Here is a 132,959-nt window from a genome sequence, read left to right on the forward strand (position 1 = left end):
ATGAATTTAGCCGTTTCTAAAATCATTGTCATGCATTTATCATGTAGTATGTAGCTTAATTGTGAAAATTTCATTGATTAGATCTTTTTAATGGCTTCAGCAGGTAGAGTATGTTTTCCTGTTTCTGCACATGGGAACAAATAATAAAACATAATGTTATTGCTGGTAAATTGCAGTAGGAACTACAGTGAGCCTTGTGTGTGCCTAGCTTCAAAAATGGGGCTTATTTACTAATATATTAAAGTTCTCAAGGCAATAACAACAAATGCTAAATATGTACAAAATGATGCTAATTAAAGTTATTGTTTTAGTTCTATAAGCTACTACCCCTGTGCAGTTTACCAGCTTTGTTAATAAATGAACCCCAATGTATTTTGAAAAAAAAAAAAAAAAAAATTTTACTTAGCCATTCTGTAACAAACTAAAGGTTAATGTGGATTGAAATTTTGTTTATATATTTTGAAAAAATAAAAATTGCTGTGTTTACTTCTCAGCAGAAAGTAAATATTGTCTTAGAGCCACCCATATTCTGTGGTCCTGCCTTTTATCTTGCTGGTCCAATGAAGTCTTCCTACCTAAACTTGCTCATCGTTTCTGGAAACTAACCCTGCAAATAATTTCTCGTTACTGCTCTTTCATTAAAGAGGTAAGGAAATACCTTTTCTCTTCTACTTTCAAAGGGGTACTGTCTGAATACAAAAGTATTTACCTTTGCTTAGAAAAATATTGTAATATTCTGTAAAACAGTGTATTTTTGGAAATATATGTTTTACATTACTGGAAAAGTTGTTGCCACTTTTTCTGTTTGTATGGATGGATCCATTTCCAAGTATTTGTGGCTATATTTATTTCCTTTATTGAAAATAACAGACAAGGGCAGCCCTGAGGTGCCTTTTGAGAAGAACAGGAGGAAGTCTGCTACCAGACACTTGTACATGTTCTGATTGGCAAGAGGCAGGAGATAGTTGGAAGTCAAGTGCATAGAGAAGCACCAAACTCAAATACAGCGCTGCTCTCGGGATCACAACCAGTGTTAAATACCTTTGTAGTATAATTACAGGAAATAATATTACATCAGTAACAAAAACTAATTTAGTATCATAAAACTTTAATTCTGTGTATTTTTCAAAATTCCTTTCAAATTCCACCATATCATTTTTAACAATTATTGAAGGCCTTGTTGTGATTTTTGTTCTTGTAATTCCGTTGATGACTGAATACCCTTTTCTTTTACATTATATAGGTGGCACTTCATACCTGTTCAGATGCTAGTAACAATGAGATGAAAAATCATCCATCCAACTATAGAGATTCAGTTACCATGTCTGTTGCAGGAAACGATGACCAAGATAGTGGATCAACATCAGATACTCGAGTAACTGTGAAAATATCTACACGGCAACTCATGCTTTTTGTAGCAGATGCAGATAAATTCAAGTTACAGGTAAGCATATTGTGAGATACCACGTGCTCTTGAACAGTTATTCATTTGTGCTTAATTCATTGTGTTATAATGGTTTCCACTACATAAAATGTCACAATGATATCATGTTGTTTAGTTTGCAAATGTTCTTCAGAATGAATAAAAATATTAATAAACCAAGGTATTTTGGTCCTGGTGGTTTGACAAACATGTTGCCTTGGTTGCTGTAGAGGCCCTTGAAAGAATAGTGCACTTTAAATATTATGAACCTCTAGTAATTCTATAATTTTCATATGTGTAAAGTTACACATACACCTTTTGTAAAGTTTATTTTTGTCTTTACATGTACAATTTTATTGCTTTTGTCATAACTGCCAGAGAGGTTAGGGCTTCTGAAATAGGATGCTGGAGAATATAATGTAACAAACCAGAGCTTTACCAGCTGAAGGATACTTTGGTCCCAAAATTAGGTCCCTTATGTATAAAGTGGGTCTCTATGAACACCTTTAATAAACTGCAACTGTAATTTAAATTAGGTGTACAATAAATTCTAAACTAGTGTTTTGGGTTGTGAAGCAGTTTTTATTTGGATCTTTAAAAAAGTTTAAAGAGGTAGTTTGCTTAAACATTTATTGTGTTTTTTCATATATTATTGAACGTTATCAGTTCTCCAGTAATTTCAGCAGTTATCTGATTTCTAGGATCCCAGAAAATGCTTATATCAACAAACTAAAATGTGAATCAAAAAATGACTAAATAGACTAGCTTCAGAGTTCATTTGTTGGTTGTCAGGAGTCCGTATCCTTCTACAATGAGATAGCATTTTTAATTGAAAGAGGCAGAATTAAAAGACTTTAAAAATTATAAATATGGAAAACCAATTAAAAAGTTGATAAGAATAGGCCATTCTGTACTAAGAGTTAACCTAAAGGAGAACTCATTATACGTTGTGTAAACGTTGAAAAATAAAAACGTTAACAGCCGTATGTGTTTTAAAAATATACCTGCAGTCTTAAAACGATTGCTCTGTAAGACTACAGTTTTATTGTTGCTTTTTATTACTTTTCTTTGTCTTCAAGCCCTCTACTGCTCATCCAGTCATTCAAACTTAACTCCAGCAACCAGATTGTTTCTGAAATTGCAAACTGGAGAGCTGCTAAACAATAAGCTAAATAATTAAAAAAAACTATTATAATTAAAACAAATAAAGACCAATAGTAATTTTCTGAGACTATCTCTATCTACATTTGCTAACTACACCTTAAATAAGTAAACTGCATACATTAATTACTGAAAACCACTGAAGTTATGCATTAATTCTGCATAACTTCAGTGGTTTCCAAGAAGTCACGAGGCATGCATTTGAACTGATCATTTGTACAGAATGTGATTTTTTTTTTTTCTTTGTCTCCAAAATACAAAGCATTTGCTGGGCATATAATATGTGTTTTCATCCAGATCTGTGCTGAAATCTAGAGCAGCTTCATTCTTTTCATTCTGACCACTGGAGTTTGTTGGGTTGTGTAAAAAAAAGTATTAGCTCATTATTAGGTATAGATTCAAACTAACCATTGGTTAGGCACTACTATATATAAACCAAAACAACATAACAAAAAAAGTGCATCTATCATCTTCAGTCAAATACGCCATTTCAGTTGGCCTTCTTTAACCCATGGAGCAGCTAGATAAGTAACTAGTCTCTGTACAGCAGATCAGTACAGTCTGTTTATCTCTGATTTGCTATGTAGGCAATCTAAAAAGAGTTGAACCATTATTCTGAATTTTGTATTTTATGTCAGGGCCATGTTCAGGTGCAGTTTTGAAATTATAATTTGGTCATTTTTTTAAATTTAGCTTTGGCATTTCAAGCCTCCAAATAGAAATATTTCTGAGACAGTTAATACAGGGTAAAAGCAGATGAGCAGGAAGTACACTATATGAAACATCTAGGGCCAAACAATCACATTAGAATAATATCACCCCCCTTAGGTGGGCATATCAGGGGAAAGATACACTTGTTTGGTGACCTTGCCAAATGAGAGGATCTTATAGTGTATGGCCACCTTAACAGTTAGACCCGATAGAACACATTTACTTTACTCAGTAACTACCTTTAAACAAGTTGGGATCCAAAACATACCTATTATTAATATTTGGTGCTTTTAATATTCCTGTGTATTTCCTACTTACTCATTTCCAGCATGATATCTTTCTTTGGGTTTCCCAAAAGATCTAAAATATTTTACATATCCTGTTTTCGATGTGTTTTAGCTGCCTGAACTAAGAGAAATCATCATTGTGAAGCTTCAGCAAATTGGTTTTAAGAACATATCTATGATAACAGGTAAATTTATTTTCTGGTGTAGTAGACAAGGGTAAAGTTGAAACTGAGAAATATAAAGTTAGTCAATATTGTACTTAAACACAAGGTTTTTATGGTGTTCATTATTTTAAAAAGAACTAATTTTTAAAAGAACTAACTTTTGTTTTTTTGCAATTTTTTACTTATTTTACTAAACATTTATTGAATACAATGGCCCCATTAAAACAATTTCTGTCCCCCATCAAACGTTGGCAGTAGGGGCCATACAGGGAAGGTAATCCAAATTACAGAAAGACTTCCTGTCCAAAAAACCTCAGGTCTCGAACATTCTGGATAACAGGTCCCACACCTGTATATGCAGATGCTGCTTGTACATGTAAATGAATTAGTTGTGCAAACTTGAAGGTATACCATGGTATTTTGTTATCAGAGTAAAAATCCTTTAACCAAAACAACGTGGCACTTACACCTCAACATGGTTTATAGCTGACAACAGTGTGGTGCTGTATATTGCGTAATAAAGTATTGTCAACGAAAAAGTTTTTACTAGTAGAAAAATTATTGCCACTACTTAAGTTTAAATGGATGTATCATTTTCCTGAAGATCATGTCAATATTAATCTTTGCTTTCTGGCAAACAATAGAAGCTATAGTTTTAAAGAGATTCCGTCATGATTTTTATGGTATAGATTTTATTACTCTATTACACCGTTCACATTGCAAATAATTGATTTTATCATTTAAAATGTATACTTGAACCAATAAATGTATTTTTTTAGCTGTATTGTTGATGTGTAGGCAGTGCATTGGAGAAGAGCCAGTGCTACACAATAGAACTGCTTTCAGATAGGCTATTGTTTCTTCTACTTAATATAACTGAAGGAGTCATGACTTGGCTGAGTCAGACATAAGTTTTTTACTATTGAATGCTTTTCTGATATCTACCACTTTTAGCAATACAGGGTTCAGGGAGCTGTTATCTTACTACCTTCCTATTGTTCTGCTGATTGGCTGCTGTGGGGAAAGGGATGGAAATCTCTAACGGGGCATCAAATAGCAGAACACTATTAGCCCTGTGTAAACCATTATTAATATGTAATAACAAGCACACATGAGCTGTACAAATAAAGTCAAGCACACAGTTACCAATAAAACTATGTGTTGTACTGCCAATAGAAGATGAAAAAGACAGTTTGCATTGATCTCCTTTAAGAGCTTATGTCATGTTACATATTAGATTTATTTTAGTTTGTACCAGCTTCTAAACTGCCATCTCTCTTTTAGGAGCCTTGGAAGACACACATCAGCTTTTGTCACCATCTCTTTTGGCCATAAAAAACAAAATTGTGTTTGACCTCAGTGAGTCATGCTTTTCTAATTTAAAAAGTGCTCTGGAGGTGCCTAGACTTTACAGAAGAACAAATAAGGTAGGTGTTAACATGGATGTAGCTAGAGGCTTCCTTTATCACACATAGATACACTTTCACAAAAATGGCTCTTTTTTGTCATATAATTGCTTGTCAAAGTCCATTTTATTTATTTTGTCACACTTGTCTGAGCATGAAAGCTGTATATAATGAATAGTGTGCCACCTTTTAAAAGTCACTGAGGAGTTCCATGACCATATAAAAGCACAAAACTGGAGGGAGAAGAAAGGTGCTTTTATACAGGTTATACAACTCCTTCTAATATCCTCATATTTTACAACAGGGGCTACATTATTGATTATAATACATATTTCAGTGAGTCGTGTGACATAAATTACATCACTTAGCACCGATTATAAGTGAAGACACATCACCAAGCACCTTTAATAAGGATATAATGTATTATTTATAATAAGGCTATTCATGACTCTTGTGTATTATAATATAATATATGTTTAAATTGCTGGACATTTTGGGAAAAGTTTGCTTTGCAAAAATATTGGTTTTATGCACTTTCTTAGTATAACTCACCCTCCTATTCTGAATGCAGTATGATTAGGGTTGAGCATATTTTTTTTAGCCTGATACAGATTTGCTGCCCATTTTAAAGAACATGCACTACGATTTCGCCATGCTCCATTTACTCCAATGAATTTGAATGATGCATTTCTCAAATGAATTGGGATTGATTTGATGCAAGATAAAAACGCCAACTGATGTCCATGCATTTGGCATGAGGAAAAACATGTAAAAAAAGTTCCAGTCAAATGTGTTTGGCAAAATGTTGCTATTTTTTTTAGAATGTTTCTGTGGTTTCATCAATTTCTGGCAAAACAAGAAGGGCAGTTTTGCTTATTACTAATTTTTTTGGACTGCAGACATTAACAAAATTGAAAAAATAAAAGTTATGTTTTTACGTCTAATGCATATAAGGCAGTACTTTGGCACCAGAAACTTTTAGTCGCGCAGGTGAGAGCTTTCGGGTGATAGCCAGTGGGCTATAGCATCTTGAAGTCCTTGGTACCCAGATTTGCCCCTGGGCCATTACCCAACTAATAATATTACAGTGCAAGTTTTCCGGGAGTTTTCTATTTTTACACATGGGTATTGTATACATAGGTGGTATATGAATATTTGACATTTATTACTACAAGAAACTGCTGTTGTATACAAAGCAGGAATAATACTAGTCTTAGTCTTTTCAATTATTTTGTCTTATCAATAGGTACCATCATATCTTAAGTTAATGTGACTCTTGTACAAAACTCAGTATTATGGGAATTCATGTTGAAAATGTAATCAGTTATGTTCATTGATTGAAGGTTACATTTATACTTATCTGTTTTAATGTCCATAACACAGGAGATGCCAACAAAAGCTTCCTCTTATGTTGACAATGCTGTAAAACCCTTATTTCAACTTCAAAATGAGTATCAGAATATCCTGACTCAATCAATAAGGGAGGAATGGTTGACAGATGTGCTGTCTGAATGTACTCCAAAGTAAGTGAAAAATTAACAATCTCAAAATATCTACTATAATATTTATTGCATTTATCTTTATAATAGTGTCGGCACTCTTTCCATGTATACACTTAATGGGTTCTTTGTTAATACTTGTTACGCAAACTTCCAGGATGAACCAGAACACAGTGATCCTTGTCAACTTTTATTGAATCAAGTGATAGTTTAATAAAAGTTGACACATTTAAGAAACACTGTGTGCTGGTTGGTCCTGGAGGCTTATATATACAGCATAAGCCTCCAGGATCAACCAGCACACCATGTTTCTTGGAGAAAAAAAAAATAAAATATATATATATATATATATATATATATATATATATATATATATATAATATATATATATATATATATATAGAAAATAATCATCTGTGGCCAGCACACCCTTCAATGTTTCATCAAAATTTTTTTTTTATTGTAGATATATTGTTAAAACCAACGTTTCGGTCCTTGTTAGGACCTTTCTCAAGGATCCTTGAGAAAGGTCCTAACAAGGACCGAAACGTTGGTTTTAACAATATATCTACAATAAAAAAAATTTTGATGAAACATTGAAGGGTGTGCTGGCCACACCCTGAGTATTGAGCCTTGGAGTGCGAGCCTTGGAATATTGAGCCTTGGAGTGCGGACACCATTTGGATTGTAATATATATATATATCGAATGGACACAGCACTCGCAGGGTTACTTTGTTCATCTTTAGCTTTTTAGCAGATCAGAACTAGGAACAAGATGATTCATAAGCAGAAACTGAGCCACAAGACCCTGTCCCTGCCTTGGTGCTCATTTAGTTAGTACTGGTCATTTGCACCTTAGCTTTTGTAATTTTTGCATTAACTGTAACATATATAATGCTGTCATGTTTTTGTCTTCACATTGCAGGTACTATGATACCATATCAGATGTGCTTAGCTCAGTAAAGAAAATGGAGGAAAGTCTAAAGCGATTAAAGCAAGCTCGTAAAACTGTAACATCAACTAACACAACCAATGCGGGAAATAGTGATGACAACAAAATCAGGCTTCAGCTGGCTCTTGACGTTGAATATTTTGGTGACCAGGTATATTAACAAAAGGACATTGATATTTTTTATTTAAATAAGCAGCAGGTATTCAGATATGGTATTGTCAACATGTCATATTGCATCACATATGCAAATGAGGCTAAAAAGGGTTAAAAAGAACTGTGCGTGTATGGAAAATATCCTACTAGCTTCTAGTGATGTGCAGGCTGGCCCAAAACTCATGGGTCGGGCAGGTTCAAGCCAACATTGGTACAAGAGTTGTGGGTTGCAGGCTGGTTTGGGCTAAACTTTTCCTTACACCCAGGACCTTACTGTGCCCGGCTTCCATATCTGACAGTCTCTATTTATAGGTGTGCAACTGCCACCCCCCTTCCTTTATGACATCAGAGATGGGGTGAGTCAGGAGCACACCTATAATTATTAGAGATGGATGGTTGGGAGCTGGCAGATAAGGGTCAGGTGCGGGTTGACTTTTGCCAACCCGCACATCACTACCAGCTTCCCCAGTTTCCTTTGTAATAAACGGGCAGGTCATACAAATTATATGAAAAGGAATGTGACCAAAGGTGTGGAAGGGTAATTCTCCCAGTGGCGAAACCATTATACAGCAGACCCAGTGAGAAGGGTGGGGGGTTGGGGGCCCAGGCTGCGGGGTTTCCTGTATTGCAGTTCCTCCTCCACTGCCCAGTACAGTCATGTGTTAAACTACTATTATTGCAAACAATAGATGTTCAATTACAACCCTAGTCTCACCAGTAATGAAAAATTTCATATGATCCCTTATTTGGTGCCTCACTGGAGATGCTAAATACGGTATGAATGAGCTGTTATATTCATATGTATAAATCATCAGATAGCTGACGTTTGTTTTGTTTTTTTTCTAGGTTGAGAAACTGGGCTTACAGAAACATGACATAAAAAGCTTACAAACACTTACAGAGTTGGTTTATACTGCCAAGGAACAGGCAAATACAGAATAAATCTGTTTGGGATATTGTCTATTTTCTAAATAGTATGCCAGTAAAACAATAATTTCTAGAAAACATGATTTAAGGTGGAAAAATTGTATGTATGCACAGGGTTTTGGCAAATGTTAAACACTACTACATTGTCATTAAAGTTTCATGAACCAAATTTCTAGCTATGAAATTAAAACTTATTTAATCATATAAAGCTTACATATCGTTTTTTTTTTTTGCTAAATACAAAAATATATTGTTTCATTTTTCTTATACTTTAGATCAGTGCTGTCCAACTTCTACGGTGCCGAGGGCCGGAATTTCTCTAGCATACATGGTGGAGGGCCGCTAATGGAAGCCAGTTTTGACCACTCCCCTTTTTGAAACCACACCCACTTCAAACCACACCTATTTTATCACAATGGTGGTAGCACAGCAAAATCCCAAATGCTTGGTCCTTACTGTGGGGATATCAACCATCATTCATATGTGAAAGAATTATGTCATATTAAGATATACCCTTAAATTCCAAATGCCTCCTCCTCCCCTGTGGATAGCAGAGCAACCCCCAGTACATAATTACACACCTTAGGGACCATTTAATGGCTATTTCCAACTGCTAACAAACTCCCACAACAAACCCCTGCCAGGTTCACCTCCCACAAGCAGCATAGGGCTAGCAGAGTATGGCACACACAGGCAGCACTCTGCCTGCCCTACCCTGCTTGTGTGTGCCATATTATGCCTGCCCTACCCTGCCTGGGTGTGCCATACTCTGCCTTCCCTATGCTACCTCTGTGTGCCATACTCTGCCTGCCCTATCCTGCCTATGTGTGCCATACTCTGCCTGCCCTACCCTGACTGTGTGTGTCATACTCTGCCTGCCCTACCCTTCCTGTGTGTGCCATACCCTCCCTGACCTATGCTGCCTGTGTGTGCCATACTCTACCTGCCCTATGCTGGCTGTATGTGCCATACTCTGCCTACAGTACCTATGTCTGAGGTGTGAAGAAGTGAACAATGGGGGTGATTACAGTCTGAGCCTGAGGTGTGAACACTGCAGGGGGTGAACAATGCAGGTATTAAAAGGTGTGAAAAACACAGGGGATTACATGTTTAAACAATACAGAGAGATTACAGGCTGAATCTGAGGTGAGAACCATGCAGGGGGCCAGTTAATCTCAGTACTGATACCATTTAAAGCTTACTCAAATGTAAGCCATCAAAGCAGCCAGACAGGTGGGGGGCCACACAGAGGGGGGTCACGGGCCGCCAGTTGGACAGCACTGCTTTAGATTATGTTTGAGTGAGTGGGCAGGCATGCCCAATAACCCTCTATGGAGGGTTCTCTAGCAGCCCCGAAATCATGTATGCGCAGGTGGAAGTAACAGCAAACTGACACACATGTCCTATCAGGAGCTGCACTGGTCGCCACACACACGCAAGCACTCAAACAAGTAGGGTAGGAATGGAAGGGAAGCCTTATCTGTGAGACCGCACACCACCACAGGTGCTCTGACAGTCCCGGCATACAGTGGTTCTCGAAAGTTTGTAAACCCTTTAAAATGTTACATATTTTTATATGACCTAAACATCATACAATTTTCAGTTTGTTGAACAGAAAATATAAATTTGTATATAGTGTTTTTGTGTGATATGTTCTTAGATTAATTATTGTACAGTGTATAACTTAGCTTTAAATGATTTGAAGATAATATTGTTTTATTCCATTTGTTTAAATAGGTTTTCTTTATCTACTTTTCGAACTTGTTTGAAAATCAGATGAATTCGGTCACATTCATATAAAAATGTAGAACATTTTAAAGGGTTCACAAACTTTCAAGCACCACTGTAGCTGTGCTTTGATAGGATATCCTTTGCACTTCTGTCCAACCTATCCAATCCCCCTGTGACTATGATGGGTAATACAGATAAGGATGAAAAAGAATAGAAAGAATAAAATGAGGGAAAGAGTTAAAAGAAACTAAAAAAAAAGCAGTGCTTTAAAAATCACAAGGAAAAAAGAAAACAAAAGATAGGACAGTGTCTGCCATGAAAGGCTGGGGGGGGGGCTCACATTATGCCTGTAGTGAAAGGCTGAGGGGCTCACCATGTGTCTGTGGAGCCTCGTGTTTTTCTGTCATTAAATGCCTGGTGGGTACTCATGTTGTGTCTGCCATGACAAGCTGGGGGCCCTCATGTTGCGTCTATCTTGAATTGCTGCGGGGTCTTAGGTTGTGTCTGTCATGGAATGTTGGGGGGCCAAATGCTGTATCTGTCATGGAATGTTGGGTGGCCTCAGGTTGTGTCTGTCATGTATTGCTGGGGGCATACACTGTGCCTGTCGGGAAATTCGGGGGGGCACTGTGTTTGTCATAATTTGCTAGGGGCAATGCTATGCCTGTCATGAAATGCTGGTGGCTGTTGTGCATGTTATGAAATGCACTGTGAGAAGCTGAGGCTACCGCTGCCTTATACATCATTGCCCAACAGGCACTACTCATAAAAACTGTTGTAAAAAGGAATACATGGAAATTGCAAAAGTTCTCAGAGAAGCACCCTGGATAAGTGTACAAGTATATAAGCCAGGTGTCAAGGGGACACCAATGTAGCAGCCAAGAGACAAGTACAATTCTTGCAGTATTCAAATTTCCCCAATTAGAATTTGTCAGAATGTATACTTTTCTACGATCACCTGTTAGAAGCCTCCAAAATCTACTTGTATCTGGAGCAATGCTTTAAAAATGTACCTTGTAAACTAAAAAAGTCAATGGTTCCTGTTCACAGAGATGTGAAAATGACAACAATCCTAAGTGTCTTTTCCTTTCTTTGCATCCAATGCTCCTAAATTGATTAAAGTTTCCAGTTTCCATGGTAACCCCAGAGTTATGCAGCACCTGTCATAATAATCGGTCACTAGCCATGGATAAGTACGCATCTCCTTGTGACAAGGAGCATACTAAAACGTCACATACATCACAGTGGGTTAGCATTAGCATATATCCTGAAGGCTGTATTGTATACACATAGCCTGATCCCTACCAGCATATTTAATTTAACTATTTCATCTACAGATAAAAGTAGCAAAGATATGAGATCAGAATTATGTTTTAACATGATTATCATATAAATGTGATTATAATTAATCACATATATCAAGCGGGAACCAGCCTAAATTATTCTAAAGGGGAATTCTACATTATTCATAAGTAGCTCTTAAAGAGGACCTGGTTTGTTGGCACAATAAACACTTTTTACACAGAATTGGAGTGCTGCAGCGTGTTTAGTGTCTTAAAGGGGACTTGTCACCCTAAGAAGTAATTCCAAATAAATATAATAAACTTCACTTACACTATATAAATTATAAATCTTGTTTCCTTCAGTCTTGGAATTCACAATCACAACAAGCAGGCAAGCACCATTTTTTGGTCACTGTTATTAAGGCAAGCTGCATTATGCCAAAATCTTGCTTATGTGCAAATGGAGGACCTGATGCCCATACCCATGCACTGGCTACACAATTAGATGGTTAGGAGGGAGGGGAAAAGTAAGGAGGGCAGTGATATCTAGGAAGTGCTGAATTGAAAGTCAAAGTAGTTGTCTGCCTCACCTTTATGCCTAAAGCATAAAGGCTGGGCAGGCAATATATGATTGAAAGCAGAGATTTGCCTTTATAATGGGTTTGGATGTTTTCATAAAGAAAAGAATTAGGGTTTTTATGATTAGTTTGACAAGGACTTTTATTATACATCTTTTTATGTCTGGGTGACAGGTCCCCTTTAACTTAAAGGGAGGACAAAAGTTTCCAATGACAAAACCAGTAGTATGTAAAAATCTAGACATCTTACCTAGTCCAACTTTAAGTCATACACAAATCAGTCATGAAGTGATTCCCTGTTTGAGGGCTGTAGCCCTTTTTAAGACTCATCATTTTTTTTTATGTGACTTTGCATTTGGTAGGATGATTTTATAATATTTCTTTATTTTACTATTTTTATAAGGGCATTTAATAATGTAAATATATAATAATATATAAATAATTGTAAAAATGGAGGGGTCATAGCCATCACATTGTGAAATATCTTTATCCCTCTGACTAACCATCATACAGCCCTGTTTTTGGAAGGGCTGTCCAGGTCAAAACCTCCTGCCCGTTTTTCAAATTAGATCGATTGTCCAATTGCCGGTCACCGCATTATAGCCCTGCCCAGTGATGTCACGGCCCCACCTCTTCCCCGCCCTGTAATATCATGTCCCTGCCTCTTCCCTTCCTGCGTGATGTCACTGCCTGCCTGGCGAAAAAACCAGCAGAGGTGGCAACCTTAATTTAGAACTTGTACAGCAAGAGAAAGAAACTGCAGAAAAGGAAGTGAGTGATTTTATGGAAGCTGCAGTAGGGAAGGATCCTGATTGTTCCAGCATGATGTTGAGCAGTATGCGCAACAATCCATGGCAGATGGCAATGACAGTGCTGAAAGCTGTGGAGGTAGGGACAGAATGTCTCCTAATATTAATAGACGATAGAAAGTGGGGAAAGGAGAATGGAGAGAGGTAAAAAGTTAAAGTGGTGCTGAAGAGAAGGATGATCAGGAGGACAAATACTAGACATATAATAGAAAAAGATTAGTAAAGAAAAGCAATATGCAAAGTAAGAGAAAAGCACTGCTGCCTATGCGTGTGCGCATAAAGTTTTAAAGCTGAGCACACACATTGACAGATGCTGGAAAAGCATTTTTTTCTGCATTTGCCTAACTTACAGTAACAGACTCCAGGAAAACATGCTGAAAATAAGCTTTACTTTCTACATTCTAAAACCCAGTGAGAGGGTCAAGGTAGTCTCAAGCTACAGGACTATCTCTAAGTAGACATCCTAAGGGGCATAATGTAGTTTTGGGAGTCCAGCTATTTAGTAGTTTGCACCTGTTGCTGAATGTGTACCCCTCTAGGTATTCCCCTGTACCAAGCAAAATTTAGCAGGAACAGCCCTCTAAATTTGCCCTTAGCCTGTGCAGTGAATAAAACTGTGCCACCATAGGTATTCCCCTGTACTAAGCACAATTCAGCAGGAACAGACCCCTAAGTTTGCTCATAGCCTGTACAGAGAGATACTATGCCTAATGCCAACATTGGTATTTTCTGTACTTTTTACCATACAACAGGAAGGTTTGAGGGTAGTTCTTTAAAGAATGCACTCTATGTTTAGATATACTGTGAAAATATATACAGAACCTGCGCTGTGTATGCAAATGAACTACATAAAATTGAGTAATGAATGATTTAATTTTATATATATTTCATGTTGCTGCACAAACAAATGTACATTGGTCGCAAAAAGTTGCACAAAGCCTAAAAAAATAAGAGCAGGGCCAGATTTGAGAATGGGGCGTCCCGAGGCTGCCCACCCACCTCACGCTGGACCCCTCCCCCGCGCATGCGCGCCAATTTGGTCGTATACAGAGCAGTGGGGAGAGGACGTGCTAAAGTTTCTGCGTGTCCGGTCTCCATTGCTCTGTATGAGCAAAATTATATTGCGTTCTGCTGCCCTAGACCCGGCCCTTTGTGACCTTGCCACAAATCCAGGCCTGAATACGAGGAAATATTGACCAAAACCAGCCTTCTCCTAACCCTGACAACAGTCGTGGACAGAGGGAATGACAGGCACTATTCACCCAACCAGCCCTAGAACCCTGTGCCAGACAGCAAAACTCCATGACCTGGAAAAATGGTCCAAATTGCACACACAGGCAGGGTAGGACAGACAGAGTTTGGCACACACAGGCAGGGTAGGGCAGGCAGAGTATAGCACACACAGGCAGGGTAGGACACACAGAGTATGGCACACATAGGCAGCATAGGGCAGGCAGAGTATGGAAGAGTTGAACTTGATGGACTTCGGACTCCTTTTTTCAACCCTATGTAACTATGTAACACACAGGCAGCATAGGGCAGGCATAGTATGGAACACACAGGCAGTATAGGGCAGGCAGAGTATGGCATACACAGGCAGCATAGGGCAGGCAGAGTATGGAAGAGTTGAACTTGATGGACTTCGGACTCCTTTTTTCAACCCTATGTAACTATGTAACACACAGGCAGCATAGGGCAGGCATAGTATGGAACACACAGGCAGTATAGGGCAGGCAGAGTATGGCATACACAGGCAGCATAGGGCAGGCAGAGTATGAAAGAGTTGAACTTGATGGACTTCGGACTCCTTTTTTCAACCCTATGTAACTATGTAACACACAGGCAGCATAGGGCAGGCATAGTATGGAACACACAGGCAGTATAGGGCAGGCAGAGTATGGCACACATGGGCAGCATAGGGTAGAGCAGGGCTGGCAGAATATGGCACACACAGGCAGCATAGGGCAGGCAGAGTATGGCACATACAGGCAGCATAAGGCAGAGTATGGAACTAGGGTTGCCACCTCTGCTGGCTAAGAAAGCTGAGCAGGGGGTGACATAATGGGGGGCAGGGAAGAGACGAGGCCATGCCATCATTGGGGAAACCGGGCAGGAGGTTTTGACCCAGGCAGCCCTTCTGGGCTGTCTTTGTCAAAACTGGACAGGTGGCAACCCTATATGGCACACACAGGGAGCATAGGGCAGGCAGAGTATGGTGCACACAGGGAGCATAGGTCACGCAGAGTATGGCATGCACAGGCAGGGTAGGGCAGGCAGAGTATGGCACACACAGGTAGCAGAGGGCAGACAGAGTATGGCACACACAGACACTGTAGAGCAGGGCAGGCAGAGTATGGCACACACAGGCAGGGTAGACCAGGGCAGGCAGAGTATGGCACAGTCAGGGTAGAGCCGGGCATGCAGAGTATGGCACACACAGGCAGCATAGGGCAGGCATAGTATGGCACACACAGGCAGCAGAGGGCAGACAGAGTATGGCACACACAGACACTGTAGAGCAGGGCAAGCAGAGTATGGCACACACAGGCAGGGTCGACCAGGGCAGGCAGAGTATGGCACAGACAGTCAGGGCAGAGCTAGGCAGGCAGAGTATGGCACACACAGGCAGCATAGGGCAGGCAGAGTATGGCACACACAGGCAGCAGAGGGCAGACAGAGTATGGCACACACAGGCAGGGTAGACCAGGGCAGGCAGAGTATGGCACAGACAGTCAGGGTAGAGCCGGGCAGGCAGAGTATGGCACAGACAGTCAGGGTAGAGCCGGCAGGCAGAGTATGGCACACACAGGCAGCATAGGGCAGGCATAGTATGGCACACACGGGCAGCATAGGGCAAGCAGATTATGGCACACACAGGCAGCATAGGGCAGGCAGATTATGGCACACACAGGCAGCATAGGGCAGGCAGAGTATGGCACACACAGGCAGGGCAGGAAGAGTAGGGAAGGAGACAGGGAAACCTATCATGACTATGCAAGTAATTAATCATGACCACTCCAAGATGAAAAGTTTGTAATGTAATATATATACTGCTCCTACAGCTTATAGGAGAGTTGTAACGTACGTATTTATAGTATCGCCACTCTCAGCAATTTTATGTTGTTGCACATCGTTTCTGAATTACCTTTATTAGTTGTGTTTTTTTATTTTTATATATATATTTCAAAACATATAAGCAACATTTTAAACTTTAGGAATGTCAAATCAATACATCTCATAATCACAGATCATTTCCCTTTCTCTGTTTTGTAAAACGATGCAGTCATTTCACGTCCCCTGTTTATCCGGTAACCTTCACGCACTACTGCACAGAACGCCCATATACAAACCCTCACTCCACATAGGCTATGGAAAGGGGCGTGGCTTTTGTATGGCCGGATGGGCAAAACTGAAGTAACCCTTAGTTTTCTACCAAACCAGAGGCTCTCTGAAACTAAGGGCTTAACCAGAATTGTCCGCACTCCGTTTTGATGCCGGAGAAGCTGTAGAACAGAGCGAGGAGAATGGGAACTAAAGAGTTCCTGGACGCGCACGGCGAGAAAATCACTCTGCACCAAGAAGCCCACAGCGTCTCCTGCAGGGAGTTCAGTGTCGTCTGCCCTAAGCTGTCGGTGCGAAGCGTAACGTCGTGCACCTGTGCAGTATGGCTCGCAGCGTATGCGATTTTCGCTTACACGCAGGTCTGGCGGGTTACAAACATGCCTTTTGTTTATTAGCTGCTTCGTTTGTATTAGATTGTTGTGTCCTTCACTCGCCTGCCACTCTGCCTCCCTCCGCCTAGCGGAGTAGTATGGGCGCGGCAGGTTTATATTATTTATTAGGCTTTATAAAAGGGAGAGTCTCGCTGTGTGAACAGGGGTGAAAGGCAGGGAGCTCAGTAAAGTTTGTATTTACTTTTATGGCGAAAGTGTATTTTCCAATTGTGTGTTGTGCCTCATGAGAGTCAATGAAGGAAAAATTCGCTTTGTTGTGTGGAAGCACAAAATGAAATGATGGGGTCATTTATAAGCACTAGGCAAGTTTGCCCCTGGATAGTAACCCATAGCAACCAATCAGAACCTTGCCTCATGGGGCAGAGTGCTGCCAGTTACCACAGACTGCAAATAACTCTAGGAGCCAAATTCAGCTCTTCTAGTGCTCTTTCTCTTCACTAGCAATGCCTCTGCTTCGGGCCTGCTCCAGTGCTAAACAGGTGAGGCGGCTGCACTGGGGATGTTGCCTTGGGCACTAGCAGCCCCAAAAACACTGCTGCAACAGGGGATGCAACAAATCCATTTAGTGCAACCAATCAGTGATTAGCTATTTTTGACCAGTTGCAGGTAGTACAGTGAAAGCATACACTTGATTAGTTGCTGTGTGTTTATAAATTCCACCCAGTGACTTTCTGCATACTGCCAAAGGGAGTAATGGGTGCACCATGAGCCTTGTTGCAACAGATTTTGTAAAACCCTGTTCTCTAAATACAGAGTAGATGCAGTGAAAGAGATATATCCACCTGCTAACAAAAATCAAGCGAATAGAAGTGGACTTTACGCCACATGTCACCGTGCCAGAAATTAGGCACATAAATATTCTTCATTTCTGTTTGTTCATTTCTGACTTATATTTCTTTGTAATATTGTCCTATTGCATTTATATTTGTACTCTCTAATTACAGTGAGGAACATAAGTATTTGAACACCCTGAAATTTTGCAAGTTCTCTCACTTAGAAATCATGGAGGGGTCTGAAATCCACATTGTAGTTGCATTCCCGCTGTGAGAGACGGCATTAAAAAAAACATTCAGGAAATCACATTGTATGATTTTTAAAGAATTTATTTGTATTGCACTTCTGCACATAAGTATTTGAACACCTGGCCATCAGCAAGAATTCTGGCTCTCAAAGACCTGTTACTCTGCCTTTAAGGCTGATGCCACACGTGGCGTTTTTACGCTGCGTATTTTCTAATTCTCTCAGCGGCTGAAAAACGCCTGATATCATCATCCATAGAAATAACTTGAAAAGACTCGAAGCAAACCACACAATGCGGAAATACGCTAGAAAACGCCTTAGCACAGATTTTTCAAGCGTTGGCTGAAATACGCCAGTATTTGCAAAGCAAGCTATTCCTATGTATACACAAAGGCAGCTGCCAGACCTAGCTGAAATACGCAGCGTTTTTTACTATTTTGCACTGTTAGCACCATGGAAACGGGATTTGCTACGTCACCAGTACTAGGCTGAAAAACGCCATAGTCAGAGGCTGTGTGGCTTGTGCGGCGTTTTTAGGCTGAGAAAAAACGCAGTGTAAAAACGCCACGTGTGGCATCAGCCTTAATAGTCCACCTGCACGGAAGGTTCCCGTGCTCAAGTAATCACATGTCCAGGCCCGTCTGAAGTTTGCCAATGACCATCTGGATGATCCAGAGGAGGCATGGGAGAAAGTCATGTGGTCAGATGAGACCAAAGTAGAACTTTTTGGTCTGAACTTCACCCGCCGTGTTTGGAGGAAAAATAAGCATGAGTTGCATCCCAAGAACACCATCCCTACTGTGAAGCATGGGGGTGGTAATATCATGCTTTGGGGGTGCTTTTCTGCAAAGGGGACAGGATGACTGCACTGTATTAAGGAGAGGATGAATGGGGCCATGTATTGTCAGATTTTGAGCAACAACCTCCTTCCCTCGGTCAGAGCATTGAAGATGATATGACCCGAAGCACGCAGCCAGGATAACCAAGGAGTGGCTCTGTAAGAGGCATATCAAGGTTCTGGAGTGGCCTAGCCAGTCTCCAGACCTAAATCCAATAGAAAATCTTTGGAGGGAGCTGAAACTCCATGTTGCTCAGCAACAGCCCCGAAACCTGACAGATCTAGCGGAGATCTGTGTGGAGGAGTGGGCCAAAATCCCTGTTGCAGTGTGTGCAAACCTGGTCAAGAACTACAGGAAACGTTTAACCTCTGTAATTGCAAACAAAGGTTTCTGTACCAAATATTAACACCTGATTCTCAGGTGTTCAAATACTTATGTGCAACAGTGCAATACAAATAAATTCTTTAAAAATCATACAATGTGATTTTCTGATTTTTTTTTTTTAATGCTGTCTCTCACAGTGGGAATGCACCTACAATGTGAATTTCAGACCCCTCCATGATTTCTAAGTGGGAGAACTTGCAAAATCCCAGGGTATTTAAATACTTATGTTCCTCACTGTATATATTTATCATGCATTGTATGTTATATAATTCCCTATTGCAAAATATATATAAGGATGTAAAAAAAATTGCTAGGGGGTGCCAACTTCTGAATCAGCCTAAAAGAGCTAGTAACTGACAAAAGATGTGTGACCTAAATTTATACAAATGTGCAAGTATTTGGGTACTGTAGTATTGTCATCTCTGACTGAATAATATAACAGTTGAATCCCAAACTTGACAAAAAATCTAAAAAGAAAATTTAAAAAGAAAATCACATTTTTATTTGAAAATCTGTATTTCTTTTTTAATTTTCTTTTTTGATATTTTTTTTTTTGTCAAGTTTGGGATACAATTGTTATATTATTTGATTTGCCCTTTAATCCAGGGGCTGTGTCCCAATGACTTTGGCCCTGTTTGACTGGGCATTTGGCATCCTCTTTTTGATAAAACCGTTCTGACTGAACACTTCATTCTGTATCTGTTTTCCTGTACAGAACACACTTGTTTTGTCTGCTGCAATAATTTGCACAATTTGCGGCCTGCTACTCTACCTCCATTTCATGAAGATTGACCAGGAGTCGTTACTGCTTATCGGCAGCCTTGGGATTCAGCTGACCACCTCATTTGCATCAGGCAAAGAAAGCACAGTGTTCATAGAAATGTGCAGAGTGAAAGATGTTGTCATCAATGAAGCATTCTTTATGGTAGGAGACCATTTTGCCCCCCCACCCCCCAAAAAAAGCACATTATGTATTTCTTTAAAGACCAACTCCACCTTAAAAGACCCTTTTTAAAAAAATAACACATTTTTCCTCAAGCTGGTTTGCAGCATGTAATCCTGTCTAATTACAAAATCTTAAAGTGTGTTTTTCCATATTCTGGTATCGGACTGGCTGATTCCCATTATCTGCAAAACTAAAAATATTTTGACGCAATGCTGGTACATACTGGTGGTGCATTTTTATAGGAGTGCATTGGCCTAAAGCAGAAGGTTAGCACTTTTGTACACTGGAGGCTGAATAACAAAGTTGCACCAGCATTTCCTGGTGTTATAAAATTTGGGATTCACTGAATATATACTCAGTACTGCATTCTCAACAAAAGAAAGGTAAATAACTAGATATGAACCCTATTTTCTATAGGTGTGGTATCTATTATACAGAATGGTTTGGACATGATATTTTCTGATTAAAAGAATCGCATTTTCCATAGTGTCACATTTAGGGGCAGTTCAATTACCTTTTAGTGTGATGTTTTGAGACAATTTGTCTTTATTTATTTTGCAGATTTTGAATTGTATATCTTTTTGTTTAGCAGCTCTCCAGTTTTGAATTGCATTTGAAATGTATTGAAAGTTAATGTATTGAAAGTTAACTTAAAGGTTCACTTTTAAACAAGCAATTGGCAACTTGGGTGATGTTAACCAAACTTGTATAAATACATGCCAATGGGTTTTTTATGTTCAAATGTTTTTGGTAATCTTGAGGTAATGCCTCAGATGCTGGATAATACGTCCCATATGTGTTATATGTTAGATGGAGCATACAGTGAAAACTATGAGAAAAACATTTGCTGTTAAAACCTTAATTGCATTACTACAAATTCTTCAGACAACACTGAAACCAGTTTCCTCAGAATTCTTATCACTCTGTTGCTGTGGATAAAGCTAGGAGGAAGGCTTCTAGTGGCAGCATCGCTGTAGGCTGCATCCTGACATACTACTGGGATTCGACATGTCATACCACAGTTAAGGTTCTTTGGCCCTCTAGTTTAGTGTCGGACTGGAGTGTCCAAGGACCACTGGGACCCCAGTCACCTTGGGGCCCCCCACCCCAGTCACACCTCCTCCACCACCCACACCAGGTTGCATTCTTATACTTGTGTTGCAATCTTAGGGGGTAAGGGGGGAGGGCCTTAGGCAGGGATCAGGCCTGGGACGCCGGGGCCAACCGGGTTTTTTCCTGGTGTAAAAACTTTACCCATTGTAAAGTTACATTTAAAACTCCTACTAACTTTAATCTGGTTTCTTTCAGCAAAAGGTTGTCTACTACCTGTGCATACTGCTTAAAGATCCCACTGACCCAAAAGAGATTTCAGAAATTGTGCCTGTGTTTCAGGTAAGAAAATTCATTTGTTTGCCTTTCTCATTTTTCATAGCATTATACTTGACTAACTTTAGTGTGCCCCAATTCTGCTCCTTTGGCTCCTTCATAACAGAAAAAAAGGAAATAGCCAGGGTTACGACTTACCATTGCACCCTTTTGATTTGTTAAAAATTACAAGTGTTTGAATAAATGTAGTAGAACTTCCATTAAAGTTAATGTGTGCCAAGACAACCTCCATTTCTGCACCCCTTGTGAAGGAGGCAAAGAAGGGGAAAAAAACTACCTTTAAAATTAAAGCACATTTTATAGGATTAATAGTCATCTCTTTGGCAGAGGAGGTGGACAAAGATGTTTAGATATCTCAAAAATAAAGTAACTGTTTGGTCTGGCCCAAATACATTTTGTTAATCATTTGAATGTCTCCATTTTTACTGATGCATCCTTTGGTAGGAAGGTTCAGCAGGTGGTCGTTGAAGTTCTATTTCCCAGTCTTGAAATTGCATTATTTTACCCCATAATATGTCTGTGTGCTGCAGGGTGCATGAAAAAATAGAAGCGTATTACTAACCTATATTCTGATTTCTTAGAATCAACAGCAGCACACTCTAATATTTTTCTTTTCTATTTCCTTCAAGAAAAAAAAAATGTATGGTACCATACATTCCTAACTGACTAGTGCAGAAGTGGAGACTCTGGAAACATTGTTTGGTTACTTTATTCTAACAGCATCCTATTTGCAATCTTTTGAAATTTGTGGGTTACCTTACCTGCTGTAGCACCAGTTTGTGTCTACAGACTCAAAAGTGCCTGTGTCAAAACTATCATACATTGTAACTGTTATCTGCTGCATGGCCTCCTGTAGACACTTTGACAACAACCTGATGCCAGAAAGAACATGCTAGCATAGCTAGCAAGAGGAACATAATTATACATATACTTCTTCATATTGTCTTGGGGCAATAGGCAATGTATAAACTGAAAGTTTACTGATCCTTTGAATGGATGACCTGCTTTAAAAATTGTATTAAAATCTATTTGCCTTAAGGAGGCTATACACTGCAGGATCTGCTCTGTTGGAGAAATTTCCAAGAGAGTAGATATGGCCCTGTTTGGCCACCCATATGCTGTGCCAAATTGCGCTGATTGATCATTGTCCCGGTTTGGCCCATGTATAGCCAGCTTTTTTTCTTCTGTTTAAAACGACCTTTTTATGTTGATTAATTAACCTGTTTTTTCAACATATTCTGTTATCCATATATAGAGCTCCAAGCCCCGCATGGACTGTTTGACAGATGTTTACAGAAGCTGTCAGGAGATCTTATCTGTGAAGAGCCATAACGTGGCAACTATGGACTAACCTTGGATATTAGATATGACAGAAGTTATTATTACTGAAATAGAATTATAATGACAGAAGTCTACAATGATAGGAGATCTGGTTCCAGCTAGTTACTACAACTTGTTGTAGAGTCTTTTTGGATGCAGGAAAATCTTGGTGGTACTACCTAGCATTGGGATTTCTAATTATGGTCTGTCTAGTATTGTCAAAAGATACTGTTTTTTTATATTTCGTTTTATTTCGTATATTTTAATTTAGATAACTCATGAGAATCCACTTTTTACTATTATATTTGAAATTTTTTAAAAAATCCTGTAGTGATCAGCATTTATCAAATTTACTATATTAGAGGTAAATCTCAATTTGCCAATATTTGAGAATAATACATGCAGCGCATATTCCTCTGCAAAGATTATGGGTCAGAGTAAACAAAGGGCAAAAAACACTTTACACATTTCTCTAAAATATACTCCCAAAATATACTTGATTTGTAGTATTTTCTAACTCTTAGAGGCAGATGAAAACAATGATAAATTAAATGTTTTTCAAAATGTGCGCTTATTTATTACAAAGCATGAATCTCAGAAACTTGATTGTGTTTAAAATATAAAAAAAGCAATTCAAATGCAGCAAAATCCTATTTTACCCATCGTATTTAATAATATTGCCAGATTTCAATCACAAAAAATCAAATTGAAAATAGCTTGAATTTTGCTAATAAAACACCCACTGACTCCTTCATAAACTTTCCAGCTTTTATTTGAGCTTCATTATTTTACACTTAATAAATCTCAAATACATGTTTCAGAAATTCACATTCTTGATTTTTACTGCAAAAAAAGAAAAAAAACTGTTGCTAAATCTGCCCGATAATGTGCAGAATAATATTTTTACCAATGAATAAATATAGTACATGGCTGTGTACAATAGCGACATTTCTCTTATCGACCACCGCTAACCAATGAATTCCATGTGTTACAATAGCAAGGCTTGCAGAACATTGTTTCTTTAACTCAACTGATTATGCAATTGATTGCTATTGACACTTTAGTCAATTAAATATTTACATACAAAGTCCCATGACATTAATTTATATTATAATTATTAGCAGGTCACATCTGCTTCACAAAATTAAGTATATTTAAGACAAGTCCTTTACTATTAGGGGCAACGCGCTAGCTGCAAAACAAAGCAGTGTGCCATTTTCTCACATGCTATGTGGCATGGCGCAAAAAATAGGCATCACTGAGTTATGTGGCCACATAAATTCATATATCCGAAGACAATTTAGCCTTATTAATTCTAGTAATAGGTATGTTATCCTTTATACTACACAAAATTATATATAATTTCTCATTATTTGGGTTCAGTGGTACCAGATTTGCAGTTCTGCCCCTTTATGCAAACAACAAGCAGAACGACTGCAACCCCACAAAGCACTCTGAGACTTAAAGTGAATATATAACAGCTGGAAGAGCTGACAAGGATGAAGGTTTATAGTGTTTTAAAATGAGGCTGGCTAAGCGGTCACCTGCAAGATCATAAGTAGCTGTTCATAAGATTATAAAATACATTTTAGTTATAGGAGTACACATTTATTACTTAACTGAGGTATATGATAAACATACAGAAACATTTTACATGGACAGTAATTTAAAGTTTTTGTGACATTTGTAGAAGAAAACATGGTTTAAGTCTACACTATGCAAAACTTCCATACCAAAGAAACATGCGTATTTAGAAATAACCTGTTTTTCATAAACCATCATTACAACAGCACAAAGAAAAACATATGCATTATATGTATTGGCTGTTAATGAAACAACCCCCTCATTTGTATCATATTTGCAGGACTCAGCTCTTCATTGTAGAAATATTTCAGCAAGCATCTGAATGAGAAAAATATTCTTCATAACATTTCAAAATGGCATCTCTTATAATAGCAGTGACTTCTTTTTGGTTCATACAAAATTAAGCTGTGCTCCTAGGAGACAAAATAAAGGCAGATGCAATATATAAGACGAAGGGTAAGAGAAAAAGAGTCACGGAAATAGAAACGAGAGAGATATCCTACTGCTCTTATATTAGAAAAGCCTGTGCTAATCGTGACTTGGGATTGATTTTAAATAGTATTTGCATCTCTCTACAGCCACAGTGTGATGGGATGACTTCCCATCTTGTTAAGAATAGGGCTTATTTATGAATGCAAGTGTATTGTACAAAGTACAATTTTAGGTCTTCGTGTTTTTTCCCCCCCCATTATATATGGTTTCACCATAATTCTAGCGTAATAGTGGCCTTAAGGTGGCAATATGCCTGGGACAATACACTAAATATACATACTTATACACATACATTAAAACTCGATTGTATGTGTGTGTCGGTACTAATTGGCTGTAGTTGCACTAACAATTTTCCTTTTAATGTCTTTCTGGTCATTTCCCCTAGTTCTTTTGAAGCAAGTGTGCTGCATCAGTAGGGGAACTTTCATATTATCGTAACAAGAGGCAGGACAACACAGCAGCACCAAACGCTACTATGCAGAGGTGTATGTTTAAAAAAATGGTGCTGATTTGTGCAATGACTTCTGTTAGTTTTGCAACTGCAAAAATGGTTCATATGATAGTTCTCTAATGAAAACTTTATTGCAGCATGAAACAACCTTGAAGATTTTCTAATTAAATATAGTCTGCCTCTCTGTGATTGAAAGTCCTTCTACTGGCAACATGGCAGTATATTTGCTAAGAAAGTATGGACTGTGTATCCTTCATAGCGGTTACCTTATAATCAACATGGGTAGGATAATGCTTCAAAACTGCACTGTCATCTTGGATTTCTGTTTAAGAAATGCATCATATTATCATCATAAGCTGGGGTCCCCAGCATGTTACCTTTGGTTCCTTCCTCTGGCTGCTGGAGGTAGCACAGTGACTTTTGTGGTTACTGTTGTGCTGCCCTGCAGATTTTGGGCAGTGCAGGTGTAAGTTCCATCATCTACTGTGCGAGCTTCATCTATACTCAGGATACTCAGTGATTCTTGCATTAACTGTCCACCCTGTCTTGTCTGATGTGTGCTTTCTCTGACATATAGAGGCCTTCCAATCTGTTATTAGTAATTATTAGTAATAAGTGCACAGATTAGAGTTTTCGTACATGTGAAGGAGGGAGGAGTTTGCAGAGGTGCCTTAAAGTTTTTTTTTTTACTCTGCTTTTCATGGGATTATATTGAAAAGATTTTCAGCAACAGCATAAAAAATTGTGAAAGAAATACTGGAGAAAGTTAGAAATAAATGTCCCCAATACTCTGGTATATTATTAACAGAGGCATGGCTGCCATCAGGGGGTACAAGGAGGACTGCAAAGGGCTGGTGCTCAGTGACAGCTTTGCTTTGATAAATGCATTGGTTAAACTTTCCTAACAGTAAGGAAAGTGTTAATAAATGTGATTAATGATGCTAGTGCTCTCTCTTTTGCACTTAAAGAAATATTACACAACTCCCAACATATTAGTTTTTTTTAAAAAAGGACTATTTAGGGCATGGCTCAATACACCATCACTCTTTGTTACATCCATACATTGTACTGATCCATCTAATACAACACACCGTAAGCCCCTGTCTCATATGGGTTCAGCCTTTGGGACTGTGCCATGAAAATTAGGACCATTGGGTGGGCTAAAGCTATGATCCCCAAATGTCCCTCTTTCAAATATTGTTTATGCACTCTTTCAAATAGTTCTGGGTCATCCTGCCAGTATATAATGCTATCATAGGATATTAGACTTAGGGGCATATTTATTAAGCTGTGTAAAGCGAATTTGCTGAAAAAAATGGCATAAAAAGCTGTGTAAAATAAACCGAGAAGATCACCATTCAATTGCCAGATTTTACGCCGTTATTTTGCGTAAGTTTCGGCGAAGAAATAACACATAAAAAAATGACGCCTATTTAACGCAGTTTTTTTACACAGAGAAGCCTGGCAATGTATTGTGAATTTTTTCGCCGTTTTTTACACAGCGTATGCCCAGGGCTCGGAAATAGGGGTAGGCAGAGTAGGCGGCTGAATAGGGCGCAATCACTGGGTGGTGAACATTAAAGGGGAAAGAATTTTTTTTTTTTTTAATTTTTTAGTAGTATTTTATTAGTTTACTTTGACGTTAATAGAACCGCCTCCCCCAACCCCCCTCTGGCATGATGTGTTTGTATTTCCTCTTGGGACCCAGCCAGGAGCACTCCCAACCCTTCTATTTATCGGAGCTTACCTCCGTGTTAAAGTTTGCGCTGTGTGCATGCGTAATAGGCAGTGGCGCACCCATATGCATGCGTGTCATTCAAAATATGGCAGCCAGAGGGACAGAAGCGCTGGGGTGCTGAGGCCTGAGCAGGACCGCTGGCTGAGAGTGATGTTTACAGACAGGCTGCTTTTACAGGAAGTGGGGGCAATTCTTGATTGCTGCTGCTGGCACAGGTACATATGACTGGGGTCAAACTGGGCACAATTTGGATTGGCTGCCTGCTAGCATATATACAGATTGGGGCAAATTGGGCAATATGAGGAACTGGCTGCTGCTGGTACAGATGGGGCCATGTTGGGTGCTGGCACAGGTACAGATGGGGCCATGTTGGGTGCTAGCACAGGTACAGATGGGGGGGCAATAATGAGGGATTGGCTGCTGCTGGCACAAGTACAGATGGGGCAATATGTTGGGTGCTGCTGGCACAGGTACAAATGGGGGATATGTTGGGTGCTGCTGGCACAGGTACAAATGGGGGATATGTTGGCTGCCGGCACAGGTATAGATGGAGGCAATATGTTGGGTGGTGCTGGCACAAGTACAGATGGGGGCAATATGTTGGGTGCTGGCACAGATACATGGGGACAATATGGTGGCTGTTGGCACTGGTACATGGGGGCAATTGGGGGGCTTATTTTATGTGGCATGATGATGGCAGCTGCCCATTTATTAATTCTATCTACTTGGGCTGTGGCTGGGCTTCAGGTAGGGGCAATACATGTGACTATGCTGTGACTGGGGGGTGGTTGCTGCTGTGCTGGAACTGATAAAGGTAATGCATGCTGTGACTAGGGGTGTGGTGCTGTTTCATGTGTGCTGTGATTATTTGGTTTTAGGTTTGGGCTGATATGCTGCCTGTGACTGTTTTGTGTTATGTATTTAAAAAAAAATTAAAATATTATACTTTAAAATGCAGGTAAGCTGGAAATTGTAATGTGGGGCGGCTCGACTAGGGGGGGGGGGGGTGTCGCTGATTGAAGCCCTTGCCTAGAGTGCCAAAATACCTTGGCCTGGCCCTGAATATGCCCCTTAGGCTTGTTTTTGCTTTATTCATCCTGTTAAGGGTTTGAATTCTTGTAGCGAAGTCTTGGTCCAAAAATTGTCTTATATTGTCTGTGTATATATATATATATATATATATATAGCAAGACAATGAGCCGCACACGCAGGGACTTTTTTAGAAAACAAAAAATTTCTTTAATGAAAACGATCCAACGTTTCGAGCACCAACTGTGCTCTTCCTCAGGGACAAACCTGCACATAGAAGCAGTTCTGCAATACTTTATGGCAATTCCAGATATATATATATATATATATATATATAGTTAAAAAAAAAAAACAGCAACACTGGGATTTCTTGTGAAAAAAGTGACAATGTGTATTTAAAGTAGCATGAACAGCCTAATTTGTGTGTGTATATATATATATATATATATATATATATATATCTGGAATTGCCATAAAGTATTGCAGAACTGCTTCTTTTTGTGTAAGCAAGAACTTTTAGGGGCATGTATATTACAGTGTGTAAGCCAACATCAGTGGTTATATATTGCCCATAGCAACCAATCAGCAATTAGATATGTACTGTCGCCCACAAGTTAGAAACCAAAAGCAAAGATCTGATTTGTTGCTATGGGCAACATCATCGGTGATGTTGGTTTACACACTATAATAAATATGCCCCTTAACAACATGCTTATACACCCCTCTTACCTAAAAACTGTTATTAGTAAATAATGCCATATACAGCTGTCTACGAAACCCTAAGGCAGGAAGGGGCAGTGTGAATAACTTAGGGGCCAACATCTAACCTACAGGCCTACAGTTGGTCTGCTCTTAGCTGGGCTATAACTTTCTTTCAAAGGGGAATTATCATGAAAGTTTAATATAAGTTTCATCTGACTGAAATAAGACATTTTATAAATATAATCAATAAAAGTTCTGTACAGTTTCTGAAATAATCAAATTCCTCTTCACTATCTCCCTCTCAGCATTCAACTTTCTTCATTCTCTCTTCATGCAGGAGTCTAGAGTCTGATTTTGATTGACAGGTCTGATACAGCCTTGGGGGAGTTCTCCTTTTGCCTAGAAGATGTATTAGAGCTCACTCTTTCCAAATGACTGGGGTTCATTTGGAGGGGTTAAACTTGATAGACATTGGTCTTTTTTCAAACCAACTTAACTATGTAATTGTAAATCTTGGCTCTCTATGTGCAGGTTTTTTGCCCTCTTTCAACAATCAGCTTATCTGAGTGGAAATTTAGAACTAGGCCTCACCTGCTGCCCAGGGTATTTCCACTCAAATTCCACACTGATTTCCAGTTCGCCCACAACAGAACATGTAACAACAAAATTTTCTCCAGCACGAACTGAACTCGAAGAGGCTGCTATGACAGGCTTGGGTAGAGATGATGGATCTAAAAAAAGAAATCATAGGAATTTACTTATAGGAAAGAATGTGTGAGAAGTCAAATACTGAAACAAAGGCTATTCTACATGAGTTAGCTTTACTTTTGCAACTATTCTAGTCACAGCAACATGGAAAAATACTTCTAACATGTTTCCTCCATGTCTGTGTATGTTTGCTCTAGCTACTCCAGTTTCCTCCTACAACATTATTTGTTGCATTAGCAATGAAAAGCAGTGCAGTTAATTAACTTATTTATCTTAATCTAACTTCTTTGGGTCTTTACAGCAAATGCAGTAGGAGTGTATATTTAATTCTAGCAAAAACCAACTTTGTAATAAAGCCCAACTGATTCTAGGGCTGCTATAAGGAGGGGTTTTGGGCTAAAAAGCATACTGGTGATGTTTCCCATTCAAATCAATAGAAGGCAGCAGGGTTCATTCTGGGTGCTTTTTGGCTCCGTGCAAATCGTCTACTGGCCTGGGCATAAAGTAAGAAAAAACCCTAAGAAAAAGTCTAGGAAACAAAGCATAGCTATAAAAAAAAATGATAAATAAAGACTATTTTTGCCACCAACTATATTTATTTGGTAAACATAGGTATATATTGCCCCTTTATATTTTATTTAAATGATTTAAAATGTAGAATTGTTTCCAGTTTTGAAGGATTCCCTTTCCTGGGCTAATTTAATCAGCAATTTAGCAACTATGAAATTTGTCAAAGTCAGATATGGGTAAACAGTAATAAAATTGTAATTCCTGAGCTTCTGCCTGTGTAATATACAAAATATGTTTCCATGCCAAGGCTGCTGCCTGTGTAGCACACTTAAAATATATTTTCTGGCCTTGGGCTATTTCCTGACTGCTCTAATACCCCACTTAGAATTTACTTTAATTTGCATATCAAACTTGTTAAAACAATATAAATCATTAGTCCAAATATGAAACAGAAATAATTCTTACAGTGGACATATATCAGCATGTATTTTGTTGACATCTGTCGAAGGCTTCCCCACTCTGCAATGCAATATAAAGACCCGGCAAGAGATGGCTGAGGCTGGTAAATGATGAAACCTTTTTTGACATCATAGTTGATTTTTACTCCATCAACATGAATCTGCTCGGGGGGAAACTCACGATGTAATGTCACCTTGGCTTGAGGGTTAGTGACCTGGCAGGGAAGCAGAGTAGGTTGTCTAGTACGCAGCTGGATAACCACATAATAGTCTTCTGTTGGAACAAATAGCTCTTGAGGATCTGCATTGAGAAAGAGAAGAAGGAATTAATAAAGGGTTGTTCAAGTGTCATGATGAAAGATTGATAAGTAATGTTGGTCACACATGTACTGATCACATTTTTATGTGTTTTCTGGCTGTATGATCTTGACTGATATCTATGAACTACATATATTAGTTGGGTTGTCAATCAGACAGGATAAAAAACTTCCCCTTATGATATACCGTGTCGGTCAGTGCATGATGCATTGGCAGATAGGGAAGTGAAGAGGAGATGAAATTTCTTTTTACTTCCTACTGCTTCATATGTTTTCACTGTCAGTCTGAACAGGTGGAAGAATAGAAAGATGGTCAATACAATCTATTCAGTCAATGGACCCCCCTTCCCGTTTACTATATGAGATGAGTCTGTGTATGGCTGCTTTAATATGCTGTGGAGTTTATTTTATTGCCCAGTAAACATTTACATGTGTTCTGCTAATATTAACCTCCTATGGATACAAATTCACCAATAGCAGTCTCTTTTCATAATAATGATCACAAATTTTATCAGAACTAATTACATAGGTTCAATAGGTTTACATTGGCTGAGGTTGAAGACTAGCTTTAGATTACATGGAGGAACTTTGCTTTTAATTTTAGACTCTAAAATATAATTCTTTCTGAAGGTCTTTGACAATGGTCTTCTCAGTAACTACATTGAAAGATCTTCCAGATGTAAAGCACTGATTAAGAAAACTTCCCAGGTAATACTGTAATATTTTTGTGACATAGAAGGCTTTCTGGTTGCTAGAAGCGTTTGACTTGATCTACTAAAAAGACATTTAGCTCTCATACTATCTCTTACTTTCCAAATTGCTAATTTCCACCTTTCCAAATTTGTATGAAATGGCCATCCTTGATTGAGAAGATAAGGATGTGTGGGGATTTTCAAAGGAAAACATGTCGCTAGACTAAATAGCTGAGGAAACCAACACCTCCCAGGCCATCAAGAAGAAAAAATATGATGACTTTTACTTTTGTGATAGTAAAGGTAATTATAGGCAACATACACAAAAAGTTAAGGCTAAGTCATATACACAAGTACAACGAAAGTGCAACAGCCCAAATTAGCTACAAGCATATAAAAGAGTGGTGATTGATCAATGCACATTCCCTGTCCCCACTAATAATTCAGTATCTGTGCAAGGTACTAAATGCTTGTAGCTTATTTGGCCAGGTCAGCAATTTCACTGTACTTGAGGATCTTACTTAGCCTTGGAGTGCTTCCAGAAACCCATTTTTTGTGTATTTTGTAATTTTTTTTTTATCAGGGAGAGGATTAAGCCTGTGTTTTGATCACAACTAAGACTAGTGCCTAGGTCAGGAGACACTTTTCCTAAGAAATTCAACCCATGCAGGGAGTCAGCCTACAAAAAATATGACCCGCAGTAAATAGTTGGGACAACCACATGGGGTTTACCTTGATGTGGTAGTGTGGCTTGCCAAATTTATGATCATATATTTGTAACTAAAAATCCCTGTTTTTGAAAATGTATATATCTGCACAGATACTTAGTTATTAGTGAAAAAGAGGACCAGGGAATGTGCACTGATCAATACCCTCTCTTTTGTATAATTATAGGCACGAACATCTATAGATGTGATTCTACCCAGTAGAAGGTTCCTATTGCTAAGAGAAGTGAAGGACTCTTGTTGCCCCCCTGGTTTGATGAGTCATACTGTATGTGCTTCCCAACCTGTTTTGCTTGCATTTGTGGAAAGATGAATCTAGTTCAATGACTTTCCCTTCAAGAGATTCTCTAGATGTCTAACTAGTCTCTCAAATGAAGTATATATTAATCATGTATATTATCCGAGATGTTTTGCTTTGCTTCTTTTTTTTAGTAGTTTCAAGAACTGCTACTGAAGGAGCCCGAGATGGTACTTAATTCATAGTTTACTTCATAGCTACTAATGTGCCTTTTATTTGTTGGCATACTAAAGCTTATGTTGACAAACATTTGCGGAATTTTTTTTATTACATTTTGAATCTCTACCATTGTCTTCTGGAAAGTATATCATTACATCTTTTATCAAGCCAAGATCTGAAGGAATGTTTAGTGTCATTGCTATTTATATTTACAATTATTAACACATAGAGATATGGCATCTATAATCCAGAATGCTCAGAATCTGGGGTTTTCTGATTAAGTCATCTTTCTGTAATTTGGATTTCCATACCTGCAGTCTACGAAACAAAATATATACACATAAATAAACCCGAAAGGATTGTTTTTACTTCAATAATGATTTGATGTTAGGATCAGGTTCAAGGTATTGTTTTATCATGGCACTTCTGTTATGACTTCTGCAGTTTTGGGTTGCCTTTTACATACTGATTGGCTAGAGTAGAGGTTTTAACAGATTACTGAGATAAAAGTTAAGTGCCAAAGTGATACTACATGTCATCCACATCACTTCCCATGTTTGAAAAACATGGGGTGGCTTACTGAACATGTCTGAAGACGCTGTGGCTTACAGCACTACCTAGGCTATGGCCATTACATGTTAGGATTTGCCCATTCTAGAACTGGGAACTTTCAGTTCATGGGCTGCTGCTACTCCAGGTTGAGCCACAGGAGGCAGTGTGAGTTCAGGATGGTAACTAATGGTGGTGACTGTTCATGCCGTTGCCTTTCTTGAGTCACACCTTTAGTCACATGATCCAGCTACAGGTAATTTCCTAACGAAAGGGCTTTTTTAACATGCCCCTTCCTGCTCTCTTGGCTGGATCATTAAACTAAACTACTGGTTGTGATCAATTCAACACTATCCTGAGTGTCCTGTTTAAGTATCCTATCCTTAAGTAAGTGTGTTCCTGCCCTGTGCCATTATTGTCACTGCTGATTTTCTGGTATGACCCTTGGCCTGTCTCATTTAATGCTTCCAAACGGACTGGTCTTTCAACCTGTATTTTTGGCTTACCTTTGTTAATTTTTACTTTGAAAGACTTATTTAAGCCTTTCTTTCACTGCATTTAATTCCAGTTTTTGTGTAAAGCACTAAACATACTTTCATCTGGTTACCTAGCTTCTCACAGCCAGTACTACAGCTGTTAATCTGGATAGCAATCCATACAATATGTGACTCTCACAAGCTACTCAAACGATAAAAGCAGATTCCCAGCAGGTATAGGCCAAAGACTATGTCAGAATATATGGTGAGCTACACACACGTGAGATCATTTGCTATCTTTTGTATGATGAGGGGTTAACCCACTGATGCCCCCTGCCAGGTAAAGGAATTGGATCTCAAACTGACATCTTGTCCTAATAACTCACCTGCAACAAATACAAACGTCTTTCCTCTCTTCTCCTCACCATCGTTGCAGCTTTCTGTTCTACATTGATAGCCCCCGCAACTAAATTCACCAGTGTCTGCAGCTGTGGTATTTACAAGCTGAAGCTGGCTGTATTTGCCAAAATGTTTGATCCTGAAGTAAAAAGATGAAATAGGATTAGCCACACAATATAAAAATATCCTATGTTCAAGTAACTTTATTTGTAATGTTAGGACATATTAGGACAGCCCAAATCCATGCCCACACCTCCAGAAACTCTGTCCCTTTTTTAGACGATAGCAAATGATGTGTTCTGTGCCACAAGGGTCTTATAAAGTGGGCAGGTGAAGCAAGAAGTCCAGACAAAGTAGGGGATAGGTATGGCAGATCAAACAGCAACTAAGCAACACTGTATGGTGCTCTCACTCATTTGCTTTACAGTAGACTCACAGTTCAGAGGTGAGTGTGTGTCCAGTCTGTCTGTAGTGTAACTTACAACATGTATCCCCTGATTAGTGGCCAGGGGGTTATTTTAATCATGTTCCGCTACAAGCAGGCACAATGAATTTATTGTCTTAATAGAGTCTTTACATCTATATGGTTTCCTATCCTATCTTTCCACTGATGCAGTAAGCCATGTAAATTACATTGCTGTACAGGCACAAATTTATACTTAGAGTTTCCCTAGGTAGGCTGGGTGCCTGCTCATACCTCAACTCCCATTTCCATTTGCACATGAAACTTGCCCCCAGCTTACACCTTAAATATTTAATTAAAATGTTTCCCAGTTTACTGCCAACTGTGTTGGGCTTTCAATTATGAAAGCTTTTTTTGATCTTATGCCCAGTCCTAAATGCAGAAGTGAACTGCAGGTGTTATGCTGCCTTCAACATTTTGCCCACCCCAAACCTGGGTCTTTGTGGCCTTCCCACAGATCAGAGCTTCCACCTGTAATGTATACAGCTAATGTGTTCTGGAGAATTTCCAGCACAGACTTGAACAAAACATTGGAGTAAAATAGCTTAGTACAAAAATTGGAGGTAACAGCGTTCAGTACAGGGTTGTAACTCCAGGTCATCTACCGCTCCCAGAAGGCATTCTAGTGGGGACTTGATAGATGCAACACTTTAAGCATCTGAGGCATATTGCAGTACTTCTCCCCAAAAGCGTTAAATAAAAGTACACTTCCAAAATACATGCATATAAGAACCCACCTCCTGGCAACATTTTAAAGGACATGTAAAGCCTACATTTTGCTACAATGTACATCAGTTGGGCATGTCTCCCCAACCCAAATGACTTAATTTGTACTGCATATATCCCCTCCGTTTGCCAGCATCATTACATTTTCCAAAACAAAGAGCAGCTTTCACCCAGTGGCCATTTTTAGTCTGACACATCGTCAGTTACATTTAAATCAGCAAACCGCATACATGCACAAATACCCCTATTTGTCTTACATTTTATCAAGAATGCAGGTTCACACAGGCAGAACTGTCTTTGATAAATGTTCTTTATCTGAGCACTCTAATGGTTAAGCTAAGCTCAGGAGAAGAGGTTAGGAGAAAAAAATAGGAAAAGACAGCAAAGCTAATTTTCTATGGGAACTAGCAATGCCATCTCTTCATTGGCTGCTAGAATGGAAGGTGTGTTTAGTAACATGAGCTGAGAAGAGCTGAGCATGCCTAGAAGCCAACAGCCAAAGCAGGGGGCGAGTGGGTTACAGGAGGAGAAGGAAAGTGATTGAGTGGATGCTGCAGCCTTAGTATTAATCTCTGAACATCCAGAGTGGCTGGTATTGAAAGATGTCTAAGAGGCTGTTAACTGATTAAATTAAATTATAAGGCTTAATCACATTGCACAGTAAATTAAAGTGTTTATGATACTTGCTTGAGCCTTCCTTCATCATCCTCATGTAGGTATTGTGGGTAATTCCATCGCACAGATGTCCCTTTACAACGTAAATCCAAAGTCTGACCAGCCTTTAAAGTTAAACTGTCTCCCACCTGCTGATATTTCCCTCTTTGCAGAACCTGAGAAAGGATGGATCCCAAGTTCTGCTCTTGACGGGTAGAAGGGGTTGGCTTGATTTTCTCACGACTTTGTGGTTTGGGTTTCTTTGTGGAAGGTTTTGCTGCAGGTGTAACCATAGTTTTCTTTGGCCCTTTCTTATCTGCAGCTGTGCTGGCTTTTTCTTTCTCATCACTTTCAACTAGAGCAAAACAAATAAATACATTACATATGCACGTCACTATGGTCTGTTTATTAGTAGCATTAACATTTCATCTAGTAAGCACTTTGGTTCCATTTTATTTCATGTTCCTGGGATCTTTAATGCAGCCCAGCTCTGTGTGCATGTTCTGTAGAATAAAATGTTGATTTTTTTCCCCTCAAAGTTCCAATTTAACTCCACTACGCTTGTGCACAGCCCAGGAGAGCCACAGGAGATGGCAAGCTCTATTGAGCAGGGCCCGCTTTACCCTTTTTGTATCTGTATGTTGTATGTATATTGCAGAGCACTGAAGAATATTTTGTGCTTTATAAATATATTTGTATTTTAAGTAAAACTGATATGTTTTATGAGTCAGCAGTGTTCTACAAAGTGGCCAAAAAAATCACAAGCCACTACATGACAGGATTCCACTGGGGGGTATGGGTAAATAGAGAACTAAGCTGCACCTCAAACGGATTAGTATAATGTATGTATACAGTGCCTCCCAAAAGACCTTTTTCCCCTGTGCTGCTTTACATTTGTGCCCTGAAATTCTCTCTTTTGAATCTGGCATTAAAAACATCACACCTTTGTGTTTCTGATCACTGCCCTACTAAAATATAAATGTTTGCACAAGTTCTGTTTGTTTAGCAGACTAACAGGTTATATAAATGTGGACAGTACTCATGGAAATGCAACATAAACACCAGTGTTGGCTTATTAAGAAGCAGACAAATAAGTTCCCTTGCAGTGTTTACCTGTATTTTGTGCTATCCCTAAACTGGGTCTTTTTTTAGTAGCCTACTTGTGCGGTTTTCTCAGTTTAGTTAAACACATACTATAGAAAGGATCTGTAAGTCCATGTAAAAAAGCCATGTAAAAAATAAAGCTCTATGCAGAATTTTAGGGCAATAAACAAAACTCAAAGTATTCTGAATGTTTTCCCTGGAATACTGGCTCAAAATATACTTTTTTTTCTGGTGAGCTCTACAGTCTAAACGTTGATTGCGTCAGGAGAGCAGGGCAGCTAAATGCTTTGGGGATTCTCAGACTCCTACAGGCAAATGCTTCAGCAGAATGTGCTAATTGTCCAGAGACATTACCAGTTGGGCTACGGAATAACACATCCCTGTAAATTGCTGATTGAGTCCCTTTCTTATTTGATCCATTTTAACCTGTTTACAGTACCAGTAAACCTACATAAAAATAATGATTAGCATTTTCAAGCTTTTCAATAATCAAAGAAATACAAGTCTGGGTATACAAAATAAAGCAGTGTATTTGCTTGTTATATCTTTTGTCATCTGCCCATTTAGTCTGGCTCTCATTTTCAAAAAAAAAGGTTACAACACTGCATATTCATAGGCAAAAAAAAATATTTTTTAACTAATATCCCACAGTTTCTTGGAGTGATACAGACACAGGGCTGTTCTTTTAATGTTTGATATATTGTAACTGCTTTGTAATACATTTAAGAAAGTGACACATTTTCTATATAGGCACCCAAAGGCCAGTGCCTAGGAGAGGTGGCTGTCAGTTGCCTATATAGAATTTTTTTCCTGCCTGACATTTTTAAAAGCACCTCAGCCTGCTGCCAAATACTAGCTGCAAAATCCAACGGCAGAGCTGAGTGGGATGGGGGTAGCCCTGTCTGATCTCATCAGAGCTTGGGAAATAGTCTAAGCACATGAACCAATCAGATTGACAAGAAGGTGGATGAGGGGAAGAGTGCCTAGGGCAGCGCTGGATTTATGTTTATATATGATTTTAAAATAATTAACAGCCTTGCCAGTGCAGAAAAACATTTCTGGTTCATTAATTCCATCTTGCAGTTTGATTCAGAGGGATGATAGAGCGAATTGCTGCCAATGAACTCTAACATCCCGTAAAACACAATGGATCTCCATATGTTAAGTCCATATGTGGACTTATGGATAATTTGGATCTCCATATGTTAAGTCTACTAAAAAATCAACAAAACGTTAATTAAGCCCAATAGGATTGTTTTGCATCCAATAAGGATCAATTATATCTCAGTTGGGATCAAGTACAAGGTTCTGTTTTTTATCACAGAGAAAAAGGAAATCAATTTAAAATATCTGAATTATTTGATTAAAATGGAGTCTATGGGAGACAGGCTTTCTGTAATTCGGAGCTGGATTATGGGTTTCCAGATAACAGATCCCATACCTGTATGGGTCCTTTTATCCAGAATGCTTGGAACCAGGGGCTTTTCGGATAAGGGGTTGTTATGTAATTCGGATTTCCATACTTTAAATCTAATTAAAAAATATCATTTAAACAATAAATAAACCCTATAGGATTGTTTTGCCCCCAATAAGGATTAGTTATGTCTTAGGCGGGATCATGTACTGTTTTATTATTACAGAGAAGAGGAAATCATTTTTCATTATTTGCTTAAAATGGAGTCTATGGGAGATGGCCTATCTGTAGTTTGGAGCTTTCTGGATAATGGATTCTATACCTATACTAAGACCTTATACGCCATATGTAATTAAAGGCACCAAGTTTGCCCAGGTACAATAACCTAGCAACCAATAAGATGTTGCTTTTACAGTTGACCAGTGAACACTACCAGCTATTTGGTTGCTATGAACTGCGCTGCACTCAGGCAAAGTTCATTACATTCATTCATTACATAACCCTATTTTATGTACTATTATGTTTAATTTGGGGTTGTTTTTATTTCATTTAAAGGACAAGTCAACCCAAAATATATTTTTTTGCCTAATAAAAGAAAACATAATTCTAAGCAACTTTGCAATATACATTTATTACAAATTTGCGGTTTTTGACTTATTTATATGTAGTGATTGCCTGTCCTTTACTATTCTCTGCCCTGGTGGCGCTGGCATTTGAAACAATGTAACACAAATCCAACACAAATCTAATTTTACAAACCTGTCTTGCTGGATGAGACTGACATTTGCAACATTGTTTAAAAAGTAACAACCAGGAGTTCAGCAAATGCTGCTTTTGATAGCAATTACATTTACAAATACATTTTAAAGCACGTTTAATGTTTTTATTACATTAATTTGTTTTACTGCACTGTACAATATATCTGCCTGTGTTATCATTATTAAAGGAGAAGGAAAGGCTAATAAAGAGTTAATCTCAAGCTGCAGGCATACCTTCAGTTCTCTCAATAGTGCCCTTAAGTCCAAACAGGAAAAAAAACCTCTGAAATGCCTCACTCCTGCACCGAGACCAAGTGAACATGCTCAGTTTGTAAGACTATGGGGCACATTTACTAATCCACGAATCCGAATCACGAATGGGAAAAAATCGTATTGGAAACGAAAATTTCGGAAGATCGCAAATATCACGAAAATGCTTACGAAAAAATTGTATTAGTCACGATAATATCGTATTGGCGATCTGAAAGTCACTAAATTTTCGTACCGAACAATTGTAAACAGCGGTAAAACCTTTCCGATTTTTTTCATGCAAACGTCCGAAAAAGTCTTGCGCCGTATGAAAAAGTCCTGCGGACGCCCGAAAAAATTGGCAAAAATACGCTCGGAGCGTTCGTGCTTTTGTAAATGTGCCCCTTTGAGTCAGCTTCCTGCTGATTGGCTCAGATCCACATTCCTAAGTGGGGAGGGGGGGGGGAGCGAGTTCTTAGCATTCTTGAGGGAGGGGGGAGCAGGAGAGGGGAGAGAGCTGCATGTATCTGGCACATGAATTACAGACACAACAAATCTTTTGACAGAGAAGTCAGTGCAGCGTTTCTGTGAGTGCTTATGGCTGTATTTACTTTGACCTTTCTAATAAAGCTTACTTCGTTTTTACCTTTCTTTCTCCTTTAAAGGAGAAGGAAAGGCTAATAAAGAGTTAATCTTAAGCTGCAGGCATGCCTTCAGTTGTCTCAATAGTGCCCTTAAGTCTCCCCATATTTCACCTGTTCAGATGATCAGAAGCCAAACAGGAAGAAAAAATGCTGAGCTGTGTAAAGAAAGTTCCCATAATGCCTCGCTCCTGCACAGACACCCAGACCAAGTGAACATGCTCAGCTAGTTAGACTATGAGTCTGCTTCCTGCTGATTGGCTCAGATCCACATTCCTAAGGGTGGGGTGAGTTCTTAGCATTCTCGAGGGAGGTGGGAGCAGGAGAGGGGAGAGAGCAGAAAGCTGCGTGTCTCTGGCACAGGAATTACAGAAACAAGAAATCTTTTCACAAGGAAGTCAGTGCTCCATTTCTGTGGTTGTATTTACATAGACCTTTCTGATAAAGCTTGCTTAGTTTTTACCTTTCTTTCTCCTTTAATATGCTTTATTTGTAAAGTGCCAATATATTACCCAAATCTTTGAAGAGAACATTTGATTATTCAAGTCAATCTCTGCTCACTATGGCAAAAATTATTCTACTCCTGGAGCATGAACAGGGTCAATGTCCCTCTTGTATTGGTTGTTTTGTATGTTTAATGTTTGCACTTATTTATTGTACAATGCTGCAGAATATGTTGGTGTTTTATAAATATGTGTTAATAATAATAATTATGTCAAGAAGTTTTAAACCAGTGCTGGGAAGCAGGATCACCCAGCACAAACCACACAAACATGGGAAACTAACCATTTTTACACCATGCACCCCACACTGGGGCAGATTAAACCTGAGAAAAGTGATGAGTTTCACCAGAGCAACAGTTGCCCCCAGTTATATTCTTACATTAATTGGCCACACCCCAGAATGGGTTACATGTTCATCATCTCCTCTTACTTCACCAACATATTGGCCCTAATAAAATGCCATTAATAACACGGAGAGCACAAAAAGATAGGAGAAAACACAGCAAAACAAAGAGAATGTGGCAGCAAAAAAAAATTAAAAAGGCTGTAAAAGAGAAGAGATAGGGCAACATAATACAGAAGCATCAATAAATGAATGAAATGTCAGCAAAGAAAGAAGAGGCACCAGCAATCTTAGTAAAAATGTTTAGATAAAACCTAAATACAAACAAAATCAAATAGTAAAGTAAGTATATATGCCTGGCTCAGTAGTAAATTGCTTAGGGATCATGCCACATCCCCAAGAGAGTAGAATGTTCTATTCTTGGTGATTGTTTTCAATGTGCTGTAGAAAAAAATGATATTTCTAATCCAGATGTTGCTGACTTTCTTTGACCTTGCTCAGATTAACTGTGATGCTGGCTCTTACACTCTAATGTATTATATACAAAGTTTGCCATTTTTGCCTATAATGCTGAATTTAACTTCTTCATTTCTAACAAAGGAAGAGTTATAAACTGATCACTGCAAAATGCCCTTATCAACCAAGCTATTTTTTGATGAACAGGAAAAATCTTACCCTGTTCCGTTGTGATGTATATGGTATTCATTTTATTTCTTGTACATTAATGTTAGTGGTTGTGGATTTACGTAGACGGGTCTTTTCCCCTAAAATAAGCCATTTTGTAATACCCTTGTGTGATGCTCTGTAGCTCTGTTTTACCCTTGAAAACACTTTCTCTTAATAATTTTCAGCACCAATCATGCACACTTGTTTTCAAAGTTTGCACAAGATTTGGTAATATATAATTTGAGATTGTAATGATGTAGTAAATGTATGTTTGTTGCATATTCCCTTATCTATTCTAACCTCCAGTAATCGAGGGGACGCCACTTGATCTGGGCTATCCCATCAGTAATATATAATTGTCATTTGTTTGACTTACAAATGAGGTTACAAGCAAATAATTGTTTCATTCAAACTATCAATTAGAGAAGAATTAAACCCTAAAAATAAATATGGTTAGAAATTCTGTATTTAAAGGAGAAGGAAAGGCTAAGTCACTTGGGGTGCCAAAATGTTAGGCTCCCCCAAGTGACTTAGATCACTTACCTTGTACCCTGGGCTGGTGCCCCTGTTAGGAGAAAACAGCACCAGCCCGGGGCACCTGTAGGAAGCGTTTCCTCCTTCCTTTTTCTTCTGCCGGCGAAATCCGTGGGCCGGCGCATGCGCAGTAGAGTGAAACGCGGACTTCTCTGTTCAAAGTTTGGCTTTTCACATTACTGCGCATGCGCGCGCAAGCGGAAAGGAAGGAGGAAGTGCTCGCTGCTACCCTAAGTCACTTGGGGGTGCCTAACATTTTGGCACCCCCAAGTGACTTAGCCTTTCCTTCTCCTTTAATATATTGAACTTTATCATCCTGAAATTTCAGAATGATTCAGGCCTTCAAAGTTTTATACAGGGGGCCACATCTTGGATTTTGTTAGAAGTGTCAGTGACACTCATGCTCAGTGTGCTTTGTGCAGCTGTTGAAACTAAACTTAGGGTTTGTCACAAATAATGAAGCAGAACATGAAGTTGGCTTGTAATATAAGCTTCAATTAGGGGTCCGATAATTACATTCTGATGCAATTTGCACTGGTTTCCTAAGGTAAAAGTGGCATGATTTAGTGAGCGTTTGAATTTGGGGAATGAACAAGGGATCAGAGTCAAATGTGACACCTAGACAGTGAACTTGCTGTATTGGGGTTATATTGTTGTTTTTCACACTGACAGAGATGTCAGGCAGAGAAATAGAGTTGGAAGGTGGGAAGATGACCAGTTCAGTTTTGTCCATGTTAATTTTAACAAGGGGGCATGAAGGAAATTGCCAGTTATTAGAAATTAGACAGTCAGTGACATGCTAAAAGTGAGGACAGGTCTAGAGAAGAGTGGTGGATATGAGTATCAAGTGCTTATATATAATAAAAAGCCAATAGAAAGCCAAATGAGTTGATTAACTGTCAAAGACCAGTGGTGTGACTATAGCAAGGGTCCCAGAACAGAGCCTTGAGGTACAACAACTGCAAGAGGGCGAAGAGAGGAGATGGGGGCTGTATGGGAGACACAAAAAAAAACTATTAAAAAGATAGGAGGAGATCCAAAATAGAGCAGTTTCTTAAATCCCCAGTAAGGATAGAATATAGAGCAAGAGAGGATGATTGACAGTGCCAAAAGCTGCAGGTAGGTCAAGCATACAACCTGGAAATATACAAACAGAAAAGTGCCTATAACTTCTTCAGGACTAAAGTTAATTGAACTCTGCCAATGTTGCTCTTGGGATGTGCTTTAAAATCTCCAGATGCAGCCCTTTCTACCCATGCACATACCTTCTTAATCATATAAGGGAAGTACATAATAAAGAACAAATGTCTGTCTAGTCTACTTTAACATTTCAGAACATTTGGGGCAGATGGATGAGTTACAGTACCATTGTATATGGGATGCCTGTGATGTTTGGTTTGTGTTTCTATGAACTGTAGTTACATTTTGTAAAAAACTGACATTTTGGTGCTTTCTTGTTTCCTATTTTGACACCCTTAATGTGATTATAAATAAAATGCAAGTTCAGCATTACAACAAGCAGGCTTTGTTGCTCTTTAGAACTGTAAATTAGCAGCATTTTATATATTATTCAGGACTATGTAAAATGTGAAAATTGTATAATATATTTACCATTGCTGCATTCTTTCACTATAGAGGTATAGGATCTATCATCTACAATCCTTGGAATCTGGGGTTTTCTGAATAAGGGTGCTTTCTCTAATTTGGACCACCATACATTAAGGTTGCTAAAAATAATTTAAACATTAAATAAACCCAACAGGATTGTTTTGCCACCAACATGGATTCATGTAGCGTAGTTACTAACATCAAGTACAAGGCACTGTTTTATTAGTACAGAAAAATGAAATCATATTTAAAAATTAGAATTATTTCCTTAAAATGGAGTCTATGGGAGATAGCCTTTCTGTAGTTTGGCGCTTTCTAGGTATCGGTTTTGAATATAAAATTTAAGAAGGCTCTGATTCAGCCATCTCCACTTGATTAGTATGAGCACTTATGGGACTGTAAACTGCCTGCCAGTGGGCACATGGAGTGGATTTGGGCCAGAGAATACTGATTGCATTCTCTGGACGAAATTTGCTCTATGCAAGCAGGTTACAGTCCTACAAATAAAGGGGGGTTGAAAACGCAATGTGTGCCACTAGCCCAAGACCAAAGCTACACATATATGCATTTCACTGCAAACAAACATGTAGAATAACAGAGCCCATTCCTTCCAATAGTGGAAGTTATAGACAGCACAGAACTGCCATACGCAGATAGGACACACATAAAAGCCACCTCAGGAAAACACATGAGAAACCACTCATGTGTAAGAGTTTTAAAGCTTATTCTAGATCACAGCCTGGGTGGAACTATAGGGCTAAAGGGATTCTGATAACGTATGGACCAACTGGAGCCCTGTGGGAAGGCCACGAAGGCAGAGCTTTTCCTTGTGTAGAGCAACTTGCGGGGTGGGCACAGCCCCCTATTGGTTCTTTCTCTTCTGCAAATGCGCACCTGCTTGTGTGTGTGCACGTGTCTGGCAAGGGTGGGGGCGGAAGGCTGGGTATATGAAAACCAGCCTAAGGGCACCTAGTTTTAAAATCCAGCCCTGCTGGTGGGCACAAAGATTTGACCTTCATGTGAAAGAAAATAATAAAAATGTACTATGAAGTGTGCGGTGAGGACTGAATTCATGAACTGTTGATAGGAGAGTGTTAATAGGGGGAATAGCCCCTAACGAAATTTTGAACTAGGGGCTGCTGGATTCTTGTAATGCCAAAGAATATAGCCAGTAACATACTGTATGTTCATTTGGGTCATATTTTTGTTGTAGAGCCCTAAATCATAGGCCTATCAGCCAGTGGCCCATTGATATAGGGCAGGGAAGAAGGAAGGAGGCCTTTCTAAAGCTTATAACACTCACTCCAAGTAGTGCCTTTGTAAATCAGATAGTTTAGTCTCAATTTCTTTCAGCTAAATAATTTGGTTATTTCGTTTTACTGTCCAGTTTAATCAGAATCCAATATGTAAAAGGATCCATCCATATTTTAGTAGTAACATTTGTGAACGTGATATGACTATTGACTTTTTAAATGGTATGCAGACTAAGGAATTTATGAAATAGGAAGTTTAACTGTTGACCATATAAACAAGTTTAATTTTTTTTCCCATACATTTACAGTGAGCTGGACAATCAGTCTATGTACAAGCAGCTATTGATTGCTATATAAATATCTGTGATCATTTATAAGCTCAGTAAAAAAAAAATCTATGTTTCAATGAAAGCACTGTATAATATCTGACTCTTGCTCAATCCTCAGTAGCATTAGGCATGTTTTTGTACTTGCCCTGATAGCTGCATGTGGAGACAATTTAAATGCACCATCAAATGTCTATGCAAACCTCTAGCAACAGGGTTTTTATTTGTATAATTGATAATATAGTAGTTTAAACTTGCACCAAACTGCAAAACCGAAAAACTCACCACAGCAACTCCAAAATGTGATTTTTCATAGAAAGTAAAAACTAACGTTTGTAAAGTATATAAATATATATACATTATAATATATATATATTTGGGCACAAACACTGTATAAAAAATCTGCTAACTTCTATGAACAAACTATTCCATATAAAGCACAGATGTCACAGAGCCAGCCCTCCAGCTTTAGAAAGCTGGCAATGGTTGCTGGGAATTGTAGTTTAGTCAGAGTTGACAGGCTGTAAACAATAAGTTTCCCTATCGAAAAATAAAAAAACAATAAGTTTCCCATCAACATTGTTGATAGTTAAATCTTACCTAGAAGTAAAATACTGCTGAGCAGAATCAAGAGAAGTTTGTAATCCATTACTGGACTGAGCTGCCAAGATATTTCACCTCAGTGTGCGAGCAGGACTGTATGTGGATTCCACACTACCCCTCTGTTAGGGTTGAGGGGAGGTGTACAGTGAGGTGGGGGAAGGACTGAAAGGGAGGGGGGTTGCATACTTGGGATGCAAGAGAGAACCCATTATGATTTCATTAGTTCTTTGGTGCAGGAATAGTAAAAAGAATTGTAAACCATGCTAGCGGTTGTGTGTGGCAGAGATTGTTTAAACAAGTCAGTATCTTTATTTATGTGGGCCTTAACATGTTTTATCTTTTATGTTTTTATCGCATCTCTTTCATAAGTCTTCCCCTTTAAATGGAAACCTTGTATGGGTGTAACTGCAGGGGGTGCATGTACCTGAGAGGCCCTTTGGGTTAAAGTTTAGGAACATGGGGGGCAATTTACAGTTATACATAAGTCAGTGGTTCTCAAACTGTGGTGCAGTTCTAGGGTTGCCACCATTCTTGAGCCACCTTAATGTTCTGTGAGGAGTGGGCAGTTTGGTCATGGGGCAAAGAATGGGCAAATCAGGGGTGAGGAATGGAGTGATAGTGGAGGGGCTGGAGCTGTAGGTGGTGGGGGCAGTGATGGAGCGCTTAAAAGGCTGGGTTGGGTAATGGAACAGTTCAGGAAGGGGAGAGAAGATAATTACAAATGTATAGGCAAGTTTTTGCCAGTAATTCTGTGATTATATTCCTGGAACTTTAGGATAGTGACCATTTTAACCATGTCTATATGCTGTTATGAGCAAAAGACGAGACAGATTAAATGTTGAGCCACAAAGGGAGGTCTGAACATAACTAAAAAATTACATTCTCTAGGATAAGTGGATAGAGGGCCTGAGATGAAAAGTTTTCCTATAGGCTTAAGCCCTAGGTTAAGTTTCTAGGGTAATAGTAAAAATACATAAAAAAATAAATGACTAGGTTAAGAAAGACAAAGAGACAATTTCTAGGGATCTAGTCTCAAGAATCAATGGTTTACTCAATAAATAACTGACACAATAAATGGGCTGCCCAAATGCATATATTTAGGGGCTGATTTACTTACCCACGAACGGGTCGAATGGAGTCCGATTGCGTTTTTTTCGTAATGATCGGTATTTTGCGATTTTTTCGTATGTTTTGCGATTTCTTCGGATTCTTTACGAATTTTTCGTTACCAATACGATTTTTGCGTAAAAACGCGAGTTTTCGTATCCATTCCGAAAGTTGCGTAAAAAGTTGCGCATTTTTCGTAGCGTTAAAACTTACGCGAAAAGTTGCGCATTTATTTGTAGCGTTAAGTTTTCAAGTCGGAACTTTTCCAATTCGGGTCGGATTCGTGGGTTAGTAAATCAGCCCCTTAGTGTGTGTGGCTCCATTACAATTTTATGAGATTCAGTTTGTCCAGACACTCAAGGTTCAGCTGAATCCTGAACCAAATCCTAAATTTGGTGCAACCCTAATTATTTAATTTCAGCACATTGCAAGTAGGTATATGGTAGGATTAAACTACTTTCAACAGGAACTAAGCACAAAATGTGTATATCTCAGTCTCTCACACCATTTTCAGTAGTTTCCTTGGAAACATTCTCTTATTGGATCACTCAGTAAATCTTGGTACAGTCTCAGAGATTACACTCCCTTCTGGCACATCAGTAACTTTGCAAGCTGGCTTTCAGCTTGTCCTCTGTTAAAAATGGCAGATAAGGCATTTCCTATGGGATTAGGTCAGTATGGGTAGCTGCATGCTACTTTGTTCTACAAATTAGAAGCTTGAGTATTTTGTGGGTAGGAAATCCCCAATAGTAAAGCTTTTTGGTCTTATTCCTATGCCAATCCGTATACATCTCAGTTGACTGCTGGGTAATTTGTCACCTAGAGCCTGTCTATAAACTAACCAATATTTTGATATGTGATCAATTATTAGGTTATACAGTGACATATTACTGCATGAGTCTGCATTTCTACAAAATAAATCATAATATGGCCTCCATGTTGATGGCTGGATTTTACTTATTTCAAGCTGCTGGTACACCATGCTGCTCACAGTTAGATATACTGACAGTGTCTCTGTGCAAGGCCAGTATTAGCTCTCATCCTCCTAATCACATGGAATAATATCATCACCACCATTTTTCCTTACTCTACATTTCTCTAACCTATATGCCTTAGTATTTTAGACCACACCAGTATTTATTAAAGAGGTGCAGAATCTGTAGCCAACGTCATTGATAAAACCAGGTATGGTCTAAAATCTCAAGGTATATAGGTATACATGTAGAGTCCCCGTTATCATATATTATAATCAGAGTATTACTCTTCCATCTACTCCAATCTTATATATTTCAGCGAAAGGACAATGTTTAGGAGAGACACATAGTGGCCTTATTATGATGCTGTGTAAAAATTATTTATGCTGGAAAAAGGGGTAAAAAAAACTGTGTGAACTAAATGACAAATGTATAAAGTTGTGTATTTTCTTTTCTGCCATCTGATTAATGCATCTGTACAGTCTCTTTATTTCTTTTCAGGACAGTACAGATCTGTGTAGCAACATAACTGAAATAACTTAAGTTAGATAGTCTTTTAAATATACAAGTATATAAGTATACATAAGAGCTATTCATATATCCTTATAAATGGTGCTTAGTGAATTAATTTTGTCACATGACTCCCTGCAACCTGTGTATTATAAAAAAATAAATTATGTCACTTTCTGACACTTTTTTTCTGTTCAGGTCCTCTCCTACTGATATGCCAGTCTTTCATCCAAAGCAATCCCTGGTTGCTATGGTAACTTGGACCCTAGCAACCCCAGCTGCTGAAACTCCAAACAGGAACTGAAATAACTAAAAAAAAATACAAATAATTAGGATGGGTCCCCTACCTCCTACTTTAAATAAATGGATAAAGCTGATAAACTCTCAACTGGAACTCTACAGGTTAACTTACTTACATAGGATGCCCACTAAAGTTTGAGAAAATTTGGAAGCCATGGCTGGAGTCTCCAGCAACTGTTGTCTAAAATACCATGATACACTCTCCATCTCCTACTCCCCCCTCCTCCTCCTTCTTCCTTCCCTCCTTCTATTTATACCCCTTGTTTAAAAAAAATGTTGACAAATAAATACAAATAATAAAAAATAAAGACCAATTGAAAGTTATCTGAGAATATTACAAAATGGAGCTGGCTACTGTTCCTATATAAACTATAGCAAAAATTTTAGACCAATTAGGAGGGGCTACAATGAGGCTGTGACCACAAAATACATATAGACAGAACCAAGAACCAAATGGTTTAAAATTTAGTGGAATTTTAGTGGAGCACAGCTTTCCTTTTTTACAGCTATCGGCAACAGCACTCTTTCCATAGGGGACACTGCTGTATTAAAACTCCTGAAAATATGTTCTATTTATACTATAGATTGATTTTACACACACACTTCCTATAACATATATACAAAATAACTAATATAGGAAACTTTATCATAGTAAATTTATTTTACAGCACATGCCCCAACATATCTTGCAGTGCTGTACAATAGATGTTGTATACATCAATCATAATGATTATATGCAAGTACTGACTGAAACAAGGGATAAAGCGAGCTCCCACTTATTAGAGTTTACATTCTAAAGAAGCCATGAGTTGACATGTGAGATGTAGGGAAAAGTATGTTGGGAAAATATGCAGAAGATTAAAAATGAGGCTTGCAGGAAAATATACACTGAGGTAGTAGAGGTGCTACTAATAAATATGTGAAAACTGAACATAAAAGGGTGGATGCTGAAAGCAGAGCACAATTGTGCCGTGTGTAGCATTTTTATTGTATGGTGTTTCATTGTAATGGATTCAAGCTGGTAAAATTGGGCTGACCAACCAAATAATAGGTTTTCATGTGAATAAGAGCTAAACTCCATGGGAGATTTTCATCATTTTTTGTGGGTCAGATTTTATCTGATATTGTCATGTAACAGCATGTAATACCACACAACACCACAAGATTTTGTACAGAATCTGATAAAAGTAGGAGTAGTAAAAGTTGGATAGTGTGTTTTGTTTCTGCATTTAAATCCGACAGTGCATTTGGGGAATTTGATAAAAGCCTTTAACAGAAAAAAAATGTGCACAGATAGGAATAAAAATTTGCAATTAGCGAAATTTTTTGCCAGGCATGGATTCGCTGCATATTTCCACGTTTCGTTATTGGCAGATTAATTTGTGGCACCATCAGATTTTATCTTGTCTAATGAAGATGCAGCATGCAGTGTCCCCTTCTGACAATCGTGTTGTGTAGGATGGCAAATCTTTCATGTAGTTTACACAGTGGTGATTCTGGGGCTGTTGCTGCCTGAGGCAGCAGCCCAATGCTGCCCCCTCTCTTCCGCAGAGTGTTAATGTACTCTCTAGCAGAGCCAAAGTTTTGGCTGTTAAATTTGCCCCTGGTAACTAGCTACTCACTGCCCCCTGAGGCAAGGTTCTCATCTTGCCTTATGGCAGTAGCAGCCCTGAGTTTACACATCACCCTAAGGAATAAGCCCACAAATCAGACTGACACAGATGCCATTTCCTGCTTGTCCGCGTGAGAATGCAAAGTCTCGCGTTTTCTTGCGTATATCGGCTACATGTGCCTGCACCCGAGCGTATCCCATTCATTCGGGTGCAGGCACAAGTAGCAGGCGTAGGGCTGAATTTTCGGCAATCGTTTATCCGCTTGCCGAAAATTTCAGCCCTACGCCTCGTGTGGCATTAGCCTTAGATGTGACTACTCTGAGACTTGTCTCTTGTCACTCCCACCTGCATCCTAATTAGGGTTGCCACCGGCCTTTCTATATTTTTATCTTTATTGCCCTATTAGCATTGGCATAAAGCATAATTTTTATTGACCAGCCCGGTAAAGTACAGGCCAGGTGGCAACCTTAATTGTAACCCTAATCGTACTTCCCACAATTAGGGAAAGAGCTCTATCTTTTTCCTCAGTTAATGGCAACAGATAACAAATATTACCCAAATGTTAAACTACTAAGCAACATTTAGAGACAAGCTCTCCAACTGAGCTCTAATACCTTACTGAAAAGAATTACTGTCTACTCAAAGCAGTTGACCAATTCCATGCAAACTGACACACCAAAATGCTGCTAAAAATCTCAGTTGGCACCACCCACTGTCCTGCTGGACCCAACTACCCACTACCTGACTGAACAGTTTGTTATCTTGGACAGCTAGGAAAAAAAATTCATGATGGTTGAGCATTCCACTGTAAAATACATAGCCACCTTTAAGTTTTTTCCAGCTATGCAGAGTGAGGCAAGCAGTATGGGATATTCTGCTTGTGCAAATGTGGGAGAGGTAATGCTTTCAATCTATCCTTCCTCTGCTGTGATTGTACTGGCATGTCTGGGGTAGATTTACACACTATACATTTTCTGCAGTGATCTTACTATCGTATCTTTGTAATTATGCTTAAAGGGAGATGCAAAGGGCCTAAACATGTTAGCACTGCTCCTATTTTGTTGAGGCAGCTGTGTACATACCTGATGAACATTTGAGATCAGAGCCGGAACTAGGGGTAGGCAGAAGAGGCAGCTTCCTAGGGCGCAATGATTGGGGGGCGCCAGGCAGGTGCCTCTCCTGCCTACCCTTAGTCCGTGCTCCTTTGTCTTTGCCCCGCCGCTTGTCATTACACGGTGGGGGCAATGACCCACAGCATCGCAAGTGTGCTTTTGGGGGGAGGGGGGATGTGCAGGGGTGAGGTGGCCGACTGGGTTGCCTAGGGCACCCGGTTGGCTTGGCCCGCCCATTTGAGATGAAGGTTTAGGTGCACCTTAACGTATGAGCTAATTGGTTCCTTTATAATCTGCCTGGTTACATTCATAAGCATTGTATTTTTTGCAGTTCTCCTTGAGTTTAATTAGATACCATATGCTGCATTTTCTGGCTTAGTCTGGCTTTCCATGCCTTTATAAATATACTGAAACTTGCTGTAGTAGATACATGATGCAGGAGAGCCATACATTCTAATGCCGCGACCCTTAAATACAGTTCCTCATGTTGTGGTGACCCCCAACCATAGAGGAGCGGTGTCTTGGTTCCTAAGACCATTAGAAATATGTGTTTTCCAATGGTCTTAGGCGACCCCTGTGAGAGGGTTGTTCGATCCCCAAAGGGGTCAAGACCCACAGGTTGAGAACCACTGCATACATACATTTTGCCAGTTCTAAATGATGAACCTTCTGAGCTCACCATTATATGCATTTAGAAGTTTTCACTCTTTTAAGAAAAATGTGGGGCACCAAAAGGTAATGTTAGCCTGGGAATAATGACTGGCTCAGCAGATAGGGTTGTCACGTGGTCAGTGTTTTACTGGCCTAGCCAGTAAAAATGATACTTGAGGCCAATGTTATTAAAAGGGAAGATAGCTAAATATATATAAAGGTCGGTATTATATTGCTGGCAACCTTAGGAACAGAGCACTAAGGGTATATTAGGGGTGTACATGGAATCAGATTAGATTGCATGCTGGTATCTAATCCCCAACACTATACCAGAGCTGGGACACAGCTATTGGCAAAATTCTCTATTAAGCACCGGCTCCCTGAACTACAAATCCCAAGATCCCCCAACAGGTTGGCCATGTGGGATGGAGCGAACCAGACCACACACAGTAGGAGGAGCAGAAGGGAGTGCTCGTTCATTTCGGACTCGTTCATGACATCAGCGCAGCCTTAATCCTGCCCAGAGCCCGGGAGAGACAGGGGAGGCGGCTGCAGCGCAGCGAGCACTCGGGCGCATCACAATGATGAAGGGAGCGAGTCTGTCGGGAAGCGGCGGCGGCGGCAATAAAAAGATCGCCCTGTCTCTGCTGGAAGCTGCCCGTTCCCGGTACGAGAGCCTGCAGATTTCTGATGATCTGTTTGGGGAGTCTGGAGATGACAGCAGCAGTGGGAACCCCTTCTATAGTACCTCGCCTGATTCACCCACCTCAGCCTCGGGCTGCTCCAGCGAGGATGAGGATGGCGGAGGAAGGAAGACGCCACATCCATTGGGCCAGTGCGAGGTTGGAGAGCTGGGCAGAAATGTGGGTGATGGCGATTTGGGCAATAGCACACCCCACGGCACGCCGAGGGTTAAGGGAAAAGAAGTGCAGCGGGACTGTACTGAGAGGGATACGGTCGGGGAGTCGCTGCTCCATAGAGAGAGAACAGTGACTTGCTGCGAGGAAGGGGATGCAGAGCAGCAAGTGCCCATAGACAACCTGAAGGAGGAGGAGGGCTGGTCCCACACCCTGCAGGATAGAGCCGCCCCCTATTTCAGCGACACCAGCGGTAAGAGACAGCGGAGGGGCTTCACTGTATTGCAATGGTGTAAATGTATTGCCCCAGCAGGACCGGTGAAACATGGGCACACTGTGAGGGCAACTGGAGCAGCGCACTGCGCTTATACCTCTCACTTGCGCCGCTTACTTACTGAATCAACCCGCTAATCTTCCGCTCATCCTATTAATCTCACTTCACCTCTAACAAGGCTGCCCCGCCCTCCCAGCCCACTAGGCCGGGTTAGTGGGTTATATTAGTCCAATAGCTGGAGGGAGAGAGGTTAGAGAAATCTCACCTACTGTCTGTCTCTTTTATTTTCCGAAACCTGCTGTCTCCTAGCAGTAGCCGCACAGCCTGACTTCCACGGATTAGTGGTAACGTGCTGTGAAATAGATGCTGTGGAGAAATATTTAACATTAAGCATAGGATGCGCCATAACCAAACTCACCTTGAAATCTATAATCCTTTATTTTGGGGTGATTGTACCTGCCAGGGCCGTGTGAGGCTACTGCACATCGTACCTCAGGACAGCTGCCCACAATTTTCAGGGCCAGTCCCTGGCATTAAATCTCAGTCAGTGGAAAATCTTCTCTCAGCAAATGAATGCAGAACTATTTTATTCCTCTCATGAGGAACATCACTTCTAAGTATCTTCTGGCACTCAGTATATTATATGGTAGGATAGGAGAACTAAAACACAATTAGTGCTACAAACATGCCACTTAAATCTATCTCTCTGCTAACCAACCATCTATCTGTCATCATTGCTTAGAGCATCCCAATCCTCTGTATAGCAGCTATTGGATCTTTACAGAGGAAACTTGCCCACCCAGTGCTAGTATGACTTAAGGGCAGTAATTCCCTGAATGTACGCGTAGCCTTCCCTCCATATGGTCCCAGAGCAATGACTGGTTGGGGGGGAAGGCACTAGGGCACAACTTCAGCGAAATCTGATGCTACTAGTTACCCTCTTAGATACTATTGAAAGTGTGGCCCAAGGCAGGGGCGTTCTGATGAATTTAAGCCTTAAAGGGGAAGGAAAGGCTAAGTCACTTGGGGGTGCTAAAATGTTAAGCACCCCCAAGTGACTTGAATCGCTTACCTCGTACCCCGAGCTGGTGCCCCTGTTAGGAGAAAACCGCACCAGCCCGGGGCACCTGGGGCGATGCGCTTCCACCTTCCCTAAGCCTTGACTGAGAGTCAGGCGCATACGCAATAGAGTGAAAAAGCCGACTTCTCTGTTAAAGTTCAGCTTTTCACTCTACTGCGCATGCGCGCGGGGCGAAGGAGGAAGCGATCGCTGCTACCCCGGGCTGGTGCTGTTCTCTCTGTACAGGGGCACCAGCCCGGGGTAAATGGTAAGCGATTGGGGGTGCCTAACATTTTGGCACCCCCAAGTGACTTAGCTTTTCCTTCTCCTTTAAAGTGGCCATACATGAGCTTCAGCTGCCGATATCTGGCCGTGTATGGCCATCTTTAGGCAAATGCTGCACTCATTTCTGCATTTTAAAGGGAATCTATTACCCAGACATATAAAGCTGTATAATAACAGTCCTTTTTAAATTAAACATGAAACCCAAATTCCTTTTTTTAGTAACACATCCATACCCATTATAAAGGCATTTAAAAATCCTGGATATCAATCATATATTGCTTGCCCCACCTCTAGAGGCATGGCAGACAATAACTTTAACTTTGCATTCATCACTTCCTAGCAGGGCTGCCATCAGAAATCACGGGGCCCCGAACAACCAAATTATCAGGGCCCCCCAGAGGCCTAATGGTTAAAAACCAGAACACATATTGGTGGCCAGGGGAACCATGTAACCAATTAGAGCGAGACGTGGCAACAGCAGTACTAATGGTTATGGCACAAGAGGAGACTGGGGGAACTCTTCACAATGTGGGCGACAAATCTCACGAAAACATCTCTCCCTTCTTACACATTTTTCAGCAATTATGCTGAATTGCCACAAGTAAGGTGTTTTATATGCTGTGATGTGTATGTTAGTGAAGGGAGTGGTATTTTCAGAAGATCTGTTGCTCTATGGAAATTACAATAACTTAACAGGTTGGTTTTAAAAATGAAAGGGAATTGATTTTTTTTAACATACTGAAGCCAGCAGAGATGTCTATGCCTATTAAATTATCCAATATGTATTAAAAGGTAAGGGGCAGCAATCTGTAAGGAATTAAGAATAACAGGACAGGGTCCACTGCAGTTTCCCTCTCTGTAACCTCCTGACATTATATGCAGCTTGATGTGTACATTTGCATGAAATGGTTTTATTTTTAATTTAAGAAACCCCAATATAAACATTGCTTGACTAAAAAATGCACAGTATTTTAAGTTACTACTTTCCAATAGAGGTTTATCAGAAGCAGAAGCCGAGTTCTTTGTCCAAATTTCACCCACACCCTCAACTCTGCTACCTTTCCTCACTTCTTTGGCTTTCTATACATACTCTTCCTTTCTGTTCCTCCCAATCTCTTCACTCTCCCATTTAACATATTATCCTGCTCAAAACTTTCTTACCTCTGCCTTGTTTTTCCATCTTTTTCTCTATGGGGGAGAGCTGGGCCAATCCGGGTTGGGGGAAGGCTTTAGGTGCTGACAGCAAGGGGCCCGGCTAATATAAGTAAGAGCTGCACTGCCGGGCCCCCCTTAAGATCCAAAACTCACCGGTGCCGGGACAATTGTCCCCCCTTTACCCCCCTGATGGCGGCCCTGCTTCCTAGATGTCACTGCACTCCTCACTTCCCCCTCCCTCCTCGCCATCTAAATGTGTAACCAGTGCAAGGGCATGGGCATCTGGCCCTACATTCTATCACATAAGCAAGATTTTGGCATGATGAAAAGCTTCTTTTAATAACAGTGTCCACAAAATGGGGCTTGCCGGCTTGTTGTGATGGTGTAATTCCAAGACTGAAGGAAACAAGATTTATATTATTTATATAGTGTAAGTGAAGTTTATTTTGCTCAACTAACATGGTAGAAATACATTTAGAATTATTATTATGACAAGTCCCCTTTAAGGTGATAACCAAGTTATCAATTGGAAGTCTATGGCAAGCAGTTCACAACAAGAAGGTGCAAATAGTGGTAACTAAAGTGCCCAGTGTGTCCAAGTCCTTATCTAATGCAGTAAAGATGCAGCACTTCCATCAGTAATCATGGTGCCCCATACTTCTAAGTTAGCAGTATGCGTCATAACCCATCAGGTGATGGGGCTTGTCAACATGTAAAATGGAGCTTCAGTGAAAAAGAAATATGTCCCCCGCATGAAAAGCCACACTTCTGATCCACTCTAACCACTCCCAATTATAGCAGAATTTCATGCACATTTTACCCAAACTATGCCCATCTCCCAAAAGTCATTCACTTTTCATCACTCACAAGTCACACTTTAATTTTGGGGCCCTTGACAACAGTACCCCTTGATGGCGACCCTGTAAAGATGTGTTAAAAGGTTACTATCATATATTAATATCAATATATATGTGTTAATTTTGGAGTATGTTCCTTTACAGATTCATGCGTATAAAGGGCATAATAACACAGAAATAATAGTAGTGCCACAGCTTGGTATCACTACATATAAATCATCATTTAGAAATGGGTAGACATGTCATATACTAATTCTGCTCATTAAATGTCTGAAATAATGTGCACAAGGCAGAGGAATCTGAATGTAGAATACAGAATGATTATTCACTGTCACAGACAAGAGAGGAAAGGGATACGGTCATGCTGGCATAATTACTAAAGGGCAAATTGCCAAAAAGAGGTTCATTCATTGGACACAGGAATGAAGTCTTTTATTTACATACAGGTTTCATTTGTTGATTTTAGTAAAACAAACATTAACAAAATATATAGACACACCTTAGCAGGAATTCCAAGGAACATAAGTGCAATTTGCTCTTTTACTTGCTATGCCGCTTTTCTAGTTCCTGATACATTCCTTTTGGCTTAATTTTAAGGATACTGAAAATGAAAAACTACTAGGGGTTGCCATTTGATCTGGCACTTCCCAAATGGCCAAAAACACTTAACCTCTTACAGATCAACATCTTCCCTGAATAAATCTGAGTAATTATTGCCCATGCCCATGGCTCACCCAACCACAATGCAGCTGCATTCTGATATACCCTAGCCAGGGTTATAAATACAGGTGGCTCCCACAATATTTGGGAGGGTTGACAGGTCTTCTGTTTTCCTGTGCTTTGATGTACCTCTTCTACTGAAGGTATTCTGATAGGAAGCACAGTTCAACCTGTTTTCTTGCTCCCAGGTGTCCTTTGCAGGGGCAAATAGTGTACTATGCCGATGCCCTCCTGAAGTTACCACAAGGAACACTTAGGAGCAGAATAAAATGGTGCTGCACTCCCCTTATATTTAATTACATTTACAGGTATGCGACCTGTTATCCAAAATGCTTGGGACCTGGGGTTTTCCAGATAGGGGATCTTTCTGTAATTTTGATCTTCATAACTTAAATCTGCTAAAAATCATTTAAATATTAAATAAACCCAATAGGATTGTTTTGCCTCCAATAAGGATTCATTATATCTTAGTTAGGATCAAGTTTTATTATTACAGAGAAAAAGGAAATAATTTTTTAAAATTAGAATTATTTGCTTATAATGGTGTCTATGGGAGATGGCCTTTCCGTAATTCGGAACTTTCTGCATAACGGGTTTCCAGATAAGGGATCCCATACCTGTTTACAATGTCTGTTGTTTCTTCAGGTGTGATGTGTAGAGTAATTTGTTCTTAAGGGTATTTCCCCTTAAAATTCTCAAGGTTTATTTGCACTCCTTTGGTTAATATTTAGGGTTGCAGGGATTAGATTGGATTTAGAGTTATCCAGGCTGGTCGTTGCATGTTATTTTGTGTGTGTGACAGCCAAACAATCACAGGTTTGGCTCACTAATCTCCCTTTGCCTTTCTGTTCTCGCATGTGACAGTGGCAGTTGTATAAATGTGTACATAGAGGACTTTGATTTTAGTTTCTTTGGTATTTCCCTGAAGTTCTTCTTTAGAGTCCTCCATTACCACTTAACTTGTTATATAGTTCCAGTTTTGGGCTAGAACTCTCTCGTCCCCTGCCTGTCTCTGTATTCTTTCTATGGCACAGTTCTACTGAGCTGCTTCCCACAGCTCCTTATCAAGTTTTATTATTATTATTAACATTTATTTATAAAGCGCCAAAATATTCCGCAGTGCTATACAATAAGTTTGTTTACTTAAGTCACAGCTCACATGCACCCTCCTATCTGTCTTCCACATTTGTCCAGGTCTACCCTCCTACACTTAATTTTATTGTTGTGCAGTGCATATACAGGACATAGAGTGTATGCGCATATATAGCACCTTGCGGCCAGGATGGTACACTCTGCATTTACAATACCTGCGGCTTGGAAAAGAAGGGGTTGTGCCTGAGGAAACAAATCCCAAAAGATAGTTTGAAATGCCCTTCACAGTAGCTCTGTGTCACAAGACTTATAAAAATAGGATATGGTTATTCTGGCCTTAAGATGACTAAAGGCTAACCATAATAATAGATAATTGCCATCTTTAACAATTTTCATCTGCCTTACTGATTGTGGGTGCTAGGTGTTTTTCAGCAAAGGGCTACAGGTTGGGCAATACTGGGCACAGTTTACCTGGTATCCCCATTCTTTCCTACAAAAGGTTTTCTTTAAGATCTAGGTCAGTACAGGGCCAAGAGCAGCACCCATAGTTGCAACCCTGTGGAGAGGGCTGTGCTTACAGGTATCTGTAAGGTATCTGTTTATGCTAAGACATAAACATTTGGAACATTAGAGACCTCACACTGAAATTTGCCCTTATTTTCAAGCTTGTATTTATTAGGGAAAAGTAAAAATAATATACAAATCTGTGGGAAATCATTGTTTACTGAATAGCCACACAGAGCCAGTGTTGTGAAATAATGGCACTTGCAGTTGTTTGTCCTGCTAATTGCATGTTTATTAGTATTTTCCATCCATCAGCAAAGGTCCAGCTTTCCCGACATCGATTTCAAATAGCTGGAGGGTTATTTGTAAGACATACCTTTCCTGTCTTGCATGATACCCTCATTTTTGCAACTTCAAGGTAGTTAAGGCAGAAAAGTAGATCAATTTGTTTGCCAAATAAGTCATTTTGCCATATTTAGGGGCCTGTAAAATTATTTTGTGAGGCACAGTAACATCTAATTGTTAAACTGTTAGATTTATTGTCACAAATTTAGCCACAAATTATTCATTTAGGGATATTATTAACACTTGTTAATATACTGGTTTTGTGACTACAGGGTAACACTTTTGAAATAAAAAATAACAAAAGTGGTATAAAGGTGATACCTTTGAGTAACTAAGATAATCATAGCAAGCTTGCAGAACATTTTAGTTCTTTTTTCAAGCTGAATGTGACCATATCTGGTACCTTTCAAAATGCATCGATCCTGAGCGCTAGAAAAGTCTTTTAGCTATGGTATCCTATTGATAATTACGACAAATCCAAGATGGTTTGAGTCCGTTGGATTGTCTGTTTGTACTGTTGGTACCAAAGTGGACAGAATATTAGACAGAACTCTGTGCAAATAAATAATTTTCTAGAAAACCTGTTTTTAAATTCTGCAAAACAAATAGTTTGGGCTATATGAGTATTTTTGGGGCTGCCACAAATGATTAATATACTGACAGGACAAGTGATAGCTGAAACTTAAGCACAATTTAATTAATTTAATCACAACCAGAGGTGTCAAAATACACTTAATTGTTGGTATGAAAATCATTAGCACTCTAGAGGTTAATGAACAGTTTTCATTCTCAAATTAAAGACCTTTTAATTCTTTAAACCAATTACAAGCCTTTCATTAGCTGCCGGTACTTTCCTTTTGTACTAGGTATAGGGGAAATATATTCAGTAACCATTGTTGTTATCTCTGTGCAAGCTGAGGGCATGTTCCTCTCTTTATCCAATTGTATTTTCCATCATGTCTGTCACTAAGCCTTTTGCTAAATACCCAAACTATTATCTGCAAAAGATTGTTGTACAATTAACAAGTTACACTCGGATACAAAACGTTTCTTAACACGACTGGAATCAGTGAAAATCTGGGAGAATGGGTGGTATCTGGTAACAACTGATATCTCCTTGTTGTACACTAGCATTTCTTTGGAGCTGGTTATTGAGACGGTTAGGTATTTTTTTAATGTTAAAGTCACACGGTTCCTCCATGCCAGTTTTTGAATGATTTGTTAAATTTTGTGTTGTGCCGGAATGCCTTTAGATTTAACAGAACATTATACCTGAAGGTCAAATGAACCTCAGTAGGAAGCCCCATTGCACCATCATATGCAAATGTATTTCTTGAAGAAATGGTGGTTTTTCCATGTGAAATTTTTAAATCTAGTTCTGCCTGTTGTTGGCGCTATAGACAATATTTTTATGGTGTGATGAGGCTCCCATGAGGAGCTTCTGAACTTTGCAGTTTTTCTCAATACTGTGGCTCCAAAACTTATGTGTTTAACATTGAGTGTCATTTGCAAAGAATTTTTTTTTTTAAATGTTTTGGTAAAGGTTTGTAACAACAAAATTGAAACAACAGTTTATAGGAAAAGTACAGACAGAAACATCAAACTGCAAAATTCTAACTATCACCACCGTGCTTTTATAAAAAGTACCTGTATCTCAGTATATGAGGGTCTTTAGGATTGGTTCCAGACCAGAAGAAATAGAGAGACAGATTGATATAATTACATACATTTTTACAAAGGGAGTATAGCCAGAATCTTGAATGAAGCTTTGGATATTGCTAGAAATAGAATGTAGCAACCTCGAGTAAAAAAGAAGGGGACTGTGACTCCTTTTATACAATCCTTTACTCCAGTGTCTTGTAAAAAAAATCCATTGCAAATAATTGGAACATTGTGGCCTTGGATTCAACCTTGGGAGAGGAAGTAAAAAAGGTACCATTGTGTGTGTGTATAAAAAGACTTATTGGGGAAAATGTTAGGAAATGTCGATGTATATATTATATAGGTAAGACAAATTGTATGTTTTAAACCAGATACGGAGAATACTGATCTCATATAAAATTACAATTCATCGATTTTCAAAAGGGAAGAGAGAAGGAGATGAATATTGACTGACAGTTCATTGCACAGAGATGCTTCATCAAGTCTGTAAATTACATACAATGGTCATTGATTAGGTTCCTAGGTGACAACAAGGTGGTGACAGAGATAAACTCCTTCTGCAAAGGGAGTGTTTTAAGGGCTGTGGCACACGGGGAGATTAGTCGCCCGCGACAAATCTTCCTGTTCGCGGGCGACTAATCTCCACAAATTGCCATCCCACCGGTCAAAATATAAGTCGCCGGTGGGATGGCACACGCTGCACAGACGATTTCGGCAAATCGGCGAAGTTACCTCGCGAGGCATTGTCGGCAATTTGATGAAATCGCCTGCGCCGCGTGTGCCATCCCACCGGCGACTTACATTTTCACCGGTGGGATGGTAGTTCGGGGAGATTAGTCGCGGGCGACTAATCTCCCTGTGTGCCAGAGCCCTTAAATATTAAAAGTTAAACGCTGAAAAAACACTTGGATTAAATACCTATTTGTCCTGTGGGTGCTTTTTACATGAACATTATAGATATATAGATAAAGGGTTAATTTCTGTGAGGTTAATTAGATGAAATAAACTTAATCTAAAAATAAAAATTAAAAATAAAATTAATCCTGAGTGCATTGGAGTTGTCACAAAGATGTACAAAATACAAGAAAGGAAGTCACTCACGATTCAGTAGGTGCAAAAAACTGCCTCCATGAAGGTTTATTGGAGTAATTAGTGAGAAGGATACAGAAGTTTCGGGAACCTCTCGTTCCCTTTTTCAATGTAGCATTCCCTAACACCCACCCCAGGTGAACAAAATTTAAACTCCAAGGTAGGTGTCCACGATCATACGAAATCTCGCAAGATCTCGGGCAGTTAGTGATATCAGTCATAGGTCACGTGATAAGGATGGCAGACAGAGCCACGATCTGGTTACCAAGGCAACATCTAAGCGTTATACAGTGCACAATTATTACAATGTTATAGACGAGGCAGATTTGTAAAGATTAACCAAACTATATATACAGTACATCATATACAATTGTTACTGCGCCTAACATATGCTGGGAATACACATAAAAATCAAATGGAAACTCACCAGTCAGCAGGACCCACAATAAAACCTATAGAAACCAATGAAATTCTATTCTCTCATTTAAACCTGCGGGGGAGACTGTGTCTAACAGGAAAGTCCAACGTGCCTCATGTTGCAACAAAATATGGTCTAGATCGCCCCCTCTTTTAGGTCTATTGACCTGTTCTAACACTTGAAATCTTAGTTGTGCAGCATTATGTCCCTTCTCCACATAATGCTTAGCTACAGGAGTGTTGGGTTTATTGGCAATGTTTGATTTATGCTGCCCAATTCTGTCTTTTACAGATTGGATAGTTTTGCCAACAAATCCAAGCCCACACGGGCATTTCAAAAAGTACACCACGAACTTGCTAAAGAAAGAGTGGTACCCCCTAATCTTTACTGGGGCCCCAGCTCTAGGATGCTTACATTGATCACCCCGATGATGCTCTGACATTGAGAACAGTTTAAACATAAAAATGTACCATTTACAGGTTTGGAAAGGAACATCTGTTTCGTTAATGGCTCTTTGCCCATGGCATGTACCAGTTTATAGCACAAATTATTTTGTCTTTTGTAAGCAAACATTGGCCTTTCAGAAAAGAGTTCCAATTTGCGGATCATCCTGAAAGATGTGCCAATTTTTTAAGATAATGTTTTTATATTTATATGATTTGATTCAGACCAATATGTATGTACAAAGGCAATGAGAGAATAGAACTTTATTGGTTTCTATAGATTTTATTGTGGGTCCTGCAGACTGGTGAGTTTCCATTTGATTTTTATGTGTATTCTCAGCTTGTTAGGCCCTATGTGGGTGCAGTAACAATTGTATATGATGTATTTCTTGTTTGGTTTATCTTTATTTGTTTTTTCACAAATCTGCCTCGTGTATAACATTGTAATAATTGTGCACTGTATAACACTTGCCTTGGTAGCCAGGTCGGGGCTCTGTCTGCCATCCTTATCATGTGATCTATGACTGATATCACTAACAGCCTGAGATCTCGCGAGATTTTGTATGGTCGGGGACACACACCTTGGAGTTTAGATTTTTTTCACTTGGGGTTGGTGTTAGGGAATGCTACACTGAAAAAGGGAACGAGAGGTTCCCGAAAAGTCTATATCTTTCTCACTGATTACTCCAATAAACCTTCATGGAGGCAGTTTTTTGCACCTACTGAATCATGAGTGACTTCCTTTTTTGTATTTTGCACTTAATATGTCTATAGCCGGAAGCCACGGCTTTTAGGAATACGCACTCCAAGTTAACTTTACTATAGACTCTATCTTGGATAGCACAACCGATTTCTTCTTTTTGTCACAAAGGTGGCATGTTCAGCTACTTCTGAAGGCACACAGAGCAGAACCGAGGTCGGCCTGAAAAAACATGAAAGCGGACGTTTTCCAGGCTAACCTCTGATCTGCTCCGCTCTGTGTGCCCACACGGGAGGTTGCTGCGGTTCTTAATGCTGGCACATGGAGGAGCTTGGGCAAGTCGATTTGCTTCTCTCAGCCTGGCCGAAAAATGGAGGGCTTAGAGATGTGCATATATGCACACCGTGTCCCTCGCCCTAAGGGTTCTAGGCCACAGCCCTTTCCCTATGAATATAACCTAGCTAGATTCTTGAAAAGAAGTTATTACTATGGTGTCTGTTGAGTAACGGTAAACTACACAGGGATTTTGATCAAATTTTGTGGGTGAAATTTTATCTCATGCAACAGCACAAGATTTTGTTGTTCTGGTGTAAGGTTTCTAGAGCATCTATCGGTCATAGAATGAAATGATTATAGATCAACTATAGCTAAGCATGTAGGGAATAAACATAGTAATAGGGCCATTGTTACATTTCAAATTATTTACAAGCCAGAATATAATATCAGAAAAGGCTTTTAGAGAGGGAAGCTTATTGGATTAATTACCTTAAGACAATCGTTTTTATGGGAGGTATTTACGTGGGTTTAAATTTCTGTTGGGTTTGATAACCATATTGCTTTTGAAAAAGTGGCTGGTAGCCACTTCAGATCTGTATAATGATTTACTTGATGGTGTCTACATTTAGCCTGCTTCTGCAACATGAAGGCCCATTACATCCACTAAATTCTGGACATGACTCGTATAAACAATCTGAGAGTTCCAACTGCCAGCTCCAGCTTCCCTCCCCCCCATGTACAGTATACATGCAGTTAGGGTTGGGGTGTATTTTGTGGCAGTGCTCTGCTGTAAATGCAGTTACCCATAGAGGTCGGGATGGGAAGACTGTGATGGATTTGAACTTTTATCGTGGTAGCCAGCCACATGTCCATAGCTGTACATTAACAGTGAAATACAAAAAGTAGTTGAATAATATGGAAACCCAATTAATGCCCACTTTATAATGTTAATACTAATTGGCATTTGCATCTAATTAGCTACTGGCAGAAATACAGAAAATCTGGCACTGCTTCCAATTAAAGTTTCATTCTGCCTTATCTTCTATTATAATATTTTTGTAACTAAAGAGAAGGAAGAGTGGTGCTTGTCAGAATAAATGTGGGTTGTAAGAATGCCCATATGGTGCCCATGTGATACCATTTGTTTCGAGAACAAAATGTACTTGTAATATTATGTCATTATAATTTATTTGGCTGTTCTTGTGAACATGTTATTGTTATGAGGCATGGATTAAAAAGCTTGTATCTTGTAATGCTTTGGAATGTTCATAAACCTATCAGGAAACAGTCGGTAATCCCGCTTTTGGGTAAACCAGCTTGAACTGTAGGCAGTGACAGTATCCCTTAAAGGTGCAACCCAGTTTATTGAAAATATATGTGCTAAAAGGTTTTATTTGCACCTCTTCACACTTATCTATGAACAATTTTTAAAGGGGAAATGTCACCCTAAGAACTAATTCTAAATCTGTTTTTATCATTTTAGTTGAGCAAAATAAACTTTACTTTCATTATAGAAATTATTTAAATTTTGTTCCCTTCAGTCATTGAATTCAAAATCACAACAAGCAGGCAGACACCATTTGTGGACACTATTATCAGGACAAGCTTTGCATTATACCAAAATCTGCTCTGTGCGCCATAATAGGGTGCTGTTGCACATGCACAGGATACACAATTGTAGGCCGCGAGGAGGACAAGTAAATGTAAGGGATGCAGTAACATCTATGAAGTACTGAATGGAAAGTGAAAGTAATTACTGCCCCTCCTCTATGCTGAGGCATGGAGGTGGGCAGGCAATATATGATTGACAGCTCTGGTTTTTAAATGTTTTTAATGTGTATGGATGTTTTAATTAAAAAAAGGTCAATTTGCAAAATACTTTTATTATACAGCGTTTTATATGTTAGTGACAGGTCACCTTTAATGCAACTGTACTTCATATTGTGTACATAAGAAGCACTATATAAATAAAAATATACATACATACATTAAAGGAACTTGCATCCAAACATGGTCTGTACCGTTATCTTAGTTGACAAATGCTTTTTCTTCAACCCCGCCTCCTCTAAAATAGAGACTTTTACCCCTATATGTAATACAAGACATATAGTTTGCCCAGGTGCAGCAACCCATAGACCCATAGCAGCCAATTGTCATATTTTGGTTTTCAGAATAATTCATCCCATACCCGTTACTTAACAGTAATCATAGTTATAGGTTTTATATATAAAGTCAAGCTGTGTGTCCGCACTCTAAACCAGTTTAACAGATGGGTGCTGAAGTCAAAATATGTAAAGGTATATATAATTTTTTTTTTTTTTTTTAAATGTTATGTTCATTCCCTGCCACATAGCTGTCTGGTGATAGACTGTCACAGTCTTAATTCTCTGGCTGTGGAACTCAGTGTGCAGTTTTCTGAAAGGGTTGAACTTGGTGTACATAGTCAATTTTGTAAACTTATCTTACAATACAGCTGTATGTTTTAAATAAAAGATATGTGTAATTAGAATTAATACTACTTTTGTCTGTTTTTTAAAGGGCCAACACGTAATATGCCACCCACATCCAGTGTAATGGATTTCTTTCAACTATTTGTCCCTGACAATGTTATAAAGAACATGGTGACACAAACGAACATGTATGCCAAGAAATACCAAGAAAAGTTTGGAAGTGATGATGCCTGGACAGATGTTACACTGGCGGAAATGAAATATTTTTTGGGCTACATGATATCAACTAGCACTCACCATTGTGAGTCAGTACTCAGCATATGGAGTGGGGGGTTTTACAGTAACAGAAGCATTGCTCTCATTATGACACAACCAAGGTTTGAAAAAATTCTAAAATATTTCCATATTGTGGCCTTTCGGTCCAGTCAGACAACTCATGGCCTTTACAAGATTCAGCCTTTTCTTGACTCTCTTCAGAATTGTTTTGACTCATGCTTCAAGCCTTCACAAACCCAGGTAAGCTTCTGTAATCTTGTTACACATCTGTTTTGAATAGGGGCCCTGGTTAATTTTTGTAAAAGACAGAATGGCTCATTTATGAACAGAAGGGTAAGTGCAAATTGCTAGTTTCAACACAAAATTCAGTGTGCATTTTTATTTCACACATCCAGTTTTCACTAAAGAACTATGTACAAGTGCACACACTGAGGCAAGGGAACCATGGAATTGTTTTTGGTCTGGACCTGTTAATAATCATAGACAGAGAGAGAAGGAGTGCTCAGAAAGCAAAAGAGGATGGAGCTTCACACTAGACAAGGAACTATCAAAAAGAGCAGTAGTTAAACTGACTAGAATAGAGAAATAAAATAAATCTGGATGCAGGGTGAAAGGTTTGTTATTCTTTATTGGGTTTAGATACACTAGAAAAATTATAAAATACAGAGTGTGAGAGAGAGAAATGGATAACAAACAAGAAGTATTGTAAGAAAATGATCTAGTTTCACCTGTTCTTTCATTTCTAACATATGTTTTCTATGGAAAAAAAAACTGATCAGTAAAAGCTTGCTTAATCTAAAGGAAAGAAGAATGTTTTTGGGAAGGTAAAAGGTGTCTTTTGGTTGTACATATATTCTGTTCTTTTGCTACTGTGTGTATGAGTCTATAAGTTAATGGATTTTTTTCACTGGGGGCAGTGCAATCTTTTATTAGACTGGAATACTGTGCAAATGTACTATAGAAGAATTGCGCTGCTCCGAGCCTAGCAAAGAGCAAAGACATTTAAGATGTAGGTTTTCCACATTACACATTTCAGTAGTTTATTTAAGTCATAACAGGATTCTGGGAAGAAATTCCTTAAGGCTCCAAGAAAAGTCCCATTTACATGGGCTTTGTCCCATTTACATGGGTTTATCCTATAGGCTAAAGTAGTTTATTTAACAAACCTTTTTATGTTCTTTTCTGATCTACAAAATTCAGCAAGTGTTATAACCGTGCAGAAATGCGTTGTGTTGATGTGTTTCCTGCAGAGCCTGTGTTACCTTCTTTTCACTTAGAAAATCAGCAAAATATGTAATTTGTTCAAACTTTTGAACATGCCCATAGGTTCTACTGGCCAACAGTAGTTTTAACATTGCATCATTTTTGTTTAGCAACTTTAGCTCTCTGAACTTGAGTACAGACAGAGGTGTATTTACCACATAGACACTCAAGGGCCTGTGCCTAGGACAGCAGCTTTAAGGGGGCGGCTATGAGATGCCTATATGGTAAACAAAGCATTGACAAAAAAATAAAATAGCCTCTTCCACTGCCACCTGATACTTTCCTAGGAAATCTGCAGGAGGTGGATAGTAGGGGATTACTTTTTGTGGTGGAAGTGATTGCACAGGCACATTGCGTCACTCCCTCTGACATCATTGCACATGCCCCAAAGAGCGCACAGAGATCCTGTGCCTAGGGCAGCACTGGACCAAAATACAAGCCTGAGTACAAGTATGGGATCTGGAAACCCTTTACTAAGAATGCTCTGAAATTATGGGGCCATCTCACATAGATTCCATTGTACTCAAATAATCCAATTTTTTTTTTTTTTTAAATAAAATCCCCAAAATGTTTTTTATATAATCCCAGCTAAGATATAATTAATCCTTACTGGAGGCAATGTTCAAATGACTTTTTAGTAGACTTTTTAGTATGGACATTGAAATTACAGAAAGATCCCTTATCCAGATCCCTAGCATTCTTGATAATAGATTCCTTACTTGTAGTCAAAAATCACCTCCACTGTTAGCATTTACATGTTATTCAGAGTCTGTGCCTTCTAGTGACCTCGTTTTAATACAAAATGGTAGAATGCTGCCCTGGCTTTACCAAGCAATACATTTTTAACTAGGCATAACTGGGGATATTTGTTTAAGGAATCACCATACAGAATATGTATATGTTTACTAAATGTATGAGGGCATTGGGTACTGGCAGAAGTGGAGACATTGCTTTTTTATTTATGAGAATGTAGAATTTATTCATTCAAGATTTAATGTCATTCTCTAGGTGCTGCATGAGCCTTTAATTGATGAAGACCCAGTGTTCATTGCTACCTGCACAGAACGAGAGCTGCGCAAAAGGAAAAAGAGAAAATTTAGTGTTTGGGTCAGACAGTGCTCATCTACTGGTTTCATTTGCCAGGTACATGTCACATACAACAGCAAGTAAAAGAAACTGGCATATAGTATCATACTGTGATTTTTCTGGCAAGATTATTTAGTAATGTGGAGATGCATGCAAACCTTTGCATTTTCAGAGACATACAGTATGCAAACACTCTGTCAGAGTGGTATAAAACAGAAATGACACTGTAAAGATATTAAGACATACCCAAACCTTACACAACGAGATTTAAGAACCTTGCTTTCTGAATAAAGTACATAAACAATATTTTGCTTTCATAGATACCCAAGCAGATACTGTGCAGTGTTAAAACAGACAATACATAAAAACTTAGTGGGCTCACAGACTGTGAATTGTGCACTTACTGTATTCATAAAAGCATATATCAACCTTGCACTCTAATAGTAAATTATCAGTAAATTATTTTTTTCAAAGCCATTCGCATTTACTGGAACACTATAAATTGTTTTCTGATAGTGGATAGTGTCCTTTAACCTAACACTCTAGCTTTGCAGAACAAGAGAAAGAAAAGACAGTTATGGAAGACCCTGAATAGCAGATACCTGGTTAACTTCTCTAGCTTATAGTGAAGTGGCCTTCAGCCTTACAAGTAATAACTGTAACTCTCTGTCTTTGCGTCTGTTTAAGGTTTACATTCATTTAAAGGAAGGAAGTGCCACAGATGGCCTTGACACATTGAAAAACAAACCACAGCTTCACCGCATGGTGGCCAAGAACTTGTGTCAAAATGCAGCTGGGAAAAACTACATCATTTTCACTGGGCCTAGCATTACAAGCTTCAGTCTGTTTGAAGAATTTGAAAAGCAAGGTTTGTGGTTATTTTTTATTGTAAGAAAGAGAAGTTGTAAAAAGTTTGTCTGTGTATATGTTTATGGATTTCATCAGAAGAAAACTATTCAGATTCTCTATTTGCGGTTAGTTTTTATCTTGTCTTTGAGGATCCATTGATTCCAACAAACATGCTAGTGACTGGCGGCCCAGACAGACACCAAAGAGCTGCTTGGTTATTAGAGCTACAGATGAAGTGAGGTACATTCCTACTTAGCAAACACACTTATTTACCTTATAATGCTTGTAAAGCTACCTCTTTGATTTTCACAGTTTCACACTGTAATGAAAGATGCCTACATTTTAGTACAGGTATTGAACCTGTTATCCAGAATGCTTGGAACCTGGGGTTTTCCGGATAAGGGATCTTTCTGTAATTTTGATCTCCATAACTTAAGTCTGCTAAAAATAATTCTGCTTTATAATTACAGAGAAAAAGGAAATCATTTTTAAAAATTTTAATTATTTGCTTGTAATGGAGTCTATGGGAGATGGCCTTTCCGTAATTCAGAACTTTCTGGATAACGGGTTTCCGGATAAGGGATCCCATACCTGTATTCTGTACTCCATTTAAAACAAGCACAGTTGTAACTGTAACTGTACACCCCTGAAATCGAGTGGTGCTTGTAACTGCAATCTGGTTTTGGAGTTTTTTTTTAAACCATGAATAAACTCATTTCCCATAAAACCACAGATATCTAGTCATTTAATAAAAGATCAAAATATAAAAAGCACAAACAAATAAAAATATAAAAGGAAAAGAAATACATTTTTTTTGTATTGTTTTTGCTCAAATCCTCGTGGATTTACAAACAAACAAAAAAAACAAAAAACCCTGAAGATTCCTAAACCACATATTAATTATGAAGAAATTTACAATTTGCCTAGGACAACTTCCATTGACTTGTACATGACATTGACAGCTTTAAGATGGCACAGTTTTGTGTTTTTATTTTTTTACATTAAAAATACAAGTTTTAGTGGAAAAAATACACGAATCAAAAAACAAACAAACATATATATATATATATATATATATATGTGTGTGTGTGTGTGTGTATATATGTGTGTATATATATATATATATATATATATATATATATATATATATATATATATACAGTGGTGTGAAAAACTATTTGCTCCCTTCCTGATTTCTTATTCTTTTGCATGTTTGTCACACAAAATGTTTCTGATCATCAAACACATTTAACTATTAGTCAAAGATAACACAAGTAAACACAAAATGCAGTTTTTAAATGAGGGTTTTTATTATTTAGGGAGAAAAAAAATCCAAACCTACATGGCCCTGTGTGAAAAAGTAATTGCCCCCTGAACCTAATAACTGGTTGGGCCACCCTTAGCAGCAATAACTGCAATCAAGCGTTTGCGATAACTTGCAACGAGTCTTTTACAGCGCTCTGGAGGAATTTTGGCCCACTCATCTTTGCAGAATTGTTGTAATTCAGCTTTATTTGAGGGTTTTCTAGCATGAACCGCCTTTTTAAGGTCATGCCACAACATCTCAATAGGATTCAGGTCAGGACTTTGACTAGGCCACTCCAAAGTCTTCATTTTGTTTTTCTTCAGCCATTCAGAGGTGGATTTGCTGGTGTGTTTTGGGTCATTGTCCTGCTGCAGCACCCAAGATCGCTTCAGCTTGAGTTGACGAACAGATGGCCGGACATTCTCCTTCAGGATTTTTTGGTAGACAGTAGAATTCATGGTTCCATCTATCACAGCAAGCCTTCCAGGTCCTGAAGCAGCAAAACAACCCCAGACCATCACACTACCACCACCATATTTTACTGTTGGTATGATGTTCTTTTTCTGAAATGCTGTGTTACTTTTACGCCAGATGTAACAGGACACGCACCTTTCAAAAAGTTCAACTTTTGTCTCGTCGGTCCACAAGGTATTTTCTCAAAAGTCTTGGCAATCATTGAGATGTTTTTTAGCAAAATTGAGACAAGCCATAATGTTCTTTTTGCTTAAAAGTGGTTTGCGCCTTGGAAATCTGCCATGCAGGCCGTTTTTGCCCAGTCTCTTTCTTATGGTGGAGTCGTGAACACTGACCTTAATTGAGGCAAGTGAGGCCTGCAGTTCTTTAGATGTTGTCCTGGGGTCTTTTGTGGCCTCTCGGATGAGTTGTCTCTGCGCTCTTGGGGTAATTTTGGTCGGCCGGCCACTCCTGGGAAGGTTCACCACTGTTCCATGTTTTTGCCATTTGTGGATAATGGCTCTCACTGTAGTTCGCTGGAGTCCCAAAGCTTTAGAAATGGCTTTATAACCTTTACCAGACTGATAGATCTCAATTACTTTTGTTCTCATTTGTTCCTGAATTTCTTTGGATCTTGGCATGATGTCTAGCTTTTGAGGTGCTTTTGGTCTACTTCTCTGTGTCAGGTAGCTCCTATTTAAGTGATTTCTTGATTGAAACAGGTGTGGCAGTAATCAGGCCTGGGGGTGACTACAGAAATTGATATTGAAATTGAAAATTGAAATTGATAAACCACAGTTAAGTTATTTTTTAACAAGGGGGGCAATAACTTTTTCACACAGGACCATGTAGATTTGGAGTTTTTTTTCTCCCTTAATAACGTAAACCTTCATTTTAAAACTGCATTTTGTGTTCAATTATGTTATCTTTGACTAATAGTTAACGGTTTTTGATGAGCAGAAAAATTTTGTGTGACAAACATGCAAAAGAATAAGAAATCAGGAAGGGGGCAAATAGTTTTTCACACCACTGTATATATATATATATATGTTTGTTTTTTGATTCGTGTATTTTTTCCACTAAAATTTGTACATACATGTAGCGTTAACACTTGCGCGCAAAGTCGCGCCTTTTTCGTAGCGTTAAAACTTAAAAGGCGCAACGTTTCGCGCAAGTTTTAACGCTACGGAAAAATCGCGACTTTGCGCAACTTTCGTAATGGCTACGAAAAACTCGCGTTTTTACGCAAAAATCGTAAAGACGCCGAAAAACTCACGTTTTTACGCAAAAATTGTAAAGACGCCGAAAAAAATCGCAAAATTACCGATCATTACGAAAAAAACGCAATCGGACGTATTCGGCCCGTTCGTGGGTTAGTAAATGTGCCCCTTGATGTTCCAGGAATTTTGGCTTTGGAATGTAAAGTATGCCGTATTCTGCTGTAATGCTTTGAAAATTTGGTAATTTACTGCTGGGAGTTTTTGATCTATAGAAGTCAGAAATCTCTATAAAACTACATATCAGGTAATGGCACATTCTGGAGACATGAGGCTTTTCAAATAAGTTGAATTTTTGTCCATAAAATAAAATATGTCTCTGGCATAAATCCCTATATCATGAAAAATATAAATTTTTCTTTTTTTTTGGTATTTTGAGCTTGAAATCTTGTTCCAAAAGTGGAAATACAAAGAAAACAAAATACACAAAAACACGAATGCACGAAACCTCAGGGTTCTCCTGAAAAAAACAATATATAGTTTGCCTAAACTTAACCCTTCCCCCAGTAAAAGCCCCTAAAATGAGAGAGCACAGAATGTCTACAAAATGTCTGGCACAGAGGGGAACCGAAATGTGAAATTCTGCTGGCACTTAAAGGGTTAAAGGTCATTTAATGTGTTTTCATCTGGCAAAATTCAGGTTTATATCACCTTTAAGTAATGCCCTGCTCAACTGACAAAACTGCACATGGTTGACCTGGCCTCAAGTTTGTTTACAGCCTGACTATTCATCTCTCTGAGTCAGTGCTATAATAAAAAGGGAAGAATAAGCCTGGAAAATCAAGGTAATTACAGTGGTGTGAAAAACTATTTGCCCCCTTCCTGATTTCTTATTCTTTTGCATGTTTGTCACACAAAATGTTTCTGATCATCAAACACATTTAACTATTAGTCAAAGATAACACAAGTAAACACAAAATGCAGTTTTTAAATGAGGGTTTTTATTATTTAGGGAGAAAAAAAATCCAAACCTAAATGGCCCTGTGTGAAAAAGTAATTGCCCCCTGAACCTAATAACTGGTTGGGCCACCCTTAGCAGCAATAACTGCAATCAAGCGTTTGCGATAACTTGCAACGAGTCTTTTACAGCGCTCTGGAGGAATTTTGGCCCACTCATCTTTGCAGAATTGTTGTAATTCAGCTTTATTTGAAGGTTTTCTAGCATGAACCGCCTTTTTAAGGTCATGCCACAACATCTCAATAGGATTCAGGTCAGGACTTTGACTAGGCCACTCCAAAGTCTTCATTTTGTTTTTCTTCAGCCATTCAGAGGTGGATTTGCTGGTGTGTTTTGGGTCATTGTCCTGCTGCAGCACCCAAGATCGCTTCAGCTTGAGTTGACGAACAGATGGCCGGACATTCTCCTTCAGGATTTTTTGGTAGACAGTAGAATTCATGGTTCCATCTATCACAGCAAGCCTTCCAGGTCCTGAAGCAGCAAAACAAACCCAGACCAACACACTACCACCACCATATTTTACTGTTGGTATGATGTTCTTTTTCTGAAATGCTGTGTTACTTTTACGCCAGATGTAACGGGACACGCACCTTCCAAAAAGTTCAACTTTTGTCTCGTCGGTCCACAAGGTATTTTCCCAAAAGTCTTGGCAATCATTGAGATGTTTTTTAGCAAAATCGAGACGAGCCTTAATGTTCTTTTTGCTTAAAAGTGGTTTGCACCTTGGAAATCTGCCATGCAGTCCGTTTTTGCCCAGTGTCTTTCTTATGGTGGAGTCGTGAACACTGACCTTAATTGAGGCAAGTGAGGCCTGCAGTTCTTTAGATGTTGTCCTGGGGTCTTTTGTGGCCTTTCGGATGAGTTGTCTCTGCGCTCTTGGGGTAATTTTGGTCGGCCGGCCACTCCTGGGAAGGTTCACCACTGTTCCATGTTTTTGCATTTGTGGGTAATGGCTCTCACTGTGGTTCGCTGGAGTCCCAAAGCTTTAGAAATGGCTTTATAACCATTACCAGACTGATAGATCTCAATTACTTTTGTTCTCATTTGTTCCTCAATTTCTTTGGATCTTGGCATGAGGTCTAGCTTTTGAGGTGCATTTGGTCTACTTCTCTGTGTCAGGTAGCTCCTATTTAAGTGATTTCTTGATTGAAACAGGTGTGGCAGTAATCAAGCCTGGGGGTGACTACAGAAATTGAACTCAGGTGTGATAAACCACAGTTAAGTTATTTTTTAACAAGGGGGGCAATCACTTTTTCACACAGGGCCATGTAGATTTGGAGTTTTTTTTCTCCCTTAATAACGTAAACCTTCATTTAAAAACTGCATTTTGTGTTGAATTATGTTATCTTTGACTAATAGTTAACGGTTTTTGATGAGCAGAAACATTTAAGTGTGACAAACATGCAAAAGAATAAGAAATCAGGAAGGGGGCAAATAGTTTTTCACACCACTGTATATGTAAATGAAGACTGAAATATGAATATAATGTTAAATTAAATATGTTCAGAGGAGTACACATAAAGCTTAGTCTGTATCCAGAGTATTGTCCTCCCTTGTATTGATCTGTAGCTTTTTCTATTAAATGTAATGTTATTGCATTCTCTAATGAAATCATACAATGTACGTACATAAAGTGAATAGTACAAACATGAAGAATTTTTATATTATTCATCTTAAAAATAACCTTTTCAGAATCAAAGATGAAATCTCCTTTCCTCTAGTCTCTCCTTGAGACTAGTTTATTAATGGGCAGAGATGATACCATAAATCAAGCATATTTTATCTTACAGATGCTTTGCATATTTATACAAATTTATAATCCACAGTGAGTGCTTCTTTATTAATACAATTACACAAACATCGCTAATTGAAAGTCCTCGTACCAGTCAAAACAGAATGGCACATGCAATAAAAGTGAATATAAGTGAATATAATTACACCAGGCTTCCTTGTTAAATGGTAGTGTCTGCACTGTAAATTAAAATAACAGATGAACACAGAAAAATGCTGAGCTTCTTTCACATGAATAAAACTGTAAACTGCACAAATACCAGAATATAAAAAAATTGGGTCAGCCCTCTCAATCCACATTGTGTCAGGACACTGAGGCAGGGGAAGGGTAACAGCATGAAATATTAACAGACACAGAAGGCTGCATGTCAGTATAGTACATAAACTGCTGATAATAACTATTATAGAGCTAAATTGGTAATTATTACTTTGTGACTCATGCAGTTTGATAACGTTTGTCTCCCTAGTCTGGAAGGCTCTCATTCTATCAACTGCGAGTGTTTTTGTCATTGTTTTTTAATCTGGTTTATGGATGGGTCACTGGATTGGATTTTTGCTGCAACATTAATAATACTTTGTAAACTAGGTCACTGAGTTTTAATGTTTTAAAGCTTTACAATCAACTTAATCTTTTATGTGGTTATAAATATCTCATGCATTATAGCGCATTATGATGCACTGTTATTATATTTTAATAAGGTTTCTAGCCAAAAAGAGAGGATTTTTCCAAATGCAAAGTATTTTTGTGGTAGAATATTGGAACCCTGGAAACCATTGCTAAATCAGCAAGAATAACTGGACAACGGCAGATTAAAATAATTCCTTGTATTATATTCTCTATTTACCCATCTTATTATGGCCATTTAAGACTTTTTCCAAAAAAGGCTTGAATTAACCGTTAGTATGCAACTGCAACTTCAAATCCTAAGCTAAGGGCACCAAAAGATTTCAGCAAGGAATACCGACACCTATATATTCATTGCTCCTCAAATCCAATGGGCATGAGACTTTATGAGAAAGGTTATAAGTGGTGCAGGGTATATTTGAATCTGGTTTAAAAGACTCTTAAATTGGAGTTTTATCTGAATAACAGTGGATGCATTAAGTATAATGCAAAGCAAAACAAAGGATAAAACTGACCCTTGTTGATCTCTATTATTTAGTAGCAATAGAGAAAGACTAGCATAGAATAGAAAGACTTAAAATAGTTCTGCTATGGTACTGGTCCCAAATACAGTCATCTTAATGATGGAGCAATTGCTCTGGATTTTAGCCATTAGCAGGTCTGTTTTTGTGAGAATCAGTGTAATTCCAATACTGTGACCAATTTGAATTTTTTTTAAATGAACTACCACCTTTAAATGTGGACATGATGACATAGTAGCATCCCCATGGTTTCCTTAAAGTTTTAAGGCGCCCCAGTAACAAATATAACAAAGCTGTTTAGTGTTGTTTTGCATTGCTGATTATTAACTTTATATATATAATGGACAATGAACTAGGATTAGATGGGTGACTCTAGTTGTGTTTTCAGTAGATACAGGAAAGACCTCCTGACTGACTTCAGTATGTCATATGATGCCAAAACAAAGTAAGAATTTGGTTATGATTCTAGCTGCATATTGTTTCATGAACGCTTGCCTTTTACTGAGAAGATGCGGAGCCCTCAATCTGCCTTACTCAGTAGCCTTGTAGTTAAAGGAATTTTAGCTGCATTGTGCATGTCACAGCAACAAAAGCTAGCATAGTCACCCTGACAATCAGAAGTCCCCTGCATGAGCTTAACTTCACAACTACTACTATAACTGTATAATTGTTTGTTTTGTAGGTATTTATTGCTGTGGATTATTAAGCTCCCGTAAAAGTGACTGCACTGGACTTCCTCCATCAATGCTTAGTAACACAGAAGTACCACAAGCTCGGGGGCAGTATGCTATCAGAGTGAAGGGAAACATGTCCCTTATTTGCTGGTACAATAGAGGATATTTTCGCTTTCTTACCAACGCTTACTCTTCAATTCAGCAAGGTTAGTATAAAATGTATATGCATTTGCAAGGAACATTCATACACAAACACAAAAAAATATTTAAACATTAAATAAACCCAATCCTGCAAAACAGACAGAGAGCATGGTTGAGTAGATAGTGGCCTGGGTGGAATTAGGATGTCTGTGGGTGGAACAGGGTGTGGCTAAGATTCACTTGGTTTATAATAGTGGGTTGGCATCTTGTTGTCACATGGGACACAGAAAAAACATCAAATGTATACCTGGAAATAGGTTCCTCTCTGCAAGCACAACTATACTATTATAAATACAGTAGAACCCCCATTTTACATTTTGCAGGGGACTAAAAAAAATGGTGTAAAATCTAGGAAAATGTAAAATTGGAGAAATGCATTATGCATTATAAATTGATGGAACCACAACAAAATGATATAAAATCACGGGATGTAAAATTGAAGTTTCACTGTATTTTGTTTAAACAAAGGTGTACTCGTTCATGACAGGAAGTGCAGTGGGCAAAGTGCAATATCACACAAAATGCAGAGTTCCCCCCCCAGAATTGCTAACGTTGTGCTCACCACGGTGATATGCGCCTGACACAATTGTGTTTGCCAAGAATCAGATGCAGTCTAAGCCTACTTGGAGGCATCTCAGGGTTTTGGAATGATAATGACGAGTGTGTCTGACTGCACTCGGGAGGGGGGAAGTATTTATTAATTGCTTAATACAATTTTATGGTGTTTAGACCGTATGGGGATGGTGTAATAAATGGTTTTTAGTTACATACTCATCTAGTTACCCATAGAAACCAATCAACAGGCAGCATTTACTCATAAGCTGATTAAAAACAAACATCTGTTTGGTTGTGTGAAGATGTGGGCAAACTTAAAGCACTTTACACGCAGATTGACAGAAAACTTACATGGGAACAGGATAATAAGATTAAGACAGATCCATGTTTTTGCTTCCCTTTCAAAAATATTATAAAGATGTAGCAGAGTTTCCTACCCTACATATGTTTGCTTCCTTATCAGGAGTCATCATTAAAAGGAAGAGTGGAGAGATTCCTTGTCCTTTGGCAGTTGAAGCATTTGCTGCTCACCTCAGTTACATCTGTAAATATGATGATAAATACAGCAAGTAAGTTAACAAGATGTCATGTAACAAAACTGCATGTACAAAATGCTCTATTATCCCCTTGGAATGCTTTTACCTGTCACCTCATATGACCACGCTGTGACCACAAAATTCGTATAGACAACAACAAGGGGTCCTCTGCACTCACCAAGCTTGAAATATATTGCAATATAAAGACAAACAATCCCTGTTTTGCTTAAAGGGGAGGGCATTTCTTGGTAGCTTAATGTACAGAATGTTTTATTGTCCTATATATATTTATAAAGGGTGAGTGCAGAGGACTTTTTGTTGCTAGGGTTATTTAATATGAGCAGTAAAGTTTGCTACACTTCTTATCACCTATAGCTACCAATCAGCTGGTAGAATTCACGGGTCACCTGCATCTATTTGGTTGCCATGGGTTATTGCTCTTGGGCAAACTTTGTGCATTTTATTGCATATGGTGGTCAAGGGTCATTACACAGTAGGTTGGTGTAGGTCTGTAAAATGTTGCTCAGCCCCTCAACACTACTGTACAACTTTGAACTACCCTTATATATAAAAGCTGTATTTTAGCTTCGTTTTCATTTGCCAAACCCTACCCCAGCCTCTGTCAATAACATCCTTCCTACCTGGTAAAGTGCCTTTCTGTGGCCCTTGCATACTGGCACAACATTCCCTATTACAAGCAGCTATTATCTGCAACTAACGCACAGGTGAATTTGGGTTATTTACTTATCCTTTTTCTATTTTCCGTTGCAGATATTTTATTTCACACAAACCTAACAAAACTTGGCAGCAGGTGTTCTGGTTTACTATCAGCATTGCTATAAACAATGCCTACATCCTCTATAAAATGTCTGATGCCTACCACGTAAAGAGATACAGTCGGGCTCAGTTTGGGGACAGACTTGTGCGGGAGCTGCTAGGACTGGAGGATACATCGCCATGCCATTGATATCAGCCTACTCTATGGTCTCGTGTTGTGAATATGAGACTTAAGCTTACGATTGCCATTCAGGGATGTTGGCGCCAGCTATGCCAACCTACTATATATAGTGATGTAAACCACTGAATCATTAGGATGTGTAACAGATTATTTTAAAACACACGAAGAGGATTTAATATTCATCACTTCACTGAATTTTTGTTAGAGTTTACAGAACCCACACATTTTTAAAGGTTTTCAAACTGAAATCTAGAAATTGTGGAGTGGAAGTTTGATGCTTGTATGAGGGCAGTTTGCACCAATAAAATATATATTTTAAGGCAATTACTTTTCTGTAACCAATGTGCAATATATTATACCATGTTTTACTTTTTTATGTCACTGATTTTTTTTTTGAGTCAATGTTATTTAAGTATATTGTGTTTTGATGAATGAGAAATACTGTTCAAATGCTGCAGAATTTCAAATAAGAATAATTAATGTAACTTGGTGTTCGTGCTGGTCATTTCTTTTAGTCTGTATTTCTGAAGTGGGGATATTATCATTTTTAACATGTATTTATAAAGAACCAACATGTTCCACTGTACTATAAATGGGTGTATACATTGTAACATACAACCAATAAAAGAAGTAAAAATGGCCCTGTCAAGAAGAGCTTACAATCTTAAAGGAGAAGGGGTTGAGACACGAGGTGTGGGAAAGGCAAGGTGAGAGACGTGGCATTAAGCATTGCTTTTAGCAGCATATAGTGCACACTGAAGCTATGCTGAGCTAGATAAGACCTTTTCAAGGCAGAAAAACTGGGAGAAAGTCGGACAGAATGTGAGAGAATTTCAGAAAAGGGATGCAACCCTTGCTAAGTCTAGCATGTGAGTATGTAAAATGCAAATACTCTAATGATAAATACTGCATATATATTCATATTCACTCTGATTCCTTTTAACCTTGCCCAAGGTATTTAAAGGAGAAAGAAAAGTACAATCACTGGGGGGGGTGCCAAATGTTAGACACCCCCCAGTACTTGTTATCACTTACTTGGTACCCTGCCCTGGTGCTTCACAGAAAACTGCACCAGCCTGGGGTACCTGCGAGCCACTTTGGGCTCATGGACTCCTGATTAAATGATTAATGGTGGTGGTGAGGATCAGTCTAGGTTCTGTGTCCTGCCTAAACAATATGTATGCCCATGTAGTTGTATTGATATGGGGAAAATAATATTTACTTATGGGTATTGTTACTACTGTTAAACCTTATCTAATGCAGTTTAAGGCACTTGATAGTAATGTGCTCTCAATGACACACACTTTTGGTAACACGGACAGTTACTGTGTGTCATTTTGAGCATATCTATTTATACCTGGGTATTTAGGGATATACTTTGTCCCCTAAAACATAGGTGCTGTGACAGGCATTTATTTGATGAACTTTGGGAGTCCATGACCTACTGTGTGTTTGATTTTAATTGTGTTTTTATATTAGGAGTTTTTTTGCCATATTATTTAGTAAAGGCTTTTTTTAAAATCTTTTTAGCCTTGTGCTGGGTGTAGCGCCTTCAACTCGGGGGATTCTGCTCTTTTTTTTTCTTGTGTGCATAGTTTTATTTCCCTTCGGAATTTCCTGCACCGTTTTGGCAAGATTGGCATGTGGATTGAATTATTTTGAGCGCATAAGGGTTTGGGTGATTTTTTGTTGTTTTTTTGTAACAACAAAAAGTCCCATTGACTTTGACAGGGAAGATTTTCAAACTGCTGCCACTCTTACAGCTTTGAAGCTACACCCCCCAAACTTGAACATAATAATGGGGTCACCCCGAATGAAACAGCGACATTTGTTGGATAACCTCAAAGTGGGAGGGGCCAACAACAGCCAATCAAATTTCACCCATTGACTTTAATGGGGAAATTGAAACTGATGCCAATCTTACAGCTTTGAGGCTACACTCCCCAAACTTGAATCACACAGTCATGGGGTCAGCCTGAATGAAAATATGATGATTTTTGGATGCCCAAAAATGGGCGGAGCTGTGACCAGCCAATAAGATTTTACCTATTGACATGGCGGAAATTCAACCTGCTGCCATTCTCACAGTAATGACACTGGGGTCCCCAGTGAAAACAGTTAGTGACAACCTTTTTCATTCCAACATGAAGTTTGTTCTCAAACTTCCCTTTCTAGTTTTATCTGCAATTTGGTACTCAGTTATCATGGAATCAGCTATACAGTTAAAATACTGTAATAGGAACATATTTTTGTGATGGTAAAATAATAGTTCAATATATTGCTGTAATGTTTATGTATACTGTCCCTTTAATTTCTCTCTCTCATCCACAGATTTTTCATATTTTTTTTTTTTACTTTACAAAAATTTTTTTTTAGAAGAAATCAACCCCTCATTAAATCATGGGCATCCCTTATATCATCCGGTTACTTGTATATTGGGTAATAGGTTTTATATCCTGCTCTAGCCATGTAAGAGCTGAACAGTGTGGGTCTGGAGTACCTGGGGCCCACCAAACACGAGCACACCCACTGGCACAAGCCCTCAAGGTTGTGCAAGGTTGCCTCAATAATTTATGGGGCAGTGCTCACATGTTAAGTCCCTTTGCAACTCCCTTTAGCCACAATTACTCAGATATGCTGCAAATCTGCTAGTAAGATCGCTGAAGGAAATGGATAATGTGCATATTCACCCTAGACATGCCAGTAAAATCACAGCAGAAAAGGGATACATTGAAAGCATTACCTCACCACATATGCACCAGCAGAATACCTCAAACTTTTCTTCTTTCACAGCACCCCTATCTATGCCATTAGCCTCCCTTTACCTCCTACATAGCTGGGGAAAAACCTTCAAGATGGTCATGCATTCCACAGTAGAAATCAAACTGTTTTGATCGGGCAATGAGCTGTGGGTGGTCAGTAAGACAGTGGGCGGTCAATGCAACCCATCAGGGCAGCAAGGGCAGGTGGGCAGGAGCAGAGATATTGGAAAGATTTAATTTCTTCCCTAACTGTGCCCCCCCAGAAGCTGCACCCTGGGAAGCTGCTTAACCTATTCCGGTCCGACCCCCCCCATCCAAAAAAATGGTACAGTCCAACCCCCCAAAAATATGGTACGGTCCGACCCCCCTCCCAAAAAAATGGTACATTCCGACCCCCTTCAAAAAATGGTACGTCCGACCCCCCCCCCCGTACAAAAAAATGGTACGGTCTGACCCCACCCATCCAAAAAAAATGGTACGGTCCGACCCCCCCATCCAAAAAAATTGGTACGGTCCACCCCCCCCCTCCAAAAAATTGGTACATTCCGACCCCCCCCTAAAAAATTGGTACGGTCCAACCCCCCCCTCCAAAAAATGGTACAGTCCGACACCCCCGTACCAAAAAATGGTACAGTCCGACCCCCCCCATCCAAAAAAATGGTACGGTCCACCACCCCCCCTTCCAAAAAATGGTACATTCCGACACCCCCCCAAAAAAAATTGGTACGGTCCGACCCCCCCCCCCCCGTCCAAAAAATGGTACACTCCGACCCCCCCCCCCCCCCAAAAAAAAACATGGTACGGTCCGGCCCCCCCCTCCAATAAAATGGTACAGTCCAACCCCCTCGTCCACCAAAATGGTACGTCCGATCTTTAGTTATAGGGGCTGTCAGGAAACCGTATCATGATGTTGTGTTGAAAAACCCAACCTTCAACCCTTCGACTTCAGCTTATTCTTCTTCGTCATCTTCTTATTCTTAGCGTCCCCCGTTTTCTAAACAATACTCCTCCTACAGTTTTAGGGGTACAACACCCAAACTCTCCACACTTCTTCACCCTATAGTGGAGCAGGTTGCTTGTGCTTTTCTAAGCGATCCCGCCCCCCGTCTTTTTGTGGCGCCCCTCCCAACACCCTATTTTTCCCATTGACTTTGACAGGGAAGATTTTCAAACTGCTGCCAATCTTACAGCTTTGAAGCTACACCCCCGAAACTTGAATAACATAATAATGGGGTCACCCCGAATGAAACAGCGACATTTGTTGGATAACCTCAAAGTGGGAGGGGCCAGCAACAGCCAATCAAATTTCACCCATTGACTTTTATGGGGAAATTGAAACTGCTGCCAATCTTACAGTTTTGAGGCTACACTCCCCAAACTTGAATCACACAGTCATGGGGTCAGCCTGAATGAAAATATGATGATTGTTGGATGCCCAAAAGTGGGCGGAGCTGTGACCAGCCAATCAGATTTTACCTATTGACATGGCGGAAATTCAACCTGCTGCCATTCTCACAGTAATGACACTGGGGTCCCCAGTGAAAACAGTCAGTGACAACCTTTTTCATTCCAACATGAAGTTTGTTCTCAAACTTCCCTTTCTAGTTTTATCTGCAATTTAGTCCTCAGTTATCATGGAATCAGCTATACAGTTAAAATACTGTAATAGGAACATATTTTTGTGATGGTAAAATAATAGTTCAATATATTGCTTTAATGTTTATGTATACTGTCCCTTTAATTTCTCACATATGCACCAGCAGAATACCTCAAACTTTTCTTCTTTCACAGCACCCCTATCTATGCCATTAGCCTCCCTTTACCTCCTACATAGCTGGGGAAAAACCTTCAAGATGGTCATGCATTCCACAGTAGAAATCAAACTGTTTTGATCGGGCAATGAGCTGTGGGTGGTCAGTAAGACAGTGGGCGGTCAATGCAACCCATCAGGGCAGCAAGGGCAGGTGGGCAGGAGCAGAGATATTGGAAAGATTTAATTTCTTCCCTAACTGTGCCCCCCCCAGAAGCTGCACCCTGGGAAGCTGCTAAACCTATTCCGGTCCGACCCCCCCATCCAAAAAAATGGTACAGTCCAACCCCCCCCAAAATATGGTACGGTCCGACCCCCCTCCCCAAAAAATGGTACATTCCGACCCCCCTTTAAAAAATGGTACGGTCCGACCCCCCCCCCGTACAAAAAAATGGTATGGTCCGACCCCACCCATCCAAAAAAAAAATGGTACGGTCCACCCCCCTCCAAAAAAAATGGTACATCCCGACCCCCCCTAAAAAAAATTGGCACGGTCCGACCCCCCCCTCCAAAAAATAATACAGTCCGAAACCCCCGTACAAAAAAATGGTATGGTCCGACCCCCCCATCGAAAAAAATGGTACGGTCCGACCCCCCCATCCAAAAAAATGGTACGGTCCACCTCCCCCTCCAAAAAAAAATGGTACATTCCGAACCCCCCCTAAAAAATTGGTACGGTCCGACCCCCCCCCCCCTCCAAAAAATGGTACAGTCCGACACCCCCTCCAAAAAAATGGTACACTCCGACCCCCCCCCCCCCAAAAAAAACATGGTACGGTCCGGCCCCCCCTCCAATAAAATGGTACAGTCCAACCCCCTCGTCCACCAAAATGGTACGGTCCGATCTTTAGTTATAGGGGCTGTCAGGAAACGGTATCATGATGTTGTGTTGAAAAACCCAACCTTCAACCCTTCGACTTCAGCTTATTCTTCCTCTTTTTCTTCTTCGTCATCTTCTTATTCTTAGCTCCCCCCGTTTTCTAAACAATACTCCTCCTACAGTTTTAGGGGTACAACAACCAAACTCTCCACACTTCTTCACCCTATAGCGGAGCAGGTTGCTTGTGCTTTTCTAAGCGATCCCGCCCCCCCGTCTTTTTGTGGCGCCCCTCCCAACACCCTATTTTTCCCATTGACTTTGATAGGGAAGATTTTCAAACTGCTGCCAATCTTACAGCTTTGAAGCTACACCCCCGAAACTTGAATAACATAATAATGGGGTCACCCCGAATGAAACAGCGACATTTGTTGGATAACCTCAAAGTGGGAGGGGCCAGCAACAGCCAATCAAATTTCACCCATTGACTTTTATGGGGAAATTGAAACTGCTGCCAATCTTACAGTTTTGAGGCTACACCCCCAAACTTGAATCACATAGTCATGGGCTCAGCCTGAATGAAAATATGATTGTTGGATGCCCAAAAGTGGGCGGAGCTGTGACCAGCCAATCAGATTTTACCTATTGACATGGCGGAAATTCAACCTGCTGCCATTCTCACAGTAATGACACTGGGGTCCCCAGTGAAAACAGTCAGTGACAACCTTTTTCATTCCAACATGAAATTTGTTCTCAAACTTCCCTTTCTAGTTTTATCTGCAATTTGGTCCTCAGTTATCATGGAATCAGCTATACAGTTAAAATACTGTAATAGGAACATATTTTTGTGATGGTAAAATAATAGTTCAATATATTGCTGTAATGTTTATGTATACTGTCCCTTTAATTTCTCTCTCTCATCCACAGATTTTTCAAATTTTTTTTTTTTACAAAAATTTTTTTTTTAGAAGAAATCAACCCCTCATTAAATCATGGGCATCCCTTATATCATCCGCTTACTTGTGTATTGGGTAATAGGTTTTATATCCTGCTCTAGCCATGTAAGAGCTGAACAGTGTGGGTCTGGAGTACCTGGGGCCCACCAAACACGAGCACACCCACTGGCACAAGGCCTCAAGGTTGCCTCAATAATTTATGGGGCAGTGCTCACATGTTAAGTCCCTTTGTAACTCCCTTTAGCCACAATTACCCAGATATGCTGCAAATCTGCTAGTAAGATCGCTGCAGGAAATGGATAATGTGCATATTCACCCTAGACATGCCAGTAAAATCACAGCAGAAAAGGGATACATTGAAAGCATTACCTCACCACATATGCACCAGCAGAATACCTCAAACTTTTCTTCTTTCACAGCACCCCTATTTATACCATTAGCCTCCCTTTACCTCCTACATAGCTGGGGAAAAACCTTCAAGATGGTCATGCATTCCACAGTAGAAATCAAACTGTTTTGATCGGGCAATGAGCTGTGGGTGGTCAGTAAGACAGTGGGCAGTCAATGCAACCCATCAGGGCAGCAAGGGCAGGTGGGCAGGAGCAGAGATATTGGAAAGATTTAATTTCTTCCCTAACTGTGCCCCCCCAGAAGCTGCACCCTGGGAAGCTGCTTAACCTATTCCGGTCCGACCCCCCCATCCAAAAAAATGGTACAGTCCAACCCCCCCAAAAATATGGTACGGTCCGACCCCCTCCAAAAAAATGGTGGGCAGGAGCAGAGATATTGGAAAGATTTTATTTCTTCCCTAACTGTGCCCCCCCAGAAGCTGCGCACTGGGCAGCTGCTTACCCTATTCCAGCCCTGGTGCCTTCCTTCTGAGATGAACAGGGCTAAATTCAATCTATAGTATGAACAGAACATATTTTCAGGAGTTTTTAATACAGCAGTGTCTCCTATGGAAAGAGTACAGTTTGCTTGTGACTGCAGGTGGCTGTGACATCAGTAATGCACTGCCTGCTGATTGGCTGAACTTTGTCACTTGCAGCATATGCCTGTTGATTGACTGTGAATTCAAATACTAAATTAAACAAATAATTTAAATAATGTATCTAGTGTGAGTAATATTTCTTTTGCTTGACTAATCCAATAGAATAAGATTTTAAATTATTTTTGGGGTGACCGTTCCCCTTTAATATAGCCCACTACAAACCAATTCACTGAAGTAAATATTTAATACATGGAAATATCACAGCAACCAGTGTGGCAACTTTCAAAAAGACACATTCAGGACTAACACTATGTGGGCAACTTCTTTCAAGTAGCAGTGATTATGAAAACATGTATTTTACACTATACTAATGAAAGATATTATATTACTAGCCTGTAAAGCTGTAACTACCATTTAGTACTAGAGAACATTCCATTATACAGTATACTATTAAGGAAAAACTGGGAATGTTATACAGGTATGGGATCTTTGATCTGGAAACCGGTCATCCAGAAAATTCTGAATAATGGAAAGGCCATCTCCCATAATATCAATTATAAGCAAATAATTCTTATTTTTAAAAATTATTTCCTTTTCTCTCTAGTAATAAAACCGTACCTTGTACTTGTTTTAAACTAAGACATAATTAATCCTTATTTACATGGCAGCTCAGAAACCAGTGCAATTACCATTACAGTTTAATGATCAGCTCTGTAGCATCAGTTTATATGACAGGTCAACCTCATTTTCTGCTTGATAATTCTCCATGACCCCTAAGCTTAGGCTGGTGCAGTAAGTACAGTATATACAATATGGCATTTCTAGCCATATTCATTTTTAGGGTTCTAAGTTTTCCTTTAATGAAAGCGGTTTAACAAGTAACTAACTGCAGAGAAAAGTATGCTTGTGGATGTAAATGAGCCCTAATATCTATAAAGGACTTCATACTTGGGGATTTTTGAAAATAAAAAGAAAACTCGAGCGAGCTCCATAACCCGTTTGCGTTATTTGGCAACAACTGAAAATAACAAGAATAGATCACATAGCTATAAAGTATTTTATTTAAGTTAAACTTCATAATGACGCATTGTATTTATAAAATTAACAAGTACATATTCTGTACAGCTGACACAATTTTATTTAAACCAAATGAAAAAAAAAAAAAAAAAGAACAATTGCCAAACTATATTTTTGGATAAAAAAAAAGAACTAATGTTATTACATCAGTATTACTTCCATGATAACCATAAGAATACATCACAAGATTTTCTTAAAGACTCTGCTCACTGCACATGGGTGTTTAAGATACATTTTTAGTTTTCCCATTTTAGTTCCTCTTGGGGCAGTCACTGTTTTAAATAGAAATCACAACAAATGACTTTGGCACACCATGTTATGTAAACTTCCTTAAGATCATTAGAAAAAAGCTTCACTGCTATTGCTGCGCCCCATATACAAGCAGCCCATTCTATCGTCCAATCCCCAACAATAATTCAGTGACGTGCACATATTTGTTATAAGAGTTTCCTATGTAGTTTAGACTAAACAGGTTCAGTAATGAAAAAAAAAAAAATATATAGGTTTGGAACTTGTAATGTACCATCTGAAAGGATATGCAGGATTCATCGCCAAGCAAAAAAACAGATAGATTAAAACTAGAGATAAACATACTGTAGCCTCCAAACTTTATATACTCTTTTTCAGTTATTATAAAAACCATGACACAAACAAAACTGCTTGTGTTACGATGTCACTGCACGAGTGGAAATGACACAACAGGCACATACACAGGAAACAAGGTTACAGCGGATAGAGAAGTCTGTATTCCTCGTATCAGGACACATAAAGGGCATCACATACAGTACAATTATATTGCAAGTTTAGCAGTATTCGGTTTGAAAATTTCTGTTATGCCTATAAAATTTGTAATTTCTAAAACAAAAAATAGTACATACAGGAAGTGGTAATGCATGTTTTGCATGTAATATTTTCAATAACTTTATATGGAAATCTGCTCTGAAAATGCAGGATTTTCTTTGCTTCAAGTCTTAAGGCCCAGCAACAATTATGGGTGAGGCACAGTAGTTGCCAAATTCTCTAGAGACTGAAATAGCACAAGCTTCATTTACAGCTAATCTAAAACAAGGTGAATTTGGTTACTTAATATAACATTACATGTATGTTCAGGAGAGGTGCAAGAGGAGGTCTAGCTGTTTGGAGGCAGATTAAAGTGCCTGCTAACCTCCAGAAGCTCGGTGCAACTAGTTGCTGAGAAGTGCCCTGCCCTCAGCCACACCGACCCCCCCTCCATCTTTCTCCCAAGCAAAAGGAGCATTTTGCTGGTAACACTTAGCTGTAGGATCATGGGAGAGTGCCAAGAGCTCATGGCTTAAACTTGATTGGCTACCTTTCCACAAGTTTTAATAAGGGTGGCTAATATATACATATTCGCACAGGTCTCAGTGCAGTTCTGCAGTGTAATTTATTGTTCACAATCAGTAAAAAACACTGTTACTAAACACACTCACAAAAAAGACAGATACTGTTTCACATCCTAGGCAGTTTCTCTCCATGGTACTGTTAGGAAAAACAGGTTAAGGGCATGCAACATCACTGTGTTCAGCAAGAGCCAAATAACTTGGGCTTGGACTGAAAATGTGGTCTGCATATTCTTTTAAATTACAAATATAAAGGGGTTTAAATGAGAATAATCTTCATTTTCCTCCCAATTGCTTAGAGTTAAGAGGAAGTGTCATGGTTTAAATCATACTGATCTTCAGTTGTACCATACTGTTCTATGTACAAAAATATAGGGTTTTTATAACTATAGGTCAAAAAACATATAAAGATGACTTCTATTTATTAGACATATATTTCTATTCCGTAAATGCAAAAATATTTCTGTAGAAGCAGGAGTCCGTCTAAACAAAGACACACCCTATCCACGGTGTTCAGTTCGGGGTTCATTTAGAAAATACTGGGTTCTATATTGGAGTTTATACTGGTTTATTACAACCTTCATTTAGTCTCCTCCAAAGACTAGTAGTGGCAAAAATAATATGCATTCACTTAGGGGCAGATTTATCAAAATGTGAGTTAAGAGCTTAATACCAAAAAAACTCACCCACATTCTATTCATTCCAATAGGATTTTTAGAAGCATATTTGTTAATGGGTAAAAGCTAGAACTCTGATAAATACGCTTCTAAAAATCTTATAGGAATGAATAGAATGTGGGTGAATTTTTATGTATTAAATTCTAAACTCACATTTTAATAAATCTGCCCCTTAAATTAACATAGGAGTTCTCTATACTTCTTTAAAGTAGAATTAGCTATTTTAACATTGCATTGCTCTTTGGTCTAGATGAGGCCCCTCTCAAGCAAGCATTAGCTAATACACACTCATGCAATGCTCCTGAAAGCTCTTTAAAAATAAAAACATATTATATTTCATTCAAAATAACGGCAATGTAAAAGGCAGTTTCCAAAAGTGCAAACTAAGGGCTATGGACGACGCCACATTTTAACTGCACGGGGGGTGATTAAACCACCACTACTTCCTCAGATCACTTTGAGGTTATACGACTGGAAAGTGCCATTGGTCGGCCAACATCCATGATTAGTGCTACAGTTGTGGGTGCTGGGAGACCCGTGTGCTTTCCATCCAATCAAACACAAGTGTTGATCAAAACACTGCATGATCCATAGCCCCAAGTGTAATGAACGCATTAAGGACAATTTCATTTCTTTCTGTTAACGCCCATTTAAAATATACAAAATGCACTTACCACCTAAACTACAGTAAATACATTTAAGACATAATTTCCTTGTTTCTGGCCATTCGAAACAAGCACTAATTATTTGCCCCACGTCAAACACAGTTTTGTTGCCCCCTTAAATAGAACACATTTTTTCTGTTTTATAGACATGTACAGCTTTATAATTAGTAAAAAGTTGGTTACTTCAACCAAACAAATCATAGTTTGCATGGGCTGCATCGTCATATACATCACACTGTTTTAAAAGGGAATGGCCTCTAACAAATCCGCAAATCTGTAGTGAAAACCCAATTCTTTTTGATCAATAGACTTTAATTTTCTTATAGTGTTTTAGATATAAGTGATTTATTGGTGCACTTCCCTAACCTAACTTTTGCTGCAAGTAAGTCAGTCATGCTTGTTTGTCAGTAGCGTATTGCAAATTGCTGAAATCAGACAAGTTTCATTAGGTGAAATCTGCCCGTGACTCACAGCAGGAGTGTGCTGGCTGGCTGGCTACTGCTGCAAAAAAATTGGAAGTTAGATTGAGCATATTTTTCAATATATAAACAACTAAGAAAAAATTGATGAAAACTATTGATAAAACAAATTCTAATGCAATAAAATTTATTGGATTCTTATAATATCCAGAGCTGCCCTTTTATAACTATGATAACTTCTCCAGATGATTCAAAAAAGAGATTCCTGGGAGACGCTTTATTCAAACCTTAATGCAACAAAAAAATTACTTTTTAATACTTTTATCACTTCTCACCTGCTTTTCACAAGCAGCAACAGACAGCACTGAATCTACAACACTGGTGTTTGCAATAATACAGAACTGTCCCACTGGATGCAGTAGCAGATTGGAATGGGGTTTTTGGTATCCCAAGCTGACCCAATGGGCCACAGTTACATCATGATTTTATTACAATATGGCCCATAAACGCATGCCATTCCATTTAAATATATGAACTTTTTCATAAAACATCTCACAGAAACATTTAAAAAAAAAAATATATATATTACAAATAAGTAATACCGCTCCTTTAAAGGAGAAAAATCTCTCCCTTTCAATCAGCTGGGATTATATAAGAACAAGGTACAGAAACACTATATGAATTGAGAAGAAAAAAAAAAAAAGATAAAAACATTATAGATTTAGATGACTGGCATTGTCAACCACTCCCACACTTTGTTTCATGTTGAAATGATAGATTCTGGGACTTAAATTCCCTAGGCAGTGCATGGAATTACAAAATGGAGGGAGAGGTTTAATTACTCCGACAGCCTAAGGGTGGAAATGGTTTCAGGCTATCAATGGTTTATATTATATATTTTGCAGTTCAGAGAGTGTTTATGCACCTTGGAAATAATAAAACTTCTTAATTGTATTGTGGCTGGTAACATTTCTGAATGTAAAATGCCCTTCAGAAATACAGGAGGTTTTTTTGGCACACACTGCAGATGATGAAGTGATCACATATGAATTAAATATGAATTCTTCTTATGAAGAAACAACATAAGGGCCACATATGGCGGCTGCCGATGTCACCTAGATGGTTTTTTTGCTGTAACTCCTTTTTGCCTTTACTGCAACCACATCTGAATACAGACTGAAGGATTAGTCTATTTCTGTTAAGACACACACCTATCCTAAGACAATAAATAGAATGGAAAAGCTAAAAACACTGGAACATGAGGCATGACACAGACTGAACTAAAGCAGAGTAGGAAAAAGTTCAGCAACTGCGATGAGCGTTTCTGAGTTGCTAAACACAATGAAGCCAACGAGCTGTAAACACTGTTTAAAAGGATAAAAAGTGAATTCACATTTTTTGCAGTTGTTCACCAATAAAATATTGATTCAATTTAGTATTTTTTAAGAAAGAGTACATTTCTCATCATCTTGCACATAAGGAATAACATAGAAACAGCACAACAGTAGTTCATGATAAACGTCTCAGAAAAATGTAGTGATTAGTGTAATGTAATTATGCACCAAAGAAACCAAATATGAGCAGAGAAATGGGGAAAGAAAAGTGCCATATATTTATTCTATACTATGCCACTTTTGCTTCCATTTAAAGGGGACCTGTCACCCTAAGAAATAATTCCAAATTCTTTTCTATTTTGTTTGTCAAGCAAAAAAACTTCACTTACACTATATTAAATATAAATCTTGTTAAATACAAATCTTGGAATTACACAATCACAGCAAGCAGGCACCATTTTGTGGCCGCTGTTATTAAAGGAGAAGGAAGGAAAAGTAAAAACTAAGTAAGCGGTATCAGAAAGGTCTATATAAATACAGCCATAAGAACTCACAAAAACACTGAACTAAGTCCTCTATATAAAAAAAAACAGGATTTCTTATTTGCTTTTGTGTACACATGTTCTTCGGTATCAGACTTCCTTCTCTCAGAAAAATCCTTCAGGGCATTGAAGGATACATGCTTTTTTGCTTCTCTCTCCCTCCCTTCTCCCAACTGTACTGTGTAATCTGAACTACCAGCAGCCAGATTTGCAGCACTAATGTTATGGAGACCAAGCTAAAATGGCAGCTGTTATCTTAAACAAACAGAGAGCTGTTTACTGGTAAAGCTTTCTGTTGAATAAATATACTGTCCTAGTTTGCACCTTGTGGCTAATCTATTGGTTATAAAATGCCAAAATGCATTTCCGTCTCCTTTAAAGAAAGCTTTGTATCACCCCAAAATCTTGCTTATGTGCCAGAATGAGGAACCTGATGCACACGCCCATTAATTAGATAGTGAGGAGGGAGGGGGGAAAGCAAGTTCTGAATGGAAAGTGAAAGTAACTGTCTGCCCCGCCTCTATGCCTAAGGCAGAGAAGACAATTATTGATAATGGACAGCTGAGATTTTGAAATGCCTTTAAAATGGGTATGGATACATTAATTAAAAAAAAAAGGGAATTTGGGTTCCATGTTTAATTTGAATAGGGTTTTTATTATACAGTTTTTTATGTCTGGGTGACAGGTCCCCTTTAGATTTAAAAAAGAAAAAAATCTGAAAACCTTTCCATGTCTCACATCAAAGCCAAACATCCTGTTGTGGCAACACATAATAATAAGTTACAATCCTCATTGAGGCCTCATGTGCAAGAAATCGATATTTCAATCCAAACCGAGCAAGAGGTGCAAAGGTGGTGTATCTTTGTGTCTCTTCTCCAAGACTCTCACCCACACTCATGATTCCACAAAAAATGATGGAATACTGAGGTATATAGTTTTGCAGAAAGTTGGACAAATATCTGCAATGCATTCAAATCAATGTCCGTGAAATGGCGCTTGCTCACCCCCCCCACCCCCAATCTTCTGTTTTCCCCTCCCACTTTCCCCCAAACCCTTCAGTTATTCTATTGTTGAAGATTAAGAGAGAATTTCCATTGCTGTGACAGGGAAGGGCTGCATGCTTCTACTGTAAGACCACCATTTTTTGCATTTCGACTATCCAGGCAAAAATTGCTACCCACGTGCCTCAGTTTGGAGTTATTTTCAATTTGTTCCCATTTCTAGAAGAAAACACAAGTATTCATCAGATTAGTATTGCAAATATCTCAGACTACAATTCAGCTTTTAGATAATGCAGTTAGAATACCACACTACTGACAATTCCAATTTCATTAAAGGCAAACATGATGGTTCAACAGGGCTCAATTCACCCTTTATAAACTCCAATGAAGCAGCCTGACAGTATAACTACCAGTGCTTGGCAGGAGATTCTGGTGATAGGTGACACTGATAATGTTAATAAATAATAAGCGACATGTGTGAAACGAGCAAATCTCTGCTTAACAAACATGAACCATAAGATTTGAGGATCAGAGCCACTGTCCAACAGGACAAAAAAGTGTGAAATACTAAATTTTCTTGGAATAATTCTGAGCCTAGTGCTAGGTGTTTCAGCAACAAGCAGTTTTCTTGTACAGGGCTTGAGCAGGTTTTTCATTAGGTATATGTATGGCATAGTTGCTAATATTTGGGAGGGAGAATATATTTCAGTCAACAGACTCAGGGAATTTCTGTTCCTGCTACTACACTGAGAGCTTCCCATACCATTCCATGCTATTTTGGCAGACCATGGAACTAAATCACAAGACCAAACACCACCCACTTGCCCACTTACTGTTTCTGTAAGGATAAGCTAGGTAACAGGCTTACCTGTCTGCTGTCATTTTCTCTACAGCCCTGAAGCTTTATAAGGGAACCAGGTACTCTGTCTACAACAGTAAGGCAAAGATCCATGTGTTTCACAGATTTATCCTTGGTTAGAGCCCATTCCTAAAAGCAGATGAATATAAAATTTAATGATTAAATAATTAGACTTAAAGCAGAAGTAAACCTTATCCAAATGGCAGAATACAATATGACAAGTATGCCAAGCTGCAGAGCATGAGCTTATGTTGAACTGGGCAAAGGTATATTTTCTCTTTATGTGTCAAAAAGGGCAAGGGGAGAGAAAAAGAAAGCCTAAAAGACAGATAAACAAAAGAGAATGGAGACAAGGAAACTACCTTTTCCTGACAGAAAGTAGTCCTGTGAATTTTCTGCTTTTATTGCATACAAAAATTTCTGCATGTGCACAAAAAAACCAGCTTAGACGTAATTTAGTTTGTTAGTCACAGACTTTGTAAACTTAACCCCACCAGGTACAAAGCAGGTATCAAATGCCTGAACTACAATCCTACCCCCACTCAATAGTGGTAGGTGAACAAGGTTCAAGAACATAAAACCTTGGTTACTGGTAGGTTCCATAAACCTGATTATAAACCTGAATAAAGTGCAGTGCAGTAAAACAAAATTCAACAGTATTTCATCTGCAGTTCACTTTGATTTACTTACACAGAGCCACAATTCCTGGTTTTATGTGTATGAAGCTCATTTTGTTTTGATGCACGAGACTAATTTTTGCATGTAGGATAAAGAGCATAGAAAGGTAACATGAGCAGGCTGGCATGCACTTTGTAGGAAGTGCTGCATAATAGATCTAGTGCAAGGCACAGTGGGCAGCTTGCACCCATCAGGGGTACAGGCACAAGTGCTCTTTGTATGGGTCCTAGGTTGTTTACCGATATTTGAAAACATGTTTATATTTGTGGTTTAAACATATACCTAGTATAATCACCCCCTTAACGTGCACATTATGATTTGGTTCTGTTTTGCACAATCCTTGTGAGATAGCCATCCTACATTAAAGGAAAAATTTATTACACTTTTACTCTTCTGGATTACAGAAAAAAGAAAATGCACTGAAAGCATCATACTTCTACTCACCTGATTCCCTCCGGCATTGTGACATTCATAAACCCCAACTACTCCATCTGCAAAATGGCCTAATGTGTCCAGACAGTTTGTGCCTTGTTGCAAAGCCCCAAAAGCAATATCTTGGTGATCAGGAACCCTGGGAACATATTTCAAGAGTTAAGTTAAAAAAAAAAAAATTAATTGCTATAATTAAGTGATAGTAACATAATTGTCCATAAATAACTATAGAAACTTTGGTTCTGTGTCAAGTACATATTTGATGGTCATGCTTTGTAGCTTGCAGATGGGCTGTTCCCAGGTAGAGGGGCTTAGGTGACAATTTTCTTGCAAACTCCTCCAAGTGTGTGCAGGAACAGGCAGATTCCATTACTGCCAATGCATACAGACAGGGTAGCAGGAGTGGAGACATTAGCCTAAAAGTATATGTAGTCTGTACATTTACAAACTGCAAATATAATGTATCGAATATCTTATAGTTTTCTATATATTTTATAATAAACCCTGTGCAGATTCCATTGTTCAATTACATTGTTCTGCTTTACTATTGCTCTACAAATCTTTGTATCCTTGGCAACAGAAGACACTGCTATAAATGCACACAACCATGAACATCTCCTATAAACTGTATAAGCACAGTTAGTGAGAAAGCTTTTCATTATCACTCATTACATTAAATCCTTATGCTTATTCATCATCCATACTGAATTAACAAGACTATAAAATCATAGCTTATGCTATGTAAAAAATGGAAATATTAACTCTACCTCTAAAGCTGCCCACGCACCAGTAGATTTCTCCAGGCCACAATCGCATCAAAGGTGGGGTCTACAGATAGGGGCCAGGTTAAAATACCAGAAATTCAGCTATTAAAGTTACCAGGGGTGGCTTCCACTGCCTTATAAATTGCCACCTCAGGCAAGGCTCTTACCTTACTTCCTATCAGAAGTAGCACTGCCTATCTGGCTACTTTTTTGGTTTGCCACCATACATAGGCCAATAAGCTATATGCTTGGTGTTGAGGCTGCAATGACAGCTAATTTTAGCACCTGTAAATCCAGCCTAAAGTTAGAAGCCTAAAACAGTAACCTACATTATTAAATACTGTTACTAAAGTTTAACATAACACTTGCAGCTGCCTATAAACTAAACCTTTTGCATAGAGGACCAATTACATGGTTATTAAAGGAGACATATCATGTTAAAATTAAGAATGTACCAGTGCATTAAACTCCTCTAAATATATAAGGAATGTTTCGGACTGATTTATTGAGAAATTCCCCAAAACCCCACTAGTCCCGCCCATCTGTTCCATTCCAATTCTCTGGATGTACAGGGGAGGCGGCAGCTCCCAGTGCACTGTACTATAGTAACCAATCAGCAGCTAGGCTAACCTGATAGGGAACTGAAGACTGTCTTTGCTTATGCAAGTGCAAGGCTGTTATTGGCTATCCCCCTCCTGCTGTGCTTCTGGCAGGGACTGTTAAGACACGCCCTTATTTCAAACACGAACAGAGACCTGATCTATAGAGAGCTCCAATAAAGGGGCCATTTTTACAGACATTATATATGGTGCTGGTTTTACTCTAAAAATTAATACTACAAGATTAGGGTTTTTCATGTATCCAATATGTCTCCTTTAATAATCATTTGTTCCAAGGTAGTTGAAAAACTTTCTTTAATAGAATTTTTTACTTTTTTTTTTTTTTTTATCTCACCTCAGTTCCGGATAAACATTTTCTAAATACCACTTGAAAGGTTTGCATCCCAGATTTTTTTTCAACTCTAAGCGGCTCTGAATGCTAGAAATTGGTAAAAAGCAGACAAAATGCAGAGTTAGAATATTTTCTATGTATATCTTGGTGTTAGGGTCACTATAAGTTACACAAGGTATTTTGAGATTTGTGATTTATCTGTGTGTGTGGCAAAAGAAAGGGTAAAGTTACACATGTTATATCTGCGATCTGCGATATCTACAGATGTAGTTATTCTTGGTATTTATACATCATTCCATCAGTCTCTGACCCAGTGGACCTTAGAATCAAAGGTCCTTATCACAATCACAGTAAGTACAATGAAGGGAGGGTACTCAGATGCAGAATCGTCTGCATCAGTGCATCATCGCTATGAGACCCTTTTTTGAGCGATTTTACATTGAAAGCATTGTCATTCAAAACTACTGGAATCGCTGAGAGTAAAACCCACTGAGTGGTAAGTCGCTGTGATTTCCCCATTGCACTCAAAGTAATTTCTAATTGTGGGCGGGGAATGTGACACCTGGATTTGCGGGAAATAGAATCACTCCATTGTGGAAATCTCTAGTAATTGCTTGTTAAGAAAAGATGAGCAACTTGTCGCTGGAACTTGCTTTTTAAAAACTGCAGCGACTAAATCTCCCCGTGGGACATTGGCCTACACAACCTCCCCAATTAGGTGGTGAAAAAGCATACCATAATTATAACCAGTTATAGAACTGGTTATGTCTATATATATTATGCATATATTTGCAGTGCAATCATACAAAGTAGGTCCTATCTGTATGGGTTTTGGAGTGTGAAAGAATGTACAAACTCCTTGCAGATGGTGCCCTAGCTGGCATCGAACCCAATCGAACCCCCCCCCCGCAAGGTAGCAGTGTTATCCAGTGAACCACCATGTTCAGTGGGTAGCATTTACATACCACAGACCTCAAATTTCCAGTGACTTAAAAAAAAAACAAAAATTTTTTTTAGACGACTAATGAAGTTAAAAAAGTACAAGCAGATGCTACGGATTGTGCACTAAATTTATCAGTGTTGAACTGGAGGACCAGAGAAAGTTCTTGTTTGCACCCATGTTTTTATTTTGATTAAAAAGTTCAATATAGACATTTCTATATTGATGGCTTCCCCACCCCCTATTATGAGACAGGTTAACATTAGCAGTTTGTCTGAAACACAATCTTATGTTAAAATTTTTTTGTGTGCACTCACTTTCCATAAGGTACATTTCTTGCAGAAGGTACTGCTGCATAGTAGAAATTCTTATAATCATCCATCCAAACCTCTGCAGCCCTTCGTGTATTTCTGTAACAACATAATTTATTTGGCAGCTTTACTTTTCTTTTTCTTTACACACAGTGCAGGCACTTTCAATACATTTTAGATATATTTGTCATTAAAAGGAGTTATACATGTTTCAATGTGAAAAAAAAAAAATCTGTGTTTTGTTTCTTGTGTTCTCGAATGATGAACTGTAAATGCCAATGTGAACCTTACAGTGGCATGAAGGTAGAATTTAATTCATGATTATTTTGTCGTTTCCAAACAAGCCAACATAAAAGTAAGTAAAACCATAATCAACTCCTTCTTTTTAATGCAATAACATGGTGCCTATGGCCTGGGTAATAAGTAGTGATTTTTTTTGGCAAAGCTCATTAAGTACATCCACTTAATACTTACCTGGCAAATACAGTTCCACTGCCACCAGGGAATGTATATGGATGCTGCTTTCGAAACACATGGCCTACCCTACTGCAAGGGATAATTTCAAGGCTTCCACCGCACTGCCATACACGGAATGAGATTTCTAAGAACAAAGTGTTTGTTTTAGGAACGAAACAGAGTAGTGAGATTACAACACATTAAAACAATGACTAGAAGTGATATGTCCCTACCCAAAAATAACAAAAAACAGTCACTGTACTCCTCTACTGTAAACAGCACTAGGTATCCACATTGGAAACTAATTACACCGCTAACAACTGCAAGCAGTTGCTATCTGTAACAACCACAGAAGTGAGCCAATAAAGCAACATGGTGTTTTGTCATCAACTTTTCCTCAGACAAATTGCAGTAACACAATTTAAGAATTGGCATCCAACAAGGCACAAGTGAGGAAGTGTAATAATAATAATTTTGCAAGTTTTTTTTGTTTAATTGGCTGCTAAAAAATTTTTTGCAGTGCAGTTCTCTCAGTGGAGAGCAAAAGAATTGCTGCAGCAGAATTCAATGATTTAATAGGCTAAAAGAGGCAGTTAGTGCGCATGAGCACTACCATCTGAATCATGATATTTTCGTTAGATGGTACTGGAAATTCATGTGAGCACGCATCTCGTATGCCCAATTGCAGGTTTGTATGCTAGGGATTAGGTGCGCATGAGCACTATGGTTTGAGCCACACTTCCTGTTGCCAGGCTGAAATGCAGTAGCGATTAACTATATTAAACATATATTGGTTAGGGAACATTCTTTCCTTTTGTGCTCCTGAGGAAGCATGACGGATATCACATGAAAAGTGTTGCGCTAGATCTAAATTGGATCATGATTGCTGTTTGAGCTGAATTTTGATAATGCTCCATTTTATAGCACATGCTTGTAAGTAGCCTGCATTGTACAGGATTTTATTTTTTCTAATAAACGGTATTATACTATATATATATTTTCTCTCTTCGATCTTGTGGTTGGAGAGGAGGAGTTTGTTCACCCTTAACAATTGGACCTTCTGTTAATTGAACCATTTGGCATATAAACAGTTAAGTCTGGTGAGTGCGCACACTTACCCAACTAGTTACAGTTACTAGTTACATAAAGCACTTTTAAAGTTTCTTGTGTGTTACACATTCACTCAGGGTGTAATATTTTATGTTTTACGTATTACGCTATTTGCTCTATATTGCTTTTATTTTTCACGCACTTCGCATATGGTTGTTTTGGATACGTCTTGAGGTCCGATTAAAGGGGACTTTTTAAGGAAGCTGCAAGTGATTTTCATTGCACTGCAAAGAAGATTTCATCTGAAGGGACCTGTTTAGCGCTGAGTACACTTAAAAGAAAAAAAGATGTTGGACTTTGCTAGGTCAGCAAGTCAAGGTTCCAATAGTCTGGGACAGAATAAAGATACTGATAAATGTTTCAGTAATTGCTTGAGAAATGAAGGGATGAATTCAGGCAATACTGCGAGGAAAAGAAGTGACAGATTTTCTTCATGTTCATCAGATTGGTCAGACGATACTTGGTGCAACTCAGCACTTAACAAAAACATTGTGTGAGTTTACTTTAGGCAGGTGCAGGAGTTCTGAGCCACTTGCCTTAAAGGAGAAGGAAAGGCTAAGTCACTGTGGGGGGCAAAATGTTAGGCACCCCCCAGTGACTTAAATCGCCTACCTTATACCCCAGGCTGGTGCCCCTGCTAGGAGAAAACTGCACCAGCCCGGGGTACCTGCAGCGACTGTCTCCTGTTCCTTCTTCCATCTTCATGCGCTTGCACATGTGCAGTATAGTGGAAAGCTGAACTTTAACAAAAGAGTCAGCTTTTTCATCTACTGCGCATGCGCCGACCAAGGGATTCCGAAGACAGAAGGAAACACTCGCTGCAGGTACCCCGGGCTGGTGCGGTTTTCTCCCAAAAGGGGCAGCCTTTCCTTCTCCTTTAAGTAAACTTATGAATGCAATCATTACTTCATGTAACAAGTTTTCAAGACCTGTAGCACTACCATTTGCACCTCTGCATTGTGTTAGAATAATAATTTGTATGACAATAGGGGGCACATTTACTAATCCACGAATCCGAATGGGAAAAAATCGGATTGGAAACGAAAATTTTGCGACTTTTTCGTATTTTGCACTAGTTTTCCGTTGCCGTTGCGATTTTTCCGTATTGAGCAATTGTAAACGGCGAAAAAACCAATCCGTTTTTTTCTCGACAGCAACGAAAAAGTTGCGGAAAATATACGATAAAGTTGTAACGGCGCCGAAAAAATCGCGGGACATACAAAAAAGTCACGACGGCGACGAAAAAGTCGCAAAAATACCGATCATTACGAAAAAACGCGTTCGGACGCTTTCGGTCCGTTCGTGCATTAGTAAATCTGCCCCTAAGTGTGACAGACCCTAAAAAGTAATACAACAATGAAAAGTTGCTAAGAAATTGCTAACAGATTGTTGACTTACCCAAATTTTCACCACCCCAAACATCCATCATCATATCGTACTTTCCTAATTCTTCAAAGTAGGATTTATCCATCACGAACAGTCCCCCTGCAATCATTGGAGTTCTACGTTAACAGAAAAAAAAGAAATCAAGTTATCCAACCACTAAATATTTTCACACTGAATGAACTCTATGTTTTATTTAGTACCAACAACATATAACAAACTGATAAAAAAAAAAGAAGTATAAGAAGACATGATTGGTCATTAGCCACTCAGCCTTGTTCAAGTTGTACCTGTTTCTTCCATACAAGAGAGTTCCCAGTGTACCAAGATTACCATATATAAGAATGCAAATCTCAGTGGCAATGCTCTTAAAGAATGCTAATAACTGCCATGCTGTATCATCTTTGCAACACACTATGTGGTCTTCTGAATGCTAAATAATGACAAATACTTTGTACTCCTGCATCCTGAAGCAATTTTAACTTCTCAGTATATTGAGGGACCCCAGAAAAAAGGGATTTTGTATTACTCACCGTAAAATCCTTTTCTCTCTGAAGTATGTGGGACACAGGGACTATGGGGTATAGCACCCACCACTAGGAGGCAGGACACTGTAAGGTAAAAAGCTCCTCCCTCCAGTGCTATACCCCTCTGCCTAAAACCGGAAGTTCGCTTCCAGGGAGGGAGGCCCTGTGTCCCACAGACTTCAGAGAGAAAAGGATTTTACGGCTAGTAAAAATCCCTTTTTCTCTGTTGTGTCTGTGGGACACAGGGACCATGGGACATACCAAAGCTGTCCCCTGTGTGATTAGGGAGGAAGGAAGCGAGGCTTAGATATGATCAACTGCAGCCTGCAGTACCTTCCTTCCAAAATGTGTAAAATTTTGTGAAGGAGTGAATGGAGGACCAAGTGGCGGCCTTGCACAGCTGCTCTGCGGAGGCACAATTCCTGAATGCCCAGGAAGTACTGACCACCCTGGTAGAGGGTGGTCAGAAGGGGTGAGGGCTTTCCTTTGGCTATGTATGCTCTGCGAATAGCCTCTTTTATCCACCTGGAAATTGTGACCTTGGATGCAGGGGAGCCCTTGTGTGGGCCTGTTGGCAGGATGAACAGGGACGGTGTGGTACGGATGTGTTTTGTGCGTTTGAGGTAAAATTTTAAGGCTCTGACCGGATCTAAGGAGTGGAGGGCTTTCTCCTTGGAATTTTGGGGGTGTGGGCAGAAGGTCATTGTCATTGTGGAAGGTCAGGAATGGGCGTTGGCATGATAGGGGGCTGAGCTCGGATACCCGTCTGGGCCGATGCGATAGCGACGAGGAATATGGTTTCCATGTCAGCCATAGCAGGGGGATGGTAGCCAGAGGCTCGAACGGTGCCTCCTGTAGGGAACGGAGGAACAAGTTGAGGTCCCCAGGCGGGTGTCGGTGCTCTGTAAGGAGGTGCTATGTGTGCGACTCCCTGAAGGAATGTGCATACGTCGTGGAGTTTTGCTATATACGTTTGGAATAGCACAGAGAGTGCGGATATTTGTGACTTAAGGGAGGCAAGAGAAAGATCCTTGGTCAGACCTGACTGCAGGAATTCGAGTAGGTATACCGGGGAGAACTGATCCCAAGGAAAATGTGACTGACCGCACCACTTGTAGCGCTTCCATACTCAATGGTAATTTCTTGCGGAAATTGGCTTCCATGCCGCGATCATGGTGTGGATGACTTTAGGGGAAAAGCCTTTACGGCGTAAGACCAAGGATTTAGTAGCCACGCCGTCAAATGCAGTACTCCTGGGTTGGGGTGCAGGATGGGACCTTGAGAAAGAAGGTCCGGGGTCAATGGTAGAGACCAATGGTTCTCCTTGCTCAAGTTGACTAAGTCCGAAGGCAAGCTCGTCTGCGCCAGTGTAGGGCTATGAGGATCACTGTGCAGTGTTCTCTTTTGATCTTTTTGATGACCCTGGGTAGTAGTGGAAAAGGGGGGAACACGTATGAAAGAGTGAAGTCCCAGGGTGTTGTCATGGCATCTGCTGCCATGGCCAGTGGGTCTCTGCATCATGCCATGAAGTTGCCCACCTTGCGGTTGTGCCTGGACGCCATGAGGTCCACATGTGGTTGACCCCACCTTTGAAAGTTGTGCAATAGGGAAAGGCCATCTCCCATAGACTCCATTTTAATAAAATAATTCACAAACATTTTTTCCCTGTAATAAAACAGTACCTTGTATTTGATCCCAACTAAGGAAATCCGAATTATGGAAAGACCACTTATCCAGAAAACCCCAGGTCCCGAGCATTCTGGATAACAGGTCCCATTCTTGGGACCTGGGGTTGTATGGATGACATCTGCAGATATAATCAATACAAATATTTAAGTAACCTGTAAATCCATGCAAACTGGTGAAAGTATACCCTAGTACAGTGCTGTCCAACTGGCGGCCCGCGGGCGGCCCGCGACCCCCGTGTGGCCCCCCACCTGTCTGGCTGCTTTGATGGCTTACCTTTGAGTAAGCATTAAATGGTATCAGTACTGAGATTAACTGCCCCCCCTGCATGGTTCTCACCTCAGATTCAGGCTGTAATCCCTCTGTATTGTATAAAAATGTAATCCCCTGTGTTTTTCACACCTTATAATACCTGCATTGTTCACCCCCTGCAGTGTTCACACCTCAGGCTCAGACTGTAATCACTCCCATTGTTCACTTCTTCACACCTAAGACATAGGTACTGTAGGCAGAGTATGGCACATACAGCCAGCATAGGTCAGGGAGGGTATGGCACACACAGGAAGGGTAGGGCAGGCAGAGTATGGCACACACAGGCAGGGTAGGACAGGCAGAGTATGGCACACACAGACAGGGTAGGGCAGGCAGAGTATGGCACACAGAGGCAGCATAGGGAAGGCAGAGTATGGCACACACAGGCAGGGTAGGACAGGCAGAGTATGGCAGCCCTATGCTGCTTGTGGGAGGTGAGCCTGGCAGGGGTTTGTTGTGGGAGTTTGTTAGCAGTTGGAAATAGCCATTAAATGGTCCCAAAGGTGTGTAATTATGTACTGGGGGTTGCTCTGCTATCCACAGGGGAGGAGGAGGCATTTGGAATTTAAGGGTATATCTTAATATGACATAATTCTTTCACATATGAATGATGGTTGATATCCCCACAGTAAGGACCAAGCATTTGGGATTTTGCTGTGCTACCACCATTGTGATAAAATAGGTGTGGTTTGAAGTGGGTGTGGTTTCAAAAAGGGGAGTGGTCAAAACTGGCTTCCATTAGCGGCCCACCACCATGTATGCTAGAGAAATTCCGGCCCTCGGCACCTTAGAAGTTGGACAGCACTGCCCTAGTAAATGGGCGCATGAAATTTTGATCAGTATGTAATAAAGAGATTTCACTGTTAAGATTATATTTAATTTACAAAACTCTACATTGTCAGTTTAAGCTAGTACCAGGTATGGGTTTAGCAAAACTTAATATGTAGCCACCAAATTGCACATCCTTTTCTTCTGGCTTCCCTTTGTATCTGTTACTGTCAGAAACTTTGCCATCACAGTCCTGACAGAGAATGCAAGCAATATGGGGCTTTAGAGAAATGAGAGACTAGGCACCTACAAGAGCCTGCTGGAATCTGTGGTTAGTCAAATTGCTCATACAATAAATATTTCATGATGAATTTGTCAATTATTTTTTGTTACGTAGGTGATTGTAAATAATTAATATTTTGTTTATCCCAAATATTGAGAACTATGCAAGTACTTTTACTGTTGGAGTACAACATAAGAGGACACATATAAATATTTCCCTAGTTCCCCATATACTTATGATTACTTTATACATATTTGCAGTGGCAGGACAACCCAACTTGGTTTTGCAAAATGTAAATGAAATAATGCCCACAATTTTCTTAAGAATGAAAACAACTTACTTAATTGGAGCTACTGGATTCCCTTGTCTAGTCCTTCTTTGTTCTGGTGTCATATAGTCCCACTTAAAAACCAAATTCCAGTCAAAACCTGAAAAACGTAAAAGTGTTGTTAGATTTTTGTTAACTATTAACATATAGACACATGGTGAGAAATATGGTGTATAAGAATTTAAACCAAACTAGTTATGAATAAAAATATATCAATTAGATAAATAGAATTTTTCTCTTCTGAAGTGATCTAATTCATGGCGATCATACAAAAAGTATATCTGAGGTGCAACTTTGATCAATAAAAATACTCATCAAATAAAATGAAAAAAATTGTAATAATTGTCTATAGGCAGCCATTTTCTTTTAGTTGCCCGAGATATAGAATCTGCAAAGGCTACAGACAAAAATAATGATTTTGAAGTAATAGATGAAATTGGTTTTAAACAACTTCTCTAGAATCTACATCACACTATTCTGCCTCTATGGGAGCTTCTTCACTAAAGTAGTAGGCAGAAGTGTTGTACATTATGTTTTGGGCTTCTGTACCAGCCCAAGGCAACCACAGCCCTTTAGCAGGGAAGATCTGTGCCTCTAAAGATGCCCAGTAGCTCCCCATCTTCTTTTCTTTTGATTCACTGCACATGCTCTGTGCTGTTGTCAGTTACTGAGCTTAGGAACTGAATCACAATATACTGTATATATGGAATATAAATGTTAAGATATATGGCTGATTAATAATAATAAATAATATATAATAAATTCAGGCTATAAGTACATGGCCGCTCTGAAACCAGTGCAATTAGCATCAGAATGTAACAATCTACCCTGTAGCATCAGCAACAGGTCAACCTCACGTTAGCAACAAGTCAACCTCACGTTCTGCTTGATCATTTGCGAACATCCCTAGCTCAGCCTCTTACAGCACACTGAAAGTGTGCGGCATTACTGAAATTTCTGATAGAATGCAAGATGGAGAGCTCCTGTTACAACTCTAAAGGCCCAATCATGACTACTATACAGATGTGGAATCTTTAGGTCGGTGCAGTAAGTTTAGTATATAAAAAAAAAAAATGGTAGTTTTTGCCATAATTATTTTTATTGTTTATTTCTTAAAGACACCTGCAATTTTTTAGCTACCAATGTACTTGTTGTAATGTAATTGTACAAGCAAACAACGTTTTTGTGCACATAATCTTAATTAAATCGTATATGCTCAAACAGATTTTATTTACAGGTGTAAACACGCTATTTTGTCACTATGGGAGTATAGAAAATCATGTGTGTGTGTGTATTTTTCTTTTTTGATGATTGCATCTGCAGTAGGATATTCTATGGGGAGAATTCTGGCTATGCTGTTAGTTTATTTGCCCATTGTACCCACTTGAGAGTTTATTAATAAGCATGGTCTTTACAGTTGCAAACTTACAAGCTTCCAGATCAGTTTTGAGTCTAGGTTTTAAGACCCTAACTTAAAGATAAAGCTTCTCTACTTACACAAGGGTTTAATACAAAATATTTTGGAATTGGTTACAGGCTTTCTTATAAAGTATAGGAGGCACCATGCTTAATGGATAATTCTTTTCAGTGATTGGGGTGGCATTGTTCAACAAATTGCGGTGTGCACTCAGTTCTTAAAAACGTGCACAACAGTTTAAAAATGTTAGCACAAAAGCGTTTGTTATAGAACATAGACGAGAAGGAATTAGAGGGAATATTGCCTGTTGGCAAATACTTTTAGCTGCCAAGGCACTTTTGTCTATGTAATTGTACTAGCAAACAACATTTTGTGTACATAATTTTAATCAGTTTATATGCTCAACGGGATTATATTTACAGAGACGTACTGAACTGAGCATTGAGGTGTGCTGTTTTAATTCTGCTTCCTGTAGAGAAGTATTTCAAAGGGTGTTACAACAATGCTTTATTAGTGGGTTTGTTGTGAAGTAGAAAATGTAGGAACTCTTAAAACTATTAAGTGGTAGTTTCTGCAAAGGCTGAAATACCCATATAGAAGAGTTGAATCAGGAGACCAAAGTGACTGGAACTAAAAGTTAGGATGAGTTTATTATCCTGCTTTTGAATCTCAATTTAAATAAGAACTATTAAGAAAAATAAAAAACAAATAGCTGCCCCACTGCTGTCAAAGGCTGGACAATACTAAAGCATACATTAATACATCTCAACTGAATGTGTTAATTTGAAAATGTAAAAATTTTTTCAGATTTTAACATACCGCCTTTTAAATCAGCTGATGCTCCAACATACTGGAAATTGTCCATGTTAATGACATCAATAATAGGAGACACAACTCTAGCCTTATCCTAATACATAAAATTAAAAAAAAATAAAAATAAACAAATACATTACAGGTAGAAGTAAAATAAACGGACATGCATTATTTGTTTCCACTAGGCGTTAAATATTAACCTATATAACCATTTCATGAAACTTATGTCTGGTTAGTTAGACGCTAAGCCATAAATAGGATACACTAAATAGTACAATATCCTAGATCAGAGCCATCCAACTGAAGCACCTTGACCAGATGTGGCCCTCCAGAGGCTTTGTATAGCCTGCAGTTCAGAGTCTCAATAGACTTCACTATATGACCATCATTTTCATTTAAAGCAACAGTAACACCAAAAAATTAAAATATATAAATTAAATATTAATTAATGAAACTATAATGTACTGTTGCCCTGTACTGGTAAAAGTTGTGTGTTTGCTTCAGAAAAACTACTATAGTTTATATAAACCCTGCTGTGTAGCCATTGGGCAGCCATTCAAAAAGAGAAAAGGCATGGGTTATATAGCAGCTAACAGATGAACAGTGTAGAATACAATTATGTCTTATCTGTTATCTGCTATATAACCCGTGCCTTTTCTCTTTTTTCCAGCTTGAATGGCTGCCCCCACGGCTAAATAGCAGGGTATTTATACAAACTATATTCGTGTTCCTGAAGCAAACACACCAGTTTTAGGGCCGTAGCAGACGGGGAGATTAGTCGCCCGCGACAAATCTCCCCTATATGCCATCCCACCAGCTTGAATGTAAATCACCGGTGGGATAGCATATGAGGCACCACAGTTTCGGGAAAGTTGCCTTGAGAGGAAATTTCTGCGATTTCGGTAATTTACTTTCAAGCTGGTGGGATGGCATATTGAGGACTACTGGGGACGGGCGACTAATCTCCCCATCTGCCACGGCCCTTACCAGTGCAGGGAAACAGTAAATAATGTTTAAATTACTTTAAAACACTTTCATTTTTTGGTGTTACTGTTCCTTTAATCTGACCTGAAAGGCAGTAAAAATTTGGCACAAATGTTCAGGATATTGCCGAAACTATATTGCTTGTATATATCAAAAGCTAAAGCTTCAATTAGACAATTATCATTGAAGATTTTTTCAAACATGGTGCTTATCACCAATTCCTATTTAAAGACGACTTAAAGGAAAACTATACCAACAGATTTTATCATATTAAGTTTATATCATATTAAGTAACCTATTATATATATATTACAGTTTCGTAAGATACTTTAAGTAAATATTGCCCTCTTACACCTTTTCCCTTGAGCCAATATTTTGCGATGGTCTTTGAGACCAGAAATAAAGCAGCTCTAACTGTAACAAGTGTGGAAGTAAAAGGCAGAACTCGGCCCATTAATTGGCTCATATGACCTAACATGTATGTGTGCCGTTGGTTTTTTTGTTTTTACTGTGAATCGTATGATGCCAGGGGACGGCCTGTAATTTTTTAAATGACAATCTTCTATTTATAACTACCCAATGGCACATACTACTAAAAAAAAGTATATTTTTATCAAAATGGTTTACTTAGATAAAGCAGAGTTTCACATATGAGCTGCAATATATTTTTATTGAGACCTACATTGTTTGTGGGGTAAATACAGACAATTCTATTTTCTACAGGTTACTGCCTGTCTCTTTTTTTTATGTATAAGGCAGAAACCAAAACCAGACAGAAGACTATGATGCAAGTACTTTTACCAACATCTTAATCGCATAAAACTAAATTACTCAGAGCTTTAAAAAAAAAGAAACAAGTTACCATTTGTTTATGACTTCACTGTAAAATATAATTACCTCTGCAACCCTTTCTAGTAGAGGTTCCAACCAGTGTTCATTACATTCACAATGGCTGTCCAAAAACGTAAGAACTTTAGATTGTGCTGCATCTGCACCCTTTACACGAGAACGCATAAGACCTATTAGAAGTGAGAAAATATTTTCTATAATTCCTACAATTTAATGCAAAAATTTGTTCATATGTTCTTCCATACAAACTATTAAAATAAAATTAAAATAAATATTAACTGGTATGACATAAACTTACTCGGATACATTTACATTGGAAAGGTCCAGTAAAATCTAGAAATAAAAATGTCCTATGTGTTTACATATTATGAATTAGTCTGTTCTGCATCACTGGCAGAAAAACATTATATTCTTAAAAAATACCTTGTTTCTTTATTTGGAGCTTTTGACAGGTCATGAATATGTATTGGTGAAAACACCACTGAGAAAAACAGACAAGGTGGGGCTTTGTTTAAACAACGTCTGACGGCAAAACATACAAACAAGGACATACAAACAAGTGCTTCAATGAAACACTTTTGTATGTGTAATATAAGAATAAACAGTATGTCAATTCACATGAATAATTTTCATTTTGATGTTTACTATTCTTTTCATGGATAAGCCCAGTAAAAAAGAAAAACCCAAAACATACTACTAACAAATACCACACAGGTGTATGATTTTTCTGACCATCTGAACCTCTCCATCTGCATACAACTTCTAGTTGTTATGCAGTTATTTTTAAATTCATCATTAATCATCTTATACTTTCTAGTGCCAACATAATCCATGGTGATGTACAGCATTACAAATAATTTAGCAAGCAAAAATAAACCTTAAAAGGGGTAGTTTACCTTCCAATTAACTTTTAGTATAATAAAGAGAGTAATATTTGGTCTTCATTTTTTTGTGTGCCCTAGCAACCAAGCAGTGGTTTGAATGAAAGACAGGAAGAGAATAGGAGAGGGCTGAATAGAAAGATAAAAAGTAGCCTTTTTAAATTGTGTCAGGCTAAATTGTGACTGTTATATGCTACACAGGCCCAGAAACAAACCTTTGCTCTGTTTTGTTTCTGCACCTACAGACACGGAAGGGGTGGCCAAGCTGAACCAGTGCCCTAGGCAACCTGACAAGCCAACCCACCTACCGCCTCTGCATGAATGAACATGTGTGATGACATCATGGGGGGAGCAATCCCCAATTTTCACACATATATGACTTCTTTATCACCTCTTGTGAACCAGTCCTCCTCCCTGTCCAGAATCCTTCAGTTGTGTACCTACAGTTAGAGGAAAAAGGGCACATGTTTGAAGGACGTATGTCCTTTTTCCTATAGATGTAGGTACACTGCTGAGTCCTGACTAGAGGAGCTGGCTCAACTGTTGTTTGGTTTCTCCCACATACAAGTCAGAACACTCCTTGCTGCACGGCACACACAATGTTACTTTTCTTATGCTTTGGTCTTTTGGGTGAACCAGTTGCTGCCGGGATGCAGTGTTTATTAAAAATACTTCTAAGCTATGTTTCAGAGCACAGGGTTTTGCAGGACATGCCTTGCATGGAACAATTCCTACATTAGGCAGTGCTCCATTCAATAGAGGCCTACATGCCTTCCCCCGCCCCTAACTTGCACATCATTTGCATGCACAACTTAGGGAGCAGAAGGAGGGGCAGCTTGCTCCAGGTCCCCTCTCCTTACCACCTGTGCAGAGAGCAGTGCTGGTGCTACTCTTTGCAGAGTGCTGGATTTGTGATCTGGTGCCCCACAAAGAGAGCCCCCCACCCCGTGGTTGACACCTAAAAATAAAATATACAAGCACTTTAGCTGTGCAACTGAGTTTACATGGGTGATAAGCGGTTTGCATAAGCTATGACAATGTCTTCCACCTAAGAGAAGGGATTCCAACCTATTGATCCAGCCAGTACTATAATGGCAGTGCCTGACCAACAGGTAAGTAGTAAAGAGATCTCAGCTTGTAAATGCAACAAATTTTAAACATTTTTTTCTTTAGTTACTTCTAAACAAAGTTACTATTATACTGACCTTCTCGTCGATCATTTCTAAGTACACGTACTTTTTCAATCCTTTCAAGCAGAGCCCCATCTTCAGCTGTAAAACACGGAGACAATTTTTAAGTATTTATGTAAATTACATGAATCAGTTATAACTGGGTGTCCATGCAAAAAATAAAAAGATAAGTAGAAACATTTCTACAGTTATTAAAGTAAAAAAATTGGCTTATTTAACCAATGTTTTGGCTCCATCCACACAAGTGAGACGTAAACCCAGTTTTTACCAGCACTATTCTTTTTCACTGAATCCTGAAAACAGTTTTTAAGTGCATTAAAAACATATTTTGAGGACAGCCTTTCATATTTAAAGACATTTTGCTCTTCAGTGAAATTCAAACAGAATTATCATAACTCTATATAAATTATTATTATTATTATTTTATTATTAACATTTATTTATAAAGCACCAACATATTCTGCAGCACTGTACAGTAAGTGGGTTTCATACTTTGGATATACAGAGTAACATATAAAGCAATCAATAACCGACACAAGAGGTGAAGAGAGCCCTGCCCAATAGAGCTTACAATCTACAAGGAGAAAGGGTTGTGACACATGGTGTGGGAATGGGCATGACCAGAGTTGTGAGAGGTGTGGCACAGGGTATTGCTTTTAGCAGCACACTGAGGTTATGTTAAACTAGATTAGGGTAAGCTTCTCTAAATAAATGCGTTTTTAGAAATCTCTTGAAGGCAGAGAGATTAGGAGAAAGTCTGACAGATTGCGGGAGCGAATTCCAGAGAAGAGGGGCAGCCCTTGCAAAGTCTTGAATGCGAGTGTGTGAGGAGGGAATGAGAGATTGAGAGTTGAGATGAGAGTTGAGGAGCAGGTCAGTAGAGGAGCGTAACAAGCGGGTTGGATGGTACCTAGAGATAAGTTCAGAGATGTAGGGTGGGGCAGAGTTATGAACTGCTTTGAATGTGAGAGTCATTAGTTTGAATTTTATCCTGAATGGTAAGGGAAGCCAGTGCAGGGATTGGCAGAGTGGCACGGCAGAGGAGGAGCGGTTGGAGAGGTGTATGAGCCTGACATCAGTATTCATTATGGACTGGAGAGGGGACAGTCTTTGGGGGGGAAGGCCAATTAATAGGGAGTTACAGTAGTCCAGGCGAGATATTATAAGAGAGTGAATAAGCAATTAAACTCACCACTATCACTGTAGTCATCAACCAGAATAATTTCCTTGACAAGGTGCACTGGGCTTTTTTTTAATACACTGAAAAAAAATAAAGATATTAGTTAGTGGGTCCCTCTTTCTTACACAAACTGTACTGTCCATGTGTCGGTCACAAAGGGGTGAGGGCCTATGAATTTTTTTTGCAAGGTAAGAAAATGCCATGTGTGCCATTAGAATGCAGTGGTATTGTTATCATTTCACATTATTTTCTTAAGTTTTTTTTTTTTTTTTTTTTTAAATATCATTAAAAAATATCATACCAATTTATGTGCCCAAGTAATGCTCCGAACTTCAGGAATGGAAATGTTGACCCAGCTTACATTTGGGATTACTGGTTTGTGTTATGAACATTTTCTATGATCTCTGTTAACCAGTTTAACTATACCTTGAAATGGATATTAAAAATACCCAACTCAAAAAAAAAAAAAAGACTGCAGTACATTTTTAATTTGAATAAAAAATATTAGATATGCTCTATCCTGCAATGAATCATTGCCCAAGTAAAAAAATATAACACCATCTGGAAAATTATTATGGACACCATTGGACATAAATTAACTATAAACATCCTACCTGATTACTGTGCGGAGTAAGGCAGACCTGGCTTCATTATGAAATGTGATAACAACACTGGTTGCTGGTAAATCAACTCTCCACGTTTTTTTCCGACATCTTCAAAAGAAAAAGAATTCCATGCATCAATATGAATAATGACCTGTAGGGACCCATAGGGTTAAATGGCCCCTATGGCTTTAAATCCCTACAGGTTCAGTTCCCTTAGCTGCTGGGCAGAAGGGAATGTATCTAAGTAAGTTCATTAAAATATGCGTGCTATTGGTTAGAAGGTATGGTGACCACATCCTGCCTCACTTTGGTATAGTGCTGGGAGAGGAGTGGCACTTTTCCTGTTCGCTTCCACCTGAGGAACAGGGTGGATGTGTGCTGTGAGCCCAGGGCATAGGCTCATGCTCAGTGAAGTCAGGGAACAGGGCCCCGTGAGTGAGGCATTAGATAGTGGCAGGTGTAGCTCCTTTTATAGTACACTCTAGGGGACAGATTTATCAAAACACAAGTTCGAATCCCAAATGGGAAAAATTCGGAAATTTCTGAAGATTGCAAATATCACGAAAATGCTTACGAAAAAATTGTATTAGTCACGATAATATCGTATTGGTGATTGAAATTTTCCTACCGAACCACTGTAAACAGCGGCAGAGCCTTTTCGATTTTTTTGCGCGGGTGCTCAAAAAAATTGCGAGACAAAAACTGCGAGAATACGCTCGGAGCTTTCGCATGAACGCTCAGAGCGTTCGGGTCTTGGTAAATCTCCCCCCAAGAGTGTAAGGCAGTTAGGGTTGAGCTAGAATGAGCTACTGCTCCTGAGCTCCTGCATAGGACTTGCAGTTTTGGAGATATCTCTCCCAGGCCACATTGCCTGTAGTGTAGGGATCCAAGTGAATAGGGAATCAGGGTAGAGAATTCCCTGAGGGACCCACTACGGGGTGTGTCACAGAGGTGAAGTGAGATTCCTGCCAAGTCTGTCCGAAGGGGAGTGTCAGTCTGTATTACCCTCTGTATGTGCTGCCTGTACCACTGGCCTCTGAAGCTGTATTGTGAGTAAACCCTGTGGATGTTCAATAAACACTTATTATTTTGTTATTTTCAAGAACCTCTGGTGCCCTCTGTTTTCATTTTTCTGCATAGCAGCAAGAGGTGTAGTTGCACAACACCCTCACCTTTCACTTAGCGAAGGCCCATTCTGGGTAAGAGAGTACAGTGTAACCCATGTTCTACTGGTACTAGTCCGGGAAGGCAGCTATTGAGCTGAAATAGAGGTTACAGACCATATGTGCTATATACATTCTAGGGTAGAGGTCCCCAACCATTTTTTTTTTTTTTTTTTTACAGATGAGCAACATTTAAATATTAAAAAAGTTGGGGAGCAACACAAGCAAAAAAAAAAAAGTTTCTAGGGGGTAATAAGTAATAAAAACTGTTTATTTGGTATTTGGTAGCCCAATGTGGACTGGCAGACTACAGAAGGCTCTGTTTGGCAGCATACATTGTCTTTATAGTTCTAAAACTTGCCTCTAAGTCAAAAATGTAAAAATGAGCACCTGCTTTAAGGCCACTTGGGAACAAAATCCAAGGGGTTGGTGAGCAACATTGCGACAACATAGCAAGCCACTGGTTGGGGGATCAGTGCTTTAGGGATATAGATGATAATAATAATAAAGTTCACAACAAGTTGCACTGCCCTTTATGCATTTGTATGGGATTTTTGGGACATATTTAAGCCGGAACTCTCATTGCTTTGATATACCAGTCCAAGTTGGCATTATACAGGGTGGTATTTTACAAAGTACTGCTTTGACATGCATGGCTCACTATTGCTGCCTTGCTTACAGGCATATTCTCTTGATAGACATGTATAACTGGTGTCTATTGGCTCCCCTGAACCCTGATTTTGCTTTGTATTTATTATATTGATATAGTAGGTATCCTGTACATTTAAACTTTTTATACAGAACTAATAATTTCATGTTATTTAAATAAATGTGCGCATATTATATATATATATATATATATATATATATATATATATATATATATATATATATTTATATTATAGGTTTATAGTTTACATACTGTTCATGTCTCGTGTCAGGAACACTTCTGTCCATCAGGAGTTTATCACTTTCAACTTGGTTAAACTTGTTACGTGCATAGGCATCCTGGCCAGGTCGTACTACAGTAGCTCCAACGTAAGCATCTTGATCAAAGTCTTGCCATCTTACTTTTCCTAAAAAAATGCCAGTGAAAGAACATGGATCATTATGAAAAAAATCATGATATGGATTTGGTCAGATATACTACGAGGTATGAATTATTTATTTTCAGTTCTGTCCATACTAGTCTATGATAGAAATATCATATGTCTAGGGAAAAAAAACCCACACACAGGGGACTTCAGTGCATATCCACATTCATATGATTTAGTGCTCGAACAAAAAAAAAAAAAAAAAACATTCTTCCAGTCCTCCTCCTTTATCAAGGTACAGATGCCAAAACATCCATAGCTTCACCTCTTGCAAATACAACACCACGTCATGGAATAGATAGATTAAATAGCGGTGAAACATCAAATTGTCAGCGTTTTATTTTTCATTTTATTGTATTTTTATGTGAGGGAGTATATACTAAGGAGGAGGAGAGAAAGAAAAAGAAAACAGAATATTTTATATTATATATATACATACACACACACACACACACATTACAAAATGAGAAGCACTCTCCAATGGTACGATACCTAGGTGCCAGAGTGAGAAAATCAAATACAGTGTCGGATGTTAGCACTCTGAAGTTTAACACAATAAGGCAAAAAAGGCAAAGTATGAGAGAAAATCAGGCGGTGAAGTTTATTCGATCCGACGTTTCACTCCTATACAGGGACTTTCGTCAGGGATTGTGAATCAGCGTGCAGTACAACATTAAAAAGCGTGTTTTGGCGCCAACAAAAGTTGTATCCTAGCAACCATACGTAAACAAAAAATTGTGCACATATAGAGAAACATAATGCAGAAAAACAAATAAATAAAATTGTATCAACCATATCCCTGGTGTCATTACTAAGCCTAACTTGCGCAGCTCTGCATGGGCACACTCGTGTTACTCACAATTAGTAAAAGGAACCCTTCAAATCGCTCGGGCAGCGGGTTGTGCGGATCGTGTTGCCAGGTAGCGATGGCCGTGGAAACAGGATTTTTTAGGCATACAACGCTTACTGACCGGACCGGAATCCCCTTAATTACGGCGCAACGCATAGAGCCGAGACAGTAAGTGGCTCCCCGATCTTGGGTGCCGGTGGCTCCACTCACCCGATAAAGGTCAGGCGAATGTGTCCACCCGCTCAATAACGTACGAGGCAGCCATATAAGTGTCGGGGGAGGGCTGTCAGTGCGATATACTGCCATTCAATAAGGTGCTTGCAACGTAAGCAGATAGCCCTTTGCGGGCGTCCTTCAAGGAGTAGGTAGTTACCATGGCAACCGAACATATAAACATAGTAGCAAAATTCAGCACAGATTGCGACATCAAGTTGTTACAAAAGATGTAGAGTAACAAGTCAAGGGGAACATTATATGAAGCAACCCAGGGGAAGTGTTTCATTAAGCCCCCTGGGAGTCACACAATCTAGTCTATGAATCCATCTAGACTCTCTCTGGAGCAGAGCCTGATCCCTATTTCCCCCTCTGGAAAGGGGGGGGGGGTTGGAAATCGATGGCCATGCATTTAAATGTAGGTAAGGGGTGTTTATTTCTGAGGAAATGTCTTGCCACTGGTTGGTCAGCTTTGTGCTGAATTTTGCTACTATGTTTATATTTGTACATTCTTTTCATCCATAGCTCTAGTGGTGATCATTTATCTTCCTGTGGGCATATCCTCTCAGATCTATGGGGGAGCAGATGTACCCCTGTATGCTCGTTTTATCTCACCTAAAGGACAGGGCGACCGCCGTTACATCATAGTATGCCTATGAAGCCTCAATACTATCGCTATATATGGGGTAGCAGGTGTACCCCCACAGGTTTGTCGGTCGGTTGCCATGGTAACTACCTACTCCTTGAAGGACGCCCGCAAAGGGCTATCTGCTTACGTTGCAAGCACCTTATTGAATGGCAGTATATCGCACTGACAGCCCTCCCCCCGACACTTATATGGCTGCCCCGTACGTTATTGAGCGGGTGGACACATTCGCCTGACCTTTATCGGGTGAGTGGAGCCACCGGCACCCAAGATCGGGGAGCCGCTTACTGTCTCGGCTCTATGCGTTGCGCCGTAATTAAGGGGATTCCGGTCCGGTCAGTAAGCGTTGTATGCCTAAAAAATCCTGTTTCCACGGCCATCGCTACCTGGCAACACGATCCGCACAACCCGCTGCCCGAGCGATTTGAAGGGGTCCGTTTACTAATTGTGAGTAACATGAGTGTGCCCATGCAGAGCTGCGCAAGTTAGGCTTAGTAATGACACCAGGCATATGGTTGATACAATTTTATTTATTTATTGTTTTTCTGCTATTATGTTTCTCTATATGTGCATAATTTTTTGTTTACGTATGGTTGCTAGGATACACCTTTTGTTGGCGCCAAAACACGCTTTTTAATGTTGTACTGCACGCTGATTCACAATCCCTGACGAAAGTTCCTGTATAGGAGTGAAACGTCGGATCGAATAAACTTCACCGCCTGATTTTCTCTCATACTTTGCCTTTTTTGCCTTATTGTGTAAAACCTCAGAGTGCTGACATCAGACACTGTATATATATATATATATATATATATATATATATATATATATATATATATATATATATATATATATTATTTTTTTTTTTTTATTATTTATTTTTTTTATACAGGTATGGGACCCATTAGCTGGAAACCAGTTATCCAGAAAGTTTTAAATTAAGGAAAGTCCATCTCCCATGTACGCCATTATAAGGAAATAATTTTTAGAAAATATTCCCTTTTTCTCTGTATCTCTGTAACAATAAAACAAAACATTTTACTTGATCCCAACTAAGATATAATTAATTCTTATTGGAGGCAAAATAATCCTATTGGGAGAAAGGAGAGGAGGAAGAGAGTAAGCTGGGGGGGGGGGGGGGGGGGGGTTGTCAAGTCAGAGGACTAAATTTGCACTTTTCTTTTTAGCATCCCAATATCCCTTTGCTGACTAAAGGAGTAAAGAGTCATTAATAAGCTTTTTCCAGAAGTTCAGCGTGAGTGGTCCTGCAGATTTCCAATGTAATAATAAAGCCTTTCTGGCGTAGAATAGCAATTGTAGGTAGCATAGTTTAGCTGAAGGATGTCAGCTGTAGGGTTTTCAGTATGCCCAGTAAACACAGACTAGGTGACAAGATATTGGGAAGTGCTAGTGCTGACTAGCACTAGGTCCAGCACTAGGTCCAGGTCCCAAGCATTCTGGATAACAGGTCCCATACCTGCACTATAAAATTATATATGTGGAATAGAAACTAAGATATACTGTACATACTTATAGAGAAGAGGAAGGAAACGACAACACAGTTACCGTATATACTCGAGTAAAAATGTGCTCAAAAAGTAACCCTCGGCTTATACTCGAGTATACCTCCCTCCCTCCACTTGTGTCCGTCCTGCCGACTCTTGATCTGAAGATATAACGCGCTCGCACCCAACCCCGTGGTCGGAGGTGAGTGCATGCGCGCGACACGGACACACATCCGTCCACGGGGGGGGGGGGGGGGGGGGGGTGTAAAAGTACCCTGCAGGCAGCTACATAGCAATTGTACATACAATGTCAAATATCTTGGGTGCTGTCAAAACTCGAGTATCCCTCCCTCCGTCCTGCCAACTCTATTCATCTGAACATGTAACGCGCTCACTGGCCATCCTGCGCACACTCACCTCCATCCACGGGGGGGGGGGGGGATGTTGAGGTGAATAGAGTCGGCAGGACGGCCAGCGAGCACGTTACATGTTCAGATGAATAGAGTTGGCAGGATGGCCACAAGTGGAGGGAGGTAGGTAGGGGGGAGGTATGGAGACACAAGTGGAGGGAGGGAGGTAGGGGGGGATGTATGGAGACACAAGTGGAGGGAGGATGTATGGAGACACAAGTGGAGGGAGGGAGGGAGGGAGGGAGACACAAGTGGAGGGAGGGAGGTATGTATGCACGGACACAAGTGGAGGAAGGGAGGGTGGGTGCGCGCAACAAGCGCATTACATCTGCACATCCATCTGCACAACGAGCCAGAGTAAGTAATTGGTACAATAACTTGTTATTTACAAAAATTAAATTTGTATTAAGTCCAGCATCAAGAATTATTTTGCCCTTGTAACTACTATTGTAGTACTGTGGTGGGACTTGTACACTGGGGTCCAAGTACTTGATAATTAGTATAGCAGCTTCCTTAGCGTTCCCAAACTTGCTTTTGTCTGCTGCTGTAGCATTTTTCTTTCCCTAAAGTTATCTATTTATTTATCTGTTATTTATTTGATTATTGAAATTTAGCAGTAGCGGTTGCATTTCCCACCCTAGGCTTATACTCGAGTCAATAAGTTTTTCCAGTTTTCTTAGGTAAAATTAGGCACCTTATACTCGAGTATATACGGTAAATGCTTCTTATACAACGCTTGTAAGCAGAATAGAGGACTCAATTTATATGCACACAGAAGGTTACTAGTAGGTGAAACTAAGGAATTGAAAATAACAAAGCTCAGTTGTTTATCAAAGGGAAACTCCAGCTTTTGAACCAAAATTTGTTAAAGGAGACATATTGGATAAATGGGGAAAAACCCTAATTTTGTAGGCAATTATGAATAATATACAGTGCTGGTTTCCCTTTGTGCTACACATTAATCCTCTCTGTAACAATGGCCTCTTAATTGGAGCTCCCTATAGATCGTATCACTTCTTCGTCCAGTGTGAAATGAAGAGTGGGCGTGTCCTAACGGTCCCTGCCAGAAGCACAGTAGGAGGGGGAGAGCCAATCACATCCCTGCAGTCACACAAAGCAAAGACAGGCTTCAGTTCCCTATCAGGTCAGCCTAGCTGCTGATTGGTTCCTATTCTACAGTGAAGTACTGAGGGTCGCCGGCTCCCCAGTTCATCCAGAGAATTCAGCCAGCAGGAAGTGAAACAGATGTGGGGGACTAGTGGGTTTTTTTGTGGAATTTCTCAATAAATCAGTCAGAAACACAACTTTTTAAGCACAATCCTTCTATATCTAGAGGAGTATAATTCACTGGTACATTCTTAATTTTTATAGGATATGTCTCCTTTAAAGAGCCCCACACAACACAGAAACCCCTAATATACCTATCACTGTAGTCTGTTCCTTCCAAAAATATAAAAATAAATGCCATTTTTATATGCTGAAATCCAGCTGCAAAACAGTTCTTCTATATCTGCATCATTTGAAATCCTGGCAGGGGAGGAGGGCCCAAAACAGTGATGTTACCAAATGTAACAACTCCACAGCTTTTCCCCATCGAATCGAGGACCACAGTAGCTCGTTGATGTGGTCTGGCCCTGGTCATGCACATGCCTATAAAAGCTGCAACTCAGCTCCTCCAGACTAAGGGGTATAGTTATCATGCTGTGTAAAAAGTGGAGTGAAACATTACTGGTGATGTTGCCCAGGGCAACCAATCAGCAATTAGATAGCAACAGTTAGAAAACCAAAGCAAAGCATCTGATTGGCTGCTATGAGCAACATCACTGGTGATGTTTTATTCCACTTTTTACACAGCATGATAAATATACCCCTTAGTCAACAGCTGATTTGCGCCTGTATGAGGAGCCTACAGACAGCCTGACTAACTGATATCTGCCTGTAAATTGGGGAGGTAAGAAGATGCTGTCGGGCAAAGACCGCATGTGGAAGGTTATGTAGTCCTTTGCCTATGGGTCTCGCTAAGGAGTGAGAGATAATCAATCCAATAAACCAGTTTTTATACCCATGGTTACCAGCATTAAAGATGTTCACCCCTTGCAAAGTCCTACTAAATTGGTAGGTCTTTGCAAAAGAAGAACTTTAACCATTACAATCAGTTAAAAAAATGCTTCCTTTATATTATTTTGTTGTTTAAAATCTCGTCTTACTGTATCATCAAGAACTCAATTCTTAGGAGTGTTCAAGGTTGAAATGCAGGTCTTCTGTTAGCTGCGGTAGCCAATGGATTGATCTGAGAAAGAATAAGGAACACTTGCACATAGGCAGTACCACTTAGTGCCTCTCAAGGAAACGGTTTTGCTCTCTCTCTGCTGCTCTGCACTGATCCATAACTGGGTAAGCACCTCATTTTAATTAATGAAGGAAGCATTTTTAAAAATTAATTTAATGGGTAAAGTTTTTCTTTTGCAAAATTCTACCACTCTGGTGGGGCTTTGCAAAAAGTGAATATCCCCTTTAACGAGTTACAGAAAATCAGATAAAGAGTAAGTAGGGTGAGAGCCACCGGCAGCATAAATCTATATTCAACATATTAAAAACAACTTTACCTGGAGGCAGAGTCTCTAGATTCTGTTCTTCACCATTGGTATTGTGAGGATCTCTTTTTTTAACTGGATTAATTTCATTCCAGTCTTCCTGTAAACAAAAGTTTACATAATTATTTTTTTTTTTTTTGCAGATCAATAAACTGGATTTTAAGAACATGTTGCCATAAAAAAGTAATATTTCTATAACAGGAATAGCTATATGAATTGCTGGGCTTCCAGGTTCCCTCTCTCTCTTTGTAAGCCCCATTAGCTAAATTTGTGGTTGCAAAGTTGGCTCCCAGAATTATTCTGGGTCTGACAGAAAAGTTTAATCTGAGCCCCCTAAAGGTAGGTTAAGAAACAGACAAATATATTCTTATAAACACTACATATGTACATCATAAGTTAGAATCAGTACATATCAACAGATTAGTTATTAAAAAAAAATGTATATTCTTATTGTTACAAAAATGAGATACGTCCTGTGAACTTGAGCCTTTCTATAGTCGTGGGACTCCTTGACAGAGCATATATTTTACCAAAAAGCTATATTAGTAACTATTTTAAAAGGCCAAACAACATATACAGCTTTAAAGCACATTTTTTGTTAGTTTATAAGGCAAGAACTGAGGCACATGTATTAAAGCTAAGCTTGTCACAATTCACTAGAGGAACATTTCAAAGTACTTATATTGTATATCTAAGACCATATTTATCAATTGCTACAGCAAAATATGCACCTGTAAATCTAGTACAAATGAAGTGAGAGCTGTGAAATATCCTTCTGTACTCTGAACTGTGTCAAGCTCTACTTTACCCTTGATAAATATACACCCTGTGAGTAGAGACAAAACATCAAGACCTGTAAGAACCTTTAATAAAAGCAATATTACTGTTAAAATGTATTTTAAATATACACTGACTTCATTTTCTTTATTATTTAGTTGGGCTTATGCAGCTACATAAGGCAACTGAATGAGCTTGTGTCAAAAACGGGGGTATAATTTCTCTTTAAAGTCAAGTTCACAATGCAAATTAGAAAATACAAGATAACAGATTATAAAATCCATTAAAATAAAAAAAAATCCTTTCAAGCATCAGACACTGAAAATTGTTGGTGAAAATACATTACATAACAAAGATGTGCCTATCATTTCTTCAGGCCTCTTTGATGCTAAAGCAAGGCACTGTTTAACACGGGCTCTCTAAATATTGGGTTTACCTATTCAGTGTGACCAGTGCACTGGCACTGTGATCCAGTAGCTTCAGGAGATCCTCAGGATCTGAGGATGTAGTTTGTTATTATTTTGTTTTTGAAGGACTGGCCAAAAAAGGGGGCCCCACCGGACTCCTGTACTGTAGCCCTCTGCAGCTGGATTCCACCACTGGGAACTCCAGTCTTCACATGTCCTTTCCACAGGTGAATACGCAACACAAGAACATTAAAGTGATAGTGACTACTTTTCAAAATAGTGATGTAGATAAAAAAATTCCCTATGGGTCACGCTGATAATTTTCGACTGATAGGGCTGCTTTTGTAAGTAATTGTTACTTGACGTTCCTAAACTTGACTGTTCTGCCAACCTGACTGTCCCTTCTCAGCCTGTCAGTTATAGCTTCTAATGCTAACAGCCTACTACTGCTGCACAAATATGGTGGTCCCCTCACAGAGGAACATGGGGAATCAGATACTTAATGTAAAAGAATCAGGCAAATAATATTAAGGCAAAATGATTAACAGCATGCAAAGACAATGTTATGATATATTTAAAAACTATTTAATTCCAGTTGTCAAATCCGCTCCCCACAGTATGTTTTACTTTTCCATACTGTCAGTATTAGGTTTAATTAAGCTGTAAACCAAAGATTGAGGGGAACAAATTGCCCACAGAGAATGGCTTAGCAATTGTGAGAAGCTTTAAATTCAAATTAAGTCATATAGGAAAATGGACATGCGCTTTCAGACATAATTGCTGACATTCCAGAAATGGTCTGCATTTGCTGTAGTCTTAATAATACAACTATATGGACAACCATCTGCTTGCTGTGTGCACAATATGTACAAGACCTTGTTCACGCTTGTGCCGCAGCTAGATATATTCTGTAACAACAAACTTGATTTGACTGAATTGGCCATGTGGAAAACTGCATGCAATTTTACATTCACTGAATTGGAGAGAGGAGAAAAAAAAAAAAAAAGCTTATATTAAGCACAGTTATGAAGTTATAAAAATATTACCTACGGAATTACCTATGAAGTCCAACTTCATCAGCTAGTCCAAAATGCATAACATTGCATTATATGTAATTTAACACCACAATGCCAAAAAAAAAAAAAAAAAAAATCTTTAGTCTAGCAATGACAATTCTTCTTAATTATATTCAACTGATTTCTGAAAATATGTGATATTGGTAAAGGCAGACATAGCTTTTTAATGGGCAAATGGGCTTATACAAATTAAAGTGGCAACATGATGGAATCTTGCAGCACATGTGTAATAACCTTGGGTTATATATAGTTTATGATTTTTTGATAAACATAGTCTAGGCTTGGATTATATTTACATGGTGATGGCATACAAAATAAGTCTACAGAGCCTGAAAGTAGCTGTGGATCATATAACTTATAACTCCAGAAAGAGCATAAGAATGGCTCATCATCAAAATCAGTTTGTCAAAATGGAGGCACTTGGGCCTGATATGCTAACCTAGATGAATGCTATAATACAAAAAACACTGCATAAAAGATATTATATAACTCTAGAAATAGCATACAGGGTGATGCGTCCTCAATATCAGTTTGAGGATGAATCACTCTTACACTCTTTCTTGAGTGAGCCACAGTCAAATGTAAAAAGAATTGGAGAGCAACATAAGCATCATAAAAGTTTATGGAGGTGCCAAATAAGGGCTAAGATTATTAGGTACCCTCTATGCACACTATCAGCTTACAGGAGGCTTTATTTGGTAGTAAATCTTGGTTTTATTCAACCAAAACTTGCCACCAAGTCAGGAATTCAAAAAGAACTACCTGGTCTGGGGGCACTGAGAGCAACATCCAAGGGGTTGGTGAGCAGCATGTTGCTCACAAGCTACTGATTGGGGATCACTGTTCTAGAGTTATATCATATGTTTTATGCAATGATTTCTATATTTTAGCTTTCATCTAGGTTTAACATAAGAAAACTTTACCAGGAGGCAGAGTTTTCAAATTTTGTTTTTCTCCATTGGCGTTGTGGGAATCGCTTGCTTCTAATAAACCAAAAGTTTTCCCTTTATACTATCTGTCAGTCCTATATTAATGTATAGACTGAGTTCCCAAGATATAGTTATATAATTATTTTGAGTTAAAAAGGGAGGCAACTACCCTGTGAGTTCAACCCTTTTAATATAGCCCACCATCACATACTCACCACACAGACTTTACACAGAACTTACTGCACCAGCCTACAAGTTCAGCAACATTATAATGATATGATAATGATTCAGGCCTTCAAAGTTGTCACAAATGTTCCCCATCTTGGATTTTGTTAAATGTGTCAGTGACACTGACATGGCCTAAAACTGGCCAGAAATCAGGCAGAAATAATTTTCTGTTGGATTGGGGACCACAACTGCTTGTTGAAGCGGTCCTTGGTCTGACGGCCCATATACCTGCCTTTATAATTGGATTGTTCGGCCTAGGGTTAAACAACCCTATATCAGCAACCATAGGTGGGCATATAAGGAGATGATCTGCTATATCAGCCACCATAGGTGGGCATATAAGGAGATGATCTGCTCGTTTGGGGACCTCACACCATGCATGGCCACCTTTAAGCTTGAGTTCTTGTTAATGATATTTATGAAAAAGTCTTGCGAGTCTTTTTCGGCGATTTCCCGAAATCGCGCCGCCACGTGTGCCATCCCACCGGCGACTTACATTGTCGCCGGTGGGATGGCAGGGGAAGGCAACTCGGGGAGATTAGTCGCCCGCGAACAGGGAGTTTTGTCGCGGGCGACTAACCTCCCCGTGTGTCAGAGCCCTCAAAGGAGAAAAGGCACAGGCACATACAGATAAAACACTATTGTATTCTACAGAACTTATCTGTTATCTGCTATGTAACCTGTGCCTTTTCTCCTTTTTTCCAGCTTGAATGGCTGCCCCCGTGGGTACACAGCAGCTTATTATATAAATGATAGTATTGTAAGGGCTCTGGCACACGGGGAGATTAGTCGCCCGCGACAAATCTCCCTTGTCACGGGCGACTAATCTCCCCGAACTACCATCCCACCAGTGAACATGTAAGTCGCCGGTGGGATGGTACACGCTGCGCAGGCGATTTCGGCAAATCACCGAAGTTGCCTCGCGAGGCATTTACATGTTTGCCGGTGGGATGGCAACTCGGGGAGATTAGTCGCCCGCGAACAGGGAGATTTGTCGCGGGCCACTAATCTCCCCGTGTGCCAGAGCCCTTACTGTAGCAAACACACCAGTTTTACCAGTGCAGGGCAACAGTGCATTATATTTTTATTACTTTAAAGCTCTTTCATTTTGTGGTGTTACTGTTCCTTTAAAATTAAAAGTGGAAAAAGTCATATTGCTTGGTGTAGTACATGACAACAATTAAACTAAAATGTTTTTGGAAGGTATATTTAACAATCATACCTACCACAGCTGACTGGCTTCATTGCTACAATGATATCTTTCTATAAGTATCTACAAAAGTGTAATAAAGTAATTTACTACTAAAAGGGGCAAACAAACGGGAAAGGCTGCAAAGGGAGCCTTGAACTCTAAAAAGCTTTCCTCTGAGCAAATAATGATTCATGTATTATAGTTAAATATTTGTACCTGCATAGGCATTTATAACTCACAAGAACACCAACGGCAAACATTCCTGATTATTTTTGCACAGTGGCAGGAACATGTGGATACACAACAGGGTTTAATTAAAAAGGTCTTGTCCAACTCATACAGTGCAAAATTGGCAGTCACACACAGGATACATTGTAGCAATTTAAAAAGATTTAAAAAAAATGATTATTATTGTGTAACTTGCACAGCTGTAGTCCTTTCTATGTTTGACTTGACATAATGAAAAACAACTTATAATAATTCTGTGTTGTTACAAAACCACACACAAACACTGCAGTTAATTGCAGAAACCTTATATTATGCCGGTAGAAAAAATAACCTGTCCACCAAACAAAACAAATGTGCAGTTGTGTAAGAGATGCTAAATTAATTATGATAAATACAAGGTATCAATATAACATTATCGCCTACATTTTACTTAACAATAAAGCACCTGTTTGTGCTGCTCTGGACTAGCCAAACTTCCCCCCATGCGTCATGTGACTGCTTCTTACACCCTTCTGCAAGTAAGAAAATGCTCAAGGCACGAAATATTACCTTCCGGCTGCTCCCATTGGTTCCAGAGTACACGTAATAGGCAATGCCAAGTAGCCAGAGGAAAGCGAAGCACAGCAGGATTCTAGATTTCCTTCTCATTGTTTCTCTCCTGGGCTCCCTGACCGGTCAGGCGATAGAATAATTCAATAAATAATAACTACACCACGGATATGGTTTTGTCAAGGCTGACGTACTACGATATATACTGGCTCATACTTCCTCCACCTCCATACAGCTGCTCCCCCTTTGCCTGCAGCGTTAATCCCTCCTACTCCCTCCTCTTCTTTGCCACTGACTCGCGGACTGCAACCAGGCCAGTGAACAGGAAACAACCAGCATCGACAGGTCATAGGGCAAAGGTCGAGCGCTACATGAACGACCAATCAGAGATCACCGATGGGCTGCTGGTCGTGGTGGGTGGGATTCGTGAATCTCTATGGTTACAGCACGCCAATGCTCGTCGGCTCTCCCACCCTCCTCTTCGCTCTGACGTACAGACACTTGCAGTGCAGGAAATAGACCTGTAGTTATCCAATCATATATTATGACATTCCAGTTCCGGCTGCTTTCAAGGAATAGGCAGAAACAATAATTGTGCAGTAATGTCGGATGAAAGAACATTTTATAGTAGAAGGTTCGAAAGAGTAATAATGAGAGTGGCGTCGCCTCATTCATTCCATTGGATAAACGCATATCAATTTACATAACCTTTCCAACCTGCGCTGTTAAATAGATGTAACCCCTTTTTGGCACACTCACTTACTTTGGGCTGTATATATGCTTAAAACAGGAAATTGGTCCTACTTGGCAGATAAAAGGTACAGGGACTGGGATTTTAGTGCAGTGCCTCCACCTAGTGGACACTGAGGAGCACACCTCAAGGGGATTTCCACTAGGAAATAATCACACACAGTGCAGCAAATATCAACTTTATATAACATTGTGAAAATAAAATAGCATTAACATGCAATCAGTAATAACCCTGCTTTGGAAACCTGTGTGGTTTTAACAACTACTGCCTCGGTCTCTTTGAGGACACAGTTCCACCTCCACTCCTGGAGGAAATACCCTTTCCCAGTTCAGTCCTGGCAAAGTCCCTTCCCCAGAGCTCTTTCAGTTTCCCAGGTAGCAGTACCTGCCCCAAAGTACCTCTCCCTTTGGAATAGGCAGTTGCTCTCATGTAGCAGGCCCTGAAAAACACCTGTCCTCACACAGGGGGGGACACACAGGAGACTTTCAATACCTTTCCTTTCCTAGTTCACTCCTTGGAATCCACAGGGTTAAGGCATCTGACCACAGTGTAGCACGGGGGTGTCAAACTCAATCACATAAGGGGCCGAAATCTAAAACACAGGCTAAGTCATGGGCCAAATTTTTTATTAATAAACTTAGTAAGATACTAAGAGGTATATTTATCCCAATGTGTAAAAAGTGGAGTAAGACATTACCGGTGATGTTGCTCATAGCAGCCAATAGATGCTTTGCTACTGTTGAAATCTGATTACTGATTGGATGCCTTGGGCAACATTACTGGTAATGCTTCACTCCACTTTTTACACAGCATGATAAATACACCCCTTAGTCTTAGTTACTATGTGAGGAAAATGGAAATTGATCAGGCTGGATGGTCAGGCCCGCGGGCCTTGTGTTTGACATATATGGTGTAGCAGATCAGTCTCAGCTGCTGGCAAAACAACAGGGACTCCCTTTATAAGCTGCTAGGCCCGCCCCTGATGTTTGGCTCCAAACCTAGGCACACTTTTCTTTCACCAGTTCACTGGGGCATCCAACCAATCGGGTTCCTCCCCAGTCTGTAGCCGGGCGGGATGATGTCACAGACTGAGAAACAGGAGAAAGAGTTCTCTGATCCCCTATATAGAATTTCTCTATTCTTTGCTGCTAGTTAGCTGTACCCTCTTTATACTTCCCAGTTAGAATGACGGAAAATTCTCCGCAATAAAGCGTCACTTGTGATGTTTTCCTGTATCTGATTTCACTCCACCCTCTGAGCTCTGCACTCCGGTACCAATGGTGATTGTAGGGTTGCCAGTGCCACCTAGGCCAGAATTTTACAAGCATGACCAGTAAAATATTGCTTGATGTCAATGTAATTAATAGGAAAAACAAAAAAAATATAGGGACTATGGTATTTTTTCCAGAAAGGGTGGCAACTCTAATGGTGAGTGATCGCTCATAATTTGCCTCAGGGTCAAGGACATTTTCATATATAAACCTACCATGTAATCTCTTTAGTACAAATTTGCAAACTTTGCCCAGAAAGGAAAGAAGTGCTTGTGCAATTGACACATCCCTCATCTAAACATACATTTTGTTTCTGTCAACCAAGTTCTCTGTTTAATGGGGGAATCATTCCTGGGCATAAAAGTGGCCTTTTACATTTATACCATAATTGGTGGGTCAGTAATCCGCCGTTTCAATTTTTTCCTATTATAAACCCACAAAGTGCTAGAGTAAGACATTTTTTAGCTGGTCTCACTGCAAGTAAGGTATGGGTAAGGCTAGTAATTTTTTCCATAAAAGGTGGCAATTCTAACAGCAACAATAAAATGTAATGTACATAGAACATATATTTTGGGTATTTTGTTAACTAGTGGGCATGTACTTTCCTTAACAGAATCCTGCAAGCAATGTTCCCTCTAAGCTGTTCATGTGTGGATGAACCCACAGATTTTGACTCCAGCTCAATAAACTGTGGTGTGTACTTATTCTGACTGGCAATGAGCAAATTTTTTCACCAGGCATGGATTCGCAACAAATTTCTGCATTTTGCTATTGATGAATTGTTTCACAAAACTGCTATCAAAAATTTGTCGGGAAAAAAATTTGTTGCGTGTCAAAAAAAGTTGCTGTTGCGTGTCAAATTGGACGCGGTCGTGTTAAAAAAAGACACAGGCAACAAACGCTGTTCGCTGATTTTTTACCATTTTGTTACTATTTTTGTCGTTTTGTGAATTTTTTCCGACAAAGTGAAACGGGACAGATTCGCTTATGACTAATTCTGACTCACCTACTTTTCTGTGTGCAATTTTAAAGTGTTTATTTTTAAATAATAGCTGGGTTTATTATTCACTATATAAACAAATCAGTAATAATTGTTGATTGCTGCTGACATTTATGTTACATGACCTCAAGAAATATCTATAATCAGAAATAATGCACCTCCTGCTTTAATCCTTTCACTGACAGAGGATTTGGCACTTCTGTTATTTTATTGCCAGACAGTTTTTAAACTTTTGCTGTTTCACTTTAGGGGAAAATACATAAGTGGGGGACTTAATTTACCTAAGAAAACTATACATAGCTTAAAAAACATGACTTTCGTAACAAGATATAGGCTTCTAAACGTCTAAAAAAAACAAAAACTTTTCCTTAAAGAAGAAGGAAAGGTAAAAACTAAGTAAGCTTTATCAGAAAGGTCTATGTAAATACAGCCATAAGCACTCACAGAAATGCTGCACTGACTTCTCTATCAAAAGAAACACAGGATTTCTTGTTTCCTTTTTTGTAAACATGTTCTTAGGGTATCTGACTTCCTCTCTCGGAAAAATCCTTCATTTCTGGGGCCAGAGTCTGTGGAGTTCTCTCCTCTCTCCCCTCCTATAAGAAATCATAAAACTCACCCCCACCCTTAGGAATGTGTAATCTGAGCTATAATGGCTAGACTGCAAACAGGAAGTTATGAAGACCAAGCTAAAATGGCAGCTGCAATCTTAAAGAGACAGAGAAAGCTTCTAGGGCTCTTTACTCAGGTATGGTAAAACTATCTGCAGAATATATATAGCATTCTAGATAGCACTAATATGGCGAATCTATTGGCAATAAAATGCCAAAATGACTTTCATTCTCCTTTAATAAAGATAATTTATGTTAAAGGACATGTAAACCCCACACACAAAAATGTAATCAGTGAACAGCCTATTTGAAATCTTTCAGTACCTGCCACACTGGTTGTCCAGAGGTTAGTAGAAAGGCTGCAGCATCCCCTTAATCATTTAGATTTCCTTCTCCTCCTGTAACCCACTTGGCCCCCTCCCTCAGGAATTTGCTTTGACTTCTGGCTTGTGGGCATGCTCAGTTGTTCTAAGCTCAGATTACTAAACATGCCCTCCAGTCTAGCAGCCAGTAAAGAGATGGCATTGCTGGTTCCCATAGAAACTCAGCTCTGGCTGTCTGCTTCAATTTTTTTCTCCTAACTTTCTCTCCTGAGCTCAGCTCAAACAAAGTAGAAATTTTATCAGACAGTTCTGCCTGTGTGAGCCTGTATTCTTGATGACATGTATGCTGAATAAGGGTCTGTGTGTGTGTGTGTGTGTGTATGCTGTTTCCAGATTTAAATGTATCTGATTATGTATCAGAGGAAAAATTGCCATCGGGTGAAAGCTGCTATTTGCTTTAGGAAAATGTGATGGTGCTAGCAAACAGAGGGAATATATGCAGTACAAAAATAATGCCATTTGGGTGGGGGAGACGTGCCCAACTGATATACATTGTAGGCAAATGTAGGCTTTACATGTCCTTTAAGAGCAAAAATAGAACTGACTAAGTCTCTTGAACACACCAGAACCAAATATGTATAGTCTTCTGGAGGTCTCTGACTTGTATAATTCAAAAACTCCCTGCAGTCAGGGCTGCAACTAGGGGTAGAAGGGGCAGAAGAGACACCTGCCTAGGGCACAACAATGAGGGGGCGTCAGGCAGGTACCCCTCCTGCCTACCCCTAGTCTGCACTTCCTTGTCATTGCCCCCGCCGATTGTTCATCACACTACCAAATTTCCAAAGCCTGCTCCAAAAATGTCACTATAGGTTTTATGTCTTTCTCCAAACTACAAAGTTGAAATGCTATCCTAAGGGGCACATTTACTAACCCACGAATCCGAATTGGAAAAATTCCGATTGGAAAACGAACATTTTGCGACTTTTTCGTAATTTTTGCGATTTTTTCGTCGCCTTTACGACTTTTCGGGAATTGTCGCAACCTTTTCGTTACCAATACGATTTGCGCGAAAAAACGCAAGTTTTTCGTAGCCATTACGATTTGCTCGTATCTTGTCACGACTTTTTCGTATTGAGCGCTCGTAAGTGGCGGGCGAAACTTTCAGACTTAGCATGACTTTGGAAGCCTCCCATAGGACTCAATGGCACTCTGCAGCTCCAACCTGGCCCAAGAAAAGTCACCATACTGAAGCTTGAATGAATCCGAATCTTTCGTACTCGGCGCGAAAGCTGCGAAAAAGTCGCGACTTTTCACGCAAGTAGTAACGCTACGAAAAAATCGCAACATTTTGCGCAACATTCGGAATGGCTACGAAAAAGTCACGACAATTTTCC

The 132,959-nt window shown here is 39.3% G+C and overlaps 5 protein-coding genes and 1 long non-coding RNA gene across 8 annotated transcripts in view; 4 read left to right on the forward strand and 2 right to left on the reverse strand.

Annotated features, from left to right (window-relative positions):
- Positions 1-8,894, forward strand: part of cog2 (component of oligomeric golgi complex 2) — a 26,344-nt gene extending 17,450 nt beyond the window's left edge. Inside the window, exons 12-18 of one of the 2 annotated variants that reach the window (XM_002931481.5) lie at positions 498-646; positions 1,244-1,444; positions 3,695-3,767; positions 5,031-5,173; positions 6,536-6,675; positions 7,578-7,755; positions 8,604-8,894. In XM_002931481.5, coding sequence (XP_002931527.3) covers positions 498-646; positions 1,244-1,444; positions 3,695-3,767; positions 5,031-5,173; positions 6,536-6,675; positions 7,578-7,755; positions 8,604-8,699 — 980 coding nt within the window. In that variant the 3' untranslated portion in view covers positions 8,700-8,894. Of the gene's footprint in view, positions 1-494; positions 647-1,243; positions 1,445-3,694; positions 3,768-5,030; positions 5,174-6,535; positions 6,676-7,577; positions 7,756-8,603 lie in introns of both variants that reach the window. The other variant, XM_004914643.4, reaches the window with a different exon arrangement.
- A 7,572-nt stretch (positions 8,895-16,466) lies between these two features.
- On the forward strand, positions 16,467-23,483 carry pigh (phosphatidylinositol glycan anchor biosynthesis class H). The gene is made up of 4 exons (XM_002931480.5): positions 16,467-16,786; positions 19,778-19,987; positions 21,317-21,400; positions 22,650-23,483. Exons 1-4 carry the CDS (start codon positions 16,610-16,612, stop codon positions 22,743-22,745), a joined length of 567 nt encoding a protein of 188 aa, XP_002931526.1. The 5' UTR covers positions 16,467-16,609; the 3' UTR covers positions 22,746-23,483.
- On the reverse strand, positions 23,469-45,985 carry pdgfrl.2 (platelet-derived growth factor receptor-like, gene 2). Its single transcript, XM_002931505.5, has 7 exons — positions 45,844-45,985; positions 35,878-36,199; positions 33,989-34,140; positions 30,394-30,687; positions 29,302-29,441; positions 25,619-25,830; positions 23,469-24,711 (listed from the first exon to the last, which is right to left on the reverse strand). The coding sequence occupies exons 1-7, from the start codon at positions 45,890-45,892 to the stop codon at positions 24,699-24,701; spliced, it is 1,182 nt and encodes a 393-aa protein (XP_002931551.2). The 5' UTR covers positions 45,893-45,985; the 3' UTR covers positions 23,469-24,698.
- LOC116410868 lies at positions 30,686-32,667 on the forward strand. The gene is made up of 2 exons (XR_004222699.1): positions 30,686-31,411; positions 32,290-32,667. It is a non-coding gene; the product is annotated as an uncharacterized LOC116410868 (long non-coding RNA).
- Positions 45,986-52,531: 6,546 nt separating the features above from the next.
- pgbd5 (piggyBac transposable element derived 5) lies at positions 52,532-80,269 on the forward strand. Its single transcript, XM_002931479.5, has 7 exons — positions 52,532-53,223; positions 66,389-66,816; positions 68,848-68,982; positions 69,613-69,793; positions 77,388-77,585; positions 78,599-78,704; positions 79,443-80,269. Exons 1-7 carry the CDS (start codon positions 52,695-52,697, stop codon positions 79,636-79,638), a joined length of 1,773 nt encoding a protein of 590 aa, XP_002931525.3. The 5' UTR covers positions 52,532-52,694; the 3' UTR covers positions 79,639-80,269.
- A 13,588-nt stretch (positions 80,270-93,857) lies between these two features.
- Positions 93,858-128,066, reverse strand: galnt2 (polypeptide N-acetylgalactosaminyltransferase 2). 2 transcript variants are annotated; one of them, XM_031901870.1, is made up of 16 exons: positions 127,610-128,066; positions 122,236-122,323; positions 115,834-115,987; positions 113,758-113,856; positions 113,156-113,223; positions 111,979-112,044; positions 109,941-110,062; positions 108,066-108,153; positions 105,842-105,929; positions 101,941-102,044; positions 99,451-99,577; positions 98,983-99,075; positions 97,729-97,812; positions 96,023-96,149; positions 94,910-95,029; positions 93,858-94,260 (listed from the first exon to the last, which is right to left on the reverse strand). In XM_031901870.1, the coding sequence occupies exons 1-16, from the start codon at positions 127,706-127,708 to the stop codon at positions 94,105-94,107; spliced, it is 1,683 nt and encodes a 560-aa protein (XP_031757730.1). In that variant the 5' UTR covers positions 127,709-128,066; the 3' UTR covers positions 93,858-94,104. The 2 variants fall into 2 exon arrangements, with proteins under 2 accessions (XP_031757730.1, XP_031757731.1); XM_031901871.1 differs by lacking the exon at positions 127,610-128,066 and adding an exon at positions 127,506-127,564.
- Positions 128,067-132,959: the final 4,893 nt, after the last annotated feature.

The sequence above is a fragment of the Xenopus tropicalis genome, chromosome 5 (assembly GCF_000004195.4).
Source record: "Xenopus tropicalis strain Nigerian chromosome 5, UCB_Xtro_10.0, whole genome shotgun sequence".
NCBI classification, from domain to species: domain Eukaryota; kingdom Metazoa; phylum Chordata; class Amphibia; order Anura; family Pipidae; genus Xenopus; species Xenopus tropicalis.

Bases quoted from the DNA above. Each gene is read 5' to 3' on its own strand.
- pigh (XM_002931480.5), top strand. From the start codon at position 16,610: ATGGGAACTAAAGAGTTCCTGGACGCGCACGGCGAGAAAATCACTCTG. The intron at 16,787-19,777 runs GTCTGGCGGGTT...TTTCCTGTACAG, and splicing joins CGATTTTCGCTTACACGCAG to AACACACTTGTTTTGTCTGC. The intron at 21,401-22,649 runs GTAAGAAAATTC...ATCCATATATAG, and splicing joins AAATTGTGCCTGTGTTTCAG to AGCTCCAAGCCCCGCATGGA.
- pdgfrl.2 (XM_002931505.5), bottom strand. From the start codon at position 45,892: ATGGATTACAAACTTCTCTTGATTCTGCTCAGCAGTATTTTACTTCTA. The intron at 34,141-35,877 runs GCAAGTATCATA...TTTTTACTTCAG, and splicing joins GATGATGAAGGAAGGCTCAA to GATCAAACATTTTGGCAAAT. The intron at 30,688-33,988 runs GTGAGTTATTAG...TTCTCAATGCAG, and splicing joins GACGTTTGTATTTGTTGCAG to ATCCTCAAGAGCTATTTGTT.
- pgbd5 (XM_002931479.5), top strand. From the start codon at position 52,695: ATGATGAAGGGAGCGAGTCTGTCGGGAAGCGGCGGCGGCGGCAATAAA. The intron at 66,817-68,847 runs GTAAGCTTCTGT...GTCATTCTCTAG, and splicing joins TCAAGCCTTCACAAACCCAG to GTGCTGCATGAGCCTTTAAT. The intron at 68,983-69,612 runs GTACATGTCACA...CGTCTGTTTAAG, and splicing joins CTACTGGTTTCATTTGCCAG to GTTTACATTCATTTAAAGGA.
- galnt2 (XM_031901870.1), bottom strand. From the start codon at position 127,708: ATGAGAAGGAAATCTAGAATCCTGCTGTGCTTCGCTTTCCTCTGGCTA. The intron at 99,578-101,940 runs GTAAGTCAACAA...CTTTGTTCTTAG, and splicing joins TTGGGGTGGTGAAAATTTGG to AAATCTCATTCCGTGTATGG. The intron at 96,150-97,728 runs GTGAGATAAAAA...ATATGTTCCCAG, and splicing joins AATGTTTATCCGGAACTGAG to GGTTCCTGATCACCAAGATA.